We start from the raw sequence: 144,179 nt of genomic DNA on the forward strand, positions 1-144,179 counted from the left end.
TTCGCTATCACCCAAACAAAATTGGGGGAAAGAAAGCACACTTGTACTAATCACAGCCACCTGACCGCCACCTCCTCCTACGAACCGGCGCCGAGTTTGAATTCTGGCAGTAAAGAATGGTCACTTGCGCTTCCGCGACCAACCTAACAAAATTGTTGCAAACGAAGCTCACCATCACTAACCTAAGCCTCCAGGACGCAACCTCTTCCTAGGTAAAGAGACTCAGCCTGCACTAGGCCCATGGATGGAGGAACGAATGTACTTCATTTAGAGACGGAGTATATGTATCACAGAACACACGCACTGACATGTCCCACAGCATACAGACCTGCAAACAACTCCTACATAACTCATTTATAATGCTCTACACACACGCTTGCTAATTGTAAATCGACAAAAATAACGCATCGCACAGCCTACAGACATGTAAATAATGCAATGCATTTACGTTCCAATAGCTAAACAACTCCTTATTTTCCTAAATTAATTCAGTACAGACCTGCAAACTGCTCCTAAATAATACAGCACAAGGATGTGTAGACACGCTAAGCACTTATACACTATTCGAACAACGCATATTAAGGCCTACAGCCCTGCTCCCAAAATAATGCAATCAATGCGCACACGCACCCTCCACCACATCCTGTCCAGAGGACGTAGCGATAAGTGATGTATCCATCAGATGTCAAACAGCGCACAGCCCCTACTCAGCTTCCACAAACATGAGGTTGCAGCACCTCCCATTCATATGTAACACCTGAGAAAATTCCTACCCAAATACATAATCACCTACACACACGTGCTGATGTGATCGGGCAGGAGCGCAACTGCGAGCTGCAACCGAACTCAGGCCAAAGTTGTTTGTAGGCGCCATTAATGAATGGGTGTTTCCGCCCGCGGTGGACGAGCGGTTCTAGGAGCTTCAGTCGGGAACCGTGCTGCTGCTACGGTCGCCAGTTCGAATCCTGTCACGGGCATGGGTGTGTGTGATGTCCTTAGGTTAGTTAGGTTTAAGTAGTTCTAAGTCTAGGGCACTGATGACCTCAGATGTTAAGTCCCATAGTGCTCAGAGCCGTTTTTTTTTTTTTTTTTTGAGTGGACGTTTATTTACACAGCGCACACTCGAAGCGGTCCGCCGAAGACGCTGCAGAATTCCATTCCACAATAGCAGAATCTGCTCCCTCCTCCGCCCCCCCCCCCACCCTAGCGATTCTAACGGACCATAAGTGACGACTGACTGGCGCTCCACAGATCGTTTTGCAAAAAATAAGAGCCACGTCGACCTCTTGGGAACTGTGTAGTGTCCTAGAAATAGTTATGGCTTGCTTTCTTCATGCCTCAACTTGTATGCACGGAAATTCTTACCCTAACAGAATCTGTTTACAAAAAAATCGCCGAATTCAATCTTCCTCCCGGACTTATCGTGATAGCCTTCCAGCTCTAAACATACGCAAATGTTCTCACCGCTATGTAGAGACTCCCATATCACAGGACAAAAGATGAATCAAGCATTCTGATTCGCTCTTACCGAGTTAACACGCCGAATTACTTATGCTGCAGGTATCGAAGCACCATCCTCCTATTGCTTCTCGGGCTTCCAGCGGTTATTTTACACAGATCGCGAAATTGCATTGACAGACTAGCAAAATCGTCTACACCTCATCAAATACATACCAGACCGACAACAACATTCGAAGCCCGGAATATATTTACCAATGCAACTGCAATTAAAAATTACCATTTCTGCTACAGTCTAACACCGATCATTGGACACGTAATGTCTCCTATTGACGACTGTGCTTCATTATTTATAGCGCTTATAATTTTCCACCTACAAACTTTCTCTCATACCCTAGTCTTTATCGATGTGGTACATCCCTCACGACAGGACACACAGTCATCCTCTCTAGTCAGGCCATAACATAAACCATATTAACATTACGATGTAATATATAGCCTTTGTAAACAATGTAAGCCAGACTAACTTTGCAGTACAATATATACACATTTTACAGAAACAGTGTACTTATCTTGTATACCTGTATAGCACCAAAAAAAATTTTATATTTCCTGAATAAGCGTTTGCCTACCATAAGAAATAATACTAACCCAAAATCAACTATTCGTGTGCATGCGTGTTACGTTCTTCTTGCGAGTCCTACCACCATGTGAGAGATGTGATAGACCGGATGTTAAAGCAAAAAACTCTATCCCAACTGTTACGGCATGTTACTATCACAAGCGGTCACCGTTCTACAGATGCACACAAGTATCCATGTTAAATGCTATATCCGCTTTACAAATCGAGGTACAACATTACCTATGAATGAGGTGATGTTTTCGGTGCAAATAGCGTGACAGTGACCGTACGAATACGTATTATCAGCCAACGATTCAACCTCGTCATAAAATCAATGAACTTTGGAATTGATTCTGCTAAGGAATGTGGTATGTAAGAGGTATTTTCGACTCCATGAAACGTATAATTCTATACTACACTCCTGGAAATTGAAATAAGAACACCGTGAATTCATTGTCCCAGGAAGGGGAAACTTTATTGACACATTCCTGGGGTCAGATACATCACATGATCACACTGACAGAACCACAGGCACATAGACACAGCCAACAGAGCATGCACAATGTCGGCACTAGTACAGTGTATATCCACCTTTCGCAGCAATGCAGGCTGCTATTCTCCCATGGAGACGATCGTAGAGATGCTGGATGTAGTCCTGTGGAACGGCTTGCCATGCCATTTCCACCTGGCGCCTCAGTTGGACCAGCGTTCGTGCTGGACGTGCAGACCGCGTGAGACGACGCTTCATCCAGTCCCAAACATGCTCAATGGGGGACAGATCCGGAGATCTTGCTGGCCAGGGTAGGTGACTTACACCTTCTAGAGCATGTTGGGTGGCACGGGATACATGCGGACGTGCATTGTCCTGTTGGAACAGCAAGTTCCCTTGCCGGTCTAGGAATGGTAGAACGATGGGTTCGATGACGGTTTGGATGTACCGTGCACTATTCAGTGTCCCCTCGACGATCACCAGTGGTGTACGGCCAGTGTAGGAGATCGCTCCCCACACCATGATGCCGGGTGTTGGCCCTGTGTGCCTCGGTCGTATGCAGTCCTGATTGTGGCGCTCACCTGCACGGCGCCAAACACGCATACGACCATCATTGGCACCAAGGCAGAAGCGACTCTCATCGCTGAAGACGACACGTCTCCATTCGTCCCTCCATTCACGCCTGTCGCGACACCCCTGGAGGCGGGCTGCACGATGTTGGGGCGTGAGCGGAAGACGGCCTAACGGTGTGCGGGACCGTAGCCCAGCTTCATGGAGACGGTTGCGAATGGTCCTCGCCGATACCCCAGGAGCAACAGTGTCCCTAATTTGCTGGGAAGTGGCGGTGCGGTCCCCTACGGCACTGCGTAGGATCCTACGGTCTTGGCGTGCATCCGTGCGTCGCTGCGGTCCGGTCCCAGGTCGACGGGCACGTGCACCTTCCGCCGACCACTGGCGACAACATCGATGTACTGTGGAGACCTCACGCCCCACGTGTTGAGCAATTCGGCGGTACGTCCACCCGGCCTCCCGCATGCCCACTATACGCCCTCGCTCAAAGTCCGTCAACTGCACATACGGTTCACGTCCACGCTGTCGCGGCATGCTACCAGTGTTAAAGACTGCGATGGAGCTCCGTATGCCACGGCAAACTGGCTGACACTGACGGCGGCGGTGCACAAATGCTGCGCAGCTAGCGCCATTCGACGGCCAACACCGCGGTTCCTGGTGTGTCCGCTGTGCCGTGCGTGTGATCATTGCTTGTACAGCCCTCTCGCAGTGTCCGGAGCAAGTATGGTGGGTCTGACACACCGGTGTCAATGTGTTCTTTTTTCCATTTCCAGGAGTGTATTTGCATCGCATTCTGTCTCTAGATCATATCACACGCTCCACGATATATCCACTGAGTTATAGGCGATGACTGATTGACAAGGAGCACAAACAGTAATAGTAGATGATGCGTCGATTGAGGTCCTGTGGGGGAAAAATGTTCACTATCTTCTCAGATCTCTGGTCTTACTCTATACGTTAGAAATTATATCCATCATTTGTAATGAGGACCCTCCATCCAAACACATACTCGCATAGCCTGACACCCACATGTTAATCATATTTCACGCACTCTCATATCTCGAAACGAGTCACCTTTCTCGAACATATCTGCTACAGTAAAAATCCAACATGGTCTTAGTCAGTCGCTACACATCTTACAACTGCTTCCATTTCTACAGCTTTGCACATGTGATCATGCCATTTCAAGTCGGAACTAATCAGAAGTCGGAGAAAGCCATATTCACCACCTTCTGCAGTCCGTCTACAAACAGAGCGAACTGAGTTACTGCGACAGGACCGCGTTTTGACCATTCGGCGGGAATGAGCGCATTGTGGTGCATTCCCAAACTACATACAAGTACTACAGATATACTGGCATTCAAATCTATCAGCCCAACATCCTACCATCGTTATTCTCTAACCCCCCCCCCCTCTCCCAGCAGACAAAAATTAACAACTATAGAAGCTCAAATAACTTCATCCGGTATAGAACTAAAATAGACGCCATTACTCACGTGATGGCGCAAAGCTGCGTTGGGGGTCCAGCGCTGAGAGAGAGACAGACACAGAGAGAGGGAGATAGAGAAAGAGAGAGAGAGAGATTTTGCAATGCTTCCCAGAATATCACAGCGTGCAGCCCTCCAGGCATTCCTAACGGCATACTTCGTCACTCACTGAATTTACCCTCAAACTGCTGCTGCTACTGTTCCCTGTGTCGAACAAACCTATTAAATACACACTTATTGATACACTACAGAGGGTAGTTTAAAGTTTCATCACCTCTACTCTAGGAGAATGATTGTACCCCACGTAGTATACCGTAAATGGCAAGAAACGCCCACTGTGACCCAGTTTACTTGTTTGAAACACTGTTTTCTAACGCGCTTTGCACACTGCCAAACATTTGTTTTTTCTGCCACGACTTCGACCTCTATGTCAGATTCTAAACTGGCTCTGATCCACGGCCTCTCACAGAAAACTAGACATCAAACTATTTAAATCACATTCTTACCGCAGATAGCATAACACTCAATTATTTTTAAATAAAACACGCTTACAACATAAGGAAACTAGAAGAGTTTGGCAGCGTTGTGGAGAGTTTCCAAACTACCGTGCGAAAGTCTTTCATCACCTCTCCATTTAAGTTCATATGTCGCCGTGACGGAACAGATGGTGGCCCGGCGTTCCATTTAGAGATACTCGTAATTTTGCACTCATGTACGCGGTCGCCGTTTAGCTGCGAACAACACTCAGAAGTTGTCTCCCACCCACAAAACTTCCCCCCCCCCTCCCCCGACTCAACTCAAACAAGCTATGTTACTCAATCATTACGTCGTAAACGACGCGTGGATGTGATGGAAAAAGACACCCTTGATGTACTGTAATATTTAGCAACAGACTTGATAGTGCGAAGAATTTTACACTACGTTTAGCACCAGCCGTTGATGTGACAGCACGCCCCCCTTCCCCCCCCCCCCCTCCCAATTTCAGTATCACAGCTAAACCGCCCCTTTTACATCACTTTGCGAGTATTACTGCGAATGTGATTAGATTATTGTGCAGTACGTGCATTCATTGTTAATTCTCGAACACATACACGATCAAAGTAAATCTGACAACGCTCTACATATATGTAACACTTCTAACATAGTGTTTAATTTACGATCTATCTCTCAGCGTATGGGAGTTACAGAGCATCCTCCCCGTCTTAGGGTAAAAGACCAATCTCGCACAGTGATTGACCAACACACCCTGCAGCACCGTTAGAGAATTAATCTCCAAACGATCAGAAGAAGAGCTCGCTACACTCCACATCAGGTGAATGAATATAACTCTCCAAGTCCCAAACCATCCAAGTGCACGAGATTTCTCGAGATATTACCATGTCGAGGAGCTTACCACTCCTTATCGATGTATAGTAACAGATCTCAAAGTGACTAAGTGTAATAGCATACAGTTAAAAAGAACAAGAGAAGACTTATTTTTATACGCGATGGAGTTGGCGATAAATTGAGTTTTACCTAAATCAACGAAGCTATCAAATCTAAATTATTGTTCTAGAGTCTAGGATCTGTACTTGGAAGGTACTGGTAAGATAGAGAGCATAAACACACATTCTCCTGAGACTACGAAGTTCTGCACTTAAAAACTGGCCATAATGTTAGATCGAAAACCTTTCCCCCCTATGAGACATACATCCTTCTTCACACTTTCTCTACGTTGAACTATCTTATCGAATGGTAAAACATTTGCTGTCCATGATATGAGCGCAATATGGCTTCGCGGAGACGCATGGTGTCCACTTGTAACGTGTTACTATGTTGACGACGTTGCTCATCCAGCCACATACGTTATCTCGCATTTCTAGCTGCTTCTCTCACACAAATAATGAGAAAAATTCAGAAATTCAGGGTCGCCACCAGCCCAAGCCCTTCCTAACCATTTAGAAAAAAAACGGAGCTACAAAATTATTAGTTTAATTACTTTAATAATTTAATTACAAGTACGCAAATTTCTTTAAGTAGCCAGATAAATAGTATTCCATGTCGTGCATGAAACAACCTGATTAATTCAGGATTGGAAATCAGAGTAAGGGGGTAAGATCGACACCAAAGAATTTATCTTTCCCGTAGATTGTTTATTGTAACTAAATATAAGGTTGCACATCCTAACTACGCATAACTGGTGCCTCATTCGAAATAATTAAGTTAGAATTACGTGAAATTGAAACAGAGAACAATTTAACTACACCAAGAAGCAAAACAGAAGACGGGGGTGGGAGACAATTATACTATCATCTCCTTTGCATTAATACCATAAAAATATCTCAGTGAGATTTGCATTACGATTCTACGCATGCACTATTCTGGACAGAGGTTTAACCGATACACAAGGCTGTGCGATAATTATTTAACATACTAACTGCGTCTGCTGCTTGCAAATGGACGAACTAGAGCACGTGGTGCATTCTGACTAAAACTGTTGTGCTGCTTTGTAGAAAGCGCACGAAAGAACAGATATTCTTCCAGAAACTGTAGCTCATTAAACAAGCAAACTGTTAAAATAAAGCCTATTGCAGTGCTGTGGTGGACCAGAAGGGTCACTGATTGCCAAACACATGGTACAAAATAGACACACAAAGACAAAAGCAATTTCCACAAAATATAAGAATAAAAATCATTAAAAAAATAGCTCGCTACACACGCTTCAGTTAAGCTGAAGTTCTTAAGTATTATACCACTAAAAAGTAACAATGTCATAAGTCAACCTGATTCCAATCACCTGAAACTCCCCTTAAGAGCTACAATCCGTACTCACCAAGCGTTCACTGAAGAATGCTTCTTTCTCTTTAGAGATTACCTAGCTCCCCGTGCAGCGGAAGCTACCAGAGGGGTAGCCCTCTGTCACCAACCTCACACACAAAAACAACCTTCGCCTAAGATGGGTAGATCACTCTGTTCAGGTATTGGAAACTTAAGTTGGTCATCCTGTGCTCTCCTTCAAATGCGAAGCAACATCGTCTACTCCCAGCAGACGATGACCAACTCAGCATATCCCACAAAACAAATCCGAAACACCACATTAAAACACACATATAATATTCAAAAGGCCTTATTTGCGTGCTCAGTCTTTCTGGAAGAGATCATGAAATGAGCTATAATCAGGTAGTAAAGTGAATAAATTTTACCGAATCCGACAAGCGTCTTATGAAACGTCTTCACAGAGACGTTTCACACTGTTCACATCCAATCACGGTTCAGAAATTACACAATGCCTGCATGAGGCCTACATAAAATGACAGTTAATAACGAGGGATACATCCTATAAGGAATCAGATAAAAGGAAAGCAGCAGCGTCCGACATGTGAAAATTACAAGTCATTCCGTCACTAATTCAGTAAACAGCCCATGAGTCGGGCAAATGCGTACACAGGCATTTCAGCACATCACAAGCTCTTACCGCTAAGTTAGTTATTACCATGAAGTCCCGATTGTACACCCAAGATGCAAGAGGGGTGATTGTATGAATGAAAGCTCCTTTAAATGAGTGTGTCAAGTTTCTTCACACAAAAGATGGAAGTCCTCTGATAACCGAAGGGTTTACCATTAACGATCGCAAGTAGACAGTGCTTTAAAACACATAACGAACATGTAGCTGTATATGAGTAGAACGTCGGCTATGCCACGTGACTGATGCATCTGGACATACAGTATAATGCAGCCTCAATGGGAGAAAAATTGATTAGCTCCCTTATCTCCTTCGTTTCGATGTCCACAATTTCCGGAATTCCTCCTGTTGCAGAATACTTGGTCTGATATACAAATTGTTTGTTGTGAACCAGAAGATAGCAAAGTACTTCCTCAAGTTCACCACATAAGGCTCGATATTTGGTCGATATATATCTATTCCCTAGTCACTTTTCGCAATTCTATGGATTTGACGTCAGATCTATATAAGCGATCATGACGTAACATCTCACTCTATGTTCTAAAATTGATCGTAAATGTAGCACAAATAGCACCACCTAGCCCAAATCTATTGATTGGGACATGTAATATAGCACTGCACTATAATGTAACCAGTCACCTCCACATTCTGAGAGCGTTAGCTCTGCTTTCTGTATGTCAATTTCCCGCCAATTTCTTTCTGGAGGGTTAGGTTAGTGGAGGTAGCCCAATTGACCTATCTTCCGACCAAATCCGCCATCTTGGATAACGTCATATGCTGTTGCCAAGTCCATATGCCGCCATCATGGATGACACCATTGCCGCCATCTTGCATACATCTGGCAACAATGGAATGTGGGGTGACACACAGGTTGCTCTACTACTACAGTAAAGTACCACTGGTACATCAGAAGAAAGATACTTGATTCCCAGGAGAAGATACATACATTGACAGCAGCCGTATAACTCACTTGGGAGGAAGTCAGCACATATCCGTTAGTATTTAATAGCGACGCAATTTCTGTGTTAATTCGGCAAAGTGAGGGTTACAGTAAGCTACCTCTGGTGCATCAGAAGAAAGATACTCAACTCCCAAGAGAATACACATTGACTGCAGCCACATTACTCACTTGAGAAGTCAGCAAATATCCATTAGTATTTAATAGTGATGCACGTTCTGTATTAATTCGTCAATGTGAAGGTAAAAGGGCTAAAGTAAACTACCACAGGTGCATCCGAAGAAAGATACTTGAATCCCAGAGAAAGATACATACTTTGACACAGCCGCAATACTCACTTGGAGAGGACTCAGCATGTATCAATTACTATTTAATAGCGACACAACTTTTGTGTTAGTACGTCAATGTGAGGGTGTAAGGATTACAGTGAACTCCCACTGGTGCATCATAAGATGATACCTGACTCCCAGGAGAAGACACACTTTCTGACCGCAGACGCATTTCTCACTTGGGGAGCTGCTAGCATGTATCCATTAGTATTTAATAGCGATGCAATTTCAGTGTTAATTCGTCAATGTAAGGGTAAGAGGGTTACAGTAAACTACCACTGGTGCTTCGCAAGAAATATACTTATGGCCCAGGAAAAGATACATACACTGATCGCAGCCGCTTTACTCGCTTGTTGAGAAGTCAGAATGTTTCTAGGATGAAGTTTTCACTCTACAACGGTGTGTGCACTGATACGAAATTCCCTGGCAGATATAACTGTGTGCCGGCAGCGACTCGAACTCTGGACTTTTGCCTTTCGCGGGCAAGTGCTCTTACAACTGAGCAACCCAACTACGACTCACGCCCTTAATTCCGCCAGTGTCTCGTCTCCTACCTTCCAAACGTCACACAAGCTCTCTTGCGAACCTTGCACAACTAGCACTGCTGGAAGAAAGGATATTGCGGAGACATGGCTTAGCCACATCCTGCGATTGTTTCTACAAAGAAATTTTCTCTCTACAACGCAGTGCGCGCCGATATAAAACTACATAGCAGAAAAGCTGTGTGCCGGACCGAAATTGGGACCTTTGCCCTTCGCGGGCAAGTGCTCTTACCAGGAAGTTTCATACCAGCGCAAACTCCGCTGTAGAGTGAAAACATCATTCTAGATCAATCCCAAGGCAGTGGCTAAGCCATTTCTCCGCAATATCCTTTCTTCCAGGAGTGCTAGTTCTGCAAGGTACGCAGGAGAGATTCTGTGAAGTGTGGAAGGTGGGAGACGAGGTGCTGGCAGAATTAAAGCTGTGGCGACGGGGCGGGAGTCGTGCTAGGATAGCTCAGTTGTAGAGCACTTGCCAGCAAAAGGTAAAGGCCTCGAAATTGAGTCTCAGTCTGACTCAAAATTTTAATCTGCCAGGAAAATTCGAGTCAGCATGTATCCATTAGTATTTAATAGGGACGCAATTTCTGAGTTAATTCGTCGATGTGAGGTTATGAGAGTTACAATAAACTAGCCTTGGTACAACGGAAGCAAGATAATTGACTTCAAGGAGAAGATACATACTCTGACCGCATTACTCACTTTGGGAAAATTCAGCATGTATCCATTAGCGTTTAATAACGACACACATACTGTGTTAATTCGTCAATGTGAGAGTGTAAGGGTTCCAGTAAACTACCACTGGTGCATCAGAAGAAAAATACTTGACTCTCAAGAGAAAACACATACAATGACAACATCCGCATTAGTCACTTGGCGAGGAGTAAGCACGCAAACATTAGTATTTGATAGCGATGCAATTTCAGTGTCAATTCGTCAATGTGATTGTATCAGGAAACTACCACTGGTGCACAGGAACAAAGATAATTGACCTAATTTCTGTGTTAAATCGCCGGGGGTATGGGTTACAGTAAACTACAACTGGTGCATCGGAAGAAAGATACTTGACTCCCAGGAGAAGAAACTTACTTTGACCGCTACGTCATTGTTCAGATTGGGAGAAGTCAGCATATCTACATTAGTATTTAAAAGAAACGGAATTTCTGTGATAATTCGTCAGTGTGTGAGTGTGAGGGGTACAGTAAACCACCACTGGATCATCGAAAGAAAGATACTTATCTCCCAGGAGAAGATACATATACTTCGACCATATCTGCATTGCTCACTTGGGGACAAGTGAGCATGTATCCATTAATAGTTAATAGCGACGCAATTTCAGTGTTAATTCGTCAATGTGAGGATTACAGTAAACTACCACTGGTGCATCGGAAGGAAGATACTTGATTCACAGGGAAACAAACATACTTTGACAGAAGCTGCATTGCTCAGATTGGGAAAAGTCAGCATGCGTGCATTCGTATTTAAATGCGACGCTAATTCTGTGATAATTAGTCAATGTGAGAGTGTGAGTGTAACAGTAAACCACCACTGGTGCATCGAAAGAAGGATAATTGGATCCCAGGTGAAGATAAATACTTTTACAACAGCCACATTGCTCACTTGAGTATAAGTCTGCATGTATCCATTAGTGTTTAATAGTGACGCAATTTCAGGGCTAATTCGCCAGTGTGAGGATTACAGTAAACTACCACTGGTGCAACGGAAGAAAAATACTTGACTCCCAGGAGAAGATACATACTTTGACTGCAGCCACATTTCTCTCTTGGGGAGAAGTCAGCATGACACCATTAGTATTTAATACCGACGCAATTTCAGTGTTAATTCGGCAATGTGGGGTTACAGTAAACTACCACTGGCGCACTGGAATAAAGATACTTGACTCTGAATTTACAACTTTCACTGCAGCTGCATTATTCACATTGTGGGAAGTCAGCGTATATACCATAAAATTTTATAGCGACTCAATTTCTGTGTCAATTCATCAATGTGAGGGTGTGATGGTTACAGTAAACTAACTGTGGCGTCACCGCCACACACCACACTTGCTAGGTGGTAGCCTTTAAATCGGTCGCGGTCCGTTAGTATACGTCGGACCCGCGTGTTGCCACTATCAGTGATTGCAGACCGAGCACCGCCACACGGCAGGTCTAGAGAGACTTCCTAGCACTCGACCCAGTTGTACAGCCGACTTTGCTAGCGATGGTTCACTGACAAAATACGTTCTCATTTGCCGAGACTATAGTTTCGCTTAGCCTTCAGCTACGTCATTTGCTACGACCTAGCAAGGCGCCATTATCAGTTACCATTGATATTGTGAATCATGTACCGTCAAAACCGACATTCATCATTAATGGATTAAAGTTGAGTGTTCCACCAGCTACGACAGTTTTTCTAAATTCTAATTTCCTTGTCCTGTTCCAGACCTCACGCTAGCCTGTGTGAGATAAAATGCGTACATATCGGCCTCCTCTAGTAACACGGTGTTGGCTCTCCTGCCAACCACAACATTGGCGACGAGGCAAAACCGCGTTCTTATCGATATTGCCCTGATTTACTTGTGTAATGGCTTCGCCAAAATCTCCAGATGTACTGTCCGAATTTTATCGCTTACAGAATCAGCAGACGCAGGCCTTACTGGATGCCCTTGGACAGCTCGTCCAGGGTCAATGTGCGATACAAAACGATGCGGCATGAGCCACTCCACTGCTAACGCAGCCACAACACGCAGTTGCACCAACTTTTCGACCTTTTGATGCTGCACTGGAAAGCTGGACGGGGTGGTCACGCCAATTTGGATTCCATCTCGCCGCCTACAGAATTCAAGGTAACGAGCGGCAGCCTTTCTTGCTATCATCAGTCAGGGTGAACACGTACCGTGTAATAGTCAAATTATTTCCCCAACACAACGTAGCAACTCTGTCCTACGAAGAAATTTTGTCTGCATTCGATGCATATTTCAAAGAATCAGTCAATGTAGTTGTGAAACGGTATACCTTCTTTCGTACAAAACATACGGCAGGTCAGGCTAATCGGGAGTGGGTTGCAGCCTTGCAAGGCCTTACTAGGGATCGTGCTTTTGAGTGTCAATGTGGACTCCCTTATTCAGATACTATGGTACGTGATGCAATTGCACAGACCGTTTCTGATGTTCGTATAAGAGAACAGATTTTGAAACTAGTCAGTCCCTTCCTTCTACAAGTGATGGACATATTGGATCGGCAGGACACACTTGACTTTGCTCAGGAATCATTTGAAACTTCACCAGCCGTGTGTCAGGTTAACCAGCCCGCTGGGCGAGCTGCACGGAGCAGTAAACAGCCCTCGCGCCCGACCGCACGGCTGCCGCCAGGCTCTCAGACACGTGTGCCGCGCCGGCAAGCAAATGCAGTGAACAAATCCTGCCTGCGGTGCCCTACTAGACATTCGTGTGAGAATTGCCCTCCACACCAAGCTATTTGCTTTTATTATAATAAAAAAGGACATGTTCAGAGTGTTTGGCAGAAAAAGCTCAGATCGGAAGCTCAAAACCATTCCAAGCCCTTTGCTTCGCGCCGGCATCGGAGTCGAACCAAGGTTACTCAGGCTCGCGAAACTTCGCCAATGGATATTCATGTAGTTCATTTCACTTTGCTCAGTGCCACTCTCTCTAACAGTGACTGTGTTCATCCCACAAATACTGTGTGTCGACATCGCCGGAACTCCCGTCAAGTCGCAAGTGATTTGGAACCAGAGTCAGTTCACGTTGCATGAGACAGTCGCTCTTGTCGTCAACAGGACAATAAACTTTTTGTGGGCTTGGACATTAACGGCAAAGTGATACCATTCCAGCTCGATACCGGGGCTGCAGTTTCACTGATCAATCAAGACACTTACGAACTGCTGGTCACACCTCCGTTGCATGCCACAAATGTTAAGTTAAGTAGCTATTCAGTTCAAGATATCTCTGTGTTAGGACAGTGCAGCCTTCTTGCAACATACAAAGGACAAACAAAATTTGTGTCCTTTTACATCCTTCGTTCCACTTCTGCAGTGAACTTGTCTGGTTTCGATTTATTTCAGTTGTTTAATTTGTCTATAGTAAGACAGGTCCTATCAGTGAACCAGACTGTGCCTTCAGACAGTGTTTCTCGTCCATGTGAAGAATTTGCAGACATTTTTGCACCGGGACTCGGTAGCGCTAAGAACTATAAAGTACATTTGGAACTAAAAGTAAACGCGCAACCGAAATTTTTCAGAGCGCGCAATGTTCCCCACGCATTGCGTGATGAGATCGCAAAAACATTTCACGATTTGGAATCACAAGGTGAAATTGAACGTGTGCAGGCTTCTCTCTGGGCATCACCCTTAGTAATTTTCCCAAAACCTCCCGGAAAATTGAGACTTTGTGTGGTCTTCAAGGCAACAGTGAATCCACAACTAGTGATTGCAACTTTTCCTCTTTTCGTCTTTTAGACGAACTGTGCCCGGGTAAACATTTTTCGAAGTTGGACCTAGCAGATGCGTACTTGCAAATACCGGTGAACGAAGAGTCCCAGTGCATTTTGGTGGTTAACACGCATCTTGGTTTGTACTGATTCAAACGACTGCCATTCGGGTGTCCATCCGCCCCTGCATTGTTTCAGCAATATCTACAAACTGTTTGTGTGTCAGTCCCTACTGCAGCAAACTATCTGGACGATATTATAATCTCCGGAAAAACGGAAGAAGAACATTTAGCCAATCTCAGAACATTATTTCAGTTCTTGCGACAAAATGGTCTTCGCTTGCGGAAGGACAAATGTGTGTTTTTTGCTCGTGACTTACCATACCTGGGACATGTACTCAATGCCCAAGGCATACATCCCTGTCCCGAGCACCTCCGTGCCATACGAGACTTGCCTTCGCCGCAGAATTTGAAGCAGCTACAGTGTGCTGGTAAAAATCGACTATTACACCGATATGTTCCACAAGCCTCTTCCATTTCAGCTCCGCTTCATCGCTTACGCCGTAAAGGTGTTCCGTTCGTCTGGACGACGGAATGCGAACGCGCCTTTCGCCAGTTGAAATCGGCGTTACTTTCCAATAATTGCCTTACGCCATTCGATCCCCAGAAGCCCCTTTTCTTGATGGTGGATGCATCGGATTTCGGGATCGGTGCTGTGCCTGCGCAAAAAAGATGGATCGCACGATCGCCCTATTGCCTTTGCGTCCAAATTGCTCTTGTCTGCGCAAAGAAATTATTGACAGATCGAGAAAGAAGCATTGGCTCTCGTATTTGGTGTTACAAAGTTTCATGATTTCTTGTATGGTCGTCACTTTACCATCATCACAGACCACAAACATTTGACATCGCTTTTTCATCCGCACAAGCCTGTACCTCCACGTAGAGCTCAGAAATTCATTCGCTGGTCTATTTTCCTCTCGCAGTACCGCTACGATATCTTGTATCGGTCCACTGCTAAGCGTGGAAACGCCGATGCGTTGTCCCGTTTGCCTGTTCCTGAGGACAGAGCATTCGATTCCTCTGAACTTGATGCATGTTCATTGATTCGGAAACCGATGACGTAGTCGAATCGTTTTCGATTGATTTTCGTCGTGTAGCTACAGCCACAGCTGCCGACCCAGTCCTTGCTACCGTTCTGCATTTTGTTGCTACGCAATGGCCCTTGTCAAAGTCACGGATCGGGGATCCGTTGGCTCGCCGAGTTCTTGCTCACTCGGAGAGACTTTTTGTACGACATGGTCTTTTGCTGTTGCGTTCTGATAAAGATCAGTCCAGGGTCGTGGTACCACGTTCGTTACAGTCCTCTGTCTTACAGCTTCCCCACCAAGGACATTGGGGTATAGTGAGAACGAAATAGCTTGCTCTTCTTGCATGGTGTGTGCCGAACAACAATCAGCACCACCGCGGAAATTCTTTGCATGGCCGAAAGCCATTTCCCCTTGGCAACGCTTACACATCGATTTTGGTGGTCCGTTCTGGAATGCTCGATGGTTGGTTGTAGATTCATTCAGTAATTTTCCTTTTGTTGTAAGGATGTCTTCTACGACGTCATCTGCCACCACTGAAGCGCTATCTGCTATTTTTTCCATTGAAGGTCTTCCACAGACTATTGTTTCCGACAAAGCCCCACAATTCATGTCCGCAGAATTTCAGTCATTCCGCAAGGCCAATGGTATTCAACATCTGACGTCCGCGCCGTTTTCGCCAGTCAAACGGTGCCGCTGAACGATTGGTCAGGACTTTCAAGTCACAGATGTTGAAGTTAAAAGAGTCGCATTCTCGGGAGGAAGCGTTATTGCTCTTTTTGTCCTCGAATCGCTCTCAGCCCCGAGATGGTCGCTCACCGGCTGAGTTGCTCCACAGTCGTCCTCATCGAACCTTGATGTCTTTGCTGCATCCGCCGCATCAGGTTCCTGTGCAGCGGCAGCCACCTGCTTTTGCCCCAGGCGACGTTGTATTCTATCGCAACTATCGAGGTTCACGGCGTTGGTTCGCAGGGCGCATTCTTCGCTGCCTCGGCCGCGCTACGTATCTGGGTTTGGGGCCCTTGGTGAGGTGCGCCGGCATCTCAACCAGCTGCGCCTCTGTCGTCGCACGGGATCTGCAGCTCGCCGTCTGCTTTCAGGGACGGTGCCGTCCGGTCAGCGCCCTGGGGACCCATCTACTGGCTCGCCTCATCCCCAGGTGTTACCGACGCTGCCTTCCATTTTGCCCCATGGCGACGCGCCGCCGCCGCCTGTTCTCCCGCCGGCAACACCCGTAGTGGACGCGTCGCTGCAGCCGCCGGGCGCCTCCCTGGGTCACGCGCCGCCGGTCGCTTCCCGTGACCAGTTGTCCTCCGACATGGAACTCTCGCCCGCTCCGGACCATATGTCGTCTTCGCCCGTCGGGTGCCCCGGCCCGATGTAGGTCGACCCTTCGGCCCCTCCTGTCTCTCTGCGGGCGCATACACCGCATGTTGGCGTGCACGCTGGAGCAGGTTTTCAGGCGTTTCCTAGCTCCCCGCTGTCCGAATGGCAGGGTGCGGGTGGCAGAGCCTCGCCTGTTGTTACGCACCCCACCTCGTCGCATACGTCAACATGGGGTCCTCCCCACGGTGGGCGGAAGCCTTATGCCACAACCGTACGCCGATTTGCGGGGGAGGAATGTGGTGTCACCGCAAGACACCACACTTGCTAGGTGGTAGCCTTTAAATCGCCCGCGGTCCGTTAGTATACGTCGGACCCGCGTGTCGCCACTATCAGTGACTGCAGACCGAGTGCCGCCACACGGCAGGTCTAGAGAGACTACCTAGCACTCGCCCCAGTTTTCACAACCGACTTTGCTACCCATAGTTCACTGCCTACGTACATTCTCATTTGCCGAGACGATAGTTTAGCATAGCCTTCAGCTACGTCATTTGCTACGACCTAACAAGGCGCAATTATCAGTTACTATTCATATTGTTTATATATTCAGCGGCTTTGCTCAGATTGATAAAACACAGAATATCTACATTGGTATTAAATAGCGACGCGAATTCTGTTGTAATAAGTAGACCAGCGAATGAATTTCTGAGCTCTACGTGGAGGTACAGGCTTGTGCGGATGAAAAAACCGTGTCAAATGTTTGTGGTCTGTGATGATGGTAAAGTGACGACCATACAAGAAATCATGAAACTTTGTAACACCAAATACGAGAGCCAATGCAATGTGAGAGTGTGACGGTTACAGAAAACTACCACTGGTGCATCGGAAGAAACATACTTAAATCCAAGGAGCGGATACATATTTTGACCACAGCCACATTGTTCACTTGGGGAATAGTCAGCATTTATCCATTAGCATTTTATACCTACGCAATTTTTCTGCTAATTCATCGACGTGAGATGTCAGGGTTACATTAAACTACCACTGGTGCATCGGGAGAAGGATACATGAATACCTGGAGAAGATACTTACTTTGACCTCTGCAGCATTACTCACGTGCGGATAAGTCACCATGTATACATTAGTGTTTAATAGCAACGCTATTTCTATGTTAATTCGTCAATGTGACTGTGAGAGGGTTACACTAAGCTACCACTCATGCATCGCAACAACGATTCTTGACTCCCAGAAGACGATACATTCTATGACCTCAGCTGCAATACTCACTTGGAGGGAAGTAAGCATTGAACCATTAGTTTTTCACAGCTACGCAATTTCTGTGATAATTCGTGAATTTGACGGTGTGAGGGTTATAGTAACCCACAACTGGTGCAGCAGAAGAAAGACACTTGACTCCCAGGAGAACGTACATACTTTGACAACAGCCACATTGCACGCTTGGGTATAATTCGGCATGTATCCACTAGTATTTAATAGCGATGCAATTTCAGTGTTAATTTGTCAACGTGAGGGTTACAGTTAACTACCACTGCCGCACCGGATGGAAGATACTTGACTCCCAGGAGAAGATACATAATGTAACCGTAGCCAAATTACACACCTCGGGAGACGTCAGCATGTATCAATCACTACTTACTAGCGACAAAATTTCAGTGTTCATTCATCTATGTGGTGTGTTAGCGTAACAGCAAAATACCAATGATGCATTGGAAGAAAACACAGCAACTATCCATTAGTATTAGATAGCGACGCAATTTCTATATTAATCCTTCAATGTGCGTGCGAGAGTGTGACACTAAGCTACCACTCATGCATTGGAACAAAGATACTTGACTCCCAGGTGAAGACATATATTGTGACTGCAGCCACATTACTCACTTGTGGAGATGTCAGAATGTATCAATTAGTTTTAAACATCGAAGAAAATTCCGTGTTAATTCGTCAATGTCAGGATGTTAGCATTACAGTAAACAACAACTAGTGCATCGGAATTAAGGTCCTTCACTCCCAGGAGAAGATGTATATTGTCACAGTAGCCAAATTACTCACATGAGGAGATGTCAGAATGTATCAATTAGTATTCGTCAATGTGAGGCTGTGAGCGTTACAGTAAACTTCGACTCGTGCATCGGAAGAAAGATACTTGACTCCCAGGAGAAGGTACATACTTTGACAACTGCCGCTGTGAACACTTGGGTATAATACTGCATGTATACATCAGTATTTGATAGTGTCGAAATTTCTATATTAATTCGCCAAAGAGAGGGTGTCAGGGTTACACTAAACCACCACTGGTGCATCAGAAGAAAGACACTTCATTCCCATGATAAGACACATAGTCTGCCTGTATCCAATAGTATTTGATAGCGACGCAATTTCAGTGTTAATTCGTCAATGTTAAGGTTATAGTAAACTACCACTGGTCCGTTGGAAGACAGAAACTTGATTCCCAGGTGAAGATACATATTTTCACAACAGCCACATTTCTCAGATTGGCAGAAGCCAGCATGTATCATTAGTATTTAATAGAGACGAAATTTATGTGTTACTTCCTCAATGTGAGGGTATGATGGTTACAGTAAACTACCACTGGTGCATCACAGGAAAGATACTTGACTCCCAGGATAAGATACATACTTTAAACACAGCCACTTTACTCACTTGGGTATACGTCTGCATGTATCATTTATTATTTAATAGCAACGCAATGCCTGTGTTAACTTGTCAATCTGAGGGTGTGAGTGCTACAGTATACTGCCACTGGTGAATTGGAATAAAGGTACTTACCTGTCAGAAGAAGATAAATATTTGGAATACTGCCATACTACTCATATTTCAGTAGCCATCCCATATCATTAGTATTCAATAGAGACACAATTTCTCTTTTAATTCGTTAATATGAGGGTTTCAGTGTTACAGTAAATTACCACTGGTGCATAGGAAGAAATATAAATAAATCCCAGTAGAAGATACTTTGACAATATCGGCATTACTCACTTTGGCAGAAGTCAGCATGTATCCATTAGAATTGAACAGCAACGCACAATCTGTATTACTTCGTCAATGTTCCAATGTGAGGCTTTCAGTAAAATACCTCTGGTGCATCGGAAGAAAGATACTTGACTCCGGGATAAGATACATACTTTGACCATGGCCACATTTCTCTCTTGGGGAGAAGTCTTCATGACACCGTTAGTATTTAATACCAATGCAATTTCAGTGTTAATTCGGCAATGTGGGGGTTACAGTATACTACCACTGGCGCACTGGAATATAGGTACTTGACTTCCAGGAGAATTTACAACTTTCACTGCAGCCGCAATATTCACATGTTGGGAAGTCAGCATATATATATATACCTTAAAATTTAATAGCGACGCAATTTCTGTGTCAATTCATCAATGTGAGGGTGTGATGGTTACAGTAAACTATCTCTGGTGCTTCGGAACAAAGATTCTTGAATCCCAGGAGAACGAACATACTATGACCTCTGCGGCTTTGCTCAGTTTGGTAAGGCACAGCATATCTACATTGGTATTAAATAGCGACGCGAATTTGTTGTAATTCATCAATGTGACAGTGTGAGGGTTACAGCAAACTGCCACTGGTGCATCGGAAGAAACATACTTAACTACAAGGAGCGGATACATATTTTGACCACAGCCACATTGTTCACTTGGGGAATAGTCAGCATTTATCCATTAGTATCTTATACCTACGCAATTTTTCTGCTAATTCGTCGACGTGATATGTCAGGGTTACATTAAACTACCACTGGTGCATCGGGAGAAGGATACATGAATCCCTGGAGAAGATACTTACTTTGACCTCTGCAGCATTACTCACGTGCGGATAAGTCACCATGTATACATTAGTGTTTAATAGCAACGCTATTTCTATGTTAATTCGTCAATGTGACTGTGAGAGGGTTACACTAAGCTACCACTCATGCATCGCAACAACGATTCTTGACTCCCAGAAGACGATACATTCTATGACCTCAGCTGCAATACTCACTTGGAGGGAAGTAAGCACTGAACCATTAGTTATTCATAGCTACGCAATTTCTGTGATAATTCGTGAATTTGACGGTGTGAGGGTTACAGTAACCCACAACTGGTGCAGCAGAAGAAAGACACTTGACTGCCAGGAGAACGTACATACTTTGACAACAGCCACATTGCACACTTGGGTATAATTCGGCATGTATCCACTAGTATTTAATAGCGATGCAATTTCAGTGTTAATTTGTCAACGTGAGGGTTACAGTTAACTACCACTGCCGCACCGGATGGAAGATACTTGACTCCCAGGAGAAGATACGTAATGTAACCGCAGCCAAATTACACACCTCGGGAGACGTCAGCATGTATCAATCACTACTTACTAGCGACGAAATTTCAGTGCTCATTCATTTATGTGGTGTGTTAGCGTAACGGTAAAATACCACTGGTGCATTGGAAGACAACACAGCAACTATCCATTAGTATTTGATAGCGATGCAATTTCTATATTAATTCTTCAATGTGAGTGTGATAGGGTTACGCTAAGCTACCACTCATGCATCGAAACATACATACTTGACTCCCAAGAAAAGATATATATTGTCACCGCAGCCACATTACTCACTTGAGTAGATGTCAGAATGTATCAATTAGTATTTGTCATTGTGAGGCCGTGAGTGTTACAGTAAACTACGACTCGTGCATCGGAAGAAAGATACTTGACTCCCAGGAGAAGATACATACTATGACCGCAGCCGAATTACTCACTCAGAACAGGTCAGCAAGTATCCACTAGTAAACCATAGCGACGCAATTTCTATGTTAATTCGCCAATGTGAGGGTGTGAGAGTTACAGTAAACTACAACTGGTGCATTGGAAGATAGATACTTGACTCCCAGGATAACAAACATACTTTGAACGCAGTGTCATTGCGCAGATTAAGGAAAGTCAGAATATCTACATTAGTATTTAATAGCGACGCTACTTCTGCCATAAATGGTCAATGAGAGAGTATTACGGGTTCAGATAAATACCACTGGTGCATCGGAAGAAAGATACTTCATTCCCATGATAAGACACATAGTCTGCCTGTATCCATTATTATTTGATAGCGACGCAATTTCAGTGTTAATTCGTCATTGTGGAGGTTATAGTAAACTACCACTGGTGCGTTAGAAGAAAGAAACTTGACTCCCAGGTGAAGATACATATTTTCACAACAGCCACATTTCTTACATCGGCAGAAGCCAGCATGTATCATTAGTATTTAATAGAGACGCAATTTATGTGTTACTTCGTCAGTGTGAGGGTGTGATGGTTACAGTAAACTACCACTGGTGCATCACAGGAAAGATCCTTGACTCCCAGGATAAGATACATACTTTAAACACAGCCACATTACTCACTTGGGTATAAGTCTGCATGTATCAATTATTATTTAATAGCGACTCAATGTCTGTGTTTATTCGTCAATCTGAGGGTGTGAGTGTTACAGTAAACTGCCACTGGTGAATTGAAATAAATATACTTACCTGTCAGAAGAAGATAAATATTTGGAATACAGCCATACTACTCAGATTTCATTAGCCATCCCATATCATTAATATTCAATAGAGACGCAATTTCTCGGTTAATTCGTTAATTTGAGGGTGTCAGGGTTACAGCAAACTACCACTGCTGCACAGGAGGAAATATAAATAAATCCCAGTAGAAGATACTTTGACAATTTCGGCACTCCTGAAAGATAGGATACTGCGGAGACATGGCCACAGCCTGGGGGATGTTTCCAGAATGATTTTCACTCTGCAGCGGAGTGTGCGCTGATATGAAACTTCCTGTCAGATAAAAACTGTGTGCCCGACAGAGACTCGAACTCGGGACCTTTGCCTTTCGCGGGCAAGTGCTCTACCATATGAGCTACCGAAGCACGACTCACGCCCGGTACTCACAGGTTGAGAGCTTCTGTAAAGTTTGGAAGGTAGGAGACGGACACTGGCAGAAGTAAAGCTGTGAGTACCGGGCGTGAGTCGTGCTTCGGTAGCTCAGATGGTAGAGCACTTGCCCGCGAATGGCAAAGGTCCCGAGTTCGAGTCTCGGTCGGGCACACAGTTTTAATCTGCCACGAAGATTCATGTCAGCGCACACTCCGCTGCAGAGCAAAAATCATTCTGGAAACATCCCCAGGCTGTGGCTAAGCCATGTCTCCGCAGTATCCTTTCTTTCAGGAGTGCTAGTTCTGAAAGGTTTGCAGGAGAGCTTCTGTAAAGTTTGGAATGTAGGAGACGAGATACTGGCAGAAGTAAAGCTGTGAGTACCGGGCGTGAGTCATGCTTCCGTAGCTAAGATGGTAGAGTACTTGCCCGCGAAAGGCAAAAGTCCCGAGTTCGAGCCTCGGTCGGGCACACAGTTTTAATCTGCCAGGAAGTTTCATATCCATTAGCATTTAACAGCAACGCACAGTCTGTAATAATTCGTCAATATTCGAGTGAGAGGCTTACAGTAAAATACCTCTGGTGCATCGGAAGAAAGATACTTGACTCCGGGATAAGATACATTCTTTGACCATAGCGACATTTCTCTCATGGGAAGAAGTCAGCATGACAGCGGTAGTATTTAATACCGACGCAATTTCAGTGTTAATTCGGCAATATGGGGGTTACAGTACACTACCACTGGCGCACTGGAATAAAGATACTTGACTCCGAGGAGAATATACAACTATCACTGCAGCCGCATTATTTACATGGTGGGCAGACAGCATATATACCTTAAAATTTAATAGCGTCGCAATTTCTGTGACAATTCATTAAAGTGAGTGTGTGATGGTTACAGTGAACTGCCTCTGGTTCTTCGGAACAAAGATTCTTGAATCCTAGGAGAACAAACATACTATGATGTCAGCGGCTTTGCTCAGATTGGTAAAACACAGTACATCTACACTGGTATTAAATAGCGACGCGAATTCTGCTGTAATTCGTCAGTGTGAGAGTGTGAGGGTTACAGCGAACTACGATTGGTGCATCGGAAGAAACATACTTAACTCCAAGGAGCGGATACATATTTTGGCCACAGCCACATTGTTCACTTGGGGAATAGTCAGCATTTATCCGTTAGTATTTTATACAGACGCAATTTTTCTGTTAATTCGTCGATATGAGGTGTCAGGGTTACAGTAAACTACCACTGGTGCATCGGGAGAAGGATACATGAATCCCTGGAGAAGATACTTACTTTGACCACTGCAGCATTACTCACTTGAGGAGAAATCGGCATGTATCCGTTAGTATTTAATAGCGACGCAATTTCTGTGTTTATTCGTCGATGTGATGGTGTGAGAGTTACAGTAAACTACATCTGGAACGTCGGAAGAAAGATACTTCACTCCCAGGAGTGGAAACACACATTGATCGCAGTGGCATTGTTCAGATAGGGAAACGTCACCATAAATACATTAGTATTTAATAGCGAGGCAACTTCTGTGTTAATACGTTATTGAGAGGGTGTGAGGCTTATAGTAAACTCCCACTGGTACACCTTAACAAAGATATTTGACACCCAGGATCAGATACATATTTAGACCGCAGCCGCATTTCTCACGTGGGGATAAGTCATCATGTAAACATTAGTGTTTAATAGCAACGCAATTTCTATGTTAATTCGTCAATATGAGTGTGAGAGTGTGACACTAAGCTACCACTCATGCATCGGAACAAAGATACTTGACTCCCAGGAGAAGATATATATTGTCACTGCAGCCAAATTACTCACTTGAGGAGATGTCAGAATGTATCAATTAGTATTCGTCAAAGTGAATCTGTGAGCTTTACAGTAAACTACGATTCGTGCATCGGAAGAAAGATACTTGACTCCCAGGATTAGATACATACTTTGACCGCAGCCGCATTATTCACTTAGAACAACTCAACAAGTATCTACTAGTATAGAACAGCGACGCAATTTCTATGTTAATTCGCCAATGTGAGGGTGTGGGAGTTACAGTAAACTAGAACTGGTGCATTGGAAGAAAGATACTTGACTCCCAGGATAACATACATTCATTGAATGCAGTGGCATTGCGCAGATTAGGAAAAGTCAGCGTATCTACATTAGTATTTAATATCGATGCTACTTCTGTCATAATTCGTCAATGAGAGAGCATGATGGGTTCAGATAAATACCACTGGTGCATCGGAAGAAAGATACTTGACTCCCAGGACAAGGTACATACTTTGACAACAGCCACATTGAACACTTGGGTATAAGTCTGCATGTATCCATTACTAGTTGATAGTGACGAAATTTCTACATTAATTCGCCAATGTGAGGGTGTCAGGGTTACACTAAACTACCACTGGTGCATCGGAAGAAAGATACTTCATTCCCGTGATAAGATACATATTGTGACTGAAGCAACATTACTCAATTGGGGAGATGTCAGCAGGTAACAATTAGTATGTAATAGCGACAAAATTTCAGTGTTATTTTGTCAATGTGAAGGTTGCAGTAAACTACCACTGGTGTATCAGAATAAAGGTACTTGACTCCCAGGATAAGCCGCATTTATCTCTCGGGGAGAAGTCTGCCTGTATCCATTAGTATTTGAAACCGACGCAATTTCAGTGTTAATTCGTCAATGTGAAGGTTAGTAAACTACCACTGGGGCGTTGGAAGAAAGAAACTTGATTCCAGGTGAAGATACATATTTTCACAACAGCCACATTTCTTACATGGGCGCCGGCCGCGGTGGTCTAGCTGTTCAGGCGCTCAGTCCGGAACCGCGCGACTGCTACGGTCGCAGGTTCGAATCCTGCCTCGGGCATGGATGTGTGTGATGTCCTTAGATTAGTTAGGTTTAAGTAGTTCTAAGTTCTAGGGGACTGATGACCACAGATGTTTAGTCCCATAGTGCTCAGAGCCATTTGAACCGTTTTTTTTCCTTACATGGGCCGAAGCAAGCATGTATCATTAGTATTTAATAGAGACGCAATTTATGTGTTACTTCGTCAATGTGAGGGTGCGATGCTTACAGTAAACTACCACTGGTGCATCACAGGAAAGATACTTGACTCCCAGGATAAGATACATACTTCAATAAACACAGCCACATTACTCACTTGGGTATAAGTCTACATGTATCAATTATTATTTAGTAGCGACGTAATGTCTGTGTTAATTCGTCAATCTGATTGTGTGAGTGTTACAGTAAACTGCCACTGGTGAATTGGAATTAAGATACTTACCTGTCAGAAGTAGATAAATATTTGGAATACTGCCATACTACTCAGATTTCAGTAGCCATCCCATATCATTAGTATTCAATAGAGACGCAATTTCTCTGTTAATTCGTTAATGTGAGGGTGTCAGGGTTACAGCAAACTACCACTGGTGCACAGGAAGAAATATAAATAAATCCCAGGAGAAGATACTTTGACACCATCGGCATTACTCACTTTGGCAGAAGTCAGCATCTATCCATTAGCATAGAACAGCAACGCACATTCTGTATTAATTGGCCAATGTTACAGTGTGAGAGTTACAGTAAAATATCTCGGGTGCATCGGAAGCAAGATACTTCACTCCCGGGATAAGATATATACTTTGACCATAGCCGCATTACTCACTTGGGGAGAAGTCCGCTTGCATCCAGTAGTATTAAATAGCGACGAAATTTCTTTGTTAATTCGTCAATGTGAGGGTGGGAAAGTTACCATAAAATACCAAGGGTGCATCGGAAGAAAGATACGTGATTCCCAAGAGAAGATACATAGTTTGGCCACAGTCGCATTACTCGCTTGGGGAGAAGTCAGTTTGTACCCACTAACATTTAATAGCGACGCAATTTCTACCTTAATTCGTCATTTTGATGGTGTGAGTGGTATATTAAACTACCACTGGGGCATCAGAAGAAAGTTTCTTGACTCCCAGATAAAGATACATACTTTGATCACAGCCATTTTATTCACTTGGTGGGAAGTCAGCATGTATCCATCAGTATTTCATAGCGACGGAATAACGTTGTTAATTAATCAATGTGAGGGTGTGAGGGCTACATTAAAGTACCACTGGTGCATCAGAAGAAAGATACTTGACACACAGGAGAATACACATACTTTAGCCCAAGCTGCTTTACTCACTTGGGGAAATTTGAGCATGTATCATTAGTATTTAATAGCGACGCCATTTCTATGTTAATTCGTCTATAAGAGGGTGCGAGAGTTGCAGTAAACTACCATTGGTGCATCGGAAGAAAGATACTTGACTCCCAGGAGAAGATAAATACTTTCAATGCAGCTGTTTTAGTCACTTTGGAAGAAGTTACCATGTATCATTAGTATTCAATAGCGACGCAATTTCTGTGTGAATGCATGAATGTGAGGATGCGAAATATGCAGTAAAATACAACTGGTGCATCAGAAGAAAGATAATTGGCTCCCAGGAACAGATACATATTTTCACCACAGCCGCATTACTCACATGGGGATTTGTCAGCATATATCAATTAGTATTTAATAGCGACGCAATATCTGTGTTAATTCGTCAACGTAAGGGTGTGAGGGATACAGTAAACTACAACTGGTACATTGCTCCGGAGAAGTAAGCATTTATCAATTATTATCTAATGGCGACGCTTTCTCTGTGTTAATTCATCAAAGTGTGGGTGTGAGGATTACAATTAAGTACCACTCGGGTATCGCAAGAAGATAATTTGCTCCCAAGAGAAGATACATTCTTCGACCAGAGTCACATTATTCACTTAGGCTGAAGTCGTGTATTCATTAGTATTTAATAGCGACGCAATTTCTCTGTTGTCTTGCAAATGTGAGTGTGTGATGGTTACAGGAAACTACCACTGGTGCATCGAAAAATGCACACTTGAATCCCAGGAGAAGATATATACTTTGACCACAGCCGCATTGTTCACTTGTTGAGAAGTTAGCATATGTCCTTTAGTATTTATTAGCGATGCGAAATTCTGTGTTAATTCGTCAACGTGAGGTTTCCAGTAAACTACCACTGGTGCATCGGAAAAAAGATACTTGACTCTCAGGAGAAGATACATACTTTGACTGCAGCAGCATTACTCTCTTTGGGAAAAGTGAGCATGTTCCATTAGCATTTAAGAACGATGCAGATTCTGTGATCTTTCGTCAATGTGAGTCTGTGGGGGTTACAATAAACTACCAGTGGCGCATCGGAAGAAAGATACTTGAGTCCTAGAAGAATATACATACTTTGATCACAGCTGCATTACTCACTTTGAGAAAAGACAGCAAGCATCCCTTAGTATTTAACTGTGACGCAGTTCCTGTATAAATTCGACAATGTGAGAGTGTGACGGTTACACTAAACTACCACTGGTGCACCGGAAGGAAGATTTTTGATTCCCAGGAGAAGATACGTACTTTGACCGCAAACCCTATTACTCACTTGGGCCAGAGTCTGCATGTGCATATCTCTATTTAATAGCGCCGCAATTTCTGTGTTCATTCGTCAAAGGAGGGTGTGAGTGTTATAGTAAGCAACAACTGGTGTATCGGAAGAATGATACCTGACTTACACGAGAAGAAACATTCTTCGTCCTCAGCCACTTTACTCATAAGGAGAGAAGTAAACATGTACCCATTAGTATATAATAGCAACGCAATTTATGTGATAATTCGTGAGCGTAATTGCCTGATGCTTTCAGAAAGCTACCAGTGGTGCATCGGAAAAAAGATACTTCACTCCCGAGAGAAGATACATACTATGACCGCATACGCATTAGTCACTTCGGAACAAGTCACCATGTATCATGTAGCAACGCAATTTCTGTGTTGATTCGCCAATGTGAGAGTTCCAGTAAACTACCACTGGTGCATCGGACGAAAGATACATGACGCCCAGGAAATGACACACACATTGAACTGAGCCGCATTACTCACTTGAGGAGAAGTAAGCATGTATCCATTAATATTTAATAGCGACGTAATTTCAGTGTTAACTCGTCAACGTGAGGGTGTGACGGATACAGTAAACTACCACTGGTGCATCGGAAAAAAGATACTTGACTACCAGAAGGAGATACATACTTTGACAGCAGTCGCATTACTCACTTGGGGTGAAGTCAGCATGTATCAATTAGTATTCAATGGCGACGCAATTTCTGTGTTAATTCGTCAATGTGAGGTATGAAAGATGCAGTAAACTATCACTGGTGCATCGGAAAAAAGATACTTGACTCCCGCGAGAAGATTCATACATTGACCGTAGCTGCATTACTCGCTTGGATAAAAATCGTCATGGTGCATTTGTCATTCACTAGTGCCGCAATTTTTTGTTAAATCGTCAATGTGAGGTATACACAAACTAGCAGTGGTGCAACTGACAAAATACACATGACCCCCACGATGGGATCCATATGTTGATCACAGCAATTCTACACTCTCGGTATATAATAGCGACACAATTTCTCAGTTAAAAAGTCAGTGTGACGGTTGCGAGGGATACGGTAAATTACCAGTGGTACATCCAAAAAAATATCCTTGACTCCCAAGAAAAGATTCAATTGTTGACCGTAGACATGTTACTCACTTAGGGAGAAGTCGAGAAGTATCCTTTAATATTTACTAACGACGCAATTTCTGTGTTAAATCGTCAATGTTAGGGTGCGAGGGATACAGGAAATTGCCAGTGTTGCATCGGATAAAATATACTTGCCACCCAGAAGAAAATACATAAATTGACCACAACCGCACAACTTTCTTAAGAAGAAGTCGGCATGGATCCATTAGTGTTTGATAGCGACGCAATTTCTGTGTTAATTCGCCAATGTGAGGGTCTAAGAGTTACAGTAAACGATCACTGGTGCATCGGAACAAAGATATTTGAGTCCAAGGAGAAGATACATATATTGACAGCAGCCGCATTACTCACCTGGGGAGAAGTCAACATGTAAACAATAGTATCTAATAGCGACCCAAATTCTGAGCCACTGTTGCATCGTAAAGAAGGTACCTGACTCCAGGAGAAAATCCATATGCTGACCGCAGACGTGCTACTCGTTTGAGGAGTATGTGTGGTTCCTTTAGTATTTAATAGGGACGCAATATCTGTTTTTAACGTCAATTTGAGGGTTGCAATAAACTACCACTGGTGTTTGGAAGAAAGACACCTGACTCCTAGGAGAAGATACGTACTTTGGCAGCAGCTGCATTGCTCACTTGGGGAGAAGTCACCATGTATCCATTAGTATTCAATAGCGGCGCAATTTCTTTGTCAATTCATCATTGTGTGGGTTTGAGGGTTACAGTATACCTAACCTGGCACATCAGAAGAAAGGTACTTGGCTCCCAGGAGACGATACTTACTTTGACCGCAGACGAATTACTCACTTGGGGAGAAGTCAGCATGAATAAATTAGTATTTAATGGGAACCCAATTTCTGTTCTAATTCGTCAATGTGAGGTTTACAGTAAATTATCACTGGTGCAGCAGAAAACAGATACTTGAATCTTAGGATATGAGCCATACGTTGACCATAGCCACATTTATCGCTCGGATAAAAGTCGTCAAGGAGCACTTATTATTTAATAGCGCCCCATTTTTTGTTAAATCGTCAATGTGAGGATACACAAGCGAGCAGTGGTGCAACTGACATAAGATGCATTACTCCCACGAGAAGATCCATACGTTGACCAAAGCAGATCAACGCTCTTGGTTATAAGTCGACATGGGATCCCTTGGTAATCAATAGCGACATAATTTCTGGGTTAAATTGTCGATTTGAAGGAGCAAGAGATAAGGTGAAGTGAAATGAAATCACGTGTGACGAGGGCCTACCGTCGGATAGACCGCTCACCTGGTACAAGTCTTTCGATTTGACGCCACTTCGACGACTTGCGCGTCGATCGGGATGAAATGATGATGATTAAGATAACACAAGACCCAGTCCCTGTGCGGAGAAAATCTCCGACCCACTCGGGAATCGAAGCAGGGGCCCTTAGAATTGACAGTCTGTCGCGCTGACCACTCAGCTACCGGGGGCGGACAAGAGATACGGTAAACTACCAGTGGTGAACCCAAAAGGGTACTTGACTCCAAAGAGAAGATCCATTCGTTGAAGGTAGACAGGTTACTCCCTTGCTGAGAATTCGGGAGGTATCCATTACTATTTGATAGCGACTCAATTTCTGTATTAAATCGTCAATGTTAGGGTCTGAGGGTTACAGTAATCTGCCACTGGTGCTTGGAAGAAAGATACCTGATTCCTAGGAGAAAATACGTACTTTGACAGCAGCTGCTTTGCTCACTTGGGGAAAAGTCAGCATGTAACCATTAGTACTTAATAGGGACGCAATTTCTGTGTTAATTCGTTAATTTTAGGGTGTGAGGGCTACAGTAAACTACAACTGGTGCATCGGAAGAATGATATTTCACTCCCAGGAGAAGATACATACTTTGGTCGCAGCCGCATTACTCATTTGGGAGATGTCAGCATGAATCCATTAGTAATTAATAGCGACGCAATTTCTGTTTTAATTCGTCAACGTCAAGGTGTGACGGTTACAGCAAACTACCATTGATGCATCGGAAAAAGGATACTTCACTCCCCGGAGAATATACATTCTTTGACCACATCCGATTTACTCACTTGGGGAGAAGTCAGTTTGTATCATTTAGTATTTAATAGGGACGCAATGTCTGTTTTAATTCGTCAATGTCAGGGTCCGAGTGTTACAGTAACCTATCACTGGAGCATCGGATCAAAGATATTTGACTCCCACACGAAGATCTAATGGTTCAAATGGCTCTGAGCAGTATGGGACTTAACATCTGATGTCATCAGTCCCCAGAACTACTTAAACCTAACTAACCCAAGGACATCACACACTTCCATGCCCGAGGCAGGATTCGAACCAGCGACCGTAGTGGTCGCGCGGTTCCAGACTGAAGCGCCTAGAACCACAGCAGCCGGCAGACGAAGATCCATATGTTGCCGTCGCCGGATTTACTCTCTCGGATAAAAGTCGTCATTGATCACTTATGAATTAATACGGCCTCAATTTTGTTTTAAATCGTCAATGTGACGGTGCGAGGGATACGTTAAACTAGCAGTGGTGCATCCGAAAAAAGATGATTGACTCCCAAGAGAAGATCCATTCATTGACCGTAGACATGTTAGCCACTAGGGGGAACTCGGGAGATATCCTTTAGTATTTAATAGTTATTAATTCTGTGTTAATTCGTCACGGTGAGAGTTATAGTAAATTTACACTGGTGGATCGGATGAAAAGATACTTGACTCCCAGGAGAAGTAACATACTTTAACGGCAGCTGAATCACTCACTTGGGGAGAAGACAGTATGTATCCATTTATAATTAATAGCGGTGCAATTTCTGTCTCAACTCGTCAATATGAGCGTGTGAAAGTTACAGTAATCTATCACTGGTGCATCAGAAGAGAGATACTTGACTCCCAGGAGAAGATCCATACTTTGACCGCAGCCACATTAATCACTTGAGGAGAAGACAGCATGTACCCACTTGTATTTAATAGTGACGCAATTACCGTGGTAATTCGTCAATGCGAGGGTGTGATGGCTACAGTAAACTATCATTGGTGCATCGGAAGAAAGATACTTAACTCCAAGGAGATGATACATACCTTGACCACAGCCTTATTACTCACTTGGGGTGGAGTCAGGATGTATCCATTAGTATTTAATAGCGACCCAAATCTGTGTTGATTCGACAATGTGAGGATGTGAGGGTTACAGTAAACCATCACTGATGCACCGGAAGAAAGATACTTGACTCCCAGGAGAAGATCAATACGTTGACTATAGTCCCATTACTAGTTTCGATAAAAGTCGTCATGGAGAATTTATGATTTAATAGCGCCACAATTTTGTGTTAAATCGTCAGAGTGAGGGATACACAAACAGGCAACTGACAAAACACACGACACCCACGAGAAGATCCATATGTTGTCCATAGCAGCTCTACACTCTTGGTTATAAGACGACGTGGATCCCTCGTTATTTAATAGCGACGCAATTTCTAAGTTAAATCGTCAATGAGACGGTGCGTCGGATACGGCTAAGTACCAGTGGTGCATCCGACAAAACATACTTGACTCTGAAGAGAACACCCATTCGTTGACCATTGCCGTATTACTCACTCTTGGCGAAGTTGGGAGGTACCCTCCTTTAGTATTTAATAGCCATGCAATTTCTGGGTTAAATCGTCAATGTTAGGAAGCGAGGGATACAGTAAACTGGCAGCTATGAATCGGATAAAAGATACTTGACACCCAGGAGAAAATAAATAAATTGACCACAGCCGCGCAACTTGCTTGGGGAGAAGTCGGCATGGATCTGTTAGTGTTTAATAGCGACGCAATTTCTGTGTTAATTCTTCAAAGTGAGGGTTACAGTAAACTGACACTGATGCATCGGAAAAAAGATACATGACCCCAGGAGAAGATCCATATGTTGACCCTAGATGTGTTACTCGCTTGGGGAGAAGATTGAATGGATCCTTTAGTATTTAATAACGACGAAATATCGGTTTTAAACGTCAATTTGAGGGTGCGTGGGTACACTAAACTGGCAATGGTGCATCTAAAAAATGATAATTGACCCCTAGGAGATGATCCATATGTTGACGCTGTACGCGATCCTCATTTGGGGAGAAGTAGGAGACACTGTGGTTATAGTGGGTGGGGCAGGTAATAGTATTGTCAGAGATCCTGGGTACAGTATAGAATGTGACCTGGCAAAGATTGCATCAGCATCGAAGCATACTAGTGTTGAGTTTCTAGCTGTTCTTGGGCGCCATGACCGACCTCATTTGAACTCTTCTGTCAAGAGAGTTAATTTGGAGCTGGAATGGCTGCTCATGTCGGGTGCGGGGTCACACATTGGCATGGTTCCTGTTGATTCTCTCAATAGGTGGGATTATACTAGGCATGGCCTTCACCTCAACAGGAAAGGGAAGGGTAAACTGGCTGGGAAAATAGCAGGAAAGTTAAAGGGGGGAGTCACTGTCACGAGTGATAAACTACCAGTGGTTGTAGGGTTCAGAAAAGACCCTTTTTTAGGGTAGGGAGGACAGAAAGAAACCTACTCTTAAGAGAGGTTAGGACTGAGACAAACCTTCAGTTTGAGAAAGAAACCAAAAAACATAATTCTAGCTTAATACATCAGCATAAACAGCCATTGGTTAAGAATTTTCAACAGTCAGCAGATATTTTAACTCTACGCAATTTTAACTCAGTCAATGTGAAATGTCAGTTATCATTATTGCATCAAAATATTCGAGGGCTGGGAAATAAAATTAGTGAATTAATTATCTGCATAGATGAATTAGAGTCTTCAAACCCATCTGACATAATCTGCCTCTCTGAACATCATGTGATCACTGCTATAGAACTTTTAAGTGTTACAGGGTTTCGGTTAGCATCTCACTTTTGTATATCAGAAATGGAGAAAGGAGGAGTTGCCACATTCATCAGGAACTGTCATAAATTTAAGAACATAGACATTCATAAATGTAGCCTAGAACAGCATATGGAAGCATGTGCAACAGAAGTAGAATTTCACAAAAAATCCTTCATAATGTTAAGTGTATATTGAGCACCTGCAGGTAACTTTAATCTATTCGTAAACCACCTTGAAGCTGTACTGGCCCATTTAACAACCAAAAACAAAGAAATAGCATTTGCTGGTGATTTCAATGTAGATTTCCTTAAAGACTCTCCCAATAAGAACTTAATTCCCACTGAAAAGTTCCCCACTAGGGTAGCCAATTGCTCACAAACAGCCATTGATAATATCTTTATAGAAAAGTCCAATGAACAAAATTATATTACAAAACCAATAGTCAATGGCCTCTCAGATCATGTCATGCAGTTCCTTCTGTTAAATGTTAACACTGGACAGGATACAAAATCTGTTACATCTGAGCTCAATAGGGTAATCAATAAGCCAAAAATTGATAAGTTTAGGAGACTCCTCAGACACATTCACTGGACAGATGTTTACAGTGCTAATGGCATGAATGAAAAATATAACACTTTTGCTAATAAAGTGCTTACCTTATTCGAACACCGTTTTCCCCAAAAACTTACCAAGGTAAAACAAAAAGAAAACTGTATCTGTCAATCCGAAACAGCTCCGATGATGCTTTGGCACATTACAAGAAAAACTGCAAAATATTAAAGACTGTAATACGAACATCAAAGCAAATATATTACAAGGAAAAGATAGTCATATCAGATAACAAAATAAAGACAACATGGGAAATAATGAAGGAGGAGACCAGTAAAACCAGACATGAAGAGGCACAAATAGCATTAAGAGTAAATGATACATTTGTGACAGATGTGTATAGTGTTGCAGAACTTTTTAAGAAACATTTCATAACTGTTACTGAAAAGATGGAGTTGTCTGGTTCTGTAGATGCTGCTATGGAATACCTCAGACCAGACATTTCAAGTAACTTCCATAATATAAATTTGACCCATACTACCCCAGCAGAAATAACGACCATCATAAAATCTTTAAAATCAAAAACATCTAGTGGGTATGATGAAATGTCAACAAAGCTAATAAAAGAATGTGATTCTGAGTTAAGTAACATATTAAGCTATCTGTGTAACCACTCGTTTATCAGTGGAATATTTCCTGAATGCTTAAAATATGCTGGAGTTAAGACACTGTTTAAGAAGGGAGATAAAGAAATAGCATCAAATTTCTGTCCAATTTCACTTTTCAAAGCGTTCTCAAAAATTTTAGAAAAACTACTGTACAATCGGCTTTATAACCATCTTATCTCAAATGACATACTGGCAAAGTCACAGTTCGGATTACTAAAAGGTTCTGATATTGAGAAGGCTACCTACACTTACACTGATAAAGTGCTTAATTCATTAAATAAAAATTGCAGGCAACTGGTATATTTTGTGATCTGTCGAAGGCATCTCACTGTGCAAATCATAATTTCCTTTTAACTAAATTAGAATTTTATAGTGAAACAAGAAATGCTGCAAAATGATTCAAATGTTATATCTCTGGTAGGGAAAAAAGGGTGTTATTAGGAAAGAGACATGTATCAAGCTATCAGGCATCATCCAACTGTGAACTACATGTGGGGTCCCACAAGGTTCCATTTTAGGGCCCTCACTTTTTCTTGTTTATGTGAATGACCCTTCATCAGTAACATTACCAGATGCCAAGTTCGTTCTGTTTGCTGATGATACAAACATTGCAATAAATAGCAAATCAAGTGTAGTCTTAGAAAGATCAGGTAATAAAATATTTGTGAACATTGATCACTGGTTCCTAACCAATTTCGTGTCACTAAACTTTGAAAAAACCCACTAAATGCAGTACAGAAGTGGTTGAGTGTGTCCCACGAGTATACACATAACATACGATGACAAGCAGATAGAAGTAGAGGACAGTGTTAAATTCTTAGGATTACAGCTTGATAATAAATTAAACTGGAAAAAGCACACCACAGAACTGATGAAGCCTCTTAACAAACCTCTATTTGCAATGCGAATTGTGTCAGACATAGGGGATATAAAAATGAAAATACACCAAACGAAAGCGCTGGCAGGTGGATAGACACACAAACAAACACACACACAAAATTCAAGCTTTCGCAACCAACGGTTGCTTCGTCAGGAAAGAGGGAAGGAGAGGGAAAGACGAAAGGATGTGGGTTTTAAGGGAGAGGGTAAGGAGTCATTCCAATCCTGGGAGCGGAAAGACTTACCTTAGGGGGTATACACTCGCACACACACACATATCCATCCACACATACATAGACACAAGCAGACATATGCAAAGGCAAAGAGTTTGGGCAGATATACACTCCTGGAAATTGAAATAAGAACACCGTGAATTCATTGTCCCAGGAAGGGGAAACTTTATTGACACATTCCTGGGGTCTGATACATCACATGATCACACTGACAGAACCACAGGCACATAGACACAGGCAACAGAGCATGCACAATGTCGGCACTAGTACAGTGTATATCCACCTTTCGCAGCAATGCAGGCTGCTATTCTCCCATGGAGACGATCGTAGAGATGCTGGATGTAGTCCTGTGGAACGGCTTGCCATGCCATTTCCACCTGGCGCCTCAGTTGGACTAGCGTTCGTGCTGGACGTGCAGACCGCGTGAGACGACGCTTCATCCAGTCCCAAACATGCTCAATGGGGGACAGATCCGGAGATCTTGCTGGCCAGGGTAGTTGACTTACACCTTCTAGAGCACGTTGGGTGGCACGGGATACATGCGGACGTGCATTGTCCTGTTGGAACAGCAAGTTCCCTTGCCGGTCTAGGAATGGTAGAACGATGGGTTCGATGACGGTTTGGATGTGCCGTGCTCCATTCAGTGTCCCCTCAACGATCACCAGTGGTGTACGGCCAGTGTAGGAGATCGCTCCCCACACCATGATGCCAGGTGTTGGCCCTGTGTGCCTCGGTGGTATGCAGTCCTGATTGTGGCGCTCACCTGCACGGCGCCAAACACGCATACGACCATCATTGGCACCAAGGCAGAAGCGACTCTCATCGCTGAAGACGACACGTCTCCATTCGTCCCTCCATTCACGCCTGTCGCGACACCACTGGAGGCGGGCTGCACGATGTTGGGGCGTGAGCGAAAGACGGCCTAACGGTGTGCGGGACCGTAGCCCAGCTTCATGGAGACGGTTGCGAATGGTCCTCGCCGATACCCCAGGAGCAACAGTGTCCCTAATTTGCTGGGAAGTGGCGGTGCGGTCCCCTACGGCACTGCGTAGGATCCTACGGTCTTGGCGTGCATCCATGCGTCGCTGCGGTCCGGTCCCAGGTCGACGGGCACGTGCACCTTCCGCCGACCACTGGCGACAACATCGATGTACTGTGGAGACCTCACGCCCCACGTGTTGAGCAATTCGGCGGTACGTCCACCCGGCCTCCCCCATGCCCACTATACGCCCTCGCTCAAAGTCCGTCAACTGCACATACGGTTCACGTCCACGCTGTCGCGGCATGCTACCAGTGTTAAAGACTGCGATGGAGCTCCGTATGCCACGGCAAACTGGCTGACACTGACGGCGGCGGTGCACAAATGCTGCGCAGCTAGCGCCATTCGACGGCCAACACCGTGGTTCCTGGTGTGTCCGTGTGCCGTGCGTGTGATCATTGCTTGTACAGCCCTCTCGCAGTGTCCGGAGCAAGTATGGTGGGTCTGACACACCGGCGTCAATGTGTTCTTTTTTCCATTTCCAGGAGTGTATATATAAAAGTACGATATAACATCTGCACCATTTGAGTGCAATAATGTGTTCATTATAAATTTGTGTGTGTGTGTGTGTGTGTGTGTGTGTGTGTGTGTAAGTACAATCTAACTTCTGCACCATTTCAGTGCAGTAATGTGTTCACTGTAAATAAGTATTATAGTAGTTGTATTACACGTTTATTACCTGATAAATAAATTAAAATAATAGTTTTTTATTTTCTATTCAGTGCATTAGTGTTTGTAAAATGATTCTTACCTATAGTGTTCATTAAAAAATGATGATCATTCCACTTGGAATCTGTGGAATGGTACATTAGCTAATTTGTTTGAGTTGTAAATACTTGTCATGTATTGTTGTTTTTCTGACATGTTCTACATCCTGGAGATCCTCCTCACTATGGATCACTTGGAATGAAAGTAAATCTAACAGTAGGCATGGATACTATAGGATTTGTAATATTAGTAATTTTCGCCTCACAAACATTAATATACGCTCAATAGTAAACGCCTGATGGTCTACAGTTATCGAACAATTGTAAAGTAAAAGAAATGAACCATCGCATAGCAGCGACAGAGACTATTATTCTTTATCTTTGTGGTTCTTGCGCGGTGCCTGTAAATCTCTATGTACATGTATCGATTAATGATATAAAAAAGAATTCTGTTGTTCCATGACAAATGAGAAATTTGACGCCTCACCTTTTACTGTTTGTATTCTATGGAAGGTGGACGCAGACAAGCTGCGTTCCGCAACTGTACTTTATATGAAAATACTGTGTAAATATGCTAATTGTTATTTTTTCCAAACAGAAAACGTGTAGTTTCTTGTAACTGATTACGAACAGACAGCATCAAGAGGATATTTTGACTGTTATGTACGAAGTATTTAACCACAATGCTCGTCTATTGTAATTCAGTATGAAATGGTACGAAGATTAAAAAAAAGTGTGTTACAGATAAGTGTGCTTATTTTAGTAAATTAACCTTGATGATTTAGATCTCCTTATGTACGTGAATGAAAATTATTTTGTGTTATTTAATCACCAGAAATTACAATCACGCTGATGGGACGAACGCAGCATGAGGCAGAAGGAAGATTATCGTTTTCCTATTATTTCTTAACCAACTCTTTTTTTAATTGTGTAGTGTTGCATTTCTTTTAAAGTCTATAAATCTTCTGGTCCCTTAGTGTTGATCCAGGTATGACTACATCGTGACTATACAGGGCTATTACAAATGATTGAAGCGATTTCATAAATTCACTGTAGCTCCATTCATTGACATATGGTCACGACACACGTAGAAAAACTCATAAAGTTTTGTTCGGCTGAAGCCACACTTCAGGTTTCTGCCGCCAGAGCGCTCGAGAGCGCAGTGAGACAAAATGGCGACAGGAGCCGACAAAGCGTATGTCGTGCTTGAAATGCACTCACATCAGTCAGTCATAACAGTGCAACGACACTTCAGGACGAAGTTCAACAAAGATCCATCAACTGCTAACTCCATTCGGCGATGGTATGCGCAGTTTAAAGCTTCTGGATGCCTCTGTAAGGGGAAACCAACGGGTGGGCCTGCAGTGAGCGAAGAAACGGTTGAACGCGTGCGGGCAAGTTTCACGCGTAGCCCGCGGAAGTCGACGAATAAAGCAAGCAGGGAGCTAAACGTACCACAGCCGACGGTTTGGAAAATCTTAGGGAAAAGGCTAAAGCAGAAGCCTTACCGTTTACAATTGCTACATGCCATGACACCCGATAACAAAGTCAAACGCTTTGAATTTTCGGCGCGGTTGCAACAGCTCATGGAAGAGGATGCGTTCAGTGCGAAACTTGTTTTCAGTGATGAAGCAACATTTTTTCTTAATGGTGAAGTGAACAGACACAATGTGCGAATCTGGGCGGTAGAGAATCCTCACGCATTCGTGCAGAAAATTCGCAATTCACCAAAAGTTAACGTGTTTTGTGCAATCTCACGGTTTTAAGTTTACGGCCCCATTTCTTCTGCAAAAAAAAACGTTACTGTACACGTGTATCTGGACATGCTGGAAAATTGGCTCATGCCACAACTGGAGACCGACAGCGCCGACTTCATCTTTCAGCAGGATGGTGCTCCACCACACTTCCATCATGATGTCTGGCGTTTCTTAAACAGGAGACTGGAAAACCGATGGATCGGTCGTGGTGGAGATCATGATCAGCAATTCCTGTCATGGCCTCCACGCTCTCCCGACTTAACCCCATGCGATTTCTTTCTGTGGGGTTATGTGAAAGATTCAGTGTTTAAACCTCCTCTACCTAGAAACGTGCCAGAACTGCGAGCTCGCATCAACGATGCTTTCGAACTCATTGATGGGAACATGCTGCGCCGAGTGTGGAAGGAACTTGATTATCGGCTTGATGTCTGCCGAATCATTAAAGGGGCACATATCGAACATTTGCGAATGCCTAAAAAAACTTTGAGTTTTTGTATGTGTGTGCAAAGCATTGTGAAAATATCTCAAATAATACAGTTATTGTAGAGCTGTGAAATCACTTCAATCATTTGTAATAGCCCTGTAAAAATTGCTCAGAAATGATAATGTTTCTTCCGAACGATCTGAAATATATCAATATGCTGCTCTTAGTCAGGTATTTAATGCTGAACGTATGTTATTATAATAGTGTAATCAATCCCTGATTCTGTTGCCAAGTGGCCCACCAAAAGATTCACTTTTTCGACGACATTTAAAAAAAAATTAAATAACAATTCTTTTTATTTTCGTCCCCCAAGAGCAACGTTACAGGTTTAATAGCGACACTGTTTGCGAATTAAATCGTCGATGCGATGGTGCGTAGGATACCATAAACTGGAAATAATCCATGTAACAAAGATACTTCACCCCCAGCAGAAGATACATATGTTGACCGCAGACGCGCTACCCAATTGAGGAGAAGTAGACATGGATAATTTAGTATGTAGTAGCGACGCAGTTTTTACGTTAAATCGTCAATGTCATTGTGTGAGGAATACAGCAAAGTGGCCATGGTGCAATTAAATAACGGTACTTGACACCCAGGAGAAGATTCATATGTTGAACATAGACATGATTATTACTTGTGGAGAAATCGGCATGGATCGTTTAGTGTTTAATAGCGACGCAATGACTGTGTTAATTCGTTAATGTGAGAGTGTGATAGTTACTGTAAATTTCCACTGGTGGATCGGAAGAAAGATACTTGACTCCCAGGAGAAGATACATACATTGACCGCAGCTGCATTACGCACTTGGGGAGAAGACAAAACGTATGAATTATTTTATAATAGCGGCGACATTTCTATCTCAATTCGTCAATGTGAAGGTGTGTGGGTTACAGTTAATATCACTGGTGTATCAGAAGAAAGATACTTGACTCCCAGGAGAAGACACATACTTTGACCGCAGCCACATTACCCCCAGCATTTATCCATTAGTATTTACTAACGACGCAACTTCGAGTGAAATCGTCAATATGAGGGATTCACAAACTACCGGTGGCGCAACTGACAAAAGACACATGACTCCCACGAGAAGATCCATACGTTGACCAAAGGAGGTCTACGTTCTTGGTTATAACACAACATGAATATTTAATAGCGACAAAATTTCTGTGTTAAAAAAAAAGTCAAGGAGCAAGGGATACGGTAAAGTACCAGTGGTGCATACGAAAAGAGATACTTGACACCCAAGAGAAGATCCAATCGTTGAACGTAGACATAATAGTCACTTGATGAGAAGCCGGGAGGTATCGTCAACTATTTAATAGCGATTCAATTGGTGTGTTATGTCGTCAATGATCGGGTGTGAGGCTTACAGTAAACTACCACTGGTGCATCGGAAGATAGGTACTTGACTTCCACGAAAAGATACATACCTTGACCGCAGCCGCATTACTCACTTGGGGAGAATACAGCACGTATCCATTAGTATTTAATAGCGACTCAATTTGTGTGTTAAATCGCCAATGGGAGGGTGTGAGGGATACAGTTAACTGTCACTGGTGCATCGGAGGAAAGATAATTCACTTCCAGTAGAAGACACATACTTTCACTGGAGCTGTGTTACTCATTGGGGAAAACTCAGCATGTATCAATTCGTATTTAATGGCGACGCAACTCCTGTGTTCACTCGTCAACATGAGGGATACAGTCAACTACCACTGGTGCATTGGAAGAAAGATACTTGACTCCAAGGAGAAAATCCATACGTTGAGCATAGCTGCATTACTCGCTTGGATAAAAGTCGTCATGGAGAATTTATTACTCCATAGCGCCGCAATTTTGTCTTACATCGTCAAAGTGGGAGATGTACATACTAGCAGTGGTGCAGCTGACAAAACACACGTGACACCCACGAGAAGATCCATACATTGACCAAAGCACCTCTACACTCTTGGTTATAAGACGACATGGATCCCTCGGTATTTAACAGCGACGGAATTTCTGAGTTAAATCGTCAATGAGATGGTGCGTGGGATACGGTTAACTACCAGTGATGCATCCGAAAAAATATACTTGACTCCGAAGAGAACATCCATTCGTTGACCGTTGAGATGTTACTCACTTGAAGAGAAGTCGGAAGGTATACTTTAGTAATTAATAGCGACACAGTTTGTGTTCAAAAATGGTTCAAATGGCTCTGAGCACTATGAGACTTAACATCTGTGGTCATCAGTCCCCTAGAACTTAGAAACACTTAAACCTAACTAACCTAAGGACATCACACACATCCATGCCCGGGCCAGGATTCGAACCTGCGACCGCAGCGGTCGAGTGGTTCCAGGCTGAAGCGCCTAGAACCACAGGTCCACACCGACCGGCGCAATTTGTGGATTAATTCGAAAACGTGAGGGTTACAGAAAACTATCACTGGTACATCGGAAGATACTTTACTCCCAGTAAAAGGTACAGTCTTAGCCATAAAAACTGACCGCCGGCTGGCGCCACGAGTCCGAGTCGTTAACTTAAGGTGGCCAATAAAGCTAACGGCCCCTGACAACTCTAAGTCCGACCATCTGCACAATCTGGCAACGCTTTAAGACGCCGAAGTGTTGGCAGGAAGTGTTGTCTACTTCCGGAATGTTGTCTGGTTGTGTGAGCCCGTGGTCTAGTGGTAATCGTCGTGCATTCTAAACTTATAGTCACCTGTTCGCATAACAACTTATGCTCGAGCGTTTCCTCGTGCTGCAGTGGTTACCGGCTACCGGCCACCGGCCAGACGTCACCCGCCGGCTGAAATCTGGCGCCGCCCATGTGAAACTAACGCGACGCTGTCAGTGTGTGTATCAAATGTCATTTTCGAATTTGAAGTTCTAGTTATCACCTTGCAGTTATGCATTGGATTTAGCATACTTGAAAATGATGAACTAGGGTTAAGCATTGTAAAATTGAGTCGCAAGTGGTAATAGGTGTAACATCTGCAACACAATAGTTACTTTTGGTATAACAGTGGGTTGAACGCAGAGGAGGCAGCTACAAAGATTTGAACTGTGTGTGGAGCGAGTGCTTTTGGAAAAATACATTAAGGAAGTCTCGACTACTGATATATGTGATGGATTACCATTTAACCATCATGCGACATTTGCATTCAAAAGACAAACTGCAGAAGTCTGGTGTAGGAGTACTGCGTGCTTTAATTTGAAACAACAAAAATCAACGGAGTGACTATTATTGAACGTCATCAGGTCGCTCATTGGGCATTCCTATGCAGTACTGTTACTGGTGACGTGTTATGATGCCCGTATCGTTAACTTCCTAAGAAGAAATGAAAGGCTGAGCCCCACCAAAAGACGTAAACTCGAGCAAAGAGTAGTGTGAACATAATATTTTATATCTTATAGCTCCTAAAGTGTGTTTTGGGCTACGAATTCTGTCCCAAGGAGTGTGTGCATCACAGCTGGAATTTGTTGCCAACAGCTGAGACACCTTTCGGTCGCAGTGTAAGAAAATCGAACAACAAAACTGCATCACCTCTACTACTGCATGATGATGCACTCTGTTGATTTGAGAAACGAAACTATCCAGGAGACTGATAGGAAAGTCGTCTCTCAGGCACTTGTAATGATAGAGAAGTCCTCTCTCAAGCACTTGTCCCTCTCGTCATATACTCGTAATATTTTGCCTTTCCCGGTCTTGATCGATCAACCGTCAAGGCAATTCATTTCTAGATGAAAATACTCTTAAAACTACACTGGTTTAATGACATCGTTAGAACCAGTAGGTTTCTACGGGCGTGGAATTTGTAAACTACTTTAGCATCGTCAGATTGTTTTAGATATCGTGAAAGAAAGTCCTGCTGCTGATTAATTTCTCCTTGATGATTACTGTTGTGTTCAGTAAACGAATGAAAAACTCAATTAAAATCTTCACTATACTAATACAAATTAAATTCATCTTACTACATAAACATCACGACCGCAGTCTGTCTTAATAAAGAATTAAGGAAGACGATTGAGCCTATTTTAACACGAATTCGAAAGGTCTGTATTTACTTCATTTCCTGTATCATTCGCAAGCATTATGAAAATGTGGCAGTTCATAGGTATAATTATGTAATCACAACAACAAAAAATATGTCGACAGAAAACAAAAGTGGCATTATGAATTTGGCAGTACCGTAAGGTTTTAGCTCTGACACAAAGAGTTACTGAAAGTAGCAAGACGAATTTTGCACCAGCGTTGTCTTACGATTCCCTTATTTTGTTTGTATCTGCCTGCTACATAAGAATTAAAAATCTAGCTTTCAGCGTGTCTTGAAAGGCGAACGAAAGCATCTTGCACCTGGTAGCCAGGCATGTTACTTGGAAACTGGTTTTTTTCCTAAAGTGGGTAAATATCCGCTTGAGGTTGAATTGTTGGCAAATGTCACTCAGACGTGTGGTGTTAGTGTAAGTGTTTTGGTGTGTTGAATTTGTACTAATGATTTTTCTATAGGTTTTTTCTGTCCCAAATAGGGAGTTGAAGTCTCCCATTAGAATTTTCACGTCATCTTGGTGGATTTTGCTCATAGTCTTTTCGTGTGTGTTCCAGATTTTTTCTACATTTTCTGTGTTTTTCTTATTTTCTATGTTGGTGGGGGCATGTGCATTGATTAGTGTAAATTTTTTACTTGGGGTCTGAATGAGCATAGTCAGAAGTCGATTGTTGATGGGTGTGATTTCTTTGACACAGTTGATGATAGATCTGTGTTCGAGAAATGCCATGTCGAAGATTGGTGAGCCTTTCGCTACCTTTGTTGTATTTTGCCTTTGAAGATGCATTGATTTCCGTAATGCAAAGTTTCATTGTCAGTTAGTCGTGGTTCTTGAAGAGCAAGGATGAGATTTTTTTGTCGGTCGATTTCTTATGTGAGATTATTTAGTTTTTGTGTTTGGATTGATGTAACGATGTTTAGTTTTCAAATGCATGTTTTCTCCTTGTAGGGAAATATCCTAGAGATCTTCGATATTCTCTGCCGTGTTAGCCTGGACTCCCCAGAATCCGAAAATCCAATTGCCGCCTGTCGACGGGCAGTTTGTGTACCACCTGGGGTAAAGTTGACTTTGCTTTAACAGTTCACGTTTTCTTGTGTTTCATTGGTTTGGTCTGGGTGATACCAGGACCCGAAAGGACCAGAGGTTGTTGAAGTCTTTGGAAGCAAATATTTTCATCCGAGCTCATTGAGGTAACAGACGGTGACTAGATTACCGGTGATTTTCACTCAGACGTGTCTGGATGTTGGGTTCAACGGGTTGAGTAGCCGTTCAGGATTGTGTTAGTATTTGCTTCACTCCAAGTATTTGATTTCCTCGGTACCACCCATATGTGGGAGGCTTTCCCCTATCCGCCACACGGGATTATTATTATTATTATGCAATTAGCAAATCCAATATGGTGTATCTTCCCAACACTGAAATAGATGTGGATTGTTCGATTAAATATTTGCATCACATAAATATGGGTTATAATTACGTTACATTGTTGCTAGTAGACACATTCCTCACTTTTTCTTAGACAGTTGCTACCTGTTACTCCATCAAAGGAATTTATGTGCGCAGCATTGATGCAATACAGACGTTCAAATTATCCGATTTCTGTAATTTCATTTTGTTACCAGATCGTTCTAATCGGATTCAGCCAATCAGTCTTAATGTGGATATCTGACTACGGCTCTCATCATGTGATAGACTGGGTAAACCACATTCTTAATCGGACTCTTGAATCTAGATCAATTATCTATGACAGGGTCTGAATTCTTAAACACTATGGAAAATACTAATAACAATGTGCTTATTATAACTACTTTATTGAAATACAAATATATTAAGTAAAGAGATAACAGTTTATTTACAGGAGCAGAGCCCCATCCATCAGAGCACAGCAGTGCAAGATTGGTTTCAGGGCCAAAAGAGGATAAAGCTGTTGCCATTTGTTCCACGATCACCGAACATCAACCAGATAGAGAATATGTGGGCAGAGGTACAACGTCATTGCCATGTGGACCCACAAATGCAAGCGACCTTTGGACGACGAATATAGAAAACATATAGTGGGAAGTAAACCATCACGCTACACTATCGACGACTTAATGAAATCTAGGCGCTCAGTCCGGAACCATGCGACTGCTGCAGTCGCAGGTTTGAATCCTGCCTCGGGCATGGATGTGTGTGATGTCCTTAGGTTAGTTAGGTTTAAGTAGTTCTAAGTTCTAGGGGACTGATGACCACAGATCTTAAGTCCCATAGTGCTCAGATCCATTTGAACCACTTGAACTTAATGAAATCAATGCCCCTACGCCTTCGAGAATTCTTACGTAATGATGGTGGGTGGGTTGGTGACTAAAAGTATACTAGTCCACAAAACCCATGTAGACAATTATCTGATAATCTGTCAAGCTTTGCTTTGTCGCATCTCTTTAGCATACAAGTCCATTTACTTTCAGTCTCCGCCTTACAGTCCTTGCAATGCAAGGTAATTGAAAAATCTCACCCACTCGACGCCAACTGAGGAATTGACTGATGGATGTGTTGTTCAACACACAGTAGTCATCACCCTCACTGGAACCAATGACTGTTTGTGTGTTTGTGTGTGTGTGTGTGTGTGTGTGTGTGTGTGTGTGTGTTTTCGTGTTCACGCACAATCTGAGTCAATACTATTACCACTAGAAAGACAACCAACAATAAATATTGCATCAAATATGACTGTAAAGTATTGTAATGCGATGGGAACTTACAAACTGAATTTTTATCCAACCCACGTCCTGCATATCACGTTGAGTAAGTAGTATCGTTAGCAGAGACAGTGCGCTCTTGTTGTTGACGCTCGCGACATGTGCAGCGATTAGCAGTGCCCAATGTCGCGATTTGTTTATGTTGGCTGAGCGTGGGCACTGCAGCATACGCTTCGCCATGAACAGAAAGAAATCGCCTTGGCTCTGACTGCAGTGAGCGGACATCATTGTCTGCGTGTTCTTATAGTAACCATCGTGAGACTCTACTCACAGGTGCCATGGAGCAGTTGCAACGGGTATCATGTCATTAGTCATCAGAATATTAACCAGTGATGAAATATCCACTTTATTTCAATGACAAGAAAATAGGAACCTTCCCACAAAGGAATGTGAGGTGATATCAAAATTTATCCTACATACAAAAATTAACTGCAGGGCTTTCATGCACGAATTAGTAGCACACAAGGAAATATTATGTCTTGAAAGCGTATATTTCATTTCCTCTTCTCATATCAACGCCGTTGTTTTAGTATGAAGTGAGAAAATAAACACGAAAAACTACAGTTCCTTGGAAGCATATGTCATTTCCTCTTCTCATGTCATAGATTTTGTTTTAGTATGAAGTAAATAAACAGTTTTGGGTTCTAAAGGGTTCTAAAACATAATATGACACCAGATTCTTATCGTAGGCGCTATCGGAAACGCAAAAAGCAGGGAGCTGTCCATTCTTTTGTCCAACAGTCTGTTTCCTTTCATGCATTACTCCTGGTCGGAGATCCTTATTTAAGGACCTGTGTGCATCAAGTTCTTCAGCAGAATAAGCCTTATGTTATTGTGCCAATTACGGTACGGAAAAAATGCAACAAAGACGTGTTCCCCTAGAGCAGTAACGATATTTGCACATGTCTGTATTCAGCAATGACTGCCAGCTGCCACAACACCACTTCACAGAATCCATGCGGCAGGCAACACAACTGTGTGTGCACTTCAGACTTCGTTCAGTAAGACGGCAGGAGATGGACGGAAACGTCCAATTAACGTCGCTTTCCGAGTCGTATTCAATCCAGAATGAGGTATTATTAAGGTAGCTGAGCGTTCTAGCAATTACATTTTAATAATTCCCATATGAGTATTCCGATAGCCAAAAGGGCCCGTTAGAGTGAAACCATCGGGAACTGCATTAATATCAAACTGCTAGAACTTGAGACAATACGTCGACTCTTCTTTTCGCTGGGTGACCTATTACTGTTATTTAGGATTCCCACGGTCCTAGGCGTAATGCAAATGGAACTTCTCATTCATGAGGCGCTTTCCGCTATTCTTGACAAACATCAGCAACTTGTAATCACTGCGAGTTACAACTGTGTGATGATAATGGTACTGTGGGTCAGTAGTTGTGGTGTTGTTGTTGTCAAACTGCTCACAGTAACGTTAATAGTGGCGCAGATACTTTAGCGCTGACTACCTACTTAAGTAAAGATAGTGTTGCGGCGGCGTCGCTTCTCTTTATTTGGCATCAGCTTCAGTAATCCCATTTAACGAGCATAGTACTCCATTCGCGAGCTACTAATGATACAGTATGACTACAGAGACCATCGTGCGGGAATTGCATTAATTCTGCAGTGAATTGCTTAACAAATATTACCCTCAGCTATGCAGCTGGAATGACTCATTACACAGGTACTCTATGTCGCACTTGGTTAAGTGATCAGTTCGCTGGAATCCTGCTTCTACTGTTCGTAAATACTTGGATACTGACCATTCGTTATTTCACTAAATAGGCACTAGATTCTGATTCGCATGTGTATGACATGGGTTAGCGCCGTCACAAAGCAATGACTAAGGGCTGAATGCCGTTGAAATCCCGTTACATTGATGGCAAGACAAATGTTCGCAAATCAACTCTATTTCCTCAAAAAAACAATTGCATCTTAAATATCGAAGGACCGACGTCCACACTGTCACAGCGCGTTGAAATACAGCAACGACGTCAAATGAAAATTTGTGACCGACTGGGCTTCGAACCTGGACCTCCTGCTTACTAGACAGATGTGCTGACCACTTTACTATATTTTTTTTTTAAGTTTAAGAATTTCAGCGCCAGGTAGACGGAGACAAAGAGGGCAGGGGTCGAAGATCTGAGGCCTGGCCACAATGCCTCCCCCATGTCTGTCACTGAGTAGCTGCATTATTCCCATGTATTCCATGTTTGTTCCCATACATGCCTTAAATTGTAGAACAAAATTGAAGTAGTAGTTAAGGTAAAATAAATTACAGATTGCCATCTCCAATGACGTGCGTTCCTTGTAGAACATAACTTATAACAGTGAAAAGGGCGACGGAAAAATATATAACAAACATTCATTCAGAAATATATTCACAATTTAAGTTATTATGCACTGGATGCATATGAGGTCTGTAAGAAAGCCATATATTTTTCAACAAATGAAAGAAATTTCGGAGCCAGAGGGGTTTTGCCAAATCAGAACAGTTCTGATTTTAGAGCCAACAAAAAAGAAGATTCCAGGAATAAAAAAAAAGAATGAATAGTATTCTGCTTCTAATCAATAAAACTGTCCACCTCTATGTAGCCCACATAAAGCAATAGATAAAAAAATTTGAAACTATTCCTTAACTTGTTATTCTTCTTCAGCTTAAAATGTTCTTCTCCAATATAAAACATGTACTCTTCTAAGTTCGAAGATTTGTTTGTTACGACGTTAAACGCAAACTGCCTCAGAAGCCACGAATAACTGTTTTCTTTGCGGACGGGTAACATTTACAGTCAGGTTATAAAGTTTCAGTTATCGGTATATGACTTTCTGCGGTTCTGTTGATAGTGCTAATTTCTTCCTAGTCCAGTTCCAAATTCTGATTCTACACTCCTGGAAATGGAAAAAGAACACATTGACACCGGTGTGTCAGACCCACCATACTTGCTCCGGACACTGCGAGAGGGCTGTACAAGCAATGATCACACGCACGGCACAGCGGACACACCAGGAACCGCGGTGTTGGCCGTCGAATGGCGCTAGCTGCGCAGCATTTGTGCACCGCCGCCGTCAGTGTCAGCCAGTTTGCCGTGGCATACGGAGCTCCATCGCAGTCTTTAACACTGGTAGCATGCCGCGACAGCGTGGACGTGAACCGTATGTGCAGTTGACGGACTTTGAGCGAGGGCGTATAGTGGGCATGCGGGAGGCCGGGTGGACGTACCGCCGAATTGCTCAACACGTGGGGCGTGAGGTCTCCACAGTACATCGATGTTGTCGCCAGTGGTCGGCGGAAGGTGCACGTGCCCGTCGACCTGGGACCGGACCGCAGCGACGCACGGATGCACGCCAAGACCGTAGGATCCTACGCAGTGCCGTAGGGGACCGCACCGCCACTTCCCAGCAAATTAGGGACACTGTTGCTCCTGGGGTATCGGCGAGGACCATTCGCAACCGTCTCCATGAAGCTGGGCTACGGTCCCGCACACCGTTAGGCCGTCTTCCGCTCACGCCCCAACATCGTGCAGCCTGCCTCCAGTGGTGTCGCGACAGGCGTGAATGGAGGGACGAATGGAGACGTGTCGTCTTCAGCGATGAGAGTCGCTTCTGCCTTGGTGCCAATGATGGTCGTATGCGTGTTTGGCGCCGTGCAGGTGAGCGCCACAATCAGGACTGCATACCACCGAGGCACACAGGGCCAACACCCGGCATCATGGTGTGGGGAGCGATCTCCTACACTGGCCGTACACCACTGGTGATCGTCGCGGGGACACTGAATAGTGCACGGTACATCCAAACCGTCATCGAACCCATCGTTCTACCATTCCTAGACCGGCAAAGGAACTTGCTGTTCCAACAGGACAATGCACGTCCGCATGTATCCTGTGCCATCCAACGTGCTCTAGAAGGTGTAAGTCAACTACCCTGGCCAGCAAGATCTCCGGATCTGTCCCCCATTGAGCATGTTTGGGACTGGATGAAGCGTCGTCTCACGCGGTCTGCACGTCCAGCACGAACGCTGGTCCAACTGAGGCGCCAGGTGGAAATGGCATGGCAAGCCGTTCCACAGGACTACATCCAGCATCTCTACGATCGTCTCCATGGGAGAATAGCAGCCTGCATTGCTGCGAAAGGTGGATATACACTGTACTAGTGCCGACATTGTGCATGCTCTGTTGCCTGTGTCTATGTGCCTGTGGTTCTGTCAGTGTGATCATGTGATGTATCTGACCCCAGGAATGTGTCAATAAAGTTTCCCCTTCCTGGGACAATGAATTCACGGTGTTCTTATTTCAATTTCCAGGAGTGTATTTTCACATAAGCAGATGTGCGCTACAGTTTCTACAAGTCGACATTTGTCGCAGTATGGAGATTGGTGTGTTGGCCGAAGAGCCAACACAGTGTTGCTAGAGGAAGCCGAAATGCACACGTTTAATTACACGCAGACTGGTGTGAGGTCTGGAACAGTTAAGGGAATTCCTTGTAGCAAATAAAGTACGTAGTTGATGTAATACTTAACTTTAATCCATAATTGGTTAACATCGGTCTGAAGGTACAGGCATCACAAGTTAAATATCTATTGATAATGGCGCCTTGCTAGGTCGTAGCAAATGACGTAGCTGAAGGCTATGCTAACTATCGTCTCGGCAAATGAGAGCGTAATTTGTCAGTGAACCATGGCTAGGAACGTCGGCTGTACAACTGGGGCAAGTGGCAGGACGTCTCTCTAGACCTGCCGTGTGGTGGCGCTCGGTCTGCGATCACTGACAGTGGCGACACGCGGGTCCGACGTATACTAACGGACCGCGGCCGATTTAAAAGCTACCACCTAGCAAGTGTGGTGTCTGGCGGTGACACCACGTTCCTCCCCCGCAAATCGGCGAACGGTTGTGTTATAAGGCTTCCGCCCGCCGTGGGGAGGACCCCATGTTGACGTATGCGACGAGGTGGGGAGCCTAACAACAGGCGAGGCTGTGCTACCCGCACCCGGCCATTCGGTCCGAGGGGAGCTAGGAAACGCCTGAAAACCTAGTCCAGGGTGCACGCCAACATGCGGTGTATGCGCCCGTAGAGAGACAGGAGGGGCCGAAGGGTCGACCTCCATCGCATCGGGGTACCCGACGGGCGAAGACTACATCTGGTCCGGAGCGGGCAAGAGTTCCATTGCGGAGGACAGCTGGTCACGGGAAGCGATCCGCGGCACGTGACCCAGAGAGTCACCCGGCGGCTGCAGCGACGTGTCCACTGCGGGCGGCGCCGGCGGGAGGACAGGCGGCGGCGCTTCGCCATGGGGCAAAATGGAAGGCATCGTCGGTAACACCTGGGGATGAGGCGAGCCAGTAGATGGGTCCCCAGGGCGCTGACCGGACGGCACCGTCGCTGAAAGCAGACGGGGAGCGGCAGAACCCAGGCGACGACAGAGGCGCAGCTGATTGAGATGCCGACGCACCTCACCAGAGGCCCCCAAAACCAGATACATAGCGCGGCCGAGGCAGCGAAGAATGCGCCCTGCGAGCCAACGCCGTGAACCTCGATAGTTGCGATAGAATACAACGTCGCCTGGGGCATAAGCAGGTGGCTGCCTCTGCACAGGAACCTGATGCGGCGGATGTAACAAAGACATCAAGGATCGATGAGGACGACCGTGGAGCAACTCAGCCGACGAGCGACCATCTCGGGGCTGAGAGCGATACGAGGACAAGAAGAGCAATAATGCGTCCTACCGAGAATGCGACTCTTCCAACTTCAACATCTGTGACTTGAGAGTCCGGACCAATCGTTCAGCGGCACCGTTTGACTGAGGCGAAAACGGCGTTGATGTTGAATACCATTAGCCTTGCAGAATGACAAATTCTGCGGACATGAATTGTGGGCTACTGTCGGAAACAAGAGTCTGTGGAAGACCTTTAATGCAGAAGATAGCCGATAACGCTTGGATGGTGGCAGAAGACGTCGTAGAAGACATCCTGACAACAAAAGGAAAATTACTGAAGGAATCGACCACAACCAACCATCGAGCATTCCAGAACGGACCAGCAAAATCGATGTGCAAGCGTTGCCAAGGGGAAGTGGCTTTCGGCCATGCAAAGAATTTCCGTGGTGGTGCGGAGTGTTGTTTGGCACACGCCATGCAAGGAGAGCACATATTCGTAATCGCAGCATCGATTCCGAACCAAGTACAGTGCTGACGAGCAAGTTGTTTCGTCCGCACTATATCCCAATGTCCTTGGTGGAGAAGCCGTAAGACAGAGGACTGGAATGAACGTCGGAGCACGACCCTGGACTGATCATTATCAGAACGCAACAGCAAAACACCACGTCGTACAAAAACTCTCCTTGTGAGCAAAAACTCGGCGAACCAACGGATCCTCGATCCGTGACTTTGACAAGGGCCATTGCATAGCAACAAAACGCAAAACGGTAGCAAGGATAGGGTCAGCAGCTGTGGCTGTAGCTACACGACGAAAATCAATCGGAAACGATTCGACCACGTCATCGGTTTCCGAATCAATGAACATGCAAGCAAGTTCGGAAGAATCGAACGCTCTATCCTCAGCAACAGGCAAACGGGACAACTCATCGGCGTTTCCGTGCTTGGCAGTGGACCGATACAAGATATCGTAGCGGTACTGGGAGAGGAAAATAGACCAGCGAATGAATTTCTGCGCTGTACGTGGAGGTACAGGCTTGTTCGGATGAAAAAGCGATGTCAAAGATTTGTGGTCTGTGATGATGGTAAAGTGACGACCATACAAGAAATCATGAAACTTTGTAACACCAAATACGAGAGCCAAAGCTTCTTTCTCGATCTGGGAATAATTTCGTTGCGCAGACGACAGCAATTTGGACGCAAAGGCAATAGGGCGATCAAGCGATCCATCTTTGTGCGCAAGCACAGCACCGATCCCGAAATCCGATGCATCGACCATCAACAAAAGGGGTTTCTGGGGATCGAATGGCGTAAGGCAAGTATTGGAAAGCAACGCCGATTTCAACTGGCGAAAGGCGCGTTCGCATTCTGTCGTCCAGACAAACGGAACACCTTTACGGCGTAAGCGATGAAGCGGAGCTGAAATGAAAGAGGCATGGGGAACATATTTATGATAATAGTTGATTTTTCCCAGCACACTCTGTAGCTGCTTCAAATTCTGCGCGAAGGCAAGTCTTGTATGGCACTGACGTGTTCTGGAGTGGGATGGATGCCTTGGGCATTGATTACATGTCCCAGGTAGGGTAAGTCACGAGCAAAAAACACACATTTGTCCTTTCGCAAGCGAAGACCATTTTGTCGCAATACCTGAAATAAAGTTCTGAGATTGGCTAAATGTTCTTCTACCGTCTTTCCGGAGATCACAATATCGTCCAGATAGTTTACTGCAGTAGGGACCGACGCACAAACAGTTTGCAGATATTGCTGAAACAATTCAGGGGCAGATGCACACCCGAATGGCAGTCTTTTGAATCGGTACAAACCAAGATGCGAGTTAACCACCAAGACGCGCTGGGATTCGTTGTCCACTGGTATTTGCAAGTACGCATCTGCTAGATCCAACTTCGAAAAATATTTACCCGGGCACAGTTTGTCAAAAAGATCTTCTGGGCGGGGTAAAGGATAAGTTGCAATCACTAGTTGGGGATTCACCGTTGCCTTGAAGTCCACACAAAGTCTCAATTTCCCAGAAGGTTTTGGCAAAATTACTAAGGATGATGCCCAGAGAGAAGCCCGCACATGTTCAATTACACCTTCTGATTCCAAATTGTGTAACGTTCGTGCAACCTCATCACGCAATGCGTGGGGAACATTGCGCACTCTGAAAAATTTCGGTTGCGCGTTTTTTTTTTGTTTTTTTTTGTGGTTTTAGGGCGCAAAACTTCTATGGTCATTAGCGCCCAGCTCGTGACGTAGGAAACAGGAAAAAAACGAAATTTAAAATCAGCAGCAAGGGGAACTAAGTCATAAAATTTGAGAAACTAAAGGCAGAAGGAATGCTTAAAAATCCACTATAGAAGGGGGTTGGTTGTCCCCCCCCCAAAAAAATCAAATGACTGACGTCATTTCACTGTCACTAATAAACTGTAGAACGCGGTCAGCTGAGCGCGTGTCATCTGCTAAAATCAACGATAGATCAGGCGATAGCTGTAGACGGGAGCGTAACGGATTAAAATAGGGGCATTCAATTAAAAGGTGTCTGACCGTCCACAGCTGAGAGCAGTGGGGACAGAGTGGGGGAGGATCACCGCTTAAAAGATGTCGATGGCTAAAAAGACAGTGCCCTATCCGGAGTCTAGCTAAAATTACCTCCTCCCGACGACGCGTTCGGGAGGAAGAGGTCCAAGCGCAAGGAAGGGCTTTCACTTCCCGCAATTTATTATGGGGAAGTGTTGACCAATGCGCATGCCATAAATGAGCAACTTGGCGAAATAAACCGCTCCGTAGATCGGTAAACGGAAGAGACTGAATAGCTGGCCGAGGAAGAGAGACTGCAGCCTTGGCCGCTAAATCGGCCGCCTCATTCCCACAGATACCAGCGTGTCCCGGGAGCCAGAGGAACGCCACTGAGACGCCCCCCAGGTGGAGCAAGCGCAGACAGTCCTGAATCCGGTGGACCAGAGGGTGCACAGGGTAAAGAGCTTGGAGACTTAGGAGAGAGCTGAGAGAATCTGAGCAGATTACGTACTGTATCCGCTGATGGCGGCGGATGTAGTGGACAGCCTGGAGAACAGCGTAAAGCTCCGCAGTATAAACCGAACACTGGTCGGGAAGCCGAAAGTGATTTGGGGTGTCGCCAACAATATAGGCACTCCCTACACCTAACGATGTTTTCGAGCCATCGGTGTAAATAAATGTGGCTTCCGTCATTTGTGCACATAGAGCAGCAAATGCCCGACGGTAGACAAGTGTAGGGGTACTATCCTTGGGAAATTGACATAGGTCTCTGAGCAAGTCGATCCGGGGACGGAGCCAAGGCGGTGCTGTACCTCAAGTTGTCAAGAAGGTTTTAGGAAAGCGGAAGGAGAGAGAATGGAGCAGTTGACGGAAGCGGACTCCCGGGGGTAGTAGGGAGGAGGAGCGGACTGCATACCCGACATCAAAGGAGGCGTCGAAAAAAAGGTCATGGGCTGGATTAGCAGGCATGGAAGACAAATGGCTAGCATAACGACTCAGAAGGACTGCCCGCCGATTGGACGGCGGAGGTTCAGCAGTCTCAGCATAAAGGCTTTCCACAGGGCTGGTGTAAAAAGCTCCAGACACTAAACGTAATCCACGGTGGTGGGTAGAGTCGATACGCCGAAGAATAGACGGCCGAGCAGAGGAATAGACTATACTTCCATAATCCAATTTCGAGCGCACTAAGGCGCGATAGAGGCGGAGAAGGACCACTCGGTCCGCTCCCCAGGAGGTACCATTCAGGACATGGAGGGTGTTAAGGGAACGCAGACAGCGAGCCGAAAGATAGGAAACGTGGGAGGACCAGCACAGTTTTCTGTCAAACATAAGACCCAAGAATTTAGCGACGTCGGAAAACGGAAGGTTGACAGGACCTAGATGTAAGGAGGGCGGAAGAAACTCCTTACGTCGCCAAAAATTAACACAAACGGTCTTACTGGGTGAGAAACGGAAGCCAGTTTCGATGCTCCAAGAGTGGAGGCGATCGAGACATCCTTGAAGACGTCTTTCAAGCAGGCTGGTCCGTTGAGAGCTGTAGTAGATCGCAAAATCGTCCACAAAGAGGGAGCCCGAGACATCAGGAAGGAGACAATCCATAATTGGATTAATGGCGATGGCAAACAGTACAACACTCAGCACGGAGCCCTGGGGTACCCTGTTTTCTTGGGAGAAAGTACGGGAGAGAGTAGTGTTCACCCGCACCCTAAATGTGCGCTCTGCCATAAATTCGCGAAGAAAAAGGGGCAGCCGGCCTCGAAAGCCCCAAGAGAACAGTGTGCGGAGGATGCCTGTCCTCCAACAGGTATCGTATGCTCTCTCCAGATCAAAAAATATTGCTACCGTTTGGCGTTTCCGGAGAAGATTGTTCATGATATAAGTGGAGAGAGCAACAAGATGGTCAACTGCAGAACGATGCTTTCGGAAACCGCATTGGGCAGGTGTTAAAAGACTGCGGGATTCCAGCCACCAAGCTAAACGGTAATTCACCATACGCTCCAAAACCTTACAGACACTACTCGTGAGAGAAATGGGGCGATAGCTAGAGGGGAAATGTTTGTCCTTTCCAGGTTTCGGAACGGGAACGACAATAGCTTCCCGCCATCGCCCGGGAAAGGTACCGTCAGTCCAAATTCGATTGTAAAGGCGAAGGAGGTAACGCAGGCTATGGGTTGATAAATGCAGCAACATTTGGACATGGATACCATCCGGTCCTGGGGTGGAGGAGCGAGAAGAAGAGAGTGCATGTTGGAGTTCCCGCATGGAGAAAACAGTATTGTAGCTTTCGTGATTTTGAGAGTAGAAAGCAAGATGTCGCACTTCCGCTGCACGTTTCTTCGGGAGAAACGCTGGCGGGTAATTGGAAGAGCTCGAAATCTCAGCAAAGTGCTGACCCAGTGAGTTAGAAATTGCGACGGGGTCCACTAAGGTATCATGCGCGACAGTGAGCCCAGAGACCAGGGAGAAACTAGGCGCGCCTGGGAACCGTCGAAGCCGACTCCAAACTTCCGAGGAGGGAGTGAAGGTGTTAAATGAGCTAATAAAGAATTTCCAGCTTGCCTTCTTGCTATCACGGATGACGCGACGGCATCGCGCACGTAGCTGCTTATATCGGATACAGTTGACAAAAGTTGGATGGTGACGGAAAATGCGAAGAGCATGTCGCCGCTCACGTATTGCGTCACGGCATGCCTCGTTCCACCAAGGAACTGGGGGGCGCCGGGGCAATTCGGAGGTGCGTGGTATTGAACGTTCCGCAGCTGTGAGAATAACGTCGGTAACATGTGTGACCTCATCGTCGACGCTTGGAAAGCGACGGTCATCGAATGTCGCTAGAGACGAAAAAAGTGTCCAATCGGCTTGGGCAAACTTCCAGCGTCGCGAGCGCATATATGGCAGTTGAGGCTGCAGTCTAAGAACACATGTAAAGTGGTCACTCGAGTGTGTATCATCAAGGGCGAACCATTCGAAGCGCTGAGCTAGCGGAACAGTACCAACCGCAAGGTCCAAATGAGATAAATTTGTCGTGGAGGCAGACTAAAATGTGGGGACTCCAGTGTTGAGGCAGACTAGATCCGCTTGGTGGAAGACGTCTAGCAATAGTGAGCCACGTGGACAAGGATGTGGAGATCCCCAAAGCGGGTGGTGGGCATTGAAGTCCCCAACCAGCAAATAGGGGGGTGGAAGCTGACCAAGAAGATGAAGGAGATCAGCTCGTGCCATTGGTGTGGACGATGGAATGTATACCGTACAAAGAGAGAACGTGTATCCAGAAAGGGAAAGACGGACGGCGACAGCTTGGAAGGAATTGTTTAAGGGGATTTGGTGATAATGGAGAGTATCGTCGAGCAGAATCATGAGTCCTCCATGGGCTGGAGTGCCTTCAACAGAGGGGAGGTCATATCGGACGGACTGAAAATGAGGGAGAACAAAGCGGTCATGGGGACGCAGCTTTGTTTCCTGAAGACAAAAGATGACCGGCGAGTAGGATCGTAAGAGGATCGACAATTCATCCCGATTGGCTCGAATGCCGCGGATATTCCAGTGGATAATGGACATAGGGTGAACAGAAAATGGAGGAACGTGACCAAGGGTGCTGTCAACTCAACGACTGCTCAGAGCTTGCGACCGACAGCATGGAATGGCATTCAGTCGAAGGCAGAAGATCCTGATCCATAGGTTGGTCAGGAGCAGCTCCTGCCACCAACGATCGGCCAGTTGACTGGCCACCAGCAGTGCGCCTCGGCGACACAGAAGACGGCCGAGGGCGATTTCCGCCAGGTGGTGCTGTAGATGGGACACGCCTTGGCGGAGAAGGAGACGAACTGTGTTTCTTCGTACCCTTCTTGGAAGTATGATGTTTAGATGAAGGAGGAACCGATGGTTGTGAAGTTGCGGTACGTAAAAACTCTTCTCGAGAATGCTCTTTTTTCGAAGACTTGGCGTCTGACTTTTGGGCTCGAGATTTAGCAGAACCCGACGAAGGGTGAGCCATAGAGTGGGCAGGCGAAAGTGGTGAGGTTGAACGGGCGATCTTTGCGCTGGCCGATCTGACGACCGTGGTACTAAAGGTGAGGTCGCAAGTCTGCGTGGCCGCCTCCTTTGTTAGCCGAGGAGAAGCAAGGTCAGTGCTCTATTTTCCTTTCTGAGGCACAGTGGGCTGTCGACTGGCGAGTAACTTTCGAGCAGCAAAGGTCGACACCTTTTCCTTCACTCTTATTTCCTGGATGAGTTTTTCGTCCTTAAAAACGGGGCAATCTCGAGAGGAAGCAGCGTGGTCACCCATACAGTTGATGCAGCGAGGGGATGGAGGTGGACAAGCACCCTCATGGGCATCCTTGCCACACGTAACACATTTGGCCGGATTGGAACAGGACTGGCTGGTGTGATTGAACCGCTGACATCGATAGCAACGCGTAGGGTTTGGGACATAAGGGCGAACGGAAATTATCTCATAGCCTGCTTTGATTTTTGATGGGAGTTGAACTTTCTCAAATGTCAAGAAGACAGTGCGGGTTGGAATGATGTTCGAGTCAACCCTTTTCATAACCCGATGAACAGCCGTGACGCCCTGGTCAGACAGGTAGTGCTGAATTTCTTCGTCAGACAATCCATCGAGGGAGCGTGTATAAACGACTCCACGCGAGGAATTTAAAGGTACGGCGCGGTTCCACCCGGACAGGGAAGGTGTGGAGCAGAGAAGTACGCAGCAATTTTTGAGCCTGGAGGGCACTGTGTGTTTCCAACAACAGGGTGCCATTCCGTAATCTGGAACAAGACTTTACAGGACCCGCAATTGCGTCGACACCTTTCTGAATAATGAAAGGGTTGACCGTGGAAAAGTCGTGACCTTCGTCAGACCGAGAAACAACAAGGAACTGTGGCAACGATGGAAGAACCGTCTGTGGCTGAGACTCAGTGAACTTACGTTTGTGAGCAGACATAGTGGAAGGTGAAGAAACCATTTCGGAACAATCCCCCATGATTACCGGTGTCTCCGATGGCGCGCTCCTCCCTTGTGGGGGCCCTCACCGAGGGCACACCCACCTTAGGTGATTGTTCACACCTCAGGTCACACCTCCCAACAAACGGACGGAGGGACCAATCGGCACTTTCGGAAGGTATCAGCTCGGGTAATCACCCCTCCCTGGGCCTGTCCGTTACCAGGGGGTACGTATGTGTCCTACCTGTCTACCCGGGGCGGGGAATTACGCGTTACCCCGTCACCGGCTATGCATGGAAGTGCGTGGGTCGGCCTTCAGACACGCACAGGGAGGAAGAAAGAGACAGGGAGAGGAAAGAAGAGAGGTCTCAAACGCCGCAGTGGAGAAGAGGGGAAAGAGAAGAGGTAAAGAGAAGAGGTAAGGAAAAGAGAAGGATGAAGAAAGATGAAGACATACAAGCAAGGAAGGCGAAGAGTGCGGTACATTTACAAGCGTCCGTCTCCGGACGTAGGCACAAACCATACTCCCAGAGGGGGAGAAAGGGAAGGAAAGAGCCAGAGGTGAGGGGGGGGGGGGGGGCGAAGATGGGGGATGGGGAAGGATACGGAAAGGGAAGGTATGCAGCCCGGAAAGGAAGGAGGGCCACATTAGCTCGGGGTCCTGTGCTCGCTACGCACGTGTCCACAAAAGAGTTGTGGACCCCCTGGGGGGTCGGTTGCGCGTTGACTTTCAGTTCCAAATGTGCTTTATAGATCTTAGCGCAACCAAGGCCCGGTGCAAAAATGTCTGCAAATTCTTCACATAGACGAGAAACACTGGCTGAAGGCACAGTCTGGTTCAATGATAGGACCTGATTGACTATAGACAAGTTAAACAACTGAAATAAATCTAAACCAAACAAGTTCACTGCAGCAGAAGAACGAAGTACGTAAAATGACGCAAGTTTTGTTTGTCCCTTGTATGTTGCAAGAAGGCCGCAATGTCCTAACACAGGGATATTCTGACCGGAATAGCTAGTTACCTTAACATTTGCGGCACGCAACGGAGGTGTGCCCAGTTGTTTGTACGTGTCTTTATTGATCAAGGAAACTGCAGCTCCGGTATCGAGCTGGAATGGTATCACGTGGCCAAGAATGTCCAAATCTACAAAAAGTTTATTGTCCTGCTGACGACAAGAGCGACTGTCTCGTGTAACGTGAACTGAGTCTGGCACAGAATCACTTGCGACTTGACGTGATTTCCGTCGATGTCGACACACACTATTTGTGGGACAAACACAGTCACCGTTAGAGAGAATGGCACTGGGTGGAGTGGAATTAACTACATGAATTTCCATGGGCGAAGGTTCACGAGCCTGAGTAGTCTTGGTTCGATTCCGATTCCAGCGCGAAGCAAAGGGCCTGGAATGGTTGGTAGTGTCCGATTTAAGCTTTTTCTGGCAAACACTCTGAACATGTCCTTTTTTATTACAGAAAAAGCAAATTGCTTTGCGTGACAGGCAATTCTCACGCGAATGTCTAGTAGCACACCGCGGGTATGATTTTAGCACTGCATTTGCTTGCTGGCATGGCACACTTACCGGAGGGCTTGGCGGCAGCTGCGCGGACGAGCGCGAGGGCTGTTTACTGTTCTGTGCAGCTCGCCCGGCGGGCTGGTTAGTGTAACACATAGCTGGCGAAGTTTCAAATGATTCCTGAGCAAAGTCAAGTGTGTCTTGCCGATCCAATATGTCTATCACTTGTTGAAGTGAGGGATTGACTAGTTTCAATATCTGTTCCCTTATACGAACCTCAGAAACGTTCTGTGCAAGTGCATCACTCACCATAGTGTCTGAATAAGGGAGTCCACACTGACACTCAAAAGCATAATCCCTAGTAAGGCCTTGCAAAGTTGCAACCCACTCCCGATTAGTTTGACCAGCCGTACGTTTGGTACGAAAGAAAGTATACCTTTTTGCAACTACATTTACTGATTCTTTGAAATATGAATCTAATGCAGACAAAATTTCGTCGTAGGACAGAGTTGCTACATCGCGTCGGGGAAACTATCACTCGGGATGTGGACACGCCGACACACGCAAGCAAAAAAGGCTGCCGCTCGTTACCTTGAATTCTGTAGGCGGCGAGATGGAATCCAAATTGGCGTGACCACTCCGTCCAGCTTTCCAGTGCCGCATCAAAAGGATGAAAAGGTGGTGCAACTGCATGTCGTGGCTGCGGTAGCGGTGAAGCGGCGGCTGCCGCATCGTTTTGCATCGCACGTTGACCCTGGATGAGCTGTCCAAGGGCGTCCAATAAGGCCTGCGTCTGCTGATTCGGCAAGCGATAAAATTCGGACAGTACATCTGGAGATTGTGGCGAAGCCATGACACAAGTAATTTAAGCAAGGATATAGTTAGGAACGAAATATCCTCGGCGCCATGTGATGTGTTGGCCGAAGAGCCAACACCGTGTTGCTAGAGGAGGCCGAAATGCACGCATTTAATTACACGCAGACTGGCGTGAGATCTGGAACAGTTAAGGGTATTCTTAGTAGCAAATAAAGTACGTAGTTGAAGTAATACTTAACTTTAATCCATAATTGGTTAACATCGGTCTGACGGTACAGGCATCACAAGTTAAATATCTATTGATAATGGCGCCTTGCTAGGTCGTAGCAAATGACGTAGCTGAAGGCTATGCTAACTATCGTCTCGGCAAATGAGAGCGTAATTTGTCAGTGAACCATGGCTAGCAACGTCGGCTGTACAACTGGGGCGAGTGCCAGGACGTCTCTCTAGACCTGCCGTGTGGAGGCGCTCGGTCTGCGATCACTGAGAGTGGCGACACGCGGGTCCGACGTATACTAACGGACCGCGGCCGATTTAAAAGCTACCACCTACTAAGTGTGTTGTCTGGCGGTGACATCACAGAGATGGTCTCAATTTCATTTTCCATAATCGTTCTGCTGTGGGTATGGTTTCTTTCACAACATCGTACCATACGGCACTGACTAGTTGGTAGAATTTTATTGTTGATAGTTTTACAAACGTTCATCCAGTTTTTAGTGGGTTAATTTACCGGAATTGGGTTGTGAAGACGATGTCTGGTAATATAATCACAGACGGTTCTAGTGTTGCTGTGTTGTGGTGGAAGTCTTATACAGCTCCAATCGCCAAAGTACTTTCGGACGTAATCTAGGCAGGCATCTATATGCGCTACATTACCAGGAGAGTTCCTGTCACCAGGATCTAACGACAGGAACAGAAGTTTCGTGATGCCTGCCTTAGTGGCATCCATTAGTTTAAAAGCACGTCTTTAATTCCAAGTCCTCCGTTTCGCCTCTGCAAAGTCGCCGTGTGGAAGGAAACTTTGAAGATATTTTGTTTCCACACATACCAAGACGTTACAGCTAGTATTTCATGTGCGGTGACCTGCGGTATCGGTAAGACTCCTGTGACATGATATATTTTGCTAAGTATGTATGTATTTATGAAGTGAACTTTCTGCAGTCGGTCTAACGATCGCAAGTCGTGGTCCTTCAACAAGGTTCCGCTGACATTAAGTTTCCGCTCCCAAGAGTCGCTCTTCAGTTACATCTAACCAGTGCGCACCTATTGCACTATTGTAAGAACCGAGATGCAGTATTTTGGATTTAAGAATGGCTCTGAGCACTATGCGACTTAACTTCTGAGGTCATCAGTCACCTAGAACTTAGAACTAATTAAACCTACCTAACCTAAGGACATCACACACATCCATGCCCGAGGCAGGATTCGAACCTGCGACCGTAGCTGTCCCGCGGTTCCGGACTGAGCGCCTAGAACCGCTAGACCACCGCGGCCGGCACTTGGATTTAAGATTTTGTGAATTTGTGGTAAGATCTTATGGGACCAAAATGGTTAGGTCATCGGTCCCTAAGCTTACACACTATCTACTTAATCTAACTTAAGCTAACTTACGCTATGGACGACACACACACCCACGCCGGAGGGAGGACTCGAACCTCCGACGTTGGGCACTGTCCGGGCACAGCAGCCAATCTCTCTGTAGCCCCTATCTACACACGCTCGTCGTCAGATGCGAATTCCCATCTTTGCCAGATACCACATGCGCGGTAAACCCCACCCCGCCACCGGCCGTCGTCGACCATTATTCCACTCGCTCGCGGCCACTGTATTCCCGCGAGGGCTCGGACGATGACGTGCGTCTAGCACTGAAAACTGTCGATGACCCGTCGAGATACAGGATGATCAGGAAGAAGAGTAGCCAGCCGCGGTGGTCTCGCGGTTCTAGGCGCTCAGTCCGGAGTCGCGCGACTGCTACGGTCGCAGGTTCGAATCCTGCCCCGGGCATGGATGTGTGTGATGTCCTTAGGTTAGTTAGGTTTAAGTAGTTCTAAGTTCTAGGGGACTGATGACCACAGATGTTAAGTCCCATAGTGCTCAGAGCCATTTGAACCCTTTTTCTGAAGAAGAGTAAATATTGTAGGAGTTGGAGGCATAGACAAATTGCAGAGAAAATGCCAATAACATATGTCCAATTTTTATGGCGTACATATAGCTGGGTTCAACGCATTTTCGTTTCGTATGTTGGTCCTTACAGGACCCAGTTGTCTAAACTTCCTTGAAAATGAGCTTCCAGCGTTATTGGAAGAGGTTAATTTGGCTGCAGGAATACGTATGTTCCTCCAGCATGACGGGGCTCCTGCACATTCTAGTCGTCAGGTGACACATTATCCAAACCTAACATCTCCCTGAAGATGGATCAGTAGATATGGGCACTTTTCTTGGGCTTCAAGGTCCCCAGACCTTATCTCTTTGGATTTTAGCCTGCAGGGATGGTTAAAGGCGAAGTCTACAAAGAAAAAGTAAATCCAAGAGCCGATTTAATCGTTCGGGTTATGAGTAATGCAGCACTCATAAAAGAACGCAAAAGACGATCTCAGAAGAGCTACACATTGTGTTATCAAGAGAAGTCAAATATGCACTGAAGTTGGTGGAGAAATTTTTGATAATCAAATTTGAACGTCCTCATTCGCCTTTGCTTTGAGTTTGTTAGGGTTACGTACTAATAGCTGTATCTCTGTACTCAATAAAAAGTGGACGCATGTATATGGAATTTTGTGATGCAATTCGTCTGTAATACCACCTGCTAAAATATGTACTACTCCTTCTGAAACACGCTTAATATGGACATATGGGTGATGTATTTACTTTCGGACATGGCCGAAAGAAAAGACACTACGAATCCGGGTTCCAACATGGTCAGGTACAAAGTTTCATCTGACGCCGTTGTTCTATTTTAACGCCCGTGACAGCCTAGACATCTGCCCTTCGATATTTAATTGATTAACAAGGCTGTCTATTTCGATTCGTAGTGTCTGTTCTTTCGGAAATGTCCGAAAGAACAGACACACACACACACACACACACTTTTTTATCTTAAGCGCTATTAGGAAAATGTTTGGCAATTCAGTGATAGAGCCGGACTGGAGCTGCGTCAACCTACTCATTTCCCTAGATATGGTTGTAATTTTCTGAACAATTCCTGTTTATTAAGTGACAGCGACAGTGTCTCTCATCGTTTACTTTGTTGGAAACCTGCTTCTTTCTGCCCTAGCGTATGCTACAGCAATGAGTGATTGCTCACATTCTTGATACCTCACTGGACGTGCTACTGCAACTGTAGCCAAACATTCAAATCACGCAGGAAAATTATTTCTCAATTCAGATGGTTTTGGTCCTCCCCTACTGTCATTGAAAACGATCACAACGAAATTAGGAATAGGAATCCTATGAAACCCTTGAGTTCATACTGCGGTGCTGTGCAGATTAAAAAAGTAGTTTTTCTCAATTATCACATGAAAGATGGAATTTGTCAGATTCCACTAATTATGACTGCATTATTAATTGTTGGTTCACAGGTGCTTTTCTGCCGCTTATTGTAACTGTTTTTTGAATGGTACAGCTGGAAGGATAGAAACATCAAATTTTCGCCATATGGAATGTTCGAACTCACCTTAAGTCTTCACGTTTCGAACAAAGGCAACATATCCGTCAGAAAACGGGACGTGCCAATGACAGTGATTTCAATAACAATATTGTACAGCAAAGATACGTTGCTAACTCAACAACTGGAGAAGCTCCAAAATTGTGAATCGCGTCTGGTGAATACGCTTTCAATGTTTCCGTCCAATTAAGACACTAAAACACAAATAGTGGTCGCAGTTATTAATTTATGACATTTAGGTTACATTCAGTGCATCGATGTATTACAAGTAATTGCACTCTAGCCCCTAAACCTAGTTACAGAAATGCGAATAAGACTCATTGAAATATTATGAGGATCTTACGGCCCTTGCGACCCGCAGCTTTGAGACGCAGCTGTAATCACTTCGGAGGTAACTCACAGATCACATCACCTGGTATCCTTACTGGCAGTATAACTGGAACTTGGGAACAGTGCAGAATATGTTTGGCAACTCTGTGACCGACAAGTTACTTCCATGATCGCACAGAACTATCCTGCTAAATTCACTTATTATTATCGTGTCATTTCAATTGAATACTGTGAGCGATTTTCTCCTGAGATGAGACGTCAAGATATCAGTTAATGCTTTTGAGTCAACGAAAGTCGTTCCATATGGGAAATACAACTACTCTCGTCTCTTATGTTGCGATTTGTCTGCCATAGCGGTGACTGAGTCAATAAGTACGTCAGAGACACTGCACCTGGCCGCTAGCTCTTAGGTAACGTTCTTGCCTGGCAGGTGCACGCTGCCGTTGGTCGGCAATCGAGACTCGTTGATAGCTAGATTTTTAATTCTTTTGTAGCAGAGCTACAAGCAGGCAGATACAAACTCAATAAGGGAATCGTAAGACAACGCTCGAGCAAAATTCGTCTTGCTACTTTTAGTAACCCTTAGTGTCGAAGCCAAAAGCTTACAGTTCCGCGAAATTCATAATGCCACCTTTGTTTTCTGCCGACAAATTTTTTGTTCTTGTGAATACGTAATTTTATCTATGAACTGCCACATTTTCATAATGCTTGCGAATGATACAGGAAATGAAGTAAATGCAGACCTTTCGAAGTCAAAAGTCGGTTATATCCTACTAATTCGTGTTAAAATAGGATCAACCGTCTTACTTAATGCTTTATTAAGATAGACCGCGGTCGTGATGTTTCTGTAGTAAGCTGAATTTAATTTGTATTAGCATAGTTAATATTTTAATTGCGTTTTCTATTAGTTTACTGAACGCAAGAGTAATCATCAAAGAGAAATTAATCAGCAGCAGAATTTTCTTTCACGATATCTAAAACAATCTGACAATGCTAAAGTAGTTTACAAATTCTACGCCCGTAGAAACCTACTGGTTCTAACGATGTCATTAAACCAGTGTAGTTTTAAGAGTATTTTCATCTAGAAATGAATTACCTTGACGGTTGATCGATCAAGACCGGGAAAGGCAAAATATTACGAGTATATGACGAGAGGGACAAGTGCTTGAGAGAGGACTTCCCTATCAATAAAAGTCCCTGAGAGATGACTTTCCTATCAATCTCCTAGATAGTTTCGTTTCTCAAATCAACAGAGTGCGTTATCATGCAGTAGCACAGGTGATGTAGTTTTGTTGTTCGATTTTCTTACACTGCGACCGAAAGGTGTCTCAGCTGTTGGCAACAAATTCCAGCTGTGATGCACACACTCCTTGGGACAGAATTCGTAGCCCAAAACACACTTTAGGAGCTATAAGATATAAAATATTATGTTCACACTACTCTTTGCTCGAGTTTACGTCTTTTGGTGGGGCTCATCCTTTCATTTCTTCTTAGGAAGTTAACGATACAGGCATCATAACACGTCACCAGTAACAGTACTGCATAGGAATGCCCACTGGCGACCTGATGACGTTCAATAATAGTCACTCCGTTGATTTTTGTTGTTTCAAATTAAAGCACGCAGTACTCCTACACCAGACTTCTGCAGTTTCTTTTGAATGCAAATGTCGCATGATGGTTAAATGGTAATCCATCACATATATCAGCAGTCGAGACTTCCTTAATGTATTTTTCTCAAAAGCACTCGCTCCACACACAGTTCAAATCTTTCTAGCTGCCTCCTCTGCGTTCAACCCACTGTTATACCAAAAGTAACTACTGTGTTGCAGATGTTACACCTATTACCACTTGCGACTCAATTTTACAATGCTTAACCCTAGTTCATCATTTTCAAGTATGCTAAATCCAATGCATAACTGCAAGATGATAACTAGAACTTCAAATTCAAAAATGACATTTGATACATACTCTGACAGCGTCGCGTTCCTTTCACATGGGCGGCGCCGGATTTCAGCCGGCGGGTGACATGTGGCCGGTGGCCGGTAGCCACTGCAGCGCGAGGAAACGCTCGAGCGTAAGCTGTTATGATCGCGACGCGGAATTGTTTCTGGAAGTATTTGTTATTGCTGGTGGGTAGAATGTGAAGGAAATTATCTTCGATGTTCAATCAGACTCATAACTTTAGACGGGGGCCGAAATGTGGTAAATAAGTAAAATACAGTTGGACGTGAACAGGCGACTACAAGTTTAGAATGCACGACGATTACCACTAGACCACTGGCTCACACATCCCGACAACATGTCGGGTAGACAACACTTCCTGCCAACACTTCGGCGTCTTAAAGCGTTGCCAGAATGTGCAGATGGCCGGACTTACAGAGTTGTCAGGGGCGGTCAGTTTTACTGGCCACCTTAAGTGAGCGACTCGGACTTAGTCTCTGTGGCAGCCGGCAGCCCGTCAGTTTTTATGTCTAAGACTGTGCAGCCCCATTACTCACTTCTGGAGAAGTCAGCATGTATCTATTACTACTCAATAGCAACGCAATTTCTTTGTTAATTCGTCAATGTGAGGGAGTGAGGGTTACAGTGAACTACCACTGGCGGTTGGAAGAAAGACACTTGACTACCAGGTGAAGATACATACTTTGACACCAGCCGCATTACTCACTTTGGTGAAGTCAGTATGTATTTACTAGTAGTTAATAGCAACTCAGTTTCTGTGTTAATTCGTCAATGTGAGGGAGTGAGGGTTACAGTAAACTACCACTGGTGGTGGAAGAAAGATACATGATGCCCAGGAGAAGATCCATCGTAGCCGCATTACTAACTTCGTCAATGTGAGGGATACACAAACTAGCAGTGGTCCAACTGACAAAACACACATGACACCCACGAGAAGATCCATTCATTGACCATAGCAGCCCTACATTCTTGGTTATAAGACGACATGGATCCCTCGGTATTCAATAGGGACGCAATTTCTGAGTTCAATGTGACGGTGCAAGAGATACGGTTAGCTACCAGTGGTGCATCCAAAAAGATATACTTGACTCCCAAGAGAACATCCATTCGTTGACCGATGACATGTTACTCACTTGGGGAAAAGTCGGGAGGTACCCTTTAGTATTTAATAGCGACGCAATTTCTGTGTTAAATCGTCAATGTTAGGGTGCGAGGCAGACGGTAAACTGGCTGTGGTGCATCGAAAAAAAGATACTTGACATTCAGAAGACGATACTTAAATTGATCACAGCGGCGCAACTTGGTTGGGGGCAGCAACTCCATTGGGGGAAGTCGCCATGGATCCATTAGTGTTTAATAGCGACGCAATTTCTTTGTTAAATCGTCAATGTTTCCCTTGGGGAGAAGTCAGAATGGTTCCTTTAGTGTTTAATAGCAACGCAATTTCTATGTTTATTCGTCAATGTGCCGCTGTAAGGGGTACAGTAAACTGGTAGTGGTGCGTCAGAAAAAAGATACTTGACTCTCAGGAGAACAAGCATACGTTGACCGTACCCACGTTACTCACTTGGAGAGATTTCTGCATGGATAATTTAGTATTTAATAGCGACGCAATATCTGTTTTAAACGTAAATGTGAGAGTGCATGCGATACACTTCACTGACAGTCGTGCATCTAAAAAAAGATGCTTGACCCCAGGAGGAGATCCATATGTTGACCGCAGACGCGTTGCCAATTTGAGAAGAAGTAGGCATGGATCCCTGAGTACGTAACAGGGCCGCAGTTTCGGTGTTAAATCGTGGGATACAGTAAACTGGAAATGGTCTATTTAAAAATAGGTACTTGACAACCAGGAGATTATTCATATGTTCTCCATAGGCATGTTAGTCGCTTGTGGAGAAATTGGCACGGATATTTAGTATTTAATATCTACCCATTTTCTGTGTTAATTCGTCACTGTGAGGCTGTGAGAATCACAGTAAACTACCTCTAGTGCATAGGAAGATAGATACTTGACTCCCAAGAGAAGATTCGTTCGTTGATCGTATACTTGTTACTCGTTGGTTTTCCTTTAGTATTTAAGAGCGACGACATTACTGTATTAAATCGTAAATGTTAGGGTGCGAGGGATACAGTAAACTGACAGTGGTGCATCTCAAAATAGATGCTTAACACACAGAAGAAGATACATAAATTGACCACAGCCGCGTAACTTGCTTGGGGAGAAGTCGGCATGGATCCATTAGTGCTTCATAGCGACGCAATATGTGTGTCAATTCGTCAATCTGATGGCGTGAGGGTTACATACATAAATTGACCACAAGCGCACAACTTTCTTGGGGAGAAGTCAGCTTGGAACCATTAGAGTTTCATAGCGACGCAATATCTGTGTTGATTCATCAATGTAAGGGAGTGAGGGTTACAGTAAACTACCACTGGTGCTTGAAAGAAAGACACTTGACGCCCACAAGAAGATACATACTTTGACCGTAGCTGCAATACTCACTTGGATAAAAGTATCTTGTAATAGCACCGCAATTTTGTGTTAAATCAGTAAAGTGGAGGATACAAGATCTAGCAGTGGTGCAACTGACAAAACACGAAACACCCACTAGAAGATCCATACGTTCACTATAGCAGCTCTACACTCTTGGCTATCAGACGACATGGATCCCACGGTATTTAACAGCGACGCAATTAATGAACACTACGGGATGTGGATGTAGGTTACGCCTCGGCCAGCACTAAAATTCAGGGAAACAACAACACGAAATAGTTGCCGCCAGGTTTTCCATAAGCCGATTTCCAGAAATCACAACCAGTAATGAGAACACCAATCAAAATGTCGGGATTTAAAGAATGAAAAGAAATAATAGAAACACCAATAAAGATTTCTAACATCCCTCCCCTTCATCCTAAACAGCCTATCGGAATTACACAACAGCCAAGTATGCAGGTATAGAGCAAACAAGGGATCCTCACTCAACAGTAAACAAACCACCCGTTCAAAATGGTTCAAATGGCTCTGAGCACTACGTGACTTAACTTCTGAGGTCATCAGTCGCCTACAACTTAGAAGTAAATAAACCTAACAAACCTAAAGACATCACACATATCCATGCCCGAGGAAGGATTCGAACCTGCGACCGTAGCGGTCGCTCGGTTCCACACTGTAGCGCCTAGAACCGCACGGCCACTCCAACCGGCAAACCGACCGTCAGAGTGTCACATACAATGGGGACAGAAACATCCGTAGTCTTATTTTTATTGACAATGTAGTCACAAGCCCACAAAAATTTTATTGGATGTTTTACAAATATTCTATAGTAATAACATCAGCAGACATAAGAAATCAGACCATTGTGTTGGACACAGAGGAAAATAAACGAACAGGAGATCTTCTGCGTGAGTCCAAGTACACAAACGTAACGGAGATCCGATGGACGAGACAATCAAATCGAAGCAAACAATAGTAAAGTTAAATCGATCGAATTTCGACACCGCCAGAAGACTCATCCCACAACTTCCGCAGGCAACAAGAATATATGGTGTATAGAAGGTCCATACAGACTGTGTAACATTAATTCACCACAGTATGATCTAGGAAGGAACTGGCTCATGAGCCCCAACATTTGGTGGGCCACACAAATTCGAACATTAAGGACTCCACCTATTTTGTGAAACTTTTAAGAAAACTGTATCTCAGTCACAGACATGATGGTTATGTGCGACATGACGACTTTATAAATGTACCTATATAAGACACCATGAACAGGGATGCATGGAAACTGGTATCTGCGATCTACTCCTCCACTGTTTAATGACCATCTATTTCAGGCGGAAAAGGGGATTTTGTGAACAGACAAGTGGAGTAGCAATGGGCTCCCCTCTTTCGCCTATTGCAGCATACTTTTTCATGGAAGAATTTGAAGAAACAGCCCTCCACTCCGCACTATTACACCCAGAATTTTGGCTCCAATACCTTTAATATACATTCTTTATCCGGCCACATGGAGAGGAAGAGCTACAATATTTCCACCTCCACTTCAAATAGTAGCACGAAGAATCCAATTTACTATGACGATGGAAAAGAATCGGATGCTGCCTTTTGTCAACCTCGAAGTTAACAAAAAGCCTCATGGTTAACTACACCATAGAAAACATAATAAGCCAACCTGGCCGGCCAGGCACCTGCATGCCTCCTCCCAATAACACCCTACACAAAAGACATCCACCCTGCACACTTTAACCAAGAGGGCTCTCAGGGTCAGCAGTGAGGATATCAGTAGGTTGATCTACACAACCACAAGTCCATTTTTGTGCCGACGGTTAAGAAATGAATGTAGTATATGAAACTATGGCGACATAGTATGAAGGCTATAGAGGTTAGCAAAAGGAAGCACAAAACATTGCTTCATTACCATATGTTGAAGGTGTCACTCAACCAGTGGGCAAATTTCTCCATCAAGCAGGAATCAGACAAACTATGCGAGGCAGCAACAGTATGTAACATGTTCTACTTCTACATCTACATCTACATCCATACTCCGCAAGCCACCTGACACCTAACAAAACGAAGGACACAGCTGACAAAGTACACGCTGCTGGAGTTCACGAAATCAGGTGCAAATGTGGATTAGTGTATGTCGGTGAGATGGGATGACCCATATCAGCAAACAGATATCTGAACACGAATGACATGTCCAAGTATGACACCACATCAGAATCAGTGTGGCAAACAGTCGATTTTGGTAGTGCAAGCATGATGTGGAAACACCTCTTACTTCAGGAGGAAGAATAGAGAGGCAACAGAAATATCCAGGCGACTGGCCAGTACAAACAGAGAAGACGGGCACCGACTTTTGACACCTTGTTTGCAGGCAATAACGCCGATACGGGACAACAGGTAACCTGAAGCCACACATAGAGGCGCACAGAACCCCACAGTGGCTGTAGGGTAGGTTAGGTTATGTTAAGTCGTACTGGCACAATCTGGCCAGCACTAAAATTCAGGGAAACAACGCAACGTCATAGTTGTCACCTAGTTTTCCAGTAGCCGATTTCCAGATATCACAACCAGTAATGCAGACATCATACAAAATGTACGGTTACCACCAGTGAAAAGAAATAATAGAAACACCAATAATGATTTCTACCATCCTTCCCCTTCATCCTAAACAGCCTATCAAAATTACACAACAGCCAAGCCTGCTCATATATAGGAAACAGAGGTTTCTCACTCAGCAATAAACAAACGATCCAGATGAATGTCCCTTACATTGACGACCGAAACATCGGTGGTCTTATATTTATTGACAATGTGGTCACAAGCCCAAAAAAATTTATTGAATGTATTACAAATGGTCAAAGGGATGAACTAAAAGGTATTCTTACCTTACGTACAAGATGGTGCCGAATGAAACTTTGTTCTGTAACGATGTCTCAGTTTCCTTAAAAAGTGATAGTGATGTGTGTAAAATCTGCGTAAAAAAGGTAAAGAGAGATATCCTATGCATCCAGTGCAGGTCGTTGTATCATGACAAATGTCTTAAAGTGAATCTAAGATATATAAAAGACAAACATGACTGGACATACTGTCAGTGCATTGTGAGTGTCATGAAAAATGAGGTAATGGACATGATAAAATCAAAAGAAATATAATAAGAGTGCTTACAGATGATTTATGACTATAAATACGAAATATGAAGAACTTCGGCAGAAATATCAAGAACTGGAAACGAAACACAAAGAGAGAGAGCGAGATCATTGTCCAGCACAAGACAGTGTTGTTAAACGTCGTTCTGCGCAAAAGACGCGGCATGTGCCGAAAAAAACAAATAAACAGACAATTCCATCGTAAATCTGGAGCTTGATAAAGTAAACAGACAGTTCAACAAAATATGCAAGTCCCAACAAAATGTAACATTTTTTGATGTTCCACATGCAAGAGATTTATTTACGAAACATGGACTACATTATAATAGCGCTGGCAAGTCATACGTTGGCAAAATGCTAGCGAAATTAATACAAAAAGACGACGACGTTGCAAGAAAACCAATTGCTATGCAACCAGTTTAGACCAAGGAAACGGATCAACGGGAAAACAATTTCAAAATATCAGCCACAGCGCTGTACATTTCACACATCTTTTGATATGACTTGTGGCTATTGGAATATCAGTTTGGTATCGGAATCTAATGCCAAGTACAGGATTCTTACATGAAGGTAAGTGTTTAGTACACTGTGTGATGCCATTTGCTCTGTACTTGTCTGTGGTTGTTTATCAGAGCTGTTGACAAGATGCTGGGTGAGATATTAACCCATGAAATAACGGTCTATGTGGATAATATCCTCGAAGTGAGTGCAGAATGGTTCAAGAACTCTAACATTTTCAATAAAGTAATAACAACTATGTACAGAGAAAGTATGAAACTAAAAATCAGTAAAGATGAATATGGATAGAAGGCGATTTCATTTGTGGGTTAGTGGATTAACAATAAGGGCATACAGACGAATGCAGAATAGCTTGCTACTACTGCAGGTACCCCACCACCGAAGCTGGAGTACAGCTTTCATTTAGTAATAACACGAGCACACAACGGAAATGTTACCATAGTGTTCGACACAGAAGATTATAACAAACAAATGGGGGATCTTCTCAGTGAATCCATTTACAGAAACTTCATAGAGATCCGATGGCCAAGACAATCACACTCAAGCAAACACTCTGAAACTAAAATAAAACGAACTTCGACACCCCCAGAAGACTCATCCCACAACTTCCACAGGCAACAAGAGTATATGGTGTACAGAAGGTCCTTACACACTGTGTGTACCATTAATTCACCACAGTATGGTGTACCAATGGAACATTTGGTGGGCCACACAAATTCAAACATGAAGGACTCCACCCATTTTCTCTAACTTTTATTAAGTCTGTATGTGGCCCACTGACATGATGGTTCTGTTAGACGTGATGTCTTTCTTCATGAATGTACCTATACAAGACACAATGAACAAGGACTCATGGCACCTGGTATCTGCGATCTACTGCTCCACTCCTTAACGACCATGTATTTCAACTAGAAAGAGGAATTTGATGAACAGACAGGTGGAGTAGCAATCGAGTCCACTCTTTCGCCTATTGCAGCATACTTCTTCATGGAAGAATTTGAAGAAACAGCGATCCACTCCGCACCATTACGCCCAGAATTTTGGCTCCAATATCTTTAATGTACTTTCTTTATCTGGCCACATGGAGAGTAAGAGCTGCAAAATTTCCACCAGCACATCAAATAGTAACACGAAGTATCCAATTTACTATGACGATGGAAAAGAATCGGATGCTGCCTTTTCGCCAGTACAAACTGAGAAGACGGGCACCCACTTTTGACATCTTGGTTGCCAGCAATAACAGCACTACGGGACAACAGATAACCTGAAGCCACACAGAGGCGCACAGAACCCCACAGCGGCTGTAGGATAGGTTAGGTTATCTTACGTCGTAGTGGCACGCTCTGGCCAGCACTAAAATTCAGGGAAACAACGCAACGTCATAGTTGTCGCCTGGTTTTCCATTAGCCGATTTCCAGAAATCACAACCAGTAATGCAGACATCAAACAAAATGTACGGTTTCCACCAATTAAAAGAAATAATAGAAACACCAATAATGATTTCTAACATCCTTCCCTTTCATCTTAAACAGCCTATCACAATTACACAACATCCGAACCTACCCATTTATAGGAAACAGAGGTTTCTCACTCAGCAATAAACAAACAATCCGGAAAAATGTCGCTTACATTGACGACCAAAACATCCGTGGTCTTACATTTATCGGCAATATGGTCACAAGCCCAAAAAAATTTTACTGAATGTTTTACAAATGGTCAAAGGGATGAACTAAAAGGTATTCTCCTGAGCAACTGTAAGCCATTTACAGACAGGCCAGCTTTCGTAAAAAGTTGAAGCATCTGGAACCGTTTTCCAAGCAACCTCATATCACTCCAGTTACAAAAAAACAAATGGTGAGAAAAAAACATTCAATAGGTGCCCTCATGGGGGATCATTTAATGGTCAACAAGCGGGAATAATCAAGCCATTTTCAGGAAGGCCAGGCTTCATAAAAGATTTTGAGTGAAAAATAAAGTTGAAGCACCTTGAACTGTTTTCCAGGAGGCCTTATATAACTCCAGTTAAAAAAACAAATGGTGAGAAAAAAAACATTACATAGGTGCTCTCATAGGGGATAATTTAATGGTCAACCAGCAGGAATAATCAACCACTTGTAGTTCAATGAAGAATAACGGTGGTGTCAGGTTAGTTCTGGAAGCACGGAAGTTAAATGAAATTGTAGTAAGAGAGAGTGACAGACTAGCTAACATCGATGAAATTTTGCAAAACTTCCACTGCTGTACATTTCTCACATCTTTTCATGTGACTTGTGGCTCTTGCAATATCAGTTTGGCCTAGGAATCTAATGCCAAGTATAGGATTCTTACATGAAGATAAGTGTTTAGTATACTGTGTGATGCCATTTGCTCGGTACTTGTCTGTGGTTGTTTATCAGAGCTGTTGACAAGATGCTGGGTGAGATATTAACCCATGAAATAACGGTGTATGTGGATAATATCCTCGAAGTGAGTTCGAATGGTTCAAGAACTTTAACATTTTCAATAAAGTAATGACAACTGTGTACAGAGAAGGTATGAAACTAAAATCAGTAAAGATGAATCTGGAAAGAAGGAAATTTCATTTGTGGGTTACAGGATTAACAACAAAGGCATACAGCCTGATGCGGAATACCTTGCTGCTACTGCAGGTATTACACCACAGAAGCTGGAGTACAACTTTCATTTAGTAATAACACGAGCAGACAAAGGAAATGTTACCATAGTGTTGGACACAGAAGATTATAAGATACAAATGGGGGATCTGTTCAGTGAATCCATTTACAGAAACTTCATAGAGATCCGATGGCCAAGGCAATCACACTCAAGCAAACACTCTTAAAGTAAAATAAAAGAAACTTCGACACCCCCAGAAGACTCATCCCACAACTTCCACAGGCAACAAGAATATATGGTGTACAGAACGTCCATACAGACTGTGTGTACCATTAATTCACCGCAGTATGGTGTAGCAATGCAACATTTGGTGCGTCACACAAATTCAAACATGAAGGGCTCCACCCATTTTCTCTAACTTTTAAGAAGACTGTATGTGGCCCACTGTCATGATCGTTATGTTAGACATGATGTCTTTCTTCATGAATGTACCTATACAAGACACAATGAATAAGGACTCATGGCACCTGGTATCTGCGATCTACTGCTCCACTCCTTAACGACCATGTATTTCAACCAGAAAGGGGAATTTGATGAACAGACAGGTGGAGTAGCAATGGGGTCCACTCTATCGCCTATTGCAGCATAATTCTTCATCGAAGAATTTGAAGAAACAGCCCTCCACTCCGCACCATTACACCTAGAATTTTGGCTCCAATATCTTTAATGTACTTTCTTTATCCGCCCACATGGAGAGGAAGATCTACAAAATTTCCACCAGCACTTCAAACAGTAGCACGAAGAATCCAATATACTATGACGATGGAAAAGAATCGGATGCTGCCATTTGTCAACCTGGGAGTTAACAAAAAGTCTGATGGTTACTGCACCATACAAAACATAATAAGCCAACCTGTCCGGCCAGGCACCTGTATGCCTCCTCCCAATAACACCCTACACAAGAGACATCCACCCTGCACACTTTAACCAAGAGGGCTCTCAGGGTTAGCAATGAGGATATCTGTAGGTTGATCTAGAAAACCACAAGCCCATTTTTTGTGCCAACGGTTAAGGAATGAATGTAGTATATAAAACTATGGCGACATAGTATGAAGGCTATAGAGGTTAGCAAAAGGAAGCACAAAAGTGTTAAAACCTTTAATCACTAATAAATTGCGTGGATATACAAAATTAGAAACAACAGCAGGTTACATGCTACTAACGCCGTATCTGTCATTCGGCTGCCGTGCCGTGACATGCGGCCGGCGCCGTTCATAGCCAGGTGGCGCTCCCGCGCTCGGCCGAACTGCGGAGCGCCTCTATCGCCGTGTTCGCGTACTGACGTAGCGGCACTCGGCACTTTTAAATCTCGTGGCACTGTCACAACACTTTTCCCCCCTTGAAAAAAAAAAACACTCACTTCCTTGGAGACAAGGACAGTGCAGAGACATCCATGGCCTCTTGGGACTTCCCGAGAAGATCCCGTGGAGAAACACGAGAGTATGGCCGAAAATGTCCAGGAGGGAAGCTTGCGCGTGGAACGTGCCTCCTGGAGGAGATGATGGGTGAAAACTTCGGAGCAGCACCCATAGGTGTCGTGGACCTGGGGGTGTGCTCCAGCGAGATGGGTCCCGGAGAAGGCGGCGTCGTGACTGGGGCTGGTTCCGGCGTACTCGGAAGCGGTAGCGACGTCGGCTGCAGCAACACGCGCGGAAGATCGGCAGCAGCGACAGGACTGGCTTCTCGGGCTGGTGGAGGCGAAAGAAGGGGCGGTGCACCAGCGTGGCCACCACTCGTGGGCGCATCTGGTCGTAATGGCGAACAACCATGCCGTCGTCCGTACGTATTGCACAAAGCCGGCGGCCGCGAAGAGCCTGGACCACCCCTGGAATCCATTCAGGGCGAGATCCATACCCTCGTGCCCACACGTCGGCGCCCACCGAGTATTTTCCCGCACTAGGGGACACAGCACAAGGCCTGACAGGGTGAAGCAGGTGCAGTAGAGTGCGCGGTTGGCGGCCATGCAAGAGTTCAGCAGGGCTGCGATCACCCAGAGGTGTGAAGCGGTAAGAACTCAGAAATTGCAACAGAGCGTCATCTGTGGAAAAATCACTAAGGAATTTTTTCATCTGGCTTTTGAAAGTGCGGACAAGGCGCTCGACCTCCCCATTCGATTGCGGATGGAAGGGCGGTGCTGTAACATGATGAATCCCTTGTCCAGTACAAAAATCACGGAAGGCCTGCGAAGAGAACTGAGGACCATTGTCCGTGGCAATCGCGGATGGAAGACCTTCTAGCGCAAAGATTTTGGACAAAGCCAGCGTTGTTGCCGCAGTGGTGGGTGACGGACATCGAACAACAAACGGAAACTTCGACAAGCCGTCAATCAACAGTAGCCAATAAGTGCCGAGGAAGGGGCCGGCAAAGTCAGCGTGCACCCGTTCCGACGGCTGCACCGGATCAGGCCACGGAGAGGGCATTGTACGGGGTGCAGCCAGTTGCTGAGAACACTGACCACACGCAGCGGCCACGTGGGCGATGTCCGAATCAATACCGGGCCAATAAACGTGCCTGCGGGCCAGGGACTTAGTCCGAGAAATCCCCCAATGGCCTTCATGCAATAGTTTGAGAACATCTTTGCGAAGAGAGGCTGGCACCATGACCCGTGGAGATGCGCCATCCGTGGCCAGAAGAACAACACCCTCACGAACAGACAGACGAAGGCGCAAGGCATGGTAGTTGCGAAGGGGATCCGATGCCTGGCCCTTGGTCCTGTCCGGCCAACCCCGTTGAACAAAACCGATCACCTGACGCAGGACCGGGTCCCGCGCAGTAGCCGACACGACCTGCGAACCTGTAAGTGGAAAACCCTCGACCGCACAACGTTCTTCCTCATCAATGTGGAAACAGAGTAGTTCATCTCGATCGAAAAGCGGGTCGGGGCCCATCGGCAAACGCGACAACGCGTCAGCGTTGGCGTGCTGGGCCGTGGGGCGACAGTGAATCTCATAGGCCCAACGTTGCAGGTGGTGAGCTGCCTTATCCGGAAGCGACGCCGAGGGGCTGAACAGAGAGACTAGCGGCTTGTGGTCGGTGATGAGGTGAAACTTAGAACCATACAAAAAAAACGCTGAACTTTTTTAGAGCATAAATGATAGCGAGCGCCTCCTTTTCGATTTGAGAGTAACGCCGTTGGGCATCGTTGAGGGTCTTGGAAGCGTAGGCGATGGGTCGTTCCGACCCATCCTCATACCGATGGGCGAGAACAGCCCGTAGGCCATACTGTGACGCGTCAGTCGCCAGAACCAAGTGCTGACCCAGACGGAATGTGGAAAGACAAGGCGCCAACTGCAAATGAGCCTTCAGGCGGACAAAAGCCTGCTCACACTCGGCGGACCAACAGAAAGGAACGTTTTTGCGTAACAGCTGATGCAAAGGATGAGCCACCGCCGCCGCAGATGGAATGAATTTGTAATAATAAGCAATCTTGCCTAGAAACGCCTGAAGTTCTTTGACCGTAGACGGCCGGGGTAGAGCGGTAATGGCCGCAACGTGCTGTCGTAGAAGACGTATACCCTCACGGGTCAAGTGGAAACCAAGATACACAATGGAGGGTTGGAAGAACTGTGACTTGTCCAGATTGCACTTCAACCCAGCCGAATGCAGAACCCGAAACAGTGAACGCAAATTGCGAAGGTGCTCCTCAGTGGAGGCCCCCGTGACAACAATGTCATCCAGGTAGTTGATGCAGCCGGGAACGGAAGCCGTGAGCTGTTCCAAAAACCGCTGAAAAATGGCCGGCGCGCTAGCGACGCCAAATTGTAACCGCTGGTACTGATACAACCCACAAGGAGTGTTGATGACAAGAAATTCCTTGGAAGACGCATCCAACGGCAACTGATGGTACGCCTCCGATAAGTCAAGTTTGGAAAAGAACTGGCCCCCAGCGAGCTTGGTAAATAACTCCGCAGGCCAGGGAAGAGGATAAGTGTCAATGAGGTTATGAGCATTGACAGTGGCTTTAAAATCACCACACAATCGCAGACTCCCGTTTGGTTTAGAAACCATCACGATTGGCGATGCCCATTTGCTGGAGGTAACAGGAAGGAGAATCCCTGAAGCTGTTACCCAGTCTATCTCAGCCTTGACAGGCGCACGCAACGCCATCGGAATAGGGCGTGCCCGGAAAAACTTAGGGCGAGGTGTAGGTTTACGAGTAATGTGGGCTTCAAAATCCTTGGCACGACCCAGACCAGCAGAGAACACGGACGAGAATTCAGAACACAATCCATCCAGCTGTTGATACGGAATATCCTCAGATATGAGGTGCACATCATCAATGGAGAACCCGAACAACTGGAAAGCATCATAACCTAACAGGTTTTCCGTGCCCGCGTGATCCACCACATAAAACGTGAGGGGGCCTAACAACAGACTTGTAGGCAGTGGAAGCATCAAACTGGCCAACGATAGGAATTTTCTGCTTATTATAAGTTCGCAGATTTCGCGTAACTGGTGACAAGGGGGGGGGGGGGGGGGGAGCCCAACTCCAAACACGTGCGAGAATTAATGAATTAATGAGAGTTACTGCAGAGCCAGTGTCCACTAGCATGCGAATGTCTTTATCCAGAACACGAACAGTAACAAACAACCTATTTGTTTGAGAAAGCACACAGTTAACATCCATGTCCGATGCCTCGTCCCCGTCGACAGGAACTTTAAGGGACTGACACACAGAAGCAATGTGGCCTTTTTTCCTACATGAATTACACATGGCCCAACATTTTGGACACGCGGCCCTGTCATGTTGTACGAAACAACGTGGACAAGAAGGAAGTGCGGAACGAACCTGCTTCTGTGGTTGCTGTTTTCGCTGCGAGCGTGGCGGCCCAACGCGACGTTGTTGACGCGAGTGAACCGCCGCCACATCGTCGTTTCCCTGTGAAACAGGCAAATTGTCGCGTCGAAAGTGGTCTGTACAGCGCCTACATCACACCACGCGTCTATTTGCGCACCAGGAGCGTGAGACACTTCAAAAGATTGAGCGATGCTGAGAACTTCCGACAACGACGGGTTTGGGAGTTGTAAGGCACGTTGCCGAACTTCTTTATCAGGAGCAAGCCGTAGAATAGCGTCCCGAACCGTTGAATCAGCATAAGACTCATGATGAGTGTCCGTGACAAACTGATATTTCCGACTCAGACCGTGTAGTTCCGCCGCCCAAGACCGGTAAGATTGATGGGGCTGTTTACGACACCGGTAGAACGCCACGCGGGCGGCAACGACCTGGGTGTTTTTTCGGTATTAGTTAGACAATAAGTCACACATTTCTTGGAAGGACAGAGAGGCAGGTTCCCGCAGAGGGGCTAACTGAGATAGCAGCTGATAGATCCATGGGGAAATCCAAGATAGAAATAACGACTTACACATAGGAGCGTCGACAACGCCGAAAGCCAAGAAGTGTTGCGGCAAACGCTTCTCATAATCCTCCCAGTCTTCAGCGGCCTCGTCGTAGGGAGGGAACGGAGGAGGAGAGGAGGAAGACAGACGATGAGTAAGCGACGTCGACAACGCCTGAATAGCAGCTGTCAGCTGTGTTTGTTGTGCCTGAATAGCAGCCGTCAGCTGTGTTTGTTGTTCAATGAGCGCATGCATAAGCTGTTCCATGTCTGCCCCGACACGAACACAAAATTCCACAACGCAGGAAAAAAATTATCCGACCTCGTCGCCAAAAAGTGTTATAACCTTTAATCACTAATAAATTGCGTGGATATACAAAAGTAGAAACAATGGCGGGTTACATGCTATTAACTCCGTATCTGTCATTCGGCTGCCGTGCCGTGACATGCGGCCGGCGCCGTTCATATCCAGGTGGCGCTCCCGCGCTCGGCCGAGCTGCGGAGCGCCTCTATCGCCGTGTTCGCGTACTGACGCAGCGGCACTTTCAAATCTCGTGGCACTGTCACAACAAAAACATTGCTTCATTACCATATGTTCAAAGTGTCACTCAACCAGTGGGCAGAATTCTCCACCCATAGAGGCGCACAGAACCCCGCAGCACCTGTAGTACAGGTTAGGTTATGTTACGTCGTACTCGCACGCTCTCGCCAGCTCTAAAATTCAGGGAAACAACGCAACGTCATAGTTGTCGCCTGATTTTCCATTAGCCGATTTCCAGAAATCACAACCAGTAATGCAGACATCAAACAAAATGTACGGTTTCCACCAGTTAAAAGAAATAATAGAAACACCAATAATGATTTATAACATACTTCCCCTTCATCCTAAACAGCCTATCACAATTACACAACAGCCAAGCCTCCTCATATATAGGAAACAGAGGTTTCCCACTCAGCAATAAACATACGATTCGGAAGAATGTCCCTTACATTGACGACCGAAACATCCGTGGTCTTACATTTATTGGCAATATGGTCACAAGCCCAAAAAAATTTTATTGAATGTTTCACAAATGGTCAAAGGGATGAACTAAAAGGTATTCTCCTGAGCAACTGTACGCCATTTTCAGAAAGGCCAGATTTGGTAAAAGATTGAAGCATCTTAAACTGTTTTCCAAGCAACCTCATATCACTCCAGTTACAAAAAAACAAATGGTCAGAAAAAAACATTCAATAGGTCCTCTCATGGGGGATAATTTAATGGTCAACCAGCAGGAATAATCAACCACTTGTAGTTCAATGAAGAATAATGGTGGTGTCAGGTTAGTTCTGGAAGCACGGAAGTTAAATGAAATTGTAGTAAGAGAGAGTGACAGACAAGCTAACATAGATGAAATTCTACAAAACTTCCACTGCTGTATATTTCTCACATCTTTTCATGTGACTTGTGGCTATTGGAATATCAGTTTGGCCTAGGAATCTAATGCCAAGTACAGGATTGTACATGAAGGTAAGTGTTTAGTGTACTGTGTGATGCCATTTGCTCCGTACTTGTCTGTGGTTGCTTACCAGAGCTGTTGACAAGATAGTGGGTGAGATATTAACCCATGAAATAACGGTCTATGTAGAGAATATCCTCGTAGTGAGTGCAGAATGGTTCAAGAACTCTAACATTTTCAATAAAGTAATGACAACTATGTACTGAGAAGGTGTGAAACTAAAATCAGTAAAGATGAATTTGGAAAGAAGGAAATTTCATTTGTGGGTTACAGGATTAACAACAAAGGCATACAGCCTGATGAAGAATACCTTGCTACTACTGCAGGTATCACACCACACAAGCTGGAGTACAGCTTTCATTTAGTAATAATACGAGCAGACAAAGGAAATGTTACCATAGTGTTGGACACAGAAGATTATAACAAACAAATGGGGGATCTTCTCAGTGAATCCATTTACAGAAACTTCATAGAGATCCGATGGCCAAGGCAATCACACTCAAGCAAACACACTTTACAGAAATTTATATATGGGAAACGTAATGCTCTACGAAAACTTGCCGAGTGCATTATTTTGGTAATGAATGGAAAAAAATATTTTGCTGTGATGTCAATAGTTTTTCAGTAATGATGTGATAAGTTAGAAGCTGTTTGCGAAATCGAGAATTTAAATGGTATCAAACAAATCAACGTAACTCTTGTCCTAATTAAAATTAAGAATAGATATTTGACAGTTTGAGAGATATTGTAGAGATGTACATCATATGTGGGTTTGAAATTTTTTACTTACTTTTTGTAGAACATACAGGCTTTAAACGATTTTCTATCGCCGGGGGTAGCGATGCGCTGAGACGGCTACCTCCAGCCAATGCTTGACGTGACAACGCCGCAACTTCGCAGCGCAAACTTCAAGTGACAACTACTTTAAATCAGACTATAGTCAGTGCATAGGAGTCATATATAAACAGTTCTTTTTGTACTCTGCACCAACTACAAGCATATATTGTCATTCAAGTCAACACCTAATGCATCTAAGTTAGTTGATTGAAATGGGAGAGGGGAACAAACAGTGAGGTCATCGGTCTCATTGGATTAGGGAAGGATGGGGAAGGAAGTCGGCCGTACCCTTTCAAACCAACCATCCTGGCATTTGCCCGAAACAATTTACGGAAATCACGGAAAATAGTAAAATAAACTAATATTACATGTGCACTGTTGTAACGGCTCAACCTCCACCTGCATTAACTATAGGATTGCTACAACTCACAGAAGTGGCAAAATAATTCTTTGCTTTCAGGTAGTGTGGTTATTATGAGAGAACAATCATAGCAAAAATATAAAATTGTATGAAATAAACAAACAAATAAAATAATAAAGAAGCAGCAGCTCTATGTTAGCCTACTCTGTGCATGACTCTCTAAATCAGTAAATCTATTGAAACCTACATCCATCTGAATTCACTTACTACTGTCAAACCTCAGAATTTGTCTAAAATTCTTAGCTGTCACATACAAATTAACTTTTGCTTCATGCCTTTGGACACATCCTAACAGCCAATATGTTCTTCTAGTCAAGCTACACCACAAACTTTTACTCTCCCCGAATCTATGCAGTACCTCAACAATACTTACTTTATCTACCCACCCAATCTTAAACATTCTTCTGTAATATCTCATTTAATAAGCTTCTGTTCTCTTCTTAAATATGCTGTTCATTTTCCACATTTCACCTCCATATAATATTGCACTCTTGACTAATACTTTCAGAAAAGACTTTATAAAACTAATATATATTAGATATTAACAGTTTTTTCTTTTTCAAGAACGCTTTTCTGGCCACAACGGTGTGTGGCGGAGGGCACTTTACGTGCCACTGTCATTACCTCCCTTTCCTGTTCCAGTCGCGTATGGTTCGCGGGAAGAACGACTGTCTGTAAGCCTCCGTGCGCGCTCTAATCTCTCTAATTTTACATTCGTGATCTCCTCGGGAGGTATAAGTAGGGGGAAGCAATATATTCGATACCTCATGCAGAAACGCACCCTCTCGAAACCTGGACAGCAAGCTACACCGCGATGCAGAGCGCCTCTCTTGCAGAGTCTGCCACTTGAGTTTATTAAACATCTCCGTAACGCTATCAGGGTTACCAAATAACCCGGTGACGAAACGCGCCGCTCTTCTTTGGATCTTTTCTATCTCCTCCGTCAACCCGACCTGGTACGGATCCCACACTGATGAGCAATACTCAAGTATAGGTCGAACGAGTGTTTTGTAAGCCACCTCCTTTGTTGATGGACTACATTTTCTAAGCACTCTCCCAATGACTCTCAACCTGGTACCCGCCTTACCAACAATTAATTTTATATGATCATTCCACTTCAAATCGTTCCGTACGCATACTCCCAGATATTTTACAGAAGTAACTGCTACCAGTGTTTGTTCCGCTATCATATAATCATACAATAAAGGATCCTTCTTTCTATGTATTCGCAATACATTACATTTGTCTATGTTAAGGGTCAGTTGCCACTCCCTGCACCAAGTGCCTATTCGCTGCAGATCTTCCTGTATTTAGCTACAATTTTCTAATGCAGCAACTTCTCTGTATACTACAGCATCATCCGCGAAAAGCCGCATGGAACTTCCGACACTATCTACTAGGTCATTTTTTATATATATTGTGAAAAGCAATGGTCCCACAAAACTCCCCTGTGGCACGCCAGAGGTTACTTTAACGTCTGTAGACGTCTCTCCATTGATAACAACATGCTGTGTTCTGTTTGCTAAAAACTCTTCAATCCAGCCACACAGCTGGTCTGATATTCCGTAGGCTCTTACTTTGTTTATCAGGCGACAGTGCGGAACTGTATCGAACGCCTTCCGGAAGTCAAGAAAAATAGCTTCTACCTGGGAGCCTGTATCTAATATTTTCTGGGTCTCATGAACAAATAGGGCGAGTTGGGTCTCACACGATCGCTGTTTCCGGAATCCATGTTGATTCCTACATAGTAGATTCTGGGTTTCCAGAAATGACATGATACGCGAGCAAAAAACATGTTCTAAAATTCTACAAGAGATCGACGTAAGAGATATAGGTCTATAGTTTTGCGCATCTGCTCGACGACCCTTCTTGAAGACTGGGACTATCTGTGCTCTTTTCCAATCATTTGGAACCCTCCGTTCCTCTAGAGACTTGCGGTACACGGCTGTTAGAAGGGGGGCAAGTTCTTTCGCGTACTGTGTGTAGAATCGAATTGGTATCCCGTCAGGTCCAGTGGACTTTCCTCTATTGAGTGATTCCAGTTGCTTTTCTATTCCTTGGACACTTATTTCGATGTCAGCCATTTTTTCGTTTGTGCGAGGATTTAGAGAAGGAACTGCAGTGCGGTCTTCCTCTGTGAAACAGCTTTGGAAAAAGGTGTTTAGTATTTCAGCTTTACGCGTGTCATCCTCTGTTTCAATGCCATCATCATCCCATAGTATCTGGATATGCTGTTTCGAGCCACTTACTGATTTAACGTAAGACCAGAACTTCCTAGGATTTTCTGTCAAGTCGGTACATAGAATTTTACTTTCGAATTCAATGAACGCTTCACGCATAGCCCTCCTTACGCTAACTTTGACATCGTTTAGCTTCTGTATGTCTGAGAGGTTTTGGCTGCGTTTAAACTTGGAGTGGAGCTCTCTTTGCTTTCGCAGTAGTTTCCTAACTTTGTTGTCGTACCACGGTGGGTTTTTCCCGTCCCTCACAGTTTTACTCGGCACGTACCTGTCTAAAACGCATTTTACGATTGCCTTGAACTTTTTCCATAAACACTCAACATTGTCAGTGTCGGAACAGAAATTTTCGTTTTGATCTGTTAGGTAGTCTGAAATCTGCCTTCTATTACTCTTGCTAAACAGATAAACCTTCCTCCCTTTTTTTATATTCCTATTAACTTCCATATTCAGGGATGCTGCAACGGCCTTATGATCACTGATTCCCTGTTCTGTACATACAGAGTCGAAAACTTCGGGTCTGTTTGTTATCAGTAGGTCCAAGATGTTATCTCCACGAGTCGGTTCTCTGTTTAATTGCTCGAGGTAATTTTCGGATAGTGCACTCAGTATAATGTCACTCGATGCTCTGTCCCTACCACCCGTCCTAAACATCTGAGTGTCCCAGTCTATATCTGGTAAATTGAAATCTCCACCTAAGACTATAACATGCTGAGAAAATTTATGTGAAATGTATTCCAAATTTTCTCTCAGTTGTTCTGCCACTAATGCTGCTGAGTCGGGAGGTCGGTAAAAGGAGCCAATTATTAACCTAGTTCGGTTGTTTAGTGTAACCTCCACCCATAATAATTCACAGGAACTATCCACTTCTACTTCACTACAGGATAAACTACTACTAACAGCGACGAACACTCCACCACCGGTTGCATGCAATCTATCCTTTCTAAACACCGTCTGTACCTTTGTAAAAATTTCGGCAGAATTTATCTCTGGCTTAAGCCAGCTTTCTGTACCTATAACGATTTCAGCTTCGGTGCTTTCTATCAGCGCTTGAAGTTCCGGTACTTTACCAACGCAGCTTCGACGGTTGACAATTACAATACCGATTGCTGCTTGGTCCCCGCATGTCCTGACTTTGCCCCACACCCGTTGAGGCTGTTGCCCTTTCTGTACTTGCCCAAGGCCATCTAACCTAAAAAACCGCCCAGCCCACGCCACACAACCCCTGCTACCCGTGTAGCCGCTTGTTGCGTGTAGTGGACTCCTGATCTATCCAGCGGAACCCGAAACCCCACCACCCTATGGCGCAAGTCGAGGAATCTGCAGCCCACACGGTCGCAGAACCGTCTCAGCCTCTGATTCAGACCCTCCACTCGGCTCTGTACCAAAGGTCCGCAGTCAGTCCTGTCGACGATGCTGCAGATGGTGAGCTCTGCTTTCATCCCGCTAGCAAGACTGGCAGTCTTCACCAAATCAGATAGCCGCCGGAAGCCAGAGAGGATTTCCTCCGATCCATAGCGACACACATCATTGGTGCCGACATGAGCGACCACCTGCAGATGGGTGCACCCTGTACCCTCCATGGCATCCGGAGGACCCTTTCCACATCTGGAATGACTCCCCCCGGTATGCACACGGAGTGCACATTGTTTTTCTTCCCCTCTCTTGCTGCCATTTCCCTAAGGGGCCCCATTACGCGCCTGACGTTGGAGCTCCCAACTACCAGTAAGCCCACCCTCTGCGACTGCCCGGATCTTGCAGACTGAGGGGCAACCTCTGGAACAGGACAAGCAGCCATGTCAGGCCGAAGATCAGTATCAGCCTGAGACAGAGCCTGAAACCGGTTCGTCTGACAAACTGGAGAGGCTTTCCGTTCAGCCCTCCGGAATGTCTTTCGCCCCCTGCCACACCTTGAAACGACCTCCCACTCTACCACAGGTGAGGGATCAGCCTCAATGCGGGCAGTATCCCGGGCAACCACAGTCTTAGTCCGATCAGGGGATGCATGGGACGAGCTGGCCATCCCCGACAAACCCCCATCCGGACCCCCACAGTGATGCCCATTGGCAACAGCCTCAAGCTGTGTGACCGAAGCCAACACTGCCTGAAGCTGGGAGCGAAGGGATGCCAACTCAGCCTGCATCCGAACACAGCAGTTGCAGTCCCTATCCATGCTAAAAACTGTTTTGCAAAGAACGTCTGAACTAATCTACAGAGAGCGCAAACAAATCGACAAAATTTAAACGGTTATTAAAATACAAGATTGCCTAGTAAATGCAGTAATGCTGCTACTTGCGCACTGCTGACACTGCTCGGCGGCGGAAGGAGACTAAGCGAAATTACACTATTCAGGTACTAAAACACGATGCTACACTCTCAAATACTATAATACGCCCGAAATTTATGAATTAAACAATGCAAGTACCAAAAACACGCAAAGAAATTAAGAATTAAACTATGTAGCAAATGAGTGAGCTAGGAGTATACGACTTGCTGCTGCAGCTGCTTATCCAACGGCGGCAGGGAGCACACTGACTGCGACCAACCGACACTGGCCGTTCAAAACAAAAACAGTAGACAAACGACTACTCGAATTTACACTATTCAGGTACTAAAACGCGATGCTACAACTCTCAAATACTATAATACGCCCAAAAATTATGAATTAAACAATGCAAGTACCAAAAACACGCAAAAAAATTAAGAATTAAACTATGTAACAAATGAGTGAGCTAGGAGTATACGACTTGCTGCTCAGCTGCTTATCCAACGGCGGCAGGGAGCACACTGACTGCGACCAACCGACACTGGCCGTTCAAAACAAAAACAGTAGACAAACGACTCCGCGAATTTACACTATTCAGGTACTAAAACGCGATGCTACAACTCTCAAATACTATAATACGCCCGAAATTTATGAATTAAACAATGCAAGTACGAAAAACACGCAAAGAAATTAAGAATTAAACTATGTAACAAATGAGTGAGCTAGGAGTATACGACTTGCTGCTCAGCTGCTTATCCAACGGCGGCAGGGAGCACACTGACTGCGACCAACCGACACTGGCCGTTCAAAACAAAAACAGTAGACAAACGACTACGCGAATTTACACTATTCAGGTACTAAAACGCGATGCTACAACTCTCAAATACTATAATACGCCCGAAATTTATGAATTAAACAATGCAAGTACCAAAAACACGCAAAGAAATTAAGAATTAAACTATGTAACAAATGAGTGAGCTAGGAGTATACGACTTGCTGCTCAGCTGCTTATCCAACGGCGGCAGGGAGCACACTGACTGCTAATGAGAGAGACAGCATTAGCGGTTTAGACAGTTATTATTTACAATCGAATAATCATCTCCTTGACACCAGCGAGGTCAGTGGAGGCGGCATGCAGAATTGGAATGCACTGACGCATCCATATCAGCAGTCTTGAGGCAGTCAGTGAGGTCAAGGCTGCTAGCACAGCAGAAGTGATGTCACGCAGGCCACTTTCCTAACTGGCAGCAGGCATCGTTTGTCCCGTGGTGGTGCCCTACAGCTTGATGACACAGTTTACTAGGGCACACTCGTGGATAGCTAATGAGCATTCTAGAAAGCTTCTAGTAGCTCTGTATGGTATGACGGTGGTGGTAGTGTCGATTAACCGGAGGAAGGCAGTGGATGCCATCGTCCACTTTCAAATGCAAGTGGGGGTAGCAGCAGCTATCATGCCTCCCCAATACAGTGACAGTTTGACAGTGTGCCAAACACCATCAGTTTGCCCCCAAGCAAGCTGGTGGTAGAAGACTCCAAGTCTTCACATCAACAGAGAAGAGGCGAGCAGTTCATAACAGTTAAGTTCAACAGACGGGGCTGGCTGCAGACTCGATGGTAGTAGTTGCAAATGGTGTCAGCATGAGAGTCACTGGTGCTGCCTCTGTGCTGGCTCACTGCAACTGGAATGGAGAGAGGCTCGGGGGCCAAGTATAACTGGCTGTGGGAGGTAATGACATTATCCCTCGGCGAGGATGACTGAATGTGGCCCAGTTTTCTGGGCTCGTCAGCATTCTTAACCACTCTTCTAAGTCTCAGCTCTTCAGCTTGGCACCTTCTCCAATGTCAGCAGGTTGAAAGGCATTTTTGTGTAAGATTTACATATAGTTACTGCACCTTGCAGTGCTGTCAGAATGACATTATGTTACCTCCAAAGCAAAGTCATACTGCCGAACTGCCAATTCTGACATCTTGTTCGACCAATGTGTGGCGATGACCTCGGCTGTGAGTCACAATATTTGCAGTTCTGGTTCTCCTGCCTGTTTGATATTCCTGACATTCCTGTTGTGATACTGAGCTCAAGCCTGTCTTGGCTCGGATCAGTGCTGGCTGCGAAAAACTTTTAAAAAATTATGTATTCACCCAGTATATCTTTCTGCAATGCAACAACTTTTAGCATTTCATTTCCTAATTTCATTCCGTCTACATCAACTGATTTAATTTGACTACTGATCTTCAAAGTCCTCCACTGTCTTTGACAGAATTGCAATGTCAGTGACAAATCTCAAACCCACAAATTTAATTTCTTTTCCGTATTTCTCCCTGGTTTCCTTTACTGCTTGCTCCAAGTCATATCGAATAACCTGGAAGACATGCTACAACCCTGTCTCACCCCTTTCTCAACTGCTGCTTCCCATCCACGTGTTTTGATTCAGGGCTGCAGTATGGTTGTCAAATATGTTGTAGACAACCTTTTACTCCCCACAGTTTATCCCAGATAACATTATAACTCCATTGAGTGTACACAGACAACACTGCCATGAATTTTTTCTAAACCTACTAATGTTGTTTTTGTTCACAGAACGTGGAAAAAATTATTTGAGATTCTAGCAACCAATTGTTCACCAAGTGGTGTACCTCTTCATTGGAATGGAATTTCTTTGTGTTGTTTGCTTCTATGGTGGATCCAATTACATGGAAATCAGTGGTGTGAGGTCTCATCAGTATAACGGACGGGAAAGTACTGCCGGCCATGGAGTGGATTTTCTGGAGTATTGGTTGGTTGGTTGGTTGGTTGGAGGGTTAAGAGACTAAACAATGAGATCATCAGCCCTACGGTAAAGAGACAGGTCATCTAGAGTTGTGACAGCAGACAGAAATTTGACTGAATTATGAAAGTATGTAGGAATGGTAAAATCGAGTCACTGAAGCAATATTGAGGCTGGAGCTGTCATTTAAAGAGATGTAAATTTGTAAGGCCAATATGCAGCTCAACGAGTAGATGAGGATGGCTCCAGCATTCATCTGTGGTTAGAGAAACCTCACTTGCACCTGACCTCCACCAATCAATTAAGGGCTATAACAGTTATGGAGTAAGGAATGCATTCTCGCATGGAAATTCATAATAATACAAGTGAGACATCTAAAACTGCACAGAACATCAGTTGGACTGACAATGATAAAATAAGATGAGGGAAATATTCAGGTCAGTATGTGGATGGGGCCAGGTGAGTGTTTCCTGGCACTAAGCATATAATGGGGCCCGTCCCACCCATAGTTGTCCTACCCCAGCTCCGTTATAGCAAAAGTGTTAAAGACACGAATAATAACAACTATTACGAAGGGAACATAAAAACCAGCTCAACTGTCTTTCCTCATAAAATAACATCAAGGATAAGAAACCCTTAACACGCTGTGTTTGTCAGAGTGCTACCCTTATAAAGTTACATGGGATGCAGCAGTGAAAAGAGCTAACCCCATTGAAATATGATTACAACTGAGTAAAAGAGGAATGACAAAGGTAGATGATAAAGGACACAGGGTTGAGGGTCCCCCAGGCCCAGCAAGCAGTGGGAGGTGACTCAATCCCATTCACACTGTCCCCACCCCAGCAGTAGTTTAAAATGTTATATCCGAGAATAAAAACCACTTTCATGTAGAAAACACAGAAACAGATCAGCATTCCATGAATTGTCTCACAATGTTAGAGGCAAAGGATCTGGAAGACAATGCTTGGCACAGAGAGTGAGAATAGGAGTCATACTATGAGGATGTGAGCTACTGTCTGTTAGGTTCTGCAACCATAATGTGGTGGTGTTTCGTTAAATAAAATAAAAGTATCAATGTGGTGAAAACATAGGACAAGGAATAGGAGTATGAGCGTCATGCTGCAGTAGTCTCCTTGATGGTGCAGAGTTTATTAAAAGAGACAGCAATCCACCAGATGTTCCAACTTCAAGTGAGGACTGGTCTTATCTGCATATGGAACTCTGTTCCTGAAATCATCAAAGCAAATATATGAGAAGTAATTGCATCTTGTCAAATGGAAAGCCTGTTCATTCTCTGGGATACCCATATGACCTGGGATCCAGAGAAAAACAACTTAGCAGGCAGTATGACTGAGGCCCAAGAGAAAGCCAGCAACAGCAGATATCACTGGGTGACACGAGTAACATCGATCAATAGCCTCGAGATTGCTCACTGAGACAATACAAATTAAAAGACATTCAAGGGAGATCTGTTTAAGGGGATACGGAATCGGATTTTGGGTTAAAAAATCGAATTTTTTTTTTATTGGCGTATTATATTCTGCCATGTTTCCTCTTTAAAATGACGTATCATACATAGCTCTACTACAATTATAACTATTTTATTTTTATATATTTGTGAGATCGGGTATTGCGCTTTAGTTATACACGTCTCTCGTGGCTGACCATGAACTTTTTGGCAGTACCTTTAAAGTGACATGAATTCAAATATCCCGGTTTCCAGCGACTATTTATACACTAGTTGCCCGAAAATGTTTCTCTCTGGTTTCCTCAAGTTACTCTTTGACTTTGTGGCGGGACTGTTTTGTAAACAGTGTGATATAAGAAAGTAGTTGTTGTTGAGTTATTTCGTATTTAGTGCTTCATTTTTCGCAGTGAAAATGCCTAGAGCTAAAGCAAAAGTATTTAAAAAGCGTGTGAACTGGCAAAAGAAAAGAAATAATGATTCATTAGCAAAGCAAAGCAGTTCATCATCATCACTGTTGGAAAATGTGAATCCACTTATTACTGATTTGCCGAACGAACTTACACCAAATGAAAACAGTGCTTCTCATAAAAAACTAAGAGATTTGGAAGAGAAATATAATTTACTTGATAGAGGGAATGAAGTTTTTGAACTCATTGATACGAATATATTGTGTGAAGCTCTTGAAAACAGTTTGTGCTGCAAAAAATGTCATGGAAACGTTTCTCTGAAAGTAGAATACCATGTTGGCCTGGCTGCCCAGTTTAATTTAATATGCAGTGTTTGTAAATACAGCTGTAAGTTTCCAAGTTCGGTTTCAGTAACTGTAAATAATGGATACAAGAAAACTGAACTTTATAGTGTAAATATTAGGTTAGTTTATGGATTGCGAGCAATTGGTAAGGGCAAAGCAGCTGGTGATATGCTATGTGGTGTTCTAAATCTTCCAAGTGCACCTTCAAAGTTTGAAGCTTACAATTATGTACTAGGATCTGCAGTTGAAGATGTAGCACAGAAGTCAATGCAGGTTGCTGTGGAAGAAGCAGTGGAAGAAAATGACGGCAGTCGTGACCTCACAGTGGCGTTTGATGGCACGTGGCAGAAAAGGGGCCACACCTCCAACAATGGTGTTGTAACAGCAACTAGTGTTGATACTGGCAAGGTTATTGATGTTGCAATAATGTCTAAATACTGTAGGTGCACAGGCAGGCTGAAAAATGAACACAGTGATGACTGTATTGCTAATTATTATGGTAGTAGTGGTGGCATGGAGGTTGCTGGGGTGAAGAAAATTTTTCATCGCTCTTCACAGTGGTATAATGTTCGCTATGTCAAATATCTGGGAGATGGTGACTCTAAAGCATTCAAAGAAGTTTTGGAAAGCAAACCATATGGGAACAGTGTAAATATAAGCAAACTTGAATGTATAGGACATGTGCAGAAGAGAATGGGTGCCAGGCTGAGAAGGTTAAAATCAGTTATGAAAGGGAGAAAACTAGATGATGGGAAAACCTTGGATGGCAGAGGAAGATTGACTGATTCCATAATAGACCACATTCAGAACTGCTATGGCCTTGCAATCAGGCAAAATACAGGCAATCTTGAAGAAATGAGGAGAGCTATATGGGCTTTATATTTCCACACCGCATCCACGGATGAGCATCCACAACATGGTTTGTGCCCCAAAGGTGAAAACAGCTGGTGTAAATACAATAGGGGACTAACAACAGGAGAGAAATACATTCACCACCACAGTCTACCATCAGCCATCATGGCAGAAATAAAGCCCATTTTCAGAGATCTGGCTGACAGAAGTCTTCTGATGAAATGTCTTCACGGAAAAACGCAGAACCCCAACGAGTGCTTGAATAGTGTGATATGGCATCGTCTCCCAAAAACAGTGTTTGTCGGAATTAATACACTACATTTTGGTGTGTATGATGCTGTGGCAACCTTCAATCTTGGAAATATAACTAAATGCCAGGTCCTTAAAAAGTTGGGTATGTGTGTTGGTTCCCGTACGGTACGTGCTATGTTCTTTTTAGATCAGCACAGACTAAGGCATGCTGATAATATAATCAAGACATTAGTGAAAAAAGCAAGACAGGTGCAGAGGGGTGCCAAAAGAAGACTTGAAGATGATTATGAAGACTGTGAAGGGGGTATTAGCTACGGATCAGGAATGTTTTAATCTTCTTTCTCCGTTTCCCGTAAGTTTACTTTTTACTTCATCTAGGAACATTATCTCAGGTACTGGTCAACCTAGAAGTCTGAAATTTTTATGACGTAGTGACATAGGTCCCTATTACATACTGAAACAACGATTTTTTAATTACTTGATTTACAAAAGACTTAGGGGTGATAGTCTAGTAAAAAGCGATGGAAAAACTTTACTTAAAAATAAATGTACAATATCTCTGTAAGAAAATACTTTGACAATAAACTGTTGTTTCAGTATTGTTGTAACATATGAATGCACATACAGTAAAATTTTTACCTCTCTGTCTCCAGTAGTTTGTGAGAAAATGTTCCCTATAGTAGGCATATATTAACATTGCGGGGATAGGTGATTCCGTATCCCCTTAATATAATGTAGGGTTCTGTCAATGACCATCACCTCTGTCATTATAAAGACTATCTGATCCAGCAAACAAATGTTGTTCCTGACCACGTGGAGATGTGGCTTCACAGCTGTCAGGGTAAATGATGGTAGGACCCTACTACTCCTGAAGCATCGAGAGGAACAGGCGCTGAAGGGTCTTGGGGGCAACAAACTTACGGAACTGAAAATAGATCAGTTCAAATTCATTGTCTGGATACTAACCAAGGAAGGGTGGAAGGAGGGCGGCGAAAGGAGAGGAATTGCAGAAAGGGCTTTGAGTCACATTTCCACTGGTAATGCCACCCGAGAGTCAATGTCTTGGGGTCAACACCCCTTCTACGCAAAAAGACTTTAAGAATTTGGATAACTGTGAAGTTTTTGGATGGTGTTTGCAGAAGTGAGCAAGGGCTGCCAGCAATCAATTGAAGACGGAAAATTTCCATTTTGGCAAAGAGACTTTTTGACAGACTAGTCCAGAAAGCACCAACAGCCACTCACTACATGATGATGAACTGACTCCCACAAGCTCAAAACTGAAGTTGCAGCTGAGCCGTAAGTCCAGCAACTGCAGCCCAGTCGGAATGAGACCAGAGCCCGATAAATAGAGAGTAGAGTGGTGTGATTCGCACCCAAAGAGTTATGGGTAAAGATGCAGAGCTCATTAATCTTTCCCATGAAGCTAGTTTTTAGTTGAATATTGGACAGCATATCCACTTTTTATCGAATAAGGGTCTTAAAAATTAGGACTGTGTGACAACACCCCAACAGTAGACACCCAAGTACAGCTCTAAGTTAAATGGACTGTTGTATGACAACAGAAAGGCATGACTTGTGCTTTCACCAGACAGAATTACAACCCATGGGAAAGGATCTGAGCAGGAGCCATATGGATGGCATGTTGGAGCTAGCGTTCAGCCAAGGTAAATGGAAATTCCGTGTGGTTAGGGCTTCCCATCGGGTAGACCGTTCGCCTGGTGCAAATCTTTCGAGTTGATGCCACTTCATCAACTTGCATGTCGATGGGGATGAAATGATGACGATACGGACAATGCAACACCAAGTCCCTGAGTGGAGAAAATCTCAGACCCACCTGGGAATCTAACCCAGATCACTAGATATGACATTCCGTCACGCTGACCATTCAGCTACCAGGGATTCAGCCAAGTTTACAGACTGCGAGCTGCACTACATGCAAAATTCGTTGAGATTGTTGTATACCATGACATTTCGTTAGTAAATGCCATGGTACTCTTTTAGGCCCTTTGAGAAATGGAAGAACATGCAGAATAACTGTTACTTTACGTTAACCGAGCTAGAGTGAAGCAAAACATTTTTGCTAGGCTTCTGTTTACCTAGAGCCACCAATATGAGCAGTTGCCTCTCCCTTGGGAATGAGTGGTGCATAGACGTCGTCACTTGCTGTTGTGGATAGTTAATTTGTGCAGCTGCTAATGGAAGGTGTTATGGTGGCTCGCCAAGCAATAACCAAAGAGCTTGTATTACCAATTAATGTTATGTAAAACCTAATGATTTGACATACCCTGTCACTATGGGAAATTAGAGAGACCTCTGGAGAAAAGAGAACCACTTGCACGAATACCAAGAGCTCAGATGGAAAACTGGCCCTAAGCAAAGAAGGAAAAGCTGAAAGGTGGCTGCAGTATATAGAGGTCTATACAAGGGAGATGTTCTTTAGAGCAACATTATAGAAATGGAAGAGGACATAGATGGAGATGATATAGGAGGTGTGAAAAATTAGACAGAGCACTGAAAGACCTAAGTTGAAACAAGGCCCCAGGAATAGACAACATTCTATTAGAACTACCAACAGCCTTGGGAGAGCCAGCCATGACAAAAATCTTTCATCTGGTGAGCAAGATGTATGAGACTGGCTAAATGCTCTCCGACTTCAAGAAGAATATAATAATTCCAATTTCAAAGAAAGCAGGTGCTGACAGATGTGAAAATTAACGAACTATGAATTTAATATGTCATGGCTGTCAAATACAAGCATGAATTCTTTACACAAGTATGGAGAAACTGGTAGAAGCCAACCTGGGGAAAGTCAGTTCGGATTCTGAAGAAATGTAGGAGCACAGGAGGCAATACTGACTCTATGACTTCTGATAGGAGGTGGGTTAAGGAAACAAACCTACATTTATAGCATTTGTAGACTTAGAAAAAGCTTTTGATAATGTTGACAGGAATACTCTCTTTGAAATTCTGAAAGTAGCAGGGATAAAATGCGGGGAGCAAAAGGCTATTTACAACTTGTACAGAAACCAGGTGGTAGATATAAAAGTCGAGAGGCATGAAAGGTAAGCAGTGGTTGAGAATGGAGTGAGACAGGGTTGTAGCCAATCTACACTGTTATTTAATCCTTACATTGAGCAAGCAGTGAAGGAAACAAACGAAAAATTTGGAGCAGGAATTAAAGGCCAGGGAGAAGAAATAAAAACTCTGAGGTTGCCATTGCCATTGTATTTCTGTTAAGAGACAGCAAAGGTCTTGGAAGAGCATTTGAACAGCATGGACAGTGTCCTGCAAGGATGATATACGATGAACATCAACAAAAGCAAAACAAGGGTAATGAGTGTAGTCAAATTAAATCAGGTGATGCTGAGGGAATTAGATTAGGAAATGACACACTGAAAGTAACAGATGAGTGTTGCTATTTGGGTAGCAATTTAACTGATGATGGCTGAAGTACAGAGGATATAAAATGTTCACTGGCAATGACAATGAAAGCTTTTCTGAAACAGAGCAATTTGTTAACATCGAGTTCAAATTTAAGTGTAAGGATGTCTTTTCTGAAAGTATTTGTATGGAGTATTGCCACATTTGGAAGTGAAACATGGATGATACACAATTTAGACAAGAAGAGAACAGAAGCTTTTGAAATGTGGTCCTACAGAAGAACGTTGAAGATTAAATGAGTATCACGTAACTACTGATGTGGTGCTAAATATAATTGGGGAGAGGAGAAATCTGTGGTACAACTTGACTAAAAGAGTGGATCGGTTGGTAGGACACGTTCTGACACATCAATTTGGTAATGGCAGGAAGTGTGGGGGACACAAACTGCAGTGGGAGACCAAGAGATGGATACAGTAAGCAGATTCAGAAGCATATAGGTTGCAGAAGTTACTCGAAGATGAAGAGGCTTGCACAGAATAGAGTAGCATCGAGAGCTGCATCAAACCAGTCTTCGGACTTAAGACCACAACAATAACATTGTATACAGACCAGAGAGGAGGAACAGCCTCGTGCTCATTGTAGAGTACATTGAATTAATGGTTAATTTGACAATATATCGTTGAAATGGTAGAACTCTAGTTATGAATGCTTTATGTTATTTGAGAAGAGAAATGAGCTCTCATCCCAGTCAATTCATTAAATGTTCAGGGAAGAGGACCTGAGCATTGTGAAGAAAATTATTAGCTGAGACTTAATAGCAGAACCATTTATAGACGAGTGTAGTATCCAGAAGATATCAGCAAACAAATCAAATCTACAAAAAGTGTGTGATACTCTGGGAGGACATATGTAACTTGTAGGTTTGGCATCTCCCGAAAAGCAATGGGCACATGACAACATACAGTGCAGAAGTGGCCAGTGGCCTGGCAGAGGTCACAAGCCTAGTGATGGTCATGTGAAAGAGCGTACTGCTCAGTGCAGAGCCCCAACAAACATTGTTCTCCTGGACCCAAGGAGAGCTCAGTGATGTATCAGTACAGTCCTGAAACAACTGACATGATAAAAATTAATGAATAAAAATTAATAGGGAGCCTCCAAAGCCCTAGTCGTGGAGGGTAAAATGTAATGAAACACAGTGGTGTCATATTTCTTATGTAAGTGTAGGCACACTGGAAAGAGGAGTTGGCATTTTGAAAAAGCCTGGCAGATTATTTTTTCCAATCTAACTAGATGGTTGGTTGTGGATTGTCCTTCCCAGAAAACACACTGATAGGGGGAAAGACGGTCCTGTAATTTGAGAACAGAGCATATAACTAGGTTACCACCCTTTCAAGCAGTTTGCAGAGCATGTTGGTGATGCTAATCGGTCACTAGCTACAGATGGATGATGGTTTTTTGACTGATTTGAGGATTGGAATGATGATACATCTTGCCATTGCAAAGGGAAGACATCTTCTAGCCAAATACAGTCAAAGACCTTGAGTAGGTAGAATCCTTTGAGTAACATTTGGATGTTGGATCCGCTGATTATGAACCAAGTCAGGGCCTGGGACCACAGCGTATGGTGAGTCAACAGCCTGAAGCAGCTTCAGTCCGTGAAATGTTCATTGTATAATTTGGCATGATGAGAGTTAAAGGACATGGGGATGACCCCAACTTGCTTTTATGCCATTCGAGTGGCAGGCACGTAAGAAGACCATGCAGATGCTGTCACAATGTGGGCCATGCGGTGTTCAGCAAGAATCAATGTATGGTAGAAATACCACCATTAACGAGGAAACTCTGGACAGTAGACTATGCAGCTTGAGATACATGTGGGATAAAGAGGCATACATTCCTAAGGGGACATAATGATCCCAGCATTCCCTCTTACTGTGCTTAACTTTTTAAATGACACTGGTAAGTATATATACCACTGGCAAACAACTGGAATTACAATCTATAATTTTTTTCCTGATTTATTGGTATGAATATTTACTACCACTAACTCATGCTACACTTAAGAATAAGTATAAAACTGAGTAGGTGTATTCATTGGCATTACCAGAGTACACACCGATATGTATTGAATTGTTAGGCTGGGAAAAACCTCTTGTCACTTAAAGGGTAATATAGATAGAGGGTGGCCTGTGAAGGATGTAGCTTGAGATACTGTATGCTCCTTTGATGAGCCTGAATAGTTCTTGGAATGTTTCTAGTATGCAATGGCACCGACCAGCATGGGGTTGGCTCAAATAAAGGGGGAAAGCAGATCTTGCAGTGCAGATGATCACACTGGAGACATATCCTACAACCTCTTCAGGGCAATTTGACAGAGGGATGGTGAAAGTACAGCAGAAGTGTATAATTGCCAGTTGGCTCTTTGAAGAGACCACTGTAATAACTGGTCCATTAAGTGATGACGAGGAAGTGACAATATCCTCAAAAAGTCACAAAGATCCCCATGCAGTAATCACTTACATGGAGCCACAAGACAGGGAGAAAAGACTGTACAGTCGATAGCCAAGAAGGACCCAGGATGATACTAAAGTGGATAGAGTATCATCAACGAGGAGACGGAGATCAAGCTCTTCACTTTTTCCATTAGTACACGGTAATCGTAGGCTGGAAATAATGAATATTATTTAATTTATTCTCGCAATATCATTAAGAACAGGGATGTCACAACTGAGAGCAGTGATAACTGTTTACTGATAGCAAGAATACTTATTAATAATGTTAGTGATTTTCTTCTTCAAATTAATAACTGAGTTGCATAAATGTCTCCATATTCATTTGCAAATTCTCAATAGTGTTCTTATCTAAGGCCATAAACTACCTACTCTGTAACTGTCATGACAGACTTTTGGAGACTAAGAGTAAATTCAGCAAAACAATATGCATTGACGAGATTGGTGACTTTTCCCCGCTGCTTATACAGGACAACAACCATCAGCCTAATCATGTGACTGACAGTCTATCAACCAGAACAGTGATACTATATAGTGGGTAAACAGTGCATCAGCAAATGAGTGTCCCTCTGATGAATTTCACATAATGGCTCTCTCATTCTGTATACATTATTGCAGCTGTAACCAGCTTTCACATCTGCTTCATACTCCTGCATTACATTGTTATATTACATTGTTATATACAAGCAGAAAACTTGTGGTGGGGGAGAGGAATAATTAAGCATTCACACCAACAGGAAAAGAGAGATTCTAAACCACTTCACAGTACTGTGTGATGAGAACCAGCTGGTGGAAAAATGGTGTAATGAGACTGAAAGCTTCTTGTAATAATTCTGAACTTGTCTTTGTAAGCGTCTAGTTGGTATCTGAGAGATTTATACAATTTATTTTGATATCAAAATGTATAAATTTTGATGCTGGGCAACATAACTACGAGAAAATTTAATTCTGAACAGAAATGTTGGGAGTTTACATTACACCATGGGAAATCCAGACCTGCCGGTGCATCAAACAGTTCATCTGCAAGGAAACAATTCATTTCCAATGAAATTTGCACGTGCCATCTGACTGCAAAAGAAAATGATTCAGATTAAAATGTTGGACCTGAACATTCCTAATCTTTATACTTAGTCTTGCAAACAATAAGCGTATCAGAACTGTTACTGTAATTACTGAGCAAATGAACATAAAATTAATGCCTCTGACTTTGTGGTCAAACTGCTTGAAAATTCACAAGATAGCATTTTATGGAAATCTTCTACTGGTATTAAGCCTGGGAACTGATACATTATTTTAACAAATCACTCTAACACTCACTATACCTTACAGTGGACACGAACTTAGATGATAATTAAATTTATTGGCATACCTGTGCGCACGGAACACTCATCCACTCTGAAACACAATCCTATTAGGGATATATTGAGACTGTCAAAAATCAAATTTAATTTGCCATACATGTGATGTGCATTGTGAGATGCTATCTTACCATCTGTCATAAAATGCTTCTCAGTACAGAACTGACAAAGTGCAATGCAAGTATGCAAACAGTCATGAAAGTAAAGAATAAAAAATAAGGAAATAAACTTGAACAACTTAGAAATGAGAACAAAGATTGAAAGTATAACTATGCTTCATTAAGCCATAACAACAATACACCTTTTCATAAAATTCTCACACCTTAAGCAGCAAAAGAATTTCTTAATAACTCTCTTGTGTACAATTGATTGTTCAACTATCAGACAAGTCCATGTGGTCCACTATAAAATTTCTACAGCAAACTTTAACCATATACAGCATCCTAACAATAAGAAACTATAGTCACAAATAATTAAAAAATGGATTACCTTAAAAATTGGCTTTGTCATTCTTGCATTTTGAATCATCTCATTTCCTCAAAATTTTTTCTCAAGACATATGACTACAAAATCCTTTTTAAATAATTCTGCCTCCACTATATGGCAGGCCAGCTTCCACCCTTTTCAAACCAAGTACATAGTCAAAATATATCTAAAAACAAAGATGATGTGACTTACCAAATGAAAGTGCTGGCAGGTCGACAGACACACAAACAAACACAAGCATACACACAAAATTCAAGCTTTCGCAACAAACTGTTGCCTCATCAGGAAAGAGGGAAGGAGAGGGAAAGACGAAAGGATGTGGGTTTTAAGGGAGAGGGTAAGGAGTCATTCCAATCCCGGGAGCGGAAAGACTTACCTTAGGGGGAAAAAAGGACGGGTATACACTCGCACACACACACATATCCATCCACACATATATATGTGTGCGAGTGTGTACCCGTCCTTTTTTTCCCCTAAGGTAAGTCTTTCCGCTCCCGGGATTGGAATGACTCCTTACGCTCTCCCTTAAAACCCACATCCTTTCGTCTTTCCCTCTCCTTCCCTCTTTCCTGATGAGGTAACAGTTTGTTGCGAAAGCTTGAATTTTGTGTGTATGTTTGTGTTTGTTTGTGTGTCTGTCGACCTGCCAGCACTTTCATTTGGTAAGTCACATCATCTTTGTTTTTAGATATATTTTTCCTACGTGGAATGTTTCCCTCTATTGTAACCAAGTACATAGTCAGATTGTCCAACACACACTGCTACTCTCTTCGAAAGAAGTAACCTCTCTGACCCAGTTGGATGACTCTTGTTTCATAGGTTTCCAATTTCTGGCCAAGTTTATGCCCCACGTCTGAAACACAGAGGGGGTTCGATGACGATTTGGGCAGCCATAAAACAGTACTCCATGGGCCCCATGGTGACTCGGCAATGTTATGTTCCTGCCACGGATTATGTGATCATTTTGCCTGACCAGGTCCATATCGTGGTACAATGTTCCCCAGTGGTGACGCTGTGTTACAAGACAACAGGGCCCTTGTTCACAGAACTCACATTGTCCAGGACTCGTTTTGACAACACAAAGATTAATTGTTGCATTTCCCCTGGCCACCAAGGTCATCATATCTCAATATTATTGAGCCTTTATGATCACTATCCATCCACATTGTCACTGCCTAAATTTGCAAAACTAGTTGCACAAAAAATGGTATAAGATTCCCGTAAAAACTTTACAGAACCTGAATTTATCCATACTGAGACAAATGGAAGCTGTTTTGAATGCAACTGTTTTCCTACACCGTATTTGGCATGGTAGTGTGTTGTGTTTTTGGTGTTTTATAATTTTTGTCTACCAGTTGTATGTTAAGTTTGGTGATACCTGTGACAGGGCTAAGAAAAATTACTGTGACATCTTATGTTACATTTGATGAGCACATTATGTTAAATGCTGACTTTGGCAGTTGCTAACATGTGTGAGAATTACTGAATCATAAAACCTGTAACTCATGGTAACACATTTTATGCACACAAGAATGGAACAACTGGTAGGAGAGTATACTGGAGCGGATGAATTTGAGTTATGGAGAAATGTGGGAATATGACAGGCAATGCTGGCTCTGTGACTTGTCCTTGAAGGTAGAGGTAAGAAAGGCACATTTAGGTTAAGAAAAAGCTTTTGCCAATATTGTCTTGAATACACTCTTTGGAATTCTGAACTTATCACGAATAAAATTCTGGAAGCCACATTATATCTACAACTTGAACAAAAACCAGACATGAAAGGAGGCCAGCAACTGAATATGTAGTGAGACTGGGATGTACACCATACTGCAAGTTATTCCATCTTACACTAAGCAAGTAGTAACGGAAGCCAACGAGAAATTTAATTTTGGATAAAACAAGGGGTAAATTCAATAAATTAAAATTAAGTGACCAGAACTAAAAAGTTTGCTGCTGATGTTGCAATTTTGTATGAGATATCAAAGAGTTTGGAAGATTAAATTACGAGAGAAGATAACATCTAGAAAATATTTTATAAGATGAACATCAACATATGTGAAACAAGGATAATGGAGTGTCGTTGAATTAAGTCAGCTGATGCTGAGGGAATTAGAATAGGACCAAGAGGCAAAAAGTAGTAGATAACTTTCGCTATTTGAGCAGCATAATAACTGATAAAAAAAGAAGATGAGAGGATATAAAGTGCAGACATATAATAGCAGCAAAATCACTCCTGAAAAATAAAAATATGTTAACATATCAAAAGAGTCATCAGATTTCACAAGACCATATCTTCTACATAAATGAAGGTGGAAACTTAAGGTGAATTTTAACTTGCATCAGGTTACAAAAGTTTTGTTTTCAGACCAATTTATAATTTTGCAAGGTTTTGTCTCTACATGTGTGTGCATAAAATCTATGAATACTTTTTAAAATTATGTTTATTTATGAAACTTTTCATTACTACCACAAAATTTCCATGTGCCCTCCAGCAGAAGCATGACAAACATCAAGATAATAGTCGTACTTGTCCCACAGTTTTGCAAGCAAGTCTGGAGTTCCAGCATTCAATGCTGTTGCTAGGCAGTGTCGCAGTTCATCCAAAGTCATTGGAAGCAAAGGTACATAGTTGGAGTCTTACAAAAAAACCCACACAAATAAATATTATACTGTGCGATCAGGAGATCTTGGAAGTCAGAGGCACAACGTGAGAACCTTATGTCATAGTTGCACTAAACTGTATCTGTTGAGATGAAGAATGCAAAACACCCTCTGCTGCTGTTATATTGACATCTCAAGTCAACACACATCACACAATAAACGAGCAAGCATGTGATCTGGGTGCACCAGGAAGAACCCTACAGTAATCACATTAACTGGCAAGTTACAACTGAAACCGAGGTAAACTCTTAGTTTCAATGTGACACACTCACCTCTTTCTTGATGCTTCAGAGGTCCTGTGCACTACTGAGACTGTCAGGAAACTCCCATTTGTTTAGAAATTGAAAATGAGTTACTCCCAAGTGTGCATTCATGCACAAGTCATGTCATGACAACCATCAAAATGTTTTATCTGTAATGTGCACCAAATTACAAATGCAGAGTTGGCTCTACATAATCTCGTGCCCTCGGCAATTAGTATACTTGGTATTCCCACTGAAAAAACTAAGTTTTAGTATAATGTTTCTTCCAGAGCCATATAATCGACTCTACCTTAATTGGACATCAAGCTGTAGCTGTCTGAGTGTTCCAGCAAAAAATACTCTTACTTAGTCTCTGCCATGTTGTTGTAAGACAACAAACAAAGTGGGACTAAGGCAAAAAGAAAATATTCGAACAACTTACGGGTTTGCTGCTGGGTGACGTCGTCGACCACCACCGATATTTCGACAGGAGCACACCCTGCCATTCTCAAGGCACAAATGTAAGGAGGAAGAAATGTGCCAGGAAATTTAATACCTCAGTTCACAGGGGAGAAACAAGGCAGATGCCACACACAGAACAAGTGTCAACACAAACAGAGATGACCAACACCAGAAATATCGATAGTGACTAATAAACGGGTGATGTAGCACTAATTCTGTCCCTCTGTTTTTTGATGAGAGACAGAGCCGGATTCCAAGCAGCATTTAAACAAAATCCACCATCTCTGTTAATAAGGTTGCCTGATAGTTTGATTTCAACAGCTTCCTTAATAACACTATCCCAATAGCTGGACGTGCAAGCCAGAATCTCCGTGTTGTTGTATTCCATAGGATGACCAGTTTCAAGGCAGTGTTCTGCAATAGCACATTTGCTCGGCTGTTGTAAGCATGTCTGATGCTTATGTTCAATACACCGGTCTTCCACAGTCCTGATTGTCTGACCAATATATGACATGCCACAACTGCAAGGAATACGATAGACCCCAGCCTTACGCAAACCAAGATCATCTTTTATGGACGCCAACGGGGCCTTCATCTTGGAAGGTGGTCGAAAAACACATTTCACATCATGTTTCCACAAAATACGACCAATCCTGTTGGAAATGATTCTTGCCTAAGGCAAAAAGGCCGTAGACTTAGGTGGCACTTCGTTGCTATCATCACTCACCCGTTGCACAGAAGGCTGATAGCGCAATGCACATTTGATCTGCCTCTCACGATAAGCATTCTGACGGAGGGTGACTTCAAGATGTGATAGCTCAGCTGTCAAACTTTCAAAGTCTGAGATAACATGGGCCCTGTGAATCAAGGTACGAAGTACTCCTTCATGCTGAGCAGGACGGTGACAACTATCAGCACGCAGATACAAGTCAGTGTGAGTAGGCTTCCTATAAACAGAATGTCCCAACGTACCCTCAGTCCTCCATTTGACCAACACATCAAGGGAGGGAAGGCATCCATTCTTTTCCACCTCCATAGTGAACTGAATATTAGGGTGGATTGAATTCAGGTGTTCCAAAAACCGATTTAAATTCACACTACCATGAGGCCAAACAACAAAAGTATCGTCTACATATCTGAAAAAACACGCAGGCTTCAAAGTCGCTGACTCCAATGCACGTTCCTCGAAGTCCTCCATAAACAAATTGGCCACATTAGGTGAAAACAGGCTTCCCATTGCAACTCCATCAGTCTGTTCGTAGTACTGACCATTGAATAAAAAGTAAGTGGAAGTCAGCACATGTCAAAACAAATTTGTTAACTCGACACCAAACTTAACCTCAAGTGGCTGTTTGGTCCTGACCATTATCAGTAACAAGAGTAGAGGAAAGGCCTTCCAAAGAGAAAATACGAGCTAGAGCATTGGTGGTTGCTGCAGTGGTAGGTGACGCGCAACGGACAATGAAAAGTTAGAATAATCTTCAATAACGAGAAGCCTATAAGTACCTAAAAGGTCCCACAAAGTCAGCATGAATACGCTCCTAGGGCTTCTCAGGCGACGGCCATGGTGACAAAGATGACTTCATGGCGGCGGCCTGTGACGCACAAGGGCCGCAGGCAGCGACCATGTGTGCTATTTCAGAGTTGATGCCGGGCCAGTGCACATGACGGCACGCCAGAGAATTTGTGCGAGAGACACTCTAGTGTCCTTGGTGAAGGAGGCGCAAGACCGAAGCACACAAAGACGCAGGTACAACAACACGTGGAGAAGCATTGTCAGTGGAAAGGAGGATAACACCATCCATAGCCATGAGGCAGTAATGCAAAGCATAGTAGTTCTGCAACGGATCAAAAGTCTTAGCGGACGGGCGACCTGACCAGCCCTTCTGAACACAGCGTAAAACCCGGGAGAGGGTAGGGTCAGAACCCGTAGCAGCCACCAGCCTGTCCCCGGTGATGGGGAACCCATCCACAACCCACTGCTCGGCAACACCCAGGTGGAAACACAAAAGTTCGTCCCTATCGAATGCCAGATCAGGACCCATGGGAAGGCGAAACAGTGCATCAGCATTCGCATGTTGAGCCATTGACCAGAAATGAATCTCATAATTTAAACGAGACAAGTAAAGAGCCCAATGCTGGAGGCGGTGTGCAGCCTTGTCGGGAAGCGACATTGATGGATGAAACAAGGTAACAAGTGGTTTGTGGTTCGTAACAAGATGAAATTTGGATCCATAGAGAAAAATACCAAACTAATGAAGAGCATAAATAATGGCCAAAGCTTCTTTTTCAATTTGAGAATATTTTCGTTGGGCATCCATGAGCGTTTTGGAGGCATAAGCAATGGGTTGTTCAGAACCGTCAGAAAAAGGGTGTGCAAGGACTGCACCAACCCCATATTGAGAGGCGTCCATGGCAAGAACAAGATGTTAGCCAGGTCGATAAATAGCCAGGCACGGCGCCTGTTTCAGCATAGTCTTCAATTTCTGGAAAGCCGCATCGCATGACGCGGACCAGTGAAAGGGCACGTTTTTATGCAACAGGTGATTTAACGGCTGAGCCACCGAAGCCGCAGACAGTAAAAACCTGTGATAGTATGCTATTGTCCCCAGGAAGGCTTGCAGTTCCTTAACAGATGTAGGGCAAGGAAGAGCATCGATCGCAGCGACAGTTTGCTGAAGCAGACCAATACCATCCCAAGAGAGTTGAAACCCCAAGTACGTGGTAGATGCCTGACCAGCAGTCTGTAAGACATGAAAAAGTGTGCGGAGATTCTGAAGATGTTCTTCAGTGGTGGAGCCAGTGACAAGAATGTCGTTCATGTAATTTACACACCCAGGGACAGGGAGCAATAATTGTTCCAAGAATCGCTGAAAGAGAGCAGGGGCGCTGGCAACCCCGAATGGCAATCATTGGTATTGATAGAGGCTGAAGGAGTGTTAAGGACCAGGAACTGCCAGGAAGCAGAGTCGACAGGAAGTTGATGATAAGCTTCTGACAGGTCAAGTTTAGGAAAATACTGACCTCCAGCAAGTCGGGGCATAGGGTAAATGTCGATGAGGCATTGAGCATTTACAGTGGCTTTGAAATCGCCACAGAGACGAATATCACCATTGGGCTTAGCAACGACAAGGACAGGAGAGGACCTCTCACTGGAAGTGACAGGAAGCAAGACCCCTGAAGCAGTGAGATGATCCAGCTCCCGTTTGACCCGATCACAAAGGGCCACAGGAATGGGCCAAGCCTGAAAAAACTTGGGCTGAGCAGTGGGTTTGAGCGTGATATGAGCTTCAAAGTCATTTGCACGGCCTAACCCAGGAGAAAAAAGGGACGAAAATGTCGTCGACAAGGAATCCAATTGAGCATAAGGAGTAGCATCAGAGACAATATTGACAGATTCATCTATGAAGAACCCAAAAGCACAAAAGGCATGGAAACCAAAAAGATTCTCCGCGTTACTATGGTTGACCACAAATATGGGAACAGTGCGAACAATGGATTTGTAAAATACCTCAGCATTAAATTGACCCAAGAGAGGAAATCTTCTGTTTATTGTACGTCTGTAATTGCCTAGTGACAGGTGATAGGATTGGAGAACCCAACTGAAGATACGTCTGAGAATTGATGATAGTGGCAGCAGAACCAGTATCCACCTGCATGCCAACATCCCGAACAAGGATTTGGACAGTGAGGAACAACTTCCCTGAAAGGGAAGAAGTACCATTGACAGACAACACCGAAGCAGAATCACCATCACATTCATGAACGTCAGGTATGCGGTCAGATTTGCAAATGGATGACACATGACCCTCCTTTTTGCATGTGTAACACACGGCCCAACGTTATGGACAATCCTCCCATGAATGTTTCGTAAAACACCGCGGACATGAAGGAAGTTGTGGTGGGTTTTGCTGCAGTTTCTTAGGGGTTTGTTTATGGTTAGGCCGAAGCTGCACTTGGGAGCATACTGCGGCCACTTTGGCTGGCGGGGACACGCGGCATGCTTCGTGAACAGCGCACAGAGGTTGTTCTTCCCCGACATCACCCCATGCCTCTATTTGTGCTCCAGCGTCGTGAGAAATTTCAAAAGACTGAGCAATGGATAGGACTTCATCTAGAGTTGGATTTGCCAACTGAAGGGCACGTTGCCTAACTTCTTTGTCGGGCGCTGACCAGATAATAGCATCCCATACCATGCAGTCGGCGTAGGATTCTTTGTGAACGTCAGTAAAAAATTGATGCTTTCGGCTGAGGCCATGAAGTTCAGCAGCCCAAGTGCGATAGGATTGATTTGGTTATTTTTGACAACCATAAAAGGCAACACGAGAGGCTACCACATGCGTATGCTTTTGAAAATAGACGGCCAGAAGAGAGCACATTTCAACGAAGGACAAAGACGCAGGATCTTTCAAAGGAGCCAATTGCAACAACAACCGATACATTTGAGGTGAAATCCATGAAAGGAACAGAGACTTATATGTTTGGTCATCCGCGACATGAAATGCCAAGAAGTGCTGTTGAAGACGTTTTCCGTAATCAGACCATTCTTCTGCCATCTCGTCGTAAGGAGGAAAAGGAGGTAGAGACAACGATGAGAGATGCCCCGCATTGGATACCGCGATGAAATCACGAATCGCAGATGTGAGAAGCATTTGCTGTTCAATGAGACCTTGCAATAGTTGCTCTAAAGTAGCCATGGAAACCCGTGGGTCAACGATAAAAAAAAGAAAAATTCACTACCTCATCATCAACTGTTATAATGTCAAGTTGAACAAATATATTTCTAGGATGACACAATACATGTAAGTCACACATCAAGTAAACAAAGTAAGACATGTGTACACTGTAACAGTCAAATCAAGTCCAAGTCTAGCGGCCGCTGGCTCGCTGGCCGCTTAGGTGGCGTACCTGCTGCATGGCTGGCAGACAGCGCCGTAAGTAGAAGGCACGCATAACTGCACGGCGGCACTTTGAAAGATCGGCGAGTCACAACAGAATTATTCTGGTTATGAGGCAGTCAACTGACGAAACATCGCTATGTATTTATGTTGATCTGTTATGTATTTTACTTACAGTTCTTTCACAGTTAGGGACAACATTAATGAACAGTAATAGGTAAATGCACTCTAACCACATACAGACCAACTGAAACTGTTTGCTTAACTGCAATGTGACACGTGATGGAGATGTCAGACATGGAGAAGTTCTGTGCTCCGAGATCAAGTAATACAACAATTATGATGTCTCACCATTTATTTTAGTAACATTTTCAGAGATCTGATTACGAAAAAAAGGGGAGCAGCAGAACAGCAGTAAATCAACAGAGTAAAATGATTCTTAGATGAATAAATTATTAACATTAATACCAAATATGCAGACAGTAAAGGTACCAACACAATGTACAGTCGTCTATCTGCTATCATCCTGGCATTTGGACTGATGCACTGCACCTAATGAGAAAGCAAGATAAAATTTAAGTGAAGCATAGAAGCAGTGTGTACTAAGATCTGATGAGATGAATGTGGACAATCATATCAACATGTTCAAGAGACTGACACCACCATGGACCACATGGTGGGCTACATGTTGTTTGGCACATGGTTTACGTGAAAACTGGCAGCAGCCAATAGAGCCAAAAGGATCTGCACGCTGGAATACCTGTACACTAAATTAAAACATCTACAGCAGGCTTTCGAGAAAAATGGCTACTCAGGGAAAGAAGTAACCGGAATTCTATGACTAAATAGTGGAAGGTCGAAGGACAAGCATGAAAAAATACAGTTTCTCTGCCTTTTGTTAAAAAATTAATAGATCAGATCGAAAAGATTTTACAGAAACAGGACATCAGACTGTTTTTTACACCAACAAAGAAAATAGGTCAAGCACTCTGATCTGTGGATAAACACCCTCCTCTATTGGCATGTGGCATGTATAAAATTTTGTGTACATGTAGCAAAATTTATATTGGAGCAACCAAAAGAAGTATGAATACATGGGTAAAGGAACCCAAAAGTCTTTGCCAATTAGAGAAAATAGTCAAATTGGCTTTAGCAGGACATGCTCTTCAGCCAGGAAGTCACAAAGTGAAGTTTTCTGAAACAAACATTTTATCTACAACAATGAACTATTATCCACAGCTATGTAGAGAAGCCATTTAAATACATAAACATAGGCAAAATTGTAATAGGAAAGCAGAGACCATGAAACTTGGCGACATTTGGACAGTAACTCTGCACAATTGCCAAACAGTTTTTGTCTTTGACAAGATGACAATTCCAGAATGAGATTTTCGCTCTGCAGCAGAGTGTGCGTTGATATGAAACTGCTTGGCAGATTAAAACTGTGTGCCGGACCGAGACTCGAACTCGGGACCTTTGCCTTTCGCGGGTAAGTGCTCTACCAACTGTCTCCGCAATATCCTTTCTTTCAGGAGTGCTGGTTCTGCAAGGTTTGCAGGAGAGCTTCTGCAAAGTTTGGAAGGTAGTAGATGAGGTACTCGCAGAAGTAAAGCTGTGAGGATGGGCGTGAGTAGTGCTTCGGTAGTTCAGATGGTAGAGCACTTGCCCGCGAAAGGCAAAGGTCCCGAGTTCGAGTCTCGGTCCGGCACACAGTTTTAATCTGCCAGGCAGTTTCAAGATGACAATGAACAAATAAGTTTTATCTTTGACAAGGGTCATCACTGATTATCACATGTAACTCTGGCCACATCTCTTATTCTCCAGTATATATCGAGACAATACAGCAGACTGATGGTGCCTTAATTTTTTGGTAATTTACCTAATTTTTCACTTGGGTTGTTACAAATGTAGAAAATTGTCAGTCAACACTTTAGGCCAAATTCAGCACCTATTGTGGTCGCTAGATGAGTTACAGGAACAAGGTGAAAACTATGGATTGACAGCACAACACTTTTATAAGTTGCTATATCCAAAGCATGCAGGGCAGTAAATGTGTTCTGATAATACAGCTAGAATAGCACAGTGTAGCCTTAGTGAATTTTTGGGCCATTTGTGTATGAAACTGATACCTTCTCTGTAGATGCTGTAGGAATTAGTGCAAAGGGACTACTGGTGGGTATAAGAAAACAGGGAGCTGTTAGCACAGTACATGCGGGATATTAGGCGCGTAGTAAAGGCATTATATTTACCACAGAGTGAAGCAGAGGTTGAAGGGGTAAGTCCAGAGGATAGGAGTAGGTTGTTGTTTGTGGAAAGGCCAACTCATTCGTGGATTTACAAGGCAGACACGTATGTACACGATCCATTACACAGATATGAATCTGAAAGATATCATGTGAGACAAAAAGGAAACTCATCTGATACGTAGGGACACCTTTGATACTAGCATTACAGCTCATTACAAAAATTACTGCAAAATACTGGAGAAGGTTATCCAGAAATCTAAACACCTGCATTATGAGAAGAAGTTAAATACATCCAGCAATAAAATAAAAACAATATGGGATATAGTTAAGTCAGAGACAGGTAGGACCAGAAATGAGGAGGAACAAATAGCTCTAAAAATAAATGAAACCCTGGTAACAGACGCATGTTGTGTTGCAAACCATTTAAACAAGTATTTTGTCTCTGTTACTGATAGCATGGGGTTGTCAGGTTCAGTAAATAATGCAATGGAATATCTGAGACCAGTGCACACAAGCAATCTCAGTAAAATGGAATTGACACTTACTTCACCCAAAGAAATAGAATCCATCATAAAGTCCTTGAAATCAAATCATTCTAGTGATTATGATAACATATCAACAAAGTTAATAAAAGAGTGTTCATGTGAGCTTAGTCATATCTTAAGTCATTTGTGTAATCAATCACTTGTCACAGGAACATTCCTGGACTGGCATAAATATGCTGAAGTTATACCTCTCCACAAGAAAGGGGACAAAGAAATATGTCAAATTACCAACCAATCTCAATTTTGCCAACTTTTTCAAAAATCTTTGAAAAGGTTATTTTCAAGCATCTACTCAAGCACCTTAGTGAAAATAACATACTGTCAAAGTCACAATTTGGGTTTCTTAAGGGTTCTGATATTGAGAAAGCTATTTACACTTACAGCGAAAATGTCCTTAATTCATTGGACAAAAAATTAGAGGCAACTGGCATATTCAGTGACCTGTCAAAGGCATTTGACTGTGTGAATCACAGCATTCTTTTAAGTAAATTAAAATATTATGGCATCACTGGTAGTACTGCAAAGTGGTTCCAGCCATATCTTACTAATAGAAAACTGAAAATAACATACTGTCAAAGTCACAATTTGGGTTTCTTAAGGGTTCTGATATTGAGAAAGCTATTTACACTTACAGCGAAAATGTCCTTAATTCATTGGACAAAAAATTAGAGGCAACTGGCATATTCAGTGACCTGTCAAAGGCATTTGACTGTGTGAATCACAGCATTCTTTTAAGTAAATTAAAATATTATGGCATCACTGGTAGTACTGCAAAGTGGTTCCAGCCATATCTTACTAATAGAAAACAAAAGGTGTCATTACGTAACACTTCAGCAGTAGAAAATCAGACATCAACTGACTGGGAAGAAATTACATGTGATGTTCCCCAAGGTCCTGTACTAGGTACACTACTGTTTCTTGCGTATATTAATGACCTGTCATCTGTTACATTACCAGATGCCAAGTTTGCCTTATTTGCAGATGATACAAACATTGCAATAAATAGTAAATCAAATATAAATTTAGAAAGGGCAGATAATCAAATTTTTACTGACATTAATAAGTGGTTCATAGCCAATTCACTGTCATTAAACTTTGAAAATACCCACTATATGCAGAACTTCCAACAGATTTCCTTCTGGTGTGTGTGTAAAATATGATGACATGAAAATAGGAGAAGTTGAGAGTGTAAAATTCTTGGGGTTACAACTAGATAATAAATTCAGTTGGGAGCAACATACTAACGAACTCCTAAAGTACCTAAACAAGTCTGTGTTTGCAAAGTGAATGATGTCAGACATAGGAGATATAAATATAAAAAAACTGGCATATTTTGCTTATTTTCGCTCCATTATGTCATATGGTATCATATTTTGGGGTAACTCCACAAATAGAGAAAAAATTTTTAGAGTACAGAAGCGTATAGTAAGAGTAATGAGTAGTGTAAATCCAAGAACATCATGTCGAAACCTATTCAAAGAATTGGGCATATTAACCACAGCTTCCAACTAACTGCTTAGTACACAGCATCAGTACTAGGAATAAGAACAATATACATAAAGATTTAAAATCACTTACTCTTGCCCAGAAAGGAGTCCAGTATTCAGAAAGGCATATTTTTAATTAGTTACCAGCAACCATTAAGAGTTTAGTTTCAGACAAGGCACAATTTAAACATAATTCAAAAGAATTTTTGGTGGCCAACTCCTTCTATTCCATCCATGAGTTTCTCAACAAGTGCAGTAGACCATTATAATGAAAATTTATTATACTTTAATTTTTGACAATACTTGGTTGTAATAGCCAAGAAACTAGAAAAAGTCGGAATTACGGATTTAATGAAAGCAGATGTAAGCATTAAACCTGTAAATATTAGAAGTTTAAATTTAATTCATGTATATAATTTTACTGTTTATTGACTGAGGATCATTAAAATTAATGAAACTCAAGATTTTCTAATTCCATTTTTGTAATGTGTTTATCTGACATGTTCCACACCCAGGAGGATTCCCTCTTTTATGGGTCTATGGAATGAATAATTAATCTAATCTCATTTAATCTAAAGGCCGAGACCGGGATACAGGATTCAAAGGTGCCTTTAGGAGGCAAAAAGGGCTGCCTTACACATAACAGGATGCCATGTACACATTTTGTAGTCATGACCATTTCAAATGAGACTGTCCAGGCATCCAGCGAAAGAAAAGCAAGAATTCTGACTGATTAGAGGCCAGTAATAGGAGCGAGGTTAAGGAGTAGACCCTCAGTGTGTAATAAGACAGTGGCTCACAGTCAAACCTTCTAAGGTAAAGTTTGCACAATCACAGATGTCATTTTTGGCACACACAGTTTCTCCCCAGGGTATTATTGTTGACCAAAGCTGCTTTAAGACTGTGCACAACTGTTTGCCACCTAAGAGTCCCAAGGCTGGGGCAAGGTTCATTGGCATGATTAATTTTTTCCAAAAATTCACACTTAACTTTGCCCAGATCGCTAGTCCACTGAGTTAAATGAGAAAGAAAGGAAGGAAATTTGAATGGGGTCCACAGAGGAGTGGAGGAGGGGGAGGGGGAAGGGTGGGGATTTCTCAGAAAGGTGAATTATCTGCAGGCAGTGTGATAAATCAATTAGCAGGACAAAAGGTCAAGAGAAGAGGAGGGGGAAGGGTCAGGGTTTTCTCAGGCTGGATTATCCCCTGGATGCTTCTACGTCAGGTGTAACACCTCTTCTTTTATTAGAACACTAGTCAAGGAGAAGACCGATAGGGTACACCTCTCTCAGTTTTCCAAGATTAGAAATTTTATATTCAGTTTACAGACTGGAAAGGTTGGCTGTATTGTTTGCTTTGCAGAAAATCCATACATCCCGGGAGCACCGTCCATTCATTGTTGGAAGTGATAACCATGCCCTTATTCGGTACGGGGACTACCGAGGTGGATGGGGTATATTGCAAGAGAAGCAATTCGGATCTCTGCCTCCAGTTTAGAGTGTGTCATATAGGTGGAGGGTATAAAGCTGTTGCTGACAAACATAATTTTATGTTCGGGAAAGGGGATATTGAATCATACAGTGAGTGGATATTTCAAGGAGGCAGTAAGCACAAAGCAGACTTCTTTGTGGCTACCCTCACCTATCTCCTGCAGTTGTTTATAGACAGTGCAGAACATCAGGATTCCAATGTTAGGTTACAAGAAATTAAAGAGATGATAAAGGGAGGAGGAAAGGTTAAGCCCTACTGTTTAACTGTAAATGTTTTGAGCTGTCCTGTCAGGGGAAGTAAACAGGACAAAATAGCTTCATCTGTCACTCCTGGAGTAGTATCTTTACTATGTAAATATTACCGAGAGTTGTTACTCAGTAGCCATTTAGGAATATTTAAAACACAACTGAAAATTCAGGAAAATTTTATATGGCAGATCACAGACAAGGGAATTACGGGGTGGGTACAGTTTTGCAAAGTCTGTGCAATGAGTAACCAAATGATGGATACACGGTACAGAGTGACTGCTAGCTTCTGAAATAGTGACGTCACCCACGCAGATATTATACATAAATTATGTAGACAATCTTCTGCAGTAGCAAGTCAGGAATAGGTTCATATTAATTTGTGTGGATATCTTTACCTGCTTTTGCTGGTTATTTCCGAGCTGTGATATGACTGCACAAGGTGCTATAAACTGCTTAAAGTACTTGTTTGGTACCCTTGGGCAATTGCAATATTTAGTCTCTGATAATGCTGCATCGTTCAAGTCAAGACTGTTTCAGGGTTTCTGTTTCGAATGGGGGACTGCACATACTGCTACAATGCCTTACTGTCCTAACCCATCATTTGAGGAATGAGTCAACGGCAATTTGTGTTCTGCCCACATAGCACACCAATATCAAGACCTTTCCTGGTGGGTCTATTCTCTTCAATGGTTAGCTTTTGCCTTCAACATTATGGTACAGGAGTCTCAGAAACAGATCCCACTAGCCTTATGTTCACATGTAAGCTCAACATGCCACTAGAAAATGTGTGATAAATCAACCCACTGTTAACTGAGAAAAGTGATACAATGCTGATCTGAGACTACTGGAAGAGGACAAGAGCTAATTTGAAGAGCAAGAAGCCCAGAATTATAACAAGGGGAGATGTCCTACTCACCTCAAACAGAGTGATAGAGTCTGAGTGCAGAGCTTTCAGGCAGTCAGTAAAGCGAAAAATAAAATAATGATGAAGTTGTTGCCCAGATTGAAGGTGATGGTACAACTCTTCCTGTTTGCAACTCCAGTCACCCTTCACATCAAAAACCCACATTGTGATTGAATTTCTTTTTGGTATATTTATCCCAAGTTAAACACAATACTAATGATGTAAGAAAACATAATGAGTAATATGTATGAATTTAAGCCTGTATAAAGAAGGGGAGCAACTGTTTTGATAACCAATGTTCAGTAATAGTGTTCAATGAACTGGTGCAGCTGTGAGCAAATCATCATCTCCTATGTATATTATGTATGTACATTACAAACTGTACTTTTAAGCAAGGCATGGGTAGATCTTCACTACCTCTACTCCAGCTATCTTCCAATTTATCCTTAATTGGAGATGTAACAACACTAAAGAAAAGGACCTTTAGCAATTTAATTTAACTGTAGTATCCCGTGCAGTGGTGGCACTAATATTGTCTTCTCGAGTTCCCTCACTGGGAAACTCCTACCTCATCTAGACATTTTGGGGACGGGAGTATGTGCTGTGATGGACACAAGCACCATTCTGTAGCTGCCAGCTGTGCAAGTTTTTAATTTTGCAATGGCCACACAGAGTGACATCCGGCCATGAGAGTAGTTGACTGGCAGACAGAATGATTGCTGTGGCTGAACTGATGGGACACTGACACTGGACAAGCAACCAGGCTGCTGATATAGAGCAAAAGCTTTACCCTGGATGATTTTGGAAGTCTTGACGAATGTGATGGGACCAACAGGCATCCTAATTTAACTCCCAGCTACTCAAGAGGATATCTGAAGAGTTTCTGTAGAAAAAGGTGGTGAAGGTAATCTCTCAATTTGCATATCTGTAAAATGACTGATCAAATTTGAATGTTAAATTGTTTCTCTGTTTTATATTGTTGCCAATGGCAGTTTTAATGTAAGTTTTTAATTTCAGGATTGTTGTGCCAAATTCTTAAAGGTTTTTGTTATAATTTTGATAGTTGGGGACAACTGCTATTTTTCCTGTTTTCATAAGCAGCCATAGCTCCTAAACTACCTTCAATGTGTTTTTTAATTGAACCCATGGAGATGATTAAGTTTAGTTCTCATTAATTTGTTTTAATAAAGGTTGTTAAGTATAAACCACTTAATCAACCAGCCCTTCCACTCTCCTGTCACACTCCTACTCACATTCTTTATTATTTCAACTGCACTGTCCACTGCATTATAATGTCAAACATGTGATACTACACTAGAGTGCAGATGTACACCCCCTAGGCCGGTATGACATGTCCCGCGATAAACACAAGCGCCGTATGACGATCTTCGACGATTAAGTCGAAGAGAAAAACCCAATACCCAATCCCTAATCCAGTTCCTTCCCATATCACACCAATTATCTCGCCTACCTCAGGCAAGTACCAGACACATTCGCGACAATCATCACATATCACAGACACCGAAAAACTATAGAAAAAAAAAAAATCGCACACACATGTACACAGGGGAGTAAAAGCCGAAAGGCTACAAACTCCCCCTCACACTTCCCCAAAGAGGGGAAAGTAACAGATGAAAGCAGCAGCAGATGTACACCAAATTAGTCAGCACTGAGCCGCAGTGGTTGGTAAACTGAAAGGGCCACAGCTCCCGAACATTCTCCAAAGACCAGAAAATACATTCCACCTCAACATAATAGATGAGATAATTTTATAAATGAAACATTTGCAGTCGTGAAAACTTATTGATTAATCCCTGTTGGGTCCTACATAAAATCCACAAGTGAATTACTAAAAACCATTATTTGTTGAACATAGTTCACACCAATTGTAATAAATGAATAAATAAATAAATAAACAGCAGAACTGATCCACAGAATTGCTACAAATGGCCTATTCAAGACAAAGTGACCTTCTCTACAGCGATGAGTCTGGGTTCCCTAAACAGTGAGTGATGTGAAACCTATCCTGTACTCTTCATACGTGATACTCCTACAATGGAACCACAGTAGCTTGGATGAGTAACACTGAATAAAAATTAGATTAAAATAAAGAGATATGTATGGTCTATCACCCATCAAGGTTATTTATCGATAAACCTTAATATTTTAACACTACCAATGTTCAAAGGTTAACGAATCAATGACTACAGAAGCATACGTTTCATAAATTAGATATCATATGGAAAAAGCTAAATATTTGCTTGAAAAAGCATGCAGTACCTGAAGGCTCATATTCCCCAAAATAGATGCTGCTGGGTTTCTGTACAATCTTCCCCTATTAGTAACTGAAATGTGACTGTGGAGATTCAAGGAGATGATTGAAATACCCCAAGTTCTATTTTGAGAAATATAATACTAAATATTGCATGTGTTAATTTTTTTGCCGAATCACTTATGATTTTTATGAACCTTCTGTGACTTTTGCTTCTGCAGTATTCAAATTTGTTAACCTTTGATCATTGATTGTGCACAAATGCACAGTTTCACAGATAAATGACACTGATGAGTGGCAGAGAAGACATTTCTCCAAACTTAAAAACTATTTTTATTTGGGTTAAGCCATGTCAGCTGGGTTACTTTCCTTGTGATAGTTATGGATATGACTTGGATTTGGTATTACGACACTTTTCAGAAGTTTTTGACTCAGTATGTTTTTTTGGAGACCTAGTCATGAATCTGACAGTCGTAATATGTCATGAATGGATAGAGAAGCATCTACAGTAACTGAATTTCATACCTGGTATCCTCATGTGATACATTAATTGCTTAGCAGATAGTATTAGTTGCTGGCTCAGCTTTTTGCAAATGATGTATCTATGACAAACAGTCATTCAATAAAGAATTGTAGGAATGTCCAGCTGGTTTTCAAACAAACAAATGCAGCAATGAAACTTCCTGGCAGATTAAAACTGTGTGGCTGACCGAGACTCAAACTCGGGACCTTTGCCTTTCGTGGGCAAGTGCTCTACCGACTGAGCTACCGAAGCATGACTCACGCCCGGTACTCACAGCTTTACTTCTGCCAGTATCTCGTCTCCTATCTTCCAAACTTAACAGAAGCTCTCCTGCGATTTTGCTATTTGTATGCATCAAATATGGAATCGGTGATTTCTGAGTTAAATCCAATATGCAATTTTACTCATTCTTGGGTTTGTTTATATTTTCTTGAAGACATACCATTCAGAATGTGTTTCCACTCTACCACTCAGAATGTGTTTCCACTCTACTCAAGTTACCACTTCACATACTGCTGGCCATACTATTACCATCATGCCTGCTACCCAATGAACAACAACCATAATGTAACTACATCTCATTCCAAAACACAGAGTAAAAGCCATATGTAACAGTATTAATTCTTACATAAGTTAACAAGTAGTCATATTGCTAATCTTGACAATAATTTAAGGTTCTGAAAGCTAATTCTGTGAAGTGAAACTATTATTTCGGAATAATTCTATACTGTAATTAGAAAAGGCAAATATAATTTTGCTATAACCGCTTTTTGCATGTGATACGATCACCCACATAGCGGCTATTTCCATAATCCATACAATAAAAGTAAATCTGTAATGGTTTTGTCTGAATTTTTTTAGTACGAAAATGACAAATCAAACTTATCAATACTGTACAGTGACATAAACTGAAGAGACTGTTGTGTACATAGTCCTGTGTAGTCAGTGCGTACACAACTTTCCCACAAGAGTGCGCCCCACTAAGCTCGTCCGTCTCCGCACTATGAGATGGCGCTGTCTTAGAGACAGACCAAATTCTGCTTCCGTCGATCCGCGTATTAATATGTCTCGCAGCCAATGAGATTGCTGCTAACGTAGAACCTTTTCTCCTCATGGATCACACTCGCGCAGTGATACCTGAATGCTCGAGGTATTATAACGATTGTACAGACCTCTGATTAGTCAGTCTGCATTAGTCTATAGTCAAGTTTCAGTCTGTGCCTAATAAGATTATCATATTTCCGTACATAGCCGTGAAGATAAATGAATAGACACTTTGTCAAGTATCAGCGATATGTGAGTATAAGATTAATGTACCAAGACCAAAGGAACTTCAGATTGTCACTTGTAAACAGCATCCAGAATCAAGTTAAGTAATTTCTATGATTTTTATTATTTTAATAAATGTGTGTGAAAATTAATCAAGTTCTGTTTAAAGTTGGTCACCGTCAATCTGCTACTCTAAGCGTGCAAGTGGCATTTCTATCGTCTGACCTAACGGCAGAAGACGAACACCCCACGATAAGACCACGAGACATATTGCTGACACTCGCCTACTTTGTTAGAGCGACAAGTCAAATAATCTGATGGTGTGTGTACCGAAGGTCTTACAGTACGCACACCACAGACTGTTACCCATCAAAACAAACTCGCATGCCTTCAACATATTTCACATTGTAGGTTCAGCATATCCTGAAAGTTTTCACTGGCACAATTCATGTTACTCTATCTACACCAATTTCATCCGTACCAATCTCTCCACTCATTTCTGCTCTTTTAACTCATTTCAGTTACATAATATACACACAGGTCCTGCAACACAAACATGAGAAGTGTTCAGTAGCCGCTGTGTTAGGCACCTCACTGTGCAGCTGCAGGTTGAATGTCTGGAATCAGGTTGTGCGCAGGTTGCAGGGAGTTGGCTTACAGAGATACTGTACGGCTCTACAACAAAAGAAGAGTAGACCATTCACACCGGGGCACCACTGGGGTCTGCCTCCCATTTACTCAAACCATACTGAGGTGACCTTTGTGACTATGAGAATACTTGTGCTCAATCTGGAGCCAATCCCAGATTTTGCGTGTCTGTACACAACACTCAACTTCAACTTGGCAGTTGCTTCCAGTTTTCCAACACTGTGTACAGGTTCTCCTCTAACCCTCTATTGAGTTAGCACTCCTAGGTGGAACAATATTATGAGGACTAGCTCATCCAAAGACTGCCAGTTGATTCCTGGAAGAATCTTTCATTTTGGAGCGGCACTTGTACTGAAATTCCATCTTAGTGCCTTATAAGTGTACCTCAAGTTTCACCACAAAGGTCCACAATTTATAGCATTAATGGAGGGAACTACTTTCAACTAAAACATATGAAACCATATGTAACAGTACTTTACAGTACAACTATATTATTTTTAAAGTCCAATAATACCCACATATGTCTTGTAACATCCAAAATATTCAAACTAACAATTCCATCCTTTCATTATCACCATGGCCAATCACAAGTTAGGCAATTATTTTCTGGAGACTACACTCACTACGGATGTAATGGAGTTGGTTTTCTCAGAACTTAAGTTGAAGGTGGTATCATTTTTGAAATGGTCTAAGACTGTTAATTTACTCATTTACCTGATAAAATTGGTTTTATTGTAAATTACTTATGTAATTAATTATGGCAATTTGTATACCGCAGCATTCCTCTGTGGAGGGCCAAGCTCACAATGTCAGAGCTGATAATACCGATGTCACTACTTGATAATTTTGCTTTTGGAAGTTTCAAGTTCAAATTTTGAGCCTTCACCTTCAGTAAAACTTGCATTTTCAAAACTATCTGAGCCAGAGATGCAACTTCAAATGCAAGCTCCATTACATCCTGGATCAGGAATTAATGTGTGAATATCAGAAAGGTTTTATGTACAGGACTATTTTTCCACCTTATCACATTCTGGACACTGAGGTACCTGTCTTAACAGTGTACATGCTTTGGGATGTCCATTAACTAGCTGAACTCAAATCCTCACCAAATCTCATTTAATGGTGGAGGGGAGGGCAATGAAACCTCACATCAGTTTGTTAATGGAAAGAATATACATTATTATAGTGGATAACATTTTCATTTACAAAATTACTGTATTTACTCGAATCCAAGTCGCACTTTTTTCCGGTTTTTATAATCCAAAAAACCGCCTGCGGCTTACAATCGAGTGCAAAGCAAGCGGAAGTTCTTAAAAATGATGGTAGGTGCTGCCACAACTAACTTCAGTCGTCGAATATATGTAGTGCTACACAGGCATGCTTTGTAGGCACCAAAACCTCTGCGTCAGTAAATAAATTTAAAAAAAAAGGTGGAAGACGAGCTTTTTTTTCTCCACCCCGAGTTTCGACCACTGCATTTTCATACATTATCCAATGAAGTAAATACAAATTTCGTATTGTTCATCTTCGAATGTAGCAGAATTTCAATGTACTACGAAAGTCCGACTGGTAAGACTGTTTGGGATGTTTGTCAATATGGCCAACTCAAGGTTACTAGGCCAACTCTACGTCCTGGATTTTTTCCTACCTGTGAGAAGAGGTGGTTGCTACTAGGAACCTGATGAAATGTGAATCACATGCAGTATTCTCCTCACCATAAGAATAATACGAATATAAACATTTTGCCATGTATTCTTTTGTGTTTGCTGCTATCTTATTTAAATCCTGTCTGCCCAATTAACTACGAAACTAGAGTGAGACAACAGCAAACGCGGAAGAATATACGTATCGTGTCATGTTTATATTCGTATTATTCTTATGCGTAATAGTGATACTGTCAGAAATGAAGCACGGCAACTGACTAGATGACTAATTTCTGTGCAGAACTTGATGTACTAAAGAAGCGGCCGCAAAGATTTTCAAACGGAGAAAAATTTTCACTAAACTCTCATTCAGAACATCCTCTATCATTTGGTTCTTGTTGATCATTATCATAGAAAGCAGCAGTGTAAGTAACAACAAATAGCAGTCTCTTGCCATTGTTTCGCTAATGACATGCCGCGAGTGGTGACAGGCCGTAAACACGCACTATCAGAATGCGACAAACAATGCATGACACAGTACAGTAATGCATTTTCAGGTTAGAGTGAAGTAAACACCTATAACAAAGAAAACGGCATTTATCAGATCAAAGCAAAATAAGTAAATCGATTCAAACCAGATGAAGCACGTGAAAAAGGAAGGGTACCCGTATAAATACGGATGGAGAACCTGACGCATAGCAATGGCTACGTGGTATAGCTTAACTGCTAAGCTTACGACTCGAACCGAACAACTGTAGCTGTATCGTCATTCATTCAACCTAAATTGTGTCTCATATTACAATGGATAAACTTTGTTTCGATTTGGAGGTGCGGCCTAAAACTTTTCTCTCCCCTTGAATTTCGAGTCTCAAATTTCAGGTGCGGCTTAGATTCGGGAAATTTTTTTTTCCCTTTATTTCGGGTCTCATTTTTCAGGTGCGGCTTAGATTCGAGTACATACGGTACTCTCCTGTATAACAATATTAAAGTGTCCATCAACCTCTGAATTCAATTCTATCATGCCAGCAAGACATGAAGCATTCATGGGCGGATGCTAAGATGAAGTGCACCAACGTGACCTCTCTAGTGATCATACAAATGAAGTGAGAGAAAAGTTAAGTAATCGTACAGTTCAAAGGAAAGTACAAACAATGTCGTCTTTCATTCGGAAAGTAAGTAAAGGTTCAACGAGATTTAATGTATTGTATAAAATATATCAATACAATACTAGTTTCTTTCCTATTCATCAAAACTATGAATACTATATTTGCAGAGCCTTTTCATCTGTCTGACTCTTGTCTTTCCATCTGGATACTCCTCAGACCTGGAATGTTTAAAATAAGTGTTTTAAAATGTTTTTAATCACGAGTTAAAAATACTATTTAATACACTTTCTAAATGTATGTACTACATTTTTTCTGTAAAATTAGCTGTCAAATGACAGCTACATTTACAATGGAAAACAACAATTTTAATTGATTTAACTTTCTTGAAAGCTGCCAAATGGTGGAGAATATTCAGAGAATATCTGTTATCATAATACATGACATTAAGTCTTATAAAAATAATTCTGAGCATTGCATTAGGTATTTTTAGTGGTATAAAGCAAAAACATGAACATATCAAATAAATTTAATTATTTAAAAAGTATAGGGTAAACTTCAAGTGAGGGAAAGGGATAGGTTTCACCACATCTCATCTAGGGAGGAAGGTGGGTCCAAATTTTCTTAAAGAACCCTCACACAATTAATGGGCATACCCTTTCCTATATCCTCCATAGACAGGCCTGTTTATAGAGATGCCACTCTCTACATCCACATTCCTGTTCCTTGTTTCCTTATTTTACATAATTCTTAAGATAATACTTCATCATCTCCACTGATAGTCATGTGTGACAACATTTATTTCAATCAAAGGACATAAATAAAGAATGAAGTTGGAGGTACCACACCTTGTCAAGTTTATTACTAATAATTTCTGGTATGATTGCTGTACCTTTTGGCATTTGTATCCTGTGTATTGATATTTACAGAGCATTACAAACAAAGTGCCAAATAGATTGAGAAGTGATGTTAGTCATCAAAACAAGTAAAACAAGTCCAATTAACATGTGCCAAGAGAGGCGTACTGTCTGAAATCTGCATGAGGCACTGAAAGACTATTGGTTGCTGATGTGAGCACAGTCACCACTTGGTGCTTCATAAAGTGTGTCAACAGTACACATCACTCTGATGTGGTCAGTAGTCAGTTATGTGGCTAGAGTTGTGTTGCAGCATAGCTTGTTTTGTTAGTCTGTGTAGTACAGTAAATTACTCACAACCCTTGGTGTTTATTGTGGTGACTTAGCTACTTATACAGATTACTTTCATACTGTTTTTAAGTACAAATGGTCCAGTGCATTTTCTTTTCTCTCCAACAATGGAAACCTACTACTACACAAATGATATGGCAAATACGATTTTATCTTGCAGTTTAGCAAATGTAAATAACTTTCAAGTATGTGAACTTCATGCTGAAAAATATCTGTACCTCAGAGTAGCACCTAATAAACTGTTTGCCAAACATTTCCACAGTCCTAGTTACACTGGTTCTTTGGCAACCCAAAGGGTAAACAGTCGATAGCCTTGTCATTCCATACACCTGATACGGATGGAACATGCCATCCTTAGCGGACAAAAATTCTATAAAGTGTGTGATGATTAGTGGGCTGTGTGGTCCCTACCCATTTATAGACAGTACTTCATACACAATTTCTGTATCCATACCATCACAACTAGACATCAAGGCAACAAGATCACAACTGGCAACTTGCAGTTCTATCAATGGCGCAAGTAAGTGTGTAGTGCAGATCCTTTGTTTGTATCTAATATTTCACTTACAGATAAGGTGCGCAGCTTACATCAATTTGTGTTATAAGCTTCCAATATGAGCATCTGTGGGCTGATGAAAACCTCATCCACCTGCACTAAGACAGGATAAGCACTGTTTCTCAAACAACAAAAAGGCAGTTGTTTTTGGGCAAAGATTAATAGGGCCACAGAGATTAAATGGTGCTCTTTATCAGTATTTTCTCATTAATACTGATGAAGGACAAGTCGTGTCAGTGAAGACTACAGATAAGGTTGATGTACAATGGCACACCAGCACATTCTCGCAGCAGTGTTGTAGAATATCTAGCACTGACATTTCAGGACCATCACCAGTTTGTTTGGGAAGGCCCCACTCTCCTGGTACCCCACACCTCAGTCATCAATACTTTCCCTTATGGCAGCAACTGAAGAAATAATGGATTCAGTTTCATAGGAGTGTGATTCGCTAATCCTGGAGAACAAAGGGACACACTGTTGTGATTAGTAATAACACTGTGCCCCTCCTGTAAACAAGAATTGAGATCTAAGAAAGTATGTGATTCCACAAGCTCCTTTATAGGATCTGTTTTCTTCTTTTGATTATTACTACCACTTCTTAAATTATTATACACCTTTTTTTAAAAAAAAAAAACACCTGTTTATTTTGTGTACTGTCTTGTTCCAGATGTAACCCGAACATCTGAGCAACATCAACAGCTCTGACACTACTACGTGTCAAAGATTTCTGGGGGTGTGAAATAATAAAAAAAAGAAATGTGTTGACAGGGAGAACCAGTCTGCTGATTTGTTGTTGCAATCATACAAAATAAGATTGCAGGGATGCTGCAAAAAATAAAGTAAATACATTCTCTACATAAGAAAGCATCATAAGATAAAAAATATTACAAGCTGACAGCCCATATATGTACAATATGCCAAATAGTTGAATCTGAGTCATAAGTAATGCACTTTAAAGTGAGATATCACTTCAAAGATTGATCCACTTATTACGGTTTTAGACATAAAAATAACAGTACACAAAACCTGCCAAACTTGTACTACATTTCCAGAAAAGCAGGACCCACTGAAGGTGGCTCATAGCTGTGGAAACAATTGGGTAACAAAAGATCTGAACTTGGTCAATGATTGCACAAACTAGTAATTTCCATTTGAAATTTGGTGTGATTGTGCTGGACAATAACCCATTTTGAAAAGTCTTATTTGTTTCCCTATCTTTGGTTTTATTTTTGAGATACTGCTACAATCTTGAAAAACAATAAACAAAAACATAATTGCTCATATTAACATTACTTACTGACTCTTGTTTGATGGTAGTCACACCACAGACAAAGCTTTGATGTTGTTCTGCTTCCATCTTCTGGGGGGAAAAATTTAAAAAAATTAACACAAAACAAACAACAAAGAACTGACAGCAGTTAAACCATGCACTACAAAAAAGTGGGTGACTAGTTCCAAATCTTTTATTTTGTTTGACTGGAGCTTCAAAACATGCACAGTTATTGCATGGGAGTTGACAATTAAACCAATTGTTGAAACCTTGTTTCACATACACACACAGATTCAATCTGTACCTGACGAAGTTTAAGTTTATTCAAATCATTTTCTGTCTACATATTTTTTATAATACGTAGATTTTTTATAAGTTGCCCTTATATGTAGAGCAAGATAATCAGAGCTCAAAGTGATGTTAAGATTGACAACTTGTTTTCAGTGTTCAGAACTGTAAAATTGTGCATTTCACTAAACAAACCAAAAAAGTGATATTCAATGACTACAACATCAGTGAGTCAGAGCTGGAAGCGTGATCTTATGCAAACACCAGGGTGTAACAATTTCTAAGGGTATGAAATTGAATGATCACATGGGTTCTGTCATAGGTAAAGCATTTGGCAGACATCTGTTCACTGGTAGAGTATTGGTGAAAGATGCAATATGTGTGTAAATGAGATTTCTCACAACACTCTCACATGACCCATCCCGGAATATTGCTCAAGTACAAAATAAGGCTAAAATGGGATCCTGAATGTATACAGATAAGGGCAGCATAAATTGTCACAGGTTGTTGACTTAAAGCAGCATGCCACAAAAATGTTAAAAAATCTGAATTGGCAGACTCTTGAAGATAGATGCCATATTTACTGAGAAACTGAGCTGTGATGTTTCTGGAAGAATCTATAGAGACAATGTTCAGCTCTCTGTGTATCACTAACACAGAAACCGTGAAGACAAGATTAAACTAAGTACAGAATGCTCAGAGATATTTATATAGTAATTTTTCTCTTGCCCCCGGTGTAATCAGAATTTTAGAAAACCCTAACACATGTTACGGCATAAGGTTTCCTCTTCCATGCACTTCACAGTGGTTTGCAGGTATGCAAAATGTAAATCTTCCAAACATTTATATCAAAATCAAAGAAATATTTGTTCATCACTAATTCTGTAAATTATCTGAACATTTGGAACATGGATCCATAAAATGTTTTTAGTGCTGCAGAAAAGCAAATTCGTTGTGTATAACCTTACATGACACAGCTTCAAGTATTTTCATTCCTTCATCAGTATACTCATGAAACTTCCAGGCATCTAGTTGTTCTCGAACAGCAGCTGAATAGCTAATTAAGAAAATATTTCACATTAAAGATTACTTGAACAACTAAGGACAATGCTATAAACTTTAAAAGGTTATTGTTAATATTGAAGACTAATAATCTCACAACCCTCCCACCCCCCTTGAACCATGGACCTCACAATTGGTGAAGAGGCTTGTGTGCCTCAGCGAAACAGATAGCCGTACCATAGGTGCAACCACAATGGAGAGGTATCTGTTGAGAGGTCAGACAAATGTGTGGTTCCTGAAGAGGGGCAGCAGCTTTTCAGAAGTTGCAGGGGCAACAGTCTGGATGATTGACTAATCTGGCCTTGTAACATTAACCAAAATGGCCTTGCTATGCTGGTACTGCGAATGGCTGGAAGCAAGGGGAAACTACAGCCATAATTATTCCCGAGGGCATGCAGCTTTACTGTATGATTAAATTAAGATTGTGTCCTCTTGGGTAAAATATTCCAGAGGTAAAATAGTCCCCCACCCGGGCTTTCTGGATGGGGGACTACCCAGGAGGACGTCATTATCAGGAGAAACAAAACTGGCATTCTATGGATCACAGCATAGAATGTCAGATCCCTTAATAGGGCAGGTAGGATAGAAAATTTAAAAAGGGAAATGGATAGGATAAAGTTAGATATAGTGGAAACTAGTGAAGTTTGGTGGCAGGTGGAGCAAGACTTCTGGTCACGTGAATACAGGGTTATAAATACAAAGTTGTAGGGGTAATACAGGAGTAGGCTTGATAATGAGTAAAAAGATAGGAGCACGGTTAAGCTACTACGAACAGCATAGTGAATGCATTATTGTAGCCAAGACAGACACAAAGCCCATGCCTGCCACATTAGTACAAGTTTATATGCCAACTAGCTCCACAAGATAACAAAGAGATTGATGAAATGTATGATGAGCTAAGAGAAATTATTCAGATAGTGAATGGAGACGAAAAGTTAATAGTGCCTGGAATTCGATAGTAGCAAAAGGAAGAGAAGGACACATAGTAGGTGAATATGGAATGGGGGTAAGAAATGAAAGAGGAAGCCGCCTGGTAGAATTTTGCACAGAGCATAACTTAATCATAGCTAACACTTGGTTCAAGAATCATGAAAGAAGGTTTTATACATGGAAGAAGCCTGGAGATACTGGAAGGTCTCAGATCGATTATATAATGGTAAGACAGAGATTTTGGAACCAGGTTTCAAATTGTAAGACATTTCCAGGGGCAGATGTGGACTCTGACCACAATCTATTGGTTATTAACTGTAGATTAAAACTGAAGAAACTCCAAAATGGTGGGAATTTAAGGAGATGGGACCTGGATAAACTGACAGAACCAGAGGTTGTAGAGAGTTTAGGGGAGAGAATTAGGGAACAACTGACAAGAATGAGGGAAAGAAATACAGTAGAAGAAGAATGGGTAGCTTTGTGAGATGAAATAGTGAAAGCAGCAGAGGATCAAGTAGGTAAAAAAGACAAGGGCTAATAGAAATCCTTGAGTAACAGAAGAAATATTGAATTTCAATTATGAAAGGAGAAAATACAAAAATGCAGTAAATGAAGCAGGCAACAAGGAATACAGACATCTCAAAAATGAGATCGACAGGAAGTGCAAAATGGCTAAGCAGGGATGGCTACAGGACAAATGTAACGATGTAGAGGCATATATCACTAGTGGTAAGATAGATACTGCCTACAGGAAAATTAGAGAGACTTTTCGAGATAAGGGAACCACTTGCATGAATATCAAGAGCTCAGATGAAAACCCAGTTCTAAGCAAAGAAGGGAAAGCAGAGAGGTGGAAGGAGTATATACAGGGTCTATACAAGGGAGATGTTCTTGAGGACGATATTATGGAAATGGAAGAGGATGTAGATGAAGATGGAATGAGAGATATGATACTGCGTGAAGAGTTTGACAGAGCACTGAAAGACCTGAGTCAAAACAAGGCCCCGGAAGTAGACAACATTCCATTACAACTACTGATAGCCTTGGGAGAGCCAGCCCTTAAACAGCTCTACCATCTGGTGAGCAAGATGTATGAGACAGGCGAAATACCATCAGACTTCAAGAATAATGTAATAATTCCAATCCCAAAGAAAGCAGGTGTTGACAGATATGAAAATTACTGAACTATCAGTTTAATAACCCACAGCTGCAAAATACTAACATGAATTCTTTACAGACGAATGGAAAAACTGGTAGAAGCCAATCTCGGGGAAGATCGGTTTGGATTCCGTAGAAACGTTGGAACACGTGAGGCAATACTGCCCCTATGACTTATCTTAGAAAATAGATTAAGGAAAGGCAAACCTACGTTTCTAGCATTTGTAGACTTAAAAAAAGCTTTTGAAAATGTCGCCTGTAATACTCTCTTTCAAATTCTGAAGGTGGCAGGGGTTAAATACAGGGAGCGAAAGGCTATTTACAAGTTGTACAGAAACCAGATGGCAGTTATAAGAGTCGAGGGGCATGAAAGGGAAGCAGTGGTTGGGAATGGAGTGAGACAGGGTTGTAGCCTCTCCCTGATGTTATTCAATCCGTATATTGCGCAAGCAGTAAAGAAGACAAAAGAAAAAGTTCGAGTAGGACTTTAAATCCATGGAGAAGAAATCAAAACTCTGAGGTTTTCCGATGTCACTGTAATTCTGTCAGAGACAGCAAAGGACCTGGAAGAGAAGTTGCATGGTATGAACAGCGTATTGAAAGGAGGATATAAGATGAACATCAACAAAAGCAAAATGAGGATAATGGAATGTAGTCAAATTAAATCAGGCGATGCTGAGGGAATTAGATTAGAAAATAAGACACTTAAAGTAGTAAATGAGTTTTGCTACTTGGGGAGCACAATAACTGATGATAGTCTAAATGGAGAGGGTATAAAATGTAGACTGGCAATAGCAAGGAAAGCGTTCCTGAGGAAGAGAAATTTGTTAACGTCGAGTATAGGTTTCAGTGTCAGGAAGTCTTTTCTGAATGTATTTGTATGGAGTGTAGCCTTGTATGGAACTGAAACGTCAACGATAAATAGTTTGGACAAGAAGGGAATAGAGACTTTCAAAATGTGATGCTACAGAGCATTGCTGAAGATTACATTGATAGATCACATAACCAATGAGGAAGTACTGAACTGAATTCAGGATAAGAGGAATCTGTGGCACAACTTGACTAGAAGAAGGGATCAGTTGGTAGGACATAGTCTGAGGTATCAAGGGATCACCAATTTAGTATTGGAAGGAAGTGTGGAGGGTAAAAATCGCAGAGGAAGACAAAGAGATGAACGCACTAAGCAGATTCAGAAGGATGTAGGTTGTAGTAGGTACTTAGAGATGAAGAAGTTTGCACACAATAGGGTAGTATGGAGAGCTGCATGAAACAACAACAACAATCTTACAACTTTACTGAATTCAACATCTAACTCATCACATATAGATGTTGCATCAGTTTTTCAGATAGGCAGAAAGGACTACATGGGCATACGAAAGGCATGTACTGGCTTGCTCATGCTCCTAAAGTCATCTGCAAGTATGTATGACTGTGTGCAACGAAAAGCATTGAGAAACTACATGAGCAGTATAGTGCATTAGTTAATTGTTTTGTTGATCCTTACTAGAATATTTTATTCATTCTGAATGAAAGAAACATGCAACACTGGTGTAATATTATACCATATTCATTATTTTCGGTTGTTGTGCCATTGTCAGATACAAAATTAAGTATGCATTGCTGTGAAGTTTCTATGGGACCAAAGGCTTTAAACTTGTGCATCTCACAGAGTAACTCAGTTTTCAAAGATCTATGGGATACATTAAATAAAGAAGTCAATGACAAATGACAACAACAGTTCTGAAAAGAAAAGCAAGTTGAGTAATATATACTAAACTTTCATAACATGTTCCAAGGGGGTGACTGAACAACGTAATCGTGCCCTTAATCGGTCCATTATTACAAACAGGTAATATATTATGATGCATAATTTCACAACATTGTTACTTTCCATCCTGGATTTTACAATGTTTAATATAAGTGAGACTCAACATGTAAGCGAAACAACTGTAGTCATACTAGGTAGTGTTCTTTTTAAGGGGGCAAGTGAAACTACAGGAACTCAAATAAAGGACATAAAGGAAAAATTGAACTTAGGAGTGGCAGGGGTAATTTTGCAAAGTGGTTTGGATGAGATTATTAGCAGTACTGCAGTTAGAATGGTGAGTAAGGAATCTGATTACTTTGTACTAACCTTGGGAAAATAGTTGTATTCTCATTAATTTCCATCATAATTTCAAGGTACATTATCTTCCCTCATTTATTATGTATCACCTCATGTTGCAGTTGTAACTGGTGGCCTTCTTTACACAGGTCGACTGCAATGGTAGAGTCCCCTTTTCCAAGTCTTCAACTTTTATGGTGTCCCATCAATTGGATGGAAATTGTGCTGCCAGACTGTCCTGTCTACTATTCGTGACAATTACAAGTGATTCTGTATGTACTACTCTCTTCCAAAGTTGAAGGCCGTCTTGTCAGAGGGCAAAAGGGTGTCTAGTACTGATGTGAACATAAACAATTGTCTGTTTCAAAAATCAACTGAGCTACTCTGTAGATGCATTAGTTTCAAATCACTGACCCACAAAAATTTCACAGCTACACATATTTATGTTTGTAACTGATGGTGGCGTAACAGATGAAAATTAGCTTGAAAAGTAATAAATATTGTACAATATTACATCAGTGTAATGCATGTTTTCATTGACAACAAATAGTATAAATTGTCCATTCAAAAAGTTGTGACACTGATGTTATTCCTAGCATACAAGCGCTATCAGCACAGCAACTATAGTGACTGTAAACAACAGTTGTGACATGTGAGCTGTCAGTTATAAGCAGACAGTGTTAAGTAGTGGACATGTGGCCATAGCCCGTCAACATTTTTGTATCACAAATAACAATAGAGTAACAGCTGAACTTCTCTAAATCAGGTGTTATGGGTATTCTCCAGAATGTTTTGAACAGGAGAAAATAGTGTGCAAAGTATGTGCCCACCTCGACACCCAATCATAAACAACAATGTACGGACATTTGTCATGACTTGATTGAAATGCAAAATGTGGACAATTTTGTTCTGGGAAAATCATCACACATGATGAAACTTGGCATTATCAATATGAACATATCACAAAATGACAAAGTGCAATAATTCATAGAATTCATAATGCTCTGACACCACAAATCAAGCCATAACACATGAGTCAAAGACCCGACAGAAAGACTTTGCTGACACTTATATATGGTTGTATGAATGTTCTGTACATTGCACTCAATTCTTTGTGTGTGTGTGTGTGTGTGTGTGTGTGTGTGTGTGTGTGTGTGTGTGTTTGGGGGGGGGGGGCGACTATGCAGAATACCTGAGGTATTAACACCACCATCTTAATCTTTCTCTATTTTTTATTAATCTAGTCTCAAAACTTTTTGAGCTGATGGGGTGTATTACATTTTATGTTATTGGACTAATTTGTCCAAAATAATCAAAATATGTACAGTATGAACAAATCTACATCTACATTTACATCCATACTCCGCAAGCCACCTGACGGTGTGTGGCAAAGGGTACCTTGAGTACCTCTATCAGTTCTCCCTTCTGTATGTTAAGAGGAACTGAATGAGCTCATATCAGTTGGTAGTGTGTGCTCTATGCTGTGATTCTGATTTAGGTTTACCTAAACAACTTTAGGTGAACTCCAGGATTCCTTCAGTAAGACCACAGGCAACCACCTGTCCACTCTATGATAAAATACTTGTGTATATTCACATGTCTGTATACAGTGCGTGTCATAATTAACTGGTAAATCCGATTCTTTATGGAATCGAACTCCCATATACCAAACAGCTTCTAACATCTGATTACTTTACAAATGAGTTACCGTGTTAAATATATGATGTAAGCATGGAAGTGAAAAAGCTTAGAAAAGGTTTAAAATTATGATTACTTTTTAAAAAAACCTGTGTGGAATGTGCTACATACCATCCACTGTAATGTCAATGTGGCATGTATGATAGAATCGTAACGGAATAGAATCTATAACAACAAGTTTTTGAAGGCGACAGTCTTAAGTGTTGAAACCAATCGTCAGGAACAAACAGAATTGAATGCAATCTTGGCTTTTAAAAGTTTCTTCAAGGCAAATACAGATTGATCCTTCCAATATCCAATTACAATAAATTTTGAAAAGTCATTAGGTGTTATACAGGAGTAGGACTAACAGAGAACAACAGAATAGGAGTATGAGTAAACTACTACAACAGCAAAGTGAAACAATTATCGTAACCAAGATATAAGAAAATTTAGCATGTGTATTAAACAACAACACAGTGCAAGTTAGTTAAAAATATCAATAAAGTCCTTTGACTGTGAGCATCGCCTAACCTTTGACAGTGACCTTTCATCTCAGTGAAAATGGTAGAAACCATAGAAACATTTGAACCAGCTAAACAAGGAAATTTTGATCTCATACCAGTGTCACTGAATAAGTCTATATCACTAGATTTACAGAAAGAAAAAGCAAATAGTGAAGATGAAAAAGATTTTGTTTCAGTAAAATGCTTCCTGATGTGTGATTGCGTCATTTGCAACAAAACTATGAATGGTTTCACTGGTATTGTATACAGCCTTCATAGGGTGAGTCTAGAGTACGGAAAGACAAAACGTGTTTACTTTATGTAGGAAGGCAGTGTGGAAGTCTTTCAGGACCAATTCATGATATTTTACACAAATATTATCTACACTGGTTTCACCATATTGAAACTGGAGCTATGCCAAGTACTGCAGTTGAAAACCTAAACAAAGAAAAAAACCATCAGAAAAAGATGTAACCATAGGCAGTGCCAACAATGTTGACAAAAAATAAGAGTGAGTCTGCACTTTAGAGGTGACAGGACATTATTGCCAAAACTATATCAGACAAACGAGACAATAATGAATTTAACCAGTGCAAAATGATCCACCTAGTGGCCATAGAGTAATACAGAAACTCAGCACTAAATTCTGACTTACTGAAACTGCATAAAAAATTTTGTTGTGAGTAGTTACTACATATAGCTAAAATGAACTGTGAAAAGCATACCAGGCAGAGACTTCACTTAAACAGAAAAAGAAAGCTGAAGTTAGCCAACCAGGTTGCATGACTCATTGATGTGATTAATTGTAGCTTTTTGTGCCATTTCACTAACTCATAGACCAACTGTCTCTTTTCAGTCTAACATTGGCCTCTGATGATGCTACAGATCAACCCACCTGGTTAGCCGTGCAGTCTAATGCACTGCCTTCCAGGTGCGAAGGCGTGCCGGTCCTAGGCACGAACCCGCTTGATGGATTAGTTAAGAGGTCCAGTGTGCCGGCCAGTCTGTGGATGGTTTTTAAGGTGGTTTTCCATCTGCCTCAGTTACACTATGTCGGCAATTGGTGCACAAACACTTTCTCCACATACGCATACACCATAATTAATCTACCATGCAAACATTGGGGTTACACTCGTCTGGTGTGAGACGTTCCCACGGGGTGTCCTCTGGGGGCCAAACTGCACAATAACCCTGGGTTCAGTGTGGGGCAGTGGAGGGGTGAGAGGGCTGCTGTAACCTGTACCACTGCGATTACAGCAGGGACGAAGCCTCTGCGCCGTTTCTAGGTCCCCTGCTCAATACAATACAATACAATACAAGGCTACAGATCAGAAAGTCACTGTAACTAAGGATTCGTATCCAAATTTGTTGACTTTACCAACTCACAACCAAACTGTTAGTTCTAACCCAATCTAGACCTCGGGCTGCTACGAGTCAGTCTGTCATCCAATTTATATTCCAAAAATTAATGTAGATACAAAATAAATATTATCAGTATTCTGTCCTCTTTCTCTTTGTGTATGTATGATATAAAATGCCACAACATCATTATGTCACAGGTCAATGCTGAAGTCTGGTATCAGTAGGTTCAGTCAACATCTCTGTTGAACTTCAAAGAAACAAGGAGCCTTGCCAATAACTGGCAGACTGTTAGAGATGCAAGGAGGCACATAATGGTATGAAACTGAACACTGTGGATGTATATGAATCATGTAATTCAGGTGAAGAATCAAGAACAGAATTGAACAACTTATCAGTGCATTGTGAAAGTTAACTGATTTAGAATTGCTTATATCAAAGTGTTGTGATTCACAAAAACCTAGGGATTAAAAGCAATGAAAATGTAACTCTGTATTTTTAAAAGTTCAGAGGCTTGACGGTAAAGCTTAAATCTTGGAAGAAACATTACCATAAAAGGAATACTGTATACCAGAGGGTTATAAATACAAAAATCATTCATGCGGGTCTCACTATCATAATGGTAGTACTGTTAACTACACATTTCCAGTGACATTAACTTAAGGACACTTGAGTTTAGTTGGGAATGGATGGAGAAACATTTTGAAATTACAGGAATCATACACAATTGCAGGCAAGCTATTTTTGGTGTTTCTACCATGCCGCTGGTGCTGAGAAAAACATATTTCTAGATAACTTATGCAGCTCACTCAGGTATCTGACAATGTAAAAATAATGTGTTACAATAATCTATGGGAGACATAAATTCAGACTAAGACAGACAATGCAACATATCTAATATAAAAATTATATAATGATAAGGCAGTATATTGTGCATGGTGTGAATTTATAGTTCACCAGGCTAAATGCATGAGTAAATAAGATACAGGGTGTCCAGAAAAGGACTCCCTGATTTCAAAATTAAATATCTCGAAAACAAAGATCGATAGAGGAATGCAGTAAACGGTACGTTTATTGTGAAAGCTGTAAGAAGTTTTTACAGCAGTTTGAAATAATAGTTACAAAAGCTGCTAACAGATGGCGCTGTAATCGCCATACGTAATGCCTAGTATAAATAGTGATCCGAAGCCCAGAGAGATCAGTTCAACTATTGAAACGTGAGAGGAGGTTAGCGTACTGAAGGAAGAGATTAAAACCATGTACTCCATTGAACAACGCGTTTTTCTGGTGCTAGAGTACCACAGGTTAGAAGGGAGTCCTACGGCAACACGGCGAAGTTTTCAAGCACGATTTAATGTTCCAAGAGGACCCGATGCGAAAACCATTCGTAGTACACTCTTCGCAAAATTTCAACGAACAGGCAGCATAACTGATGATCTAGTGGGGCATGTTGGCCGCAAGCAAACCGCAGTTATGCCTTAAAATGTTGCTACAGTTTCTGGAATTATTCAGCGAAATCCGATGTCATCCGTCCGTAGAATTGCATCTGAGATTGGTTTGAAGCGTTCCAGCACGTAGAAAATACTGAGAAAGAGCCTACACATGTTTCCATTCAAAATCCAAACGCACCAGCCCATACCCGTATGAGCTGTGCAACCAAGGATTGCCTTTGCTAATCAGATGCTCACAATGATTGATAGTGAAGGATTTGATGTTGGCTGCATCTGGCTTACAGATGAAGCACACTTCCACCTCAATGGGTAAGTGAATAAGCAGAACTGGCGATTTTGGGGTTCCGAAGAGCCCTATTGGTGTGAAGCGAAACCCCTGTATTCTCCTAAAGTTACTGTATGGGCTGCAGTATGCAGCAGAGGCATTATTGGCCCTTTTTCATTCGAGAAACGGTCACTGGTGCACGTTACGTTGCAATTTTGGAACAATTTGTCGCCACACAGCAAGCGTTAGAGGATCGACCAGGTACTGAATGGTTTATGCAAGATGGAGCCCGACCATATCGGACCGAACAAGTGTTTCGCTTTCTTGAGGAATACTTCAGGAATCGAGTCATTGCTTTGGAACATCCCAAATTTACTGGTGCAGGCATCGATTGGCCTCCATATTCGCCGGATTTGACTCCCTGTGACTTTTTTTTTGTAGGGCACAGTGAAAGACATGGTCTACCCGAAGCATCCCGCCACGCTGGACGAGCTTGAATCGGCGATCTCTGTGGCATGTGAATTCATTTCGGTTGAGACACTACGAAATGTGATGGCGAATTTCATTCTTCGTTTGCGCCACCTCTGTAGTGCCAATGGTGAGCATTTTGAAAACATTGTGATGTGATTGTTTGCAAAGATTGTTTTCATACGATTATTTCACTTACGTATGCTGATATGAGCTGTTCAGCGTACAGCGCCATCTGTTAGCAGCTTTTGCAACTATTATTTCAAACTGCTGTATAAACTTCTTACAGCTTTCACAATAAACATACCGTTTACTGCATTCCTCTATCGACCTTTGTTTTCGAGATATTTAATTTTGAAATCAGGGAGCCCTTTTCTTTATAAATACTGTCTATGCAACATGCCAACTACAGAAATCAATGCCTGAGTAAGAAAGATGTACACACTGACCCAAATAACTATAGTTGTGCTGTCAGAAACACAGAAGGTATAAGAATAACTATAAATCATCACACTATAACACTAAATTCTTTTCTCCTACTACTTAACTAGGTTTGAAAAATTCTTCATTACATTCCTCACAATATTAAGACAGCTAGGCGATCAAGTGATGTCATACAAACTCACACTATTCAAAATTATGACAACGAACACTTTGTCTACACATAGCTAAAACATTTGTTGTGCATCTTGGGTCTAATCTGTGATAACACAGAATCATAAACTACCCAACACCAAAAACCAAAATGTGGAGGGCCTATCATCACGCATATTTCACAATAACAATATTTAATAGTTTCGACCTGAATTTATCACTAATGCAGGCTCATGTTGATAAACAAATTACACACAATATATACAATCACTTATCATTGCGACAAAACTAACAATTTCCAACGTAAATATTGCGGGGAGGCGCTCAAGCTGGGTCAGTTCTAGTGTCCGATACTAGCCGTCGGCTTTGACCAGTGACGTAATGTGTGATGTTATTTTGTTTGTGCCGCAGATTTTTCTGGATTTCCTCGTTACGTGCGTATATTAAAAATTCGATGTAGATTGTTTTCTTTTCATCTCGTAATTTGTTTTCGGCATCTTTTGTTAATGAAAGTAGTCGTGATTTATAAGTAGCCGTGATTTATAAGGTCTTGATTTCTCACGCTGTTCGTTATGGATGAGTCAGCTGTTTTTACTGATTGACAGGAAATCAACTCTAAAATCCTTGCAATCATTGGGCGTCATTGCTGAATTTTGCAAGTGCAGTGTCTGTGGAAATTATATGGTTTTGACGAAGGTCGCGTTATCAAGTGCAGCAAAAATAACATATGGAGATCCATACGCAGGGAGACGTGGTTCGAAAGATCGGGGTTGAATTTAGAAGTAATTGTCATGCTAACCTACTATTTTTGCTATGATTATTTTAGCAAATCTGTCATGCATGAAGCAGGGGTTTCGTGTGGCACTGCAGTCGACTGGGTCTCGTTTTGTAGAGAAGTCTGCGGGGAATTTATAAAGTATTGGCGGTCAATTGGGCGGGGGGGGGGGGGGGGGGGGGGGAGGTGAGGGGGCGGGGGCAGGGGTTATAGTTGAAGTAGATGAGTCACATTTTGAAAAGAGAAAGTACGAAAGGGGGCACGAGGTTGTTGGACTTTGGGTTTTTGGAGTTGTAGTTTCTGGAGGAGATTGTGCTGATGTATTTAGGGTTGTACCAAATCGGGCAAAGGATGTCGTGGCATCTATAATAGAAGATTATTTGGAAGAAGCTTCTGTAGTCATGTCGGATGGGTTTGCTTCGTACAAGGGGTTGGGTGAAAGGGGTTATCATAATTTGGCCGTGAATCACAATATTCAGTTTAAAGATTGTAAGACGGGAGCATGTACTGATACTATCGAGGGGTATTGGAGGGGGGGGGGGGGGGGGCTGTAAAATCTGTGGTCGGGCGGGGAAAGAGAAGGATTTCAGTGTTATAATGCCATGTAGATGAATACTGTTGGAGTAAGAGTATTCCTAAAGGTTATTGTTTATTTCTTGCATTTATGAAAGTAGTAAGCAAAATGTACAAGCCTCGTTTTATTAGTTAGGTGTTGGTGGGTCTGAAACTTTTTTCTTGTTTTACATTGCGTTTTTTTTATGTTACTGTATTGTGCAAGTGCACAAGTGGTTTCTCTGGAGGTAGGTTTCTCTGTCATTTTAATATTTTCTGGTTTCAATGGTGCGCCGAGGGGTATTGCTGTGTCTTTGCGGGAGGGTTTATGTGATTCACTCGTGGTTTCATTTTTTTTATTATTTTAAAATTTTGCGTCCGATTGAGGGAGGGTGGTAGGAAAGAACTGATTTGAATGGTACCTCATTCGTGCCTGGCAGTTTGTGGTTCTTATTATTTTTTTCATTAGTTATTCTGGATTTTGCCACTTTCGTTACAGTTTGACGTTCAAGCATTATTATTTCTTGGTAGGCCTTATTTCGGTCTTGTCAGTCTCGATCTTTGACTCCTTTGGAAGTTCATATGCGGTAAGTTTCCTTTTATCTAGCCACTTTTATGTTTTCCTTTTCGATGTTTCTGCTACACTTTTCTTGCTTTTACTGTCACTCCTGGTATATTGATTTTACTGAGTGTTCTTTGGAGCTAGTATAGATAGTGTGAGTTTCGTATAGTATAATTATCGGTTGCAAGGTTTGGTCTTTTTTGCGTTTTATTTCTTAGCGTGTGCAGTAATGTGTGTAACGGTTTTCATTTTTTGAAAGTCTAGTAGTATTCTGTAGTTCCCTAACAAGATCATTTTTTTAGCACGTTTCTGATATGTTATAAGATTTTTGCGCAACAAACAGTAATATTGGAATCGGTAACTAGAACAGACCTCCTACATAGGTCGTTTCTAGTTACCGATTCCAACTATTCGAAGGTTCATTATTCACATCGTTTTTGCAGTACGTGTGGAAAATATAGTATATGCACTCGTAGTTGCTCTCGTGTTCTTATTTATTTCAGTCATCTTCAACTCGATTAAATGAAATTCGCGCGTAAATAATAGTCGCGTTAAACGTATTATTTTATGGCATGCTACATTCGTTTCTTTACGAGTATAATCCATTCCATTCATAGATTGTCCATTGCAGCATCTTTGCCTTACGTATGACGTCATTGGTCAAAGCCGACGGGTGGTATCGGACACTAGAATTTAGCCCTCAAGCTAATCCTTCTTACGTGTAATCGCCCTCTCACAAATGTTTAACACAAAATTAGGACACACCACTTTTCTGCGCTTGACCGACAAAATTTCTGTTTATTTTCTTCGGATTTTGTGTGT

This window comes from Schistocerca serialis, unplaced genomic scaffold (assembly GCF_023864345.2).
Source record: "Schistocerca serialis cubense isolate TAMUIC-IGC-003099 unplaced genomic scaffold, iqSchSeri2.2 HiC_scaffold_1362, whole genome shotgun sequence".
Classification (NCBI taxonomy): domain Eukaryota; kingdom Metazoa; phylum Arthropoda; class Insecta; order Orthoptera; family Acrididae; genus Schistocerca; species Schistocerca serialis.